Genomic DNA, 139301 nt, shown 5'->3' on the forward strand with positions numbered 1-139301 from the left:
GTACAATTTTTTGAAAAGACATTCATTGTACATCAGAGAAAACAAATTGCTAGAAAGAGTAAAATATCGTTCTTATTTGCCCTAGTTTTTTAGTGGGTTTCTTTTAATAGTTACCTATAAAAAAAGTCAAGGATAAGGATAAAAGTAAACAGTACTTCTATATAATTTTGATATGCACGACCGATCGATTTCAAGATCAATTATTGTCACGACAAGAGATAGAACTAAGATGTAGACATTAAGCTTTACATGGCGACAATGCTAGAAGTGGTGTGGTAGGTTTAAGTGTAGTAAATATGGTAGGTACATTCAAAATGACATCGTCAAAAGATTGGTTGGTAAATGTTATATTTGGAATAAACTACTGGTGTAATTTAACATTTTACAAAAAAAATAATAATATAAAGAGAAAAAGATCAAAATAGCACTAAATCAAGTTTTTCTTCCCAAAATAGCACTCAAGGCCAAAAGTCACAAAAATAACACTCAAGGGGTGGGGTTTAGTGTTTAGAGTTTAGGGTTTAGGGTTTAGAGTTTAGGTTTTAGGGTTTAGAGTTGAAAAGTAAGGTTTTGGGGATAAGATTTCAAATTTAAAAAAATTAAAAAACTTAAATTTTTCAAAAGATAAAATGCTATTTTGGTCATTTTAGTTTTTGAGTGTTATTTTTGTGATATAAACTTAGAAAGATGCTATTTTGGAGATTTGCCCTAATATAAACTACTGGTGCATGCAGTTAAATACTAAAAATGATAATTAGAAATGGTTCAAATATTTTTAGTATATCTGATTCTAAATTATATTTAATCGTTAAAATAAAATTTTATAGATTTGCTAATCCACGTACAAACGCTTCAAAAAAAAAATATATATACGCTGCGCCCATTTCCACTTTACTGCAATTTACGATCACAAGTTGTAGTTTGTTGTTTGTAGTCTCAAATCAATATTTTATATCTCTAAGGAAGTTATCAAAAATTAGTGTTCTATAACTAATAACAGAATTTTGTGACATATACATAAACACCATTTCATTAAAAACAATATTTTTGTTTTGGTATAAAGGTAAAGAAACCGGGCCATAATGTTATTACTACTGGGTTAATAAGACTTTCGAATTCTTTTTAAAATTTTCAATTTATTTTCTTTTATGAACAAATGAAAATGATTTCAAATCAATACTATTAAAAAGGAAGGATTCTTAAAAAATCTACCTAACAAAGTTGTTTGGACTATTTTATTTAACTCATTATTTTTTGGTCTTACCTTAAACTTAGACTAACAATATGTTACCATATATTTCTCTAACAATAATTTATTCAATTCCTTTATTTATTCAAATACCATTCCTAAATCTTAATTATTACTATTATTATGTTTTCCATTTTGACTTTTAATCATAAAAGCATTAAAATTAATGTTTTATATTATCACTTTTATCATATAATATATAATTTAAAGCAAGAGAAGCTACACGACATATATGTGTACATTTTAACTTGCTCTTTCCTTTATAATAACGTAATCATATCATATATAAATTTTCCCACTAAAATCTCATATTATATACTAAACTTTCAACCGTCTATAGTTTGATAGATATTTTCATATTTAAAAATGAGTTTTCTAAAATATATTTCATCAACCATGTTTTTGTACAATAACGTTAAAAATATATATCAAAAGGTTGTTGGATCCGATATGGACGTAATGAGTCCACATCTGTTCGGGTATTTAGGATCCTAAAAAGATTCGAAATATCTAAAAAATCTGAAAAATATCCGAAATACGAAAAGTACTTGAAACTCCAAACAAATACCCAAAATTTTCAAATACCTAAAAATTCAAAATCTTATTTAAAATCTGACACTGAACAGAAAATATCCAAAATTTTATCCAAATACCCAAAAAAAAATTAATTTGAAAATTTACCTGAAATTAAAAACTATAATCGTAAACCAAAAACCTAAAAAAAATATTCATAATGCCGGAAACATATTCAAAATATCCAAATATACCAAATAAACACAACATATTTATGATCGGGTCTAGGGTAGGATCCGGACTCAAACAAAGACATGCGGGTCCAAAAAAACCCCAATAGGTTATCTTCTCTGGACATGAACTAAACATATATTTTCGGGTCGGTTCGGTTTGTTTTTTTTTATCCGGATATAATTTTCATGCCTAAATAAAACTTACGTAAAAGTGTACATATAACATATCAAATGAACTAATTCATAGATTATATAACTGTTAAAAATTATATTTTCGATATAATAAAATTTTGTATTATAATATAATCCAAAAAACCCGCGATTTCCAAGCGCGGGTCAAAATCTAGTTCAAATTAAATACAACGGAATACTTAGAGCCTTTAACGAAACAAATATATGCCTACTTATTTCATGGTAGAAATGTAACGTAAACTTTTGCAATTATATTTCTTGTTTGCGTAGTTTAACGTATTATCAGTAATAAAACATATATAGATGATCTGATAAACAGATGTGGCATGGTGTAATGATACTGCATGATGAAGTGACGCATCGCATTGGAATCATGCTTTTAGAGAAAGTTTATAAATCAAATCAAACCCTTTTTTATTTTCTCGTGGTTTATTTTTCACCTTTAACTCCGTTCTTTATTGTCCTTCCCTTCGTTACCGAAATTCAAACATTTGATTTTGTTATCCTTTTATTTCAAAGTTGTATGTGGAATTTTGTCAATTCATTTCTTGCTTGTTTATATGTACCACTGTCTTTGAGCGACGACCGTACGATCTCGTACAATGATCAGAAAACATATTTATTTATTTATGAACTATAAAAACTTTATTGATAAAAACATATTTATTGAATCCTGATTTTTTCCAGTTACCGTCCACATCTCCCTTTGATTTTACTAATTTTATCATTTCGTAATATTGTGGAGAGAAACAACATGACATTCACTAAAAATAAGTGTTTAAATGGAAGCAGCGTCCATAAAAATTTAAGTTTAGTCTACCAAGAAGTGTTATGGTCAAAACAAAATTATGCATACTAAACTATAGAACTGAAAGAACTAACCGATGACATTTACCTCTGTTCGTTTCATCACCCCGGACGCAGTGACAGCGTCAACGCAACATACAACGCCGGTGAAATACTATTGACTTGTTTTTCCAGTTCCTGCGGCAGCTAACAAGAAACATACGGACGCGGAAAATTTCAATGTCACTGCGTCTAAATTTTTATGTCTCTAGCAATCAATTGCCAATTGTTTTAACTTTTGATTCTGTTTTTTGTCGCATTTGCTATACTTTTTTGAACGCAGCAGCTGCTTCCAGCGGTGATGAAACGAACATAAATATTGAGAATAATAATAATTAAACTGATGATATTGTCTAAGAAAAAAATATTTAAAACTAAGAACAGTGTAAATATTTTATTGGCAATACATAAATGTGTGGTAAATCAAGTGGTCTTAGTCTACCACTCTTAGTCTAGTGGTAAATGTGTTCCAGTTAGAGTTTCTGCCATGGTTTCGATTTCTTTGGCCACCCATAAAAATCTTCAATAGCAAAAAAATCTGAATTTTTATAAGTCTTTTGATATTAGTTATTGAACCTAGAAAGTTTTTCACACCAAAATTATAAATAAAAAGAAAAAAAACATAAATATGTGGTAAAAAAACTTGGTGATATTTGAGAGCTATACAAAATAGCAAAATGCTATTCCGTGGCCCATTTTCAAATTTATTTCATTCCCTTATAAGATATATCACACATATATGTATCGAGAAAAAGAAGAAAACTCCATGATTTATGTCACTTCTAGATATATTCCATCTACATAAAAAGACGAGAAATTGAGATTTATACACAATCTCCAAAGCCCTTTTCGACTGAAAGATAAGCCATTTTCTCATGTGGTTTTTGAATCTTCCCTTAATCAATTTCCAGTCGTCTCTAGTTTGTTGTTCAAAAAAAAAAAATCATCTCTAGTTTAATATTTACTATGCTCCGAATGGTGACTACGGTTTAAGCGGTGCAGGACAAGCGGTTAAACTGCGGTGTGGTTCTAACAGTTATAAAAATGTATAAATATATTGTATATGTACAAATTTTTGTTACTGTTAACTGCGAAGCGGAGCGGGATGATGGTCACCATTCGAAGCCATACATCTTAATACATCTCTTATTTAATTTTATTTTTTTTGAACTAAACACCTCTTATTTAATTTATGTATCATTTTAATTAACCTCTTCATCAGATACGGTCCTGCCTTCACGTTACAAACTGCATGTGTTTACAGATTGTGCTATGAGATAATTCCATAAAGGTTCGGGCAGATTACTAATTCCTTTACATGTCGGGTGGAAGGCTCTTGATCAGCTGACTGTGTGACAAGTGGAGTAGGATAGCACTTATAACTCCAAAATAGTTAGATTGATTTTTTGGGACTCCAAGGATATCGAAGGGCCAGTTCAACAGTTCATCTAAAATTACAGTTTAATTTATTCAATACGTATTTAACACTGCTGGTTAAAAATTAAATGGTCTTGCGGATTCATTACGAATGACCGATCTTTGCGTTGAGATTTGCTTAATTTGTTTTTTTTTTCTTAAACATTGGAAGGTATCTGGCCGAGCTCCAACTAATCAATATGGACGACTGATCTGGCTCCGAATTTTCTAATGTGGTATAAGACATGGCTCCATTTCCGTTGATTTGCAGCTTTGAATGATTAAGTTCTCCGAATTTGAAGAAGAACATTTGTTGTAAAAGAAGAATAATAAGCATGAAGAGTATAAACTTTAAGATTGTATATTTTTGTTTATGTATTATTTTTTTCTTAGATACATTATGTAATTTGTTTTATCCAGTTAGCCTTGAGCATTTTAGCTTTTACTACGTACATAGTATAGTACAATATTGTAATAGTCTGTACATGTGTATTTATGCACATAACTAATTTTGATGAGTTGGCAAACATTTTGGAACGGCCATTAATTTGTAAGATCCAAAATTAAAACATATATTGTCTGCAAAAGATATATATTTTCATTCTATTCAGATTCAGATGGTCGATATTTTGTCGAAGAATTGACGTGCAAAAGTTTCAAAAAAAAAGAATTGACGTGCAAAAACATTATTTACTGAAAAAATTGCCCACTTTCACTTCTACAGTAAACCGGAAAATTGGTGTGTACACAAGCAACAACTAGGGCTTTGAGTTTTGACTATATTTATCTTAGGGACCGGAAAACAAGAAACAATCAGGGACCACGTCACTGGTTTTCACGAACTAATTTGATATTAATGAAAATTAATTTTACTTAAGAAATAATTAACAGTAATTAATTAAATAACACCTATATCCTATGTGTTGTTCCCTCTAAGTAAACCATAAAGCCATCTTTCAACATTCAACCATCCACATGCAGGCTGTGACACCATCATTATCAGTTATTCCAAAATCCAGTAATTAAATAACATAAGTTAGCAGCTTTAGTTATCTGTTCTCACTTGTCTTAGTTTACGGGAAAATTAATTTGCATGTACGTACGTACGTAACGTACGTATATAACACAGGTCGATCTTGTATATAGTCTATAAAATATAATACGCTGTATAGATTTTACTAGCTTTTGCAATATCACGTGCGAAGTATATGATTAGGTTTAGGTTGAAGATTACATGCATGGACGAGAATTTAGATATTTAAACACTTTACTAGAATTTGTTTTCCGTCTTCTCAACGAACAATTGATAAGATATATCTCATCACTTGGTTCGGGTGAGTTGACCCTTCACTATCACTGGGTCGTTTAGTTCATCTCAGCTTCATGCATACGTGTTTCTTATATACGTCATTCCCAAACTTAATAAAAGAAAAATAACATTCCTACAAAACTGAAAGAACAAAAAACAAATTGACACCTTGTGTAGAGATACAAAAAGTCAATGGTCAAAGATTTGCAATGATCTGTCGGTGCCTCTCAGCCTTTCCGTATAATAGCACAACAAAAACTCTTTGTGTTGCGATGAAACGTGTAGAGTCAGAATCACTAATTAAGTACAGATTACATATACATCAAAATTTCAAAAGGTTCAGAAAACGCCATCACGGCTCACACTACTATATAGCCAATTATTTATATTACGGACTTGGCCTCAAGGAAATGTCCTACGGTCCTACCCTTGCATCTCGGTGCAGCCGCGCTATCACCTGATTTTCGGCCTTATCGGTGGGGAGCTCCCACATGGCATTACCGTATGGTCCGTATCAAACAAATTACCTGAAACGATAAAACACTCATCTTCATAGTATTAACTCTTGTCATGATTCAGATATTTTTAGCTCGTTCTAGTTCTTATTTTTCTTGGAATTTTCTAGGGAATTTATGGACCATACGTAAATAAGGGAGATGGCGAGCGTAAAATCGGCAAAGAACATAAAAAATGTAGACCGTATAGCTGACATCATCTAGTGATGTTATTTACGGAATTTTCCATTACGAATTTTACATCTTTAAATTTTTAGGATGCTTTGCGAATATATTACAATAAAGTTCTATAGTCATATGCATAGAAAAATCATCTCACAAGAATATGAGTATAAAGGTTAACTACCTTCTTTAGGCTCTTAGCCAGAAAGAAAAAATAAGAAGTTTGACTAACTTGGAGGGGGATATTGATTCGCTCTTTTTGGTAAGTCACTTTTTCACCCAAGTATTTAACTGCTAAATACGAACACGGAAGTGACCAAAGAAATATATATAGTCGTCTACGCATACGATAGTTTGTTAGGCACCGATTTTAAACCTAAAATACATAGCAGTCTCTTTCAAGATATATGATTATATATGTGCACCCGTATTATGTACTTATGTACTTACATTAGCCGTCATGAGTTTTTGAAAACTGATATATATATATATATATATATTTATGTTTGAATATGGTTTTCTTTATAATCAATGATTTACTTTCTACTGATTCGACTAAACGTATTTTGATCAGTCCTTACAATATATTTATACTACCAGTGGCTTTAATTGATGTTGAGTTTTGAAGATATCCCCTGATCATACAGTGTTGCTTGTCGAATAAAATTCCAACTTACTTGTCAACGAAAGAAAGTATATACTTTTGTGATAAGACAAGTACTTTGTAATTGTTCGTATAAATTATAAACATAGTTGTTATTTTGGTTAAAAGATTTCCGAAGAATTAATGAACATATCGCATTTTCCTTGTCTTTCTCTACTTAATAATTGGAGGGTTTAATGCATTAATCCTTATTATCATAGAACTGTTAATTTTTCACAATTTCTTATAAATTAAAAAAAAAGTAGAAAACATATAAACCGTACGTAGTCATTATCTTTATATATCATATCCGTAGTATCTTCTTCTATAATTTTCCCTCATTATATATGATTAGAACATTCCAAAACAAACACTGAGCATTTAAGTTAGATAAACAAGAATATAAATTGAAAAGCAGATGACACTTTGACGGGAATAATATCTTTGCTAAATATTACCATCTTGGTCTCGTATCTAATTCTAGTTAATATCAAGACTTTGACGTCAAATAGTTGTATCCCCGATGTGATAATTCCAGTAACAGAAATTTGAGTTTACAATCTAAGGCGTTTGCCGATATTTAACAGATTTTTTTTTTCAAATTATACAAATAAAACCATCTAGAAGAAAACATAAGGTGTTCACACCCAACAAAATGTTGATTATATATACACTCATTTGATATTCATGGATGATAAAAATTATAACAAATCCAGCAAAAGGGTTGGATGAAAATAAACTATACGTGAAGGCACCAAACTAGTATAACACCAATTACACGTGTCAACCAATAACAATGGAGTCCAGCTGTAATGGTCCCGACCTCTGGATTTCTACTTCTTCTCGCCGGGATACATTGACCAAAAAACATCTCAAAGTACGGCAAGAAGTTCATAGTGAACGCCGTTTTTTGTGTTTACCGGGAAACGCAAAATGATGGTGTATCTTAGGGTTTTAGGAAAGGCTTTAGAGGAGTTTGTTGCCGGTAGTTTGTGGGACAACTCCGTTAGAAACTATTGCTGATTAAACGGATATTGCCGGTTTCTCCGTCCTGGTCAACCGGGTAAAAATCCCGTAATAAAATCTGTGTCCTCATTCATGCCCTGCTGTATCTATCTAATATGGTAATGTTTGCATTTGATCGTTCATATCACTCTTTTTTTGTTCCTGTTACATTAATACGTTTACCGTAATGTTCTAATAGGAAAAACCTAGCCAAAGCAAACCAATGTTTTAAATGAAATCGAACTAATATTTTTTCTTTGTAACAGATCGAACTAATGTTTGTTAAAGAACGATATTATTCTGATTCAAAAATATATATATATGTTCCGATTCAAAAAAAAAAATTACATGCTCCATTTGCATGATCTATTTGCATTGATCATTTCATATAAGAGAATTATTTAGGTAATGTTGGGTAAAAAATCGACCAGTATCTAGCTAATGTATTAACCCCCTTCAAAAATAATAAATATCTAATGTATTTTATCAGTTGAAAATAAAATGGGCGAATTAGAGAATACTATATAGTTTGAATGTCCTTAAAATATTATTCAAGCCAGTAGAAGAGGTATTGACCATTTTGGAATTAAAATATTATTAATTCCACTTTTCGAAATGAAATAAAATAATTTAAAGCCGATTAAACACGAATAGTAAACCTTTCACTGAAATCCTGGATATAAACATATTGTTAGTTTACGTTTATATCCTTCGACGTCATCTCCACCATCATCCTCTCTCTCTCTCCCTCTATATATATTGCCTCGCTCTCTTCCATTCTTCCTCACACCCTTGAAGCTTCAAAACTAAACAAAGCTTATTCACCATTCTCTCTCTCTCTCTCTCTTTCATTCTCTCATTTTTTAATCTCTAAACCCACCAAAACATAAACAATGCCTGAGGCACCAAAGATCGAAGCTTTGGAGGTTTCTGATCAGACTCTCGCGGAGAAGAACAAGAACAGGCTCCAGTTCATCGAAGAAGTGACCTCTAACGCTGACGATGTCCAGAGAAGGGTTCTTGAAGAGATTCTCTCACGCAATGCTGACGTGGAGTACCTCAAACGTCACGGGCTCCAGGGACGAACCGACCGTGAGACTTTCAAACACGTCATGCCTGTCGTAACCTACGAAGATATTCAGCCTGAGATCAACAGAATCGCTAATGGTGATACGTCACAAATCCTCTGTTCTAGCCCCATCTCTGAGTTCCTCACCAGGTTTATCCTTTGTTACTCTGTTTTAATGCTCTGTTTCATCACTTTGGCTGAGATGTAATATTCGAATTTCTTTATTAAGTCAGTCTTCGGTTTTAATGGGTACTCAAAAAGATTTTAATTTTCTCATCCATTCACTGTTAAAACCTTTATCAAAAAAAAAAACAAATTATTCTTTAACTTATTTGACCCCAAAAAAAAAATTCTTTAACTTTTTCTTATGGGTAAATAAAATAAAATATTTTAAAATTTTGGAGCTAACATCATTTTATGTAATTGTGTCAAAACAGTTCTGGAACATCTGGTGGAGAGAGGAAACTGATGCCAACAATAGAAGAGGAGCTAGACAGAAGATCACTTCTCTACAGTCTCTTGATGCCTGTGATGAGCCAGTTTGTTCCCGGTCTTGACAAAGGCAAAGGAATGTACTTTCTGTTCATCAAATCCGAATCTAAGACACCAGGTGGTCTCCCTGCACGTCCTGTCTTGACCAGTTACTACAAATCCTCTCACTTCAAAAACAGACCATATGACCCTTACACCAACTACACAAGCCCTAACCAAACCATCCTTTGTCCGGACTCTTACCAAAGCATGTACTCTCAAATGCTATGTGGTTTATGCCAACACAAAGAAGTGCTCCGTGTTGGCGCTGTCTTTGCCTCTGGTTTCATCAGAGCCATCAAGTTTCTTGAGAAACATTGGCCTGAACTAACCCGTGATATTAGAACCGGTACACTCAGTTCCGAGATAACCGATCTTTCCGTCCGTGAGGCGGTCGGGGAGATTCTTAAACCGGATCCAAAGCTTGCGGATTTTATCGAATCCGAATGCATGAAGAACTCTTGGCAAGGGATCATCACTAGGCTTTGGCCAAACACAAAGTATGTGGATGTGATTGTGACCGGGACAATGTCACAGTATATTCCAACTTTGGATTATTACAGCAATGGTTTGCCTCTTGTTTGCACAATGTATGCTTCCTCGGAGTGTTACTTTGGTGTGAATCTCAGGCCACTATGCAAACCAAGCGAGGTCTCTTACACTCTCATACCAACCATGGCCTACTTCGAGTTCTTGCCTGTCCATAGGAACAATGGAGTCACTAGCTCGATCAGTCTTCCAAAAGCACTCACTGAGAAAGAACAGAAAGAGCTTGTTGATCTCGTTGATGTAAAGCTTGGTCAGGAGTACGAGCTTGTCGTCACCACCTATGCCGGTAAAAAAATTAATTTAATCTAATTATCTTTTATTTCATTTTTTAACAAAAGACTGAAAAATATTTGATATTCTTTGCAGGTCTGTACAGATACAGAGTTGGTGATGTCCTAAGAGTGGCTGGTTTCAAGAACAACGCACCTCAGTTCAGCTTCATATGCCGCAAGAATGTGGTCCTAAGCATTGATTCAGACAAAACCGACGAGGTGGAGCTTCAAAACGCAGTTAAAAACGCGGTAACGCACCTTGTTCCTTTTGATGCCTCACTCTCTGAGTACACTAGCTATGCAGACACATCCTCCATCCCAGGCCACTATGTCTTGTTCTGGGAGCTGTGCTTGAACGGTAACACGCCGGTTCCTCCCTCGGTCTACGAGGATTGTTGTTTAACCATAGAGGAATCGTTTAACAGTGTTTATAGACAAGGAAGAGTTAGTGACAAGTCCATTGGACCGTTGGAGATCAAGGTAGTTGAGTCAGGGACTTTTGATAAGCTCATGGATTACGCGATAAGCCTTGGGGCATCGATCAATCAGTACAAGACACCGAGGTGTGTGAAGTTTGCTCCCATCATTGAGCTTTTAAACTCTAGGGTTGTTAAGTCTTACTTCAGCCCCAAGTGTCCAAAATGGACCCCTGGTCACAAGCAATGGGGAAGTAACTAAAGAGAAAACTATGAGGAGAAAGAGAGACTCTCTCTCTATGCGATAAAAGTTTCTAGTCCCATTTGAACTGTTTCGTAGTCAGATGAATATCGATAAAAGTGGTTAATCATTATGTCCGTCTGTCTGTCTAATTTTAATCTTAATCTTAATTTTTGCTTTGCTGTGTTTTTGGTAAACAACTTATGTTTTAAACTATGCTTAGCTCATAATCACATGTACATAGGAACTTTATGTTTCTTTTAATCCATTTCGTTTTTACTATTCTCTTGCAATTGATTAGTCAGGGTGAATTTCCTAAAACTGACCTGGTTTAGCAAACTCAATAATTAAAAAAACCTTAATTTTTTCTGACTGTTATGTATCGAGAGATGAACAAGAATCATCAAAGATTCAAGGATCGAAAACTAGTTAATTAAATAAATAATATGTATGTAGACGGTAGACCCGACAATTTATTATGTGCACGTAATATAATAATGTGCTGCATTTTCAAACTATTTTATAACTCGAGCAAGTATTTTATCAGTTTAGTTCACATTAACGTCAGAAGTAGCACACATGGATAAGACTTACTATTTAAAAACCAGCTTTCAAAAAAAAAAGAATAAGACTTATTATTTTATTTTTTATAACTAAAAGAATAAGACTTAATATTGCATTCTATTACATATCCTCCTCTTGGAATTAGAAATGAATGAAATTTTGCCAAGTTGTGGGAAAAAATGTTCCCTGTGTGATATCAGAGACCACAAAACTGGCTTGAAATTGTTTCTTTTTTACATATAAAAGATTTAATTTGAGTAAAATAAAATTATTCAAAGTTTACAAAAGGCAGAAATGCCACTGTAATCGATTTTAATGTATTATTTCTGTGCTACAGAAAACAGCAGACAATACTCAAAATGGCTGCTGACATTATTTACAAGAAAGAGATGCTTTAGTTAAACAACTCAAGTAGAAACTGATATATACATATTATTATTGGTCGTTAGAAACCATTGTTGGGGTTCACACAAAATCCAAGATTAATTTGGCATACAATGTCATAAAGTACATTACGGCCTCGACTGGTAAAGTCTTTATTTCTAGACTTTTACCAGTTTTGATTTGTTGTTTTTTCTCCTTGTCTGATTTCTGTTTTTCTAATTCTATATGGTGTCTCTCTTTATATTTTTATTTGGAATTATGGTTTCGAGATTAAAGTTAGGACGTTTATCAAAATGATTGTTTAAACTTAAGGTTTTATTTTGTTTTGAATTTTGTATTCTTATTTTTTTGTCAGAAAATTTTGTATTCATTCTATCGTTTTTATAACTGGCATTTGAAGACACCGTTTATATAACTAAATGAATCTTTTTTTTTAAAAAAAAAAACTAAATGAATCTTGGTTTTATACATCTCTCTACTAACAAGTTCATAAGATATACTCCTTCTGTTTCTAAATAATGTATATTTTAGATTTTTTACAAATAATAAATTAATATTTAACTATCAATGCATCAATTTTCAAAATTATAACAATTTCTCATAAATTTAAACAAATAGAAACTCAATAAATCCCAAAATTATCAATTGATATTCTTGAAGTTAACAATTTATTACTAAAATATATAAAAAATAAAAAACATTGATGTTTTAAAAACAAATAAAAAGTGTTAGAACATGAATTATTTAGAAATGAACGAGATATAAAGCTATTTTGAAGAGATCAATGATCACATCCACAAATATTTTGATATCACAGAAAGAAAAAAAAAAAAAAAAAAGCAATATCGTGAAACTCTTTGGTTAACCTAAACCAAAATTCTCCACAGATAATTTTCTTGGGCGACAAAGAGAATGACAAGAACTTCAATGATTTGGTAAACAAAACAGAAAATTTCAGATGGCACAAACCGAGTGTCGGGTATTTGCTGGATTTTTCACGTGGCCAATCCGACAATCACTCGAATATACTTACACGTGTGGCTACAAATTTGTTGACTTTTGACTGACCCCATATGAAGGTATCCCGCACGTGCGGTGCATCAAAGCTTTGTTCCCTTGCTGGGCTTACGTTGTGGCTCAAGTAGGTGATAACTTGGCCCAGTAGTACTGTAGAAGTAAAACGACATTGTATGATGTGTTCTGCGTTTTACTTCTTTTGTCTCCAATTTCAAATTATTATTTTTGCCCACATCGGCCAGTAAACATGATAAGTATAATACTATTTATCAGAATAGTATAACTACAAGTCTACAACAATGCCCATCATGTGCTGTTTGGACAGTGGAAGATACATGTATATATGTATAGTATTATGTTATATACATTAATACATACACGCAAACAACAAACATAACAATATGCAATGTTTGTATGTCTCGTGGCCATTATTGCACATATAATCATAATATACGTGTTCTTTTTTGTCTTAATTTTTTAATCTCGTAATCAAATTGGTTATCCCCGGCTAACAACATCAAGTTTGATTTTATTTATTTTCTGTTTATTGTGTGATGAAAGTGGAAATTTAACACTAGCTAAAAAAAAGCTAAGGCCTAACGGAAGCTATCAAGTTATACAAGTCTACAAGTGTAATATGGTGGTTTATCATGTTTTTAAAATTGTGGTTTAACACTCGGATAATTATTTATCAATAAAATCATTTGTTAATATATTGTTATATACGGAAATAGTTGATCAGAAAAAATATATAGATAAACGGAAATAATCTATCTTATTAAAACTCAAATACAAAATTAGAGTGTTTGGAGATTTGAAGACTATTAAAAAAATTTGGAGTGGTTGGAAACATGGATTGTAGTCTTTTAAAAAAATTAATTTTGTTTGAAAACAAGGATAATAGTATTAAGAAAAAAATTAATGGGTTTATGTTATTAAAAAAATTAGAAAATCTATCATATTATAAGAAACTATCTATATGTGCCAGTTTTAAAATACACCAAAATTGGTCAATCTATTTACCTAAAACTTTTTTTTTCAAACTAACCATACAAAAATTAAACTTTATATACATATTTCAAATCAAAATAATAATTCAAAGTTGATTTATATCACTCAAAAATATACATATATATTCAAAAATTAATTTTTACTAAACTATTTTTCAATAACCATTATAAAAAAATGTTATTAATATATATAAGAAAAATACAATACAAAGCCCAATTTGAAATATCAACTCAAATTATGGTTTTTATATTTCATATTAAGTTTTAAAAATATAATATATATAATTATTTATATAATGGTATGTGTAAAATACTATTAATTATATGATTACTTATATGATGGTACGTATAAAATACGATTAATTATATGATGACAATATATGTATATAATAATGACTAGGGATGGGCTTTCGGGTATCCATACGGGTTTGGTTCTGATCGGTTTGCGTTTCGGGTTTTAGGGGTCAAAGATTTCACCCCTATTAGGATGTTTCTAAATTTTGGTTTGAGTTCGATTCGGATCTTTGCGGGTTTGGCGGGTTTTGATAACCCATTTGAATTATTTTAAAAGTTTTAAATCATTATATATTTTAAATTTCTCAAATTTATAAATAAAATAATATATTACATATAAATTTGAATAACATATGTCAGAATATTTAAGCTTAACATATCAATTGGCTTGATTTAAAATTTTGGATATGGAATCAATAATTATTTTAAGTATTTTTGGTGATTTGAGTATACTTTAACTATTTTAGATATTTACTTTTGACTATCTATATATATTTTCAAGTATTTAAAACAATTTAAAAGTATCATTCTTGATGTTTTATATACGTTAAATCTAAAAATAATTAATATATATAAGTATAAAAATCTATTTTTAGATAAATTCGGGTATCCAAATACTTCAGTTTAGATCAGATTCAGTTTTCTAAATAACAAAATTTTGAATAATTCGAATATTTAATCAATTTATGTTCGGGTTTGGTACTATATTTTTGGATCGGTATTGGTTATGTTCCTCGAATTCATTTTTCCAAATCCTAATAATTAAATAAAAAACAAATATCAACATATTTTTTAAAATATACAGGTGCGCGGATCAAAGTCTAGTGTTTATTTTATACTTCCATTTCGACGAAAATAGAGACCAGTTGAAGTCTTCTAATACGGCTTACAGAATCGTTAGATAGTTAGATTGATGATTTGATGTGCTACACTGCCACCATCAATATTTATTATCGCATGCAATAAATGTTAGTAATAGATTAAAAAGATTACAAAACTGATCTAATAGTTGTGCAGTAATTATTATGATAAAATGGATGGTCGGCTCATAAATATTGTGCTTTCCAACATGTTGTATTGTGGTGGTTTAAAATCTTGATCGTGGCCAAATATAGATTGCTAATTTAGTACACACAAACACACGATATTTTTGCTGGGTCTACTAAAATTTCATGATTTTTATTATTTCGATACTAGAAGACTTAGTTAACAAATCAGTCATGTTCAATATTTTCTTCAATTTATATCATTTTACTCGCAAGTATAAAAACCAGGTAAATGTTTTGTTTGTCAAATAATATTTATGAGAAATACTCGATCTAAAAAAGCCACAACTGAAGAAAAAAAAATGTATAAGAAATGGCCATCACTGAATATTCATGATTCCACCAAAGGACATGATACTTCTTTTTCGGGTCTTGCACACGAAGCAACTTATACCTGACATAGAGCCACTCGTCCATGCAACAAATGAATAAACGCTGATAGGGCCGGTTTCGAGCATAAGCGAGGGGACCGATCGCTTAGGGCATCATATTCTAAGCGAAAAATTTAGTTGTATATAAGGCATAAATTTTTTTTTACATGAATAACAAAGGCATAAAATTTTAAATGAGCTTAGGGCATCAAGAAAAAAATGAGAATGTTGGACCGGCACTGAACGCTGATGAACTTTGTTGTTATGTGCGTAGTAACTGCTGCTTGTTTTATTTAGAGCTGTATCTCTTCCTTTCATGGATTGTTGGATATGGTATAATATTGACTAAATAATGTAAAAGAACATGCCTTTAGGTTTCACTCAGTTTGTGCGATGTTTTCATTTATTATAATTTGAAAAGTAAAAAATTTAAGCGGATAAACCAAAATGATCCCTTACGTTTGAATATTTAAGTCTGACTACTATAGTAGTTGGTCTCTGCCCTTCTATAACCAGATAATTCTGGTATTAATTAATCATTGTACCAGAATTCTTCGAGATCCGATGGCATTGTACCACAATTATTTGCTATAATACCTTTTAAAAATGTCCTTACGTAGTCTTCTTTCTAAAGCATATTCGAATCCATTTCCTCTGATGCTCAAGCTTAATTGAAACCTTATAGTTAAAGATTCATTCAGGATATTCCGGTTGATAATGAAAGAAAGAGTAAATAAATGAAAATCTTAAAGTATATATGTTTCAATATTTGTGAGTAGTGCTTGGTACAGAACCACTCTTAGGTTTTCTCGCCTTGTTATATAATGCAGTATAATCATTAACAAAATACAGTCTATACTCTATAGTGTATTCTGTATATATATTTGTGTGTGTGGGTTAAGATAATTTTGTTTAATAGTATCAGTATTTCTTTTTAGGACGTATGTTAATACGAACTTCAGTCACGGGGTTAACATTATAAAATATGGGTTCCCCTCAGATAAAACTAGTTTTCAAATGCTGATTGTCTTTGCTTTAGCGACACTGTTTTTACTATCGAATATTACCTTAGACCATTTCCAGTAACCTTTTATTTGAAAAGAAAAGATAAAAAAATGAAGAAAAACATTTTTCAGTATTGCATCATTTTGAGTGATAAAATAAGTTTATAAATAGTATTTCATCAAATAGGAGGGAAATACTATTGATAAACTTATTTTAGTGTTGGATTTTTTAATTTATAAACTGCCCTTCAATTTTTATATTGTTTTGTTTTGTATCTAAAAAGATTCATTATTTGTATTTTATGCTTTAAAATTATTATGAATATTTTCATAATACAATTATAAGTTTATATACATAGGTTTATAGTTTTTTAAAAACTAAATTTATGTATATGATAAAGATAGTTCTTTGTTAGTTTTTTTTAAATAAAAAACTTTAATTGAGTTAATAAGAAGTGTTAATAATATAATCTATTTTTAATTTTGTAGGGAGAAAATGAGGAAAACTACTGAAATAAAACACGAACTTATTATTTTGAGGCATCTTCTATCTGAAAATGATGTAAATTCAAAATGAGTTTGAATTTTGCTCCAATAGCTTCCTCATTTTTCCTCTCAAAAGAGAATTGTCCTACTATAATGTTTTATTAATACTTATTATTAAATTCTAATAATATTTTTTTTATATTTTGAACTTACAAATTTTACCCAAAAGAATTGTATATTAAATAAATATTTATTATATATATATATATACAAGTTATAGATTTTAATAGAGTATAAAATTATCTATATGAAATTATAATTGTGGTAATGAAAATATTAATTGTTTTGTTAAATTATAAAACACATATATGTAATATTTTTAGATATAAACAAAATTATGTAAAGATTTAAAGATCATTTGTAAAAAAAAAAAATCAACATCAAATTGAGGTTGTGAATAGTATTCTTTCAAATTTGATGTGCTATTATTCATATCTTCTAGGGGTAGGCAAAAAAATGAACCAAACCGAATCAAACCGAACCAACCGAACCGATACCGATTCAAATCTAACCAAAGTCTATTTCAAACTATTAGGTTGAAGATTTCCCCCACCCGAATGGTTCGGTTTTAAACCGAACCGAATAGAGAAACCGATGTGTTTTTGTAATTATTTAAATTAAAAATATTAGTAATACCAATATACTAAAATTCTAATACTAAATCACATATTTCCATTTTAATTCATTACTAATGGAATCATGGGTTTATACTAGGTTTATGATAATGGAATTATGGGTTTAGAGTAGTAAAGATATAAATAAATACTCGTATAGTTTCTGTATAACATATACTAGTTATTGATTTGTTGCAGATTTTTTTATGATATCACATAGAAGATGATTCATTGCATGTTTTTAAATTTTAATGATATAAGAGACATTATTAATGATGTTGGTTTTTTATTTTAGTTAACTTTCATTTGTTTTAATTCTTATATACTTTTGTGATTTTTTTTAAATGTTTTTGTTTCAGTTTTAGATTGAATTTAGTTCACATAGTTTTTGTTTACATTATTTATGTTTTAAAACCTAATTTCTCTTAAAAAAATAAACTAAAAAGAACCTAATTAAACCGATCCAAAAACAAACTGAACCGAATACAAACCAAACCAAAATAAACTGAACCAAACACAAACCGAACCAAACTAACTAGGTCTTACTTCAGTTGGAAAAATACTAGAACTAAACTAACCAAACCGAAGCGAACCCGAATCAACCGAGAAAATAATCGAAGTGCCCATCTCTAATATCTTTATTTTCCTCTCAAAATGATGTACCATTGATAAAAGTTTTCTCTCATTTTTTATGTTTCCTTCAAAATAATATATCATTGGAGATGATCTGAAATTAGGTCATTTTGAAAGAAAAATGATGTTAACCATTGGAGATGCGCTTGATATACTTTTTCCCTATAAGATTATCTAACGGACATCATTAGTAATGCTACAGAATTATACAATCAAGTTTGTAGTTAGATCATAATTTATTCAAATCCTTTCTAACCAGAAGAAACTACAGTTCCAAATTAGTTAAGTTGGTTTATAGTTTTTAACGATGTATTGTATTATTAAAAAATTTAGGCAGCAAGTACTCAACAATGAGAACTAGAAAAAAAATATAGAAAAATGATACATTAGTATGGATCCAAATAATACATCTATATTGTGTATGAATGACTAAAGATATTTCATAAAAAAGATTCATGTTTTCTTTTCGAATGGTTGAATTTAAAGGGAAATAATTTTTATATTAATCCAAAAACACCACGCTTCAGAATTTATTGATAACGATTGCGACTCTCTTTTTATTGTTTCAGTAGGAAACATCGAGACAAAACAACTCTTTATATTTCTCTATTGATAATAATAAATTCAAATATATTACTTCCAAACAGTAGATTAATTAGAATTTCTTGTTGCCTTTTGGAGTAGCCTATAGTTTACATCAAGAACTCTATTACCATCAAATGAAGAACCATCAACGATTAAAGCCGGTAAGATCGGCTGCCACCATTCGCTTCTAGATCTGTCAATCACCTTCTCTAAACGTTCAACTGAACCAAAGTTTTTATCTTTCCAAATCCATCGAAGAAACACACAAAGGAATAATCAAAAACTATGTTAGATTTAAAATAAATTGACAATCAAATAAATCAAATGACTAGAAAGGAAAAAAAAAAGAAAAGCAAAACGAATCAAACAAACCGATATTGTAGTTGTAGAAGCCTCCGGCCGAGCCCGCCCCATGGCATAGGCAAAGTGATCACCCGTTTAGGGCCCAAAATGTTTTGAGGTTTTTTAGTTTAAGAAAAAAGACCCAAAATTTTTTTCAGGCTTTTTACCTTAAAAAAAATGACCCAAAATTTAATTGAGTAGGGCCTCTAATAAGATTGGGCCGTCCCTGTCTCTGGCCATCAGCTTGAAACTACAAAAAAAAATCTCTATTTTTCTCTCTTGACTGCTAGGATTTAGGTGATTCTTATAGATATAAATGATTAGTAGCTGAATCCTGTTATCATATAAATATAACAGAAATCAGTGTATTGTGAGAGGTTGTCGTGACTGAAACTACAAAGTAATAAACATAGTTAAGAAGTTAATTATTAATTATTTTATGAGTGGCCATCCTCCCTTTTCTTCTTGTCGAAATGCATCAATCTATATTCCCATCACAAAATATTGATCAAAATTCAAAACCATTTCAATGTTTTACCAGATTGAAAACAAGTCATTATTACCTCTACACTACGGTACGGTACAATATTGTCTTTTTGGGCCGCCATATTTGGTATCAGTGGGACGCTACTGGGCCATAATAATGGTGGTCTACTTTGCGTCTTCCGTTGTTGCTGGATTTGAACATTTGCATATGGTTTGTTTCGCCAAATTTCGTGTCCATTATTCATCTTTGTCATTATTAAAAGAATATTTAAAAAATTATCTTTTTCCTTAAATGGTAAAAGATTTTTAAACTCGTGTTCTTTATATATAATAAATAATTATTTAAATAAATAAAAAACATTTATACTGTTTTAAATTAGAATCTTTTATTTTTTTGGAAATTTTTTTATCAAATTTCTTTTTGAAAATCAAAAATTATGTTTGAAATGATTTTTTATATTTTTTAAGTATTTATTTATTTATTTATTTATATATTTATTAGAATCCTAAATTTCACATTCTAAAAACTCTACTCAACCCCTCAACTCTAAACCCTAAGTTTAGATTAATTAACTTTAAGGGTATAAATATTTTTTCCCATTTATTAAAAATAAAGATAAAAGTAGTTAAACATGAAAAGTGGAACTATGAATGTGGTATTTATGATAATTTACATTATTTTGTCAAAGATGTCCGGTCCGGTTCGCTTCGATCAAATATAACCGGACTGTTCCTAAATGAATTATTTTTAATTCTGATTTATTGTAATCTTACAAATTATATAAGAAGTAGTATAATTTTATATATTATATGAGAATTTATAGCTGACGATTCTATTTGCATCAACTTAAACCAGTATATTGAAAAATTCAGGAAAATCTCTACCTTGTTAATTTGTATAATTATTAATAAATCTCATTTTATAAGATTAAATCCTCAAATCCGACGACGTAAAATTTTTCTTTATTGGTTACTAAACTAACAAATAATAATGGATTTAAATTTAAATAAAATCAGCATTCTTAATTTAATAATTATAATTTTTGTCATACAATAAAGTAGCTTTTATTACTAACAGATTTTTGAATAATATTATAGAAAAGTATTACAAAAAATATATGAAAGCATTATAGAGTATAAAATAGCTTTGATGATTTTCTATTAATTAAAAATACCCTTTGAAGTTTAGCTTAATTTGACAAAAATAATATGGGGAAATTTCAATTTTTATCACAAGTTTGATATCACTTTTTTCTTAAATGATAACTATTCTCTGAAATACATTAAATATATGATAAAATTAAATTAACTCTCATAAATTATTTATAAATGTTTAAAAAAAATTTACAAAATATTTATAGAAGTTTATAAATTCAACCCCAGCCTAAAGATTAATATATTTTGATTAAGTGTATTTTTAAAAAGCGGTAGTCAATTTAGTATATTTTAAACAATAGTGCAAGACAAACAAAGCGTGAAGGAAGAAAAAAAAAACAAAAAAGGAATTAAGAGAGAGAGAATCGTTTCCCTCCGGCGTACGGCCGGCGCGTGTGCGTCCGTGCCGTCGCCGGAGAATTTCTTTCATCTTGTTTTCGATCCCTTTCTTCGGTGTCTTCGCAGACCCACTATCGTTCGCCTTGTCGGAGCTCTGTTGCCGTCACTTATCGTAAATGGTGGTGCGGCTTTGGAGTCGAGACGCGTCCGTATGGTGGCGCGCGGAGGTGACGGGGCTTTTGATGCGCGCACTGGTGGTTTTATTTCCGGGCGATGGAGGCTTTCATAGTTCCGTTGACGTCGGCTCTCTTGTGGGGGGTGGGGGCTCTCATAGATCCACCGTCGTCACTTTTGCTTCCGGGAAGGTGAGGTTTCTTTAACTCTCTTCGCCGGCTACTGGATTACGGTGAGAGGAGGCTCACATAGCTCCTTGATACCGGGGTAAGACCCTTTGTTTTGGGTGTGGCGATTAGATCGAGGATGGTTGAAGCGGTGGGTTTTGTCTTCTGTGAGGGGTTTGTGGGTCGCCGACGATGAGATATCAGTTTAAGTTCTCCGGCGACGGCGATGAAGTGTCTAGAAGAAGTTTATGCGGTTCTCGGCTCGACTGTCCAGCGTTTCTGGTGGTCCAAAGTCGGAGGCGTTCTCGGTTATCTGATGAACCCTCCGACGTGAAGACAGTACGGCGATGAACGTGTGTGTACGTACGGAGGCTCTGCAGGTTCGGAGCTCCGGCGGCAGTGGCGTCTCCTTGAGGCGCATCTAGGGCGAACAGCCCGGTTTGGGCCGTGTGGCGGTCGGGTATTACTTGGGCTTGGCCCATTGTTTGTTCTTTGTCTTGTGGCCCGGTTCGTGGGCTTTTGTTTTAAATCCTGTTCTGTTTGGGCTTCGGCTCTGGGCTTGGCCATCTATCAATAATAACAATTTGGGAAAAAAAAAAAAAAACAATAGTGCAAGACAAGCATAAATCATTACATATCTAATACGTAAAAGCAAGACAAGAATGATTGTTGTGAAACAATATCATGTAGTTTATAATCAAAACCCAAATGAAATCACAAGAAGAGAGAATATATAATTGTGTAATAAAAAAGCAGAGAACCAAACCGGGTCTTGTTTTGTTTTCCTTTTTTGAAGATCTCTAAGCAGTAGATCCCTTGAGCTTCTTGGTGATGGTTGCAATGTACTTGCCTTGGTGAAAAGCTTGCGCTAGCTCAAGGTCTGTTGGCTGCCTTGAACCATCTCCTGCGAATGTTCCTGCTCCATAGGGACTTCCTCCTTTCACTTTCTCCATCTCGAACATTCCCGCACCAAATGTGTAACCGATCGGGACAAAGATCATCCCGTGGTGGACCAGCTGAGTTATCGCAGTCAATCTACAGAAAAAAAACATATTAAGAGAGAGGTAAAGAGATGATGATGTGTGTGTTTGTAGTCTTGATGAGAGAGGCTTACGCGGTGGTTTCTTGGCCACCACCTTGAGAGCCAGTGCTGTAGAAGATACCAGCTGGTTTACCAGCGAGTGACTGAGTCCTCCAGAGTCCACCGGTTGCGTCCAAGAAGGCTTTGAACTGAGCAGCCATCATGCCGAACCTCGTTGGGAATCCAAAGACGAACCCATCAGCTTCGGTTAGGTCGTTGGGTGTGATGATTGGTGATTCACTCTTTGGTGGTGCGCTCATCTTAGAGAGTGCCTCTTCTGGAAGCGTCTCTGGTACCTGTAAAACCAGCAATTTCATCAGGTTCAATAGAGTTCACATGGATTTGGATAGAGAGCAGCCAACAAGCCTAATCTAAACTTGGTAAGCTAAATCAGTAAACTTAGAAAGACTTGGTTCTTTCTTCAAGATACACAATACAAAACTACTTGTAGACTCAAAACCTAATATTATTTGTTAGTGTTAAAAGAACTTTAATATCATCCTTTAACATAGTTTCGCACTGTAGCATATAAAGCCATTTATGGAGGAAGTCAAATCTCACCTGCCATAGCTTGGCTTCAACACCTTCAACGGAAGCAGCCCCTTTCCTAATCTCTTCAGCCAATTTCTCCACATGACCGTACATTGAGTAGTACCTGCACAAATGTCAACGAGACTTTAAAAAAAAGTCAAACTTCACAAAACAAAAATTAAATCGAGTTTTACCATTTTTTAAACAAATAATAGGCAAATTACAGAAGAGTTTGAAGCCCAAATCATAAATTAAATGCTATCATCCCCCACCCATGATTATTACAGAACAGCAAAAGCTATGATAAGATATAAGAAAATCAAAATAAACCAATAGAAGTAGTATTCTTCGATCAACATTGAGGAAAAATCAATATCAAGTCGCTACAGTTAAAATGAGCAAGATCGAAACAAGGAGCTTTACTTACACGATATATACTTTGGTCGCCATCGATATCTGAAGATTAACTTTCTGAATTGTTTTTTTTTTTCTTTTTTAAGATGGGAGATTATAAGTTCAACGATCTGAAAATGCAGATAGCGTATTTATAGAGAGGTCCAAGAAGATGATCTGAAGTTTTATTTTTCTCCAAAGTTGAACTCTTTCATTCCAACACCCTATATATTTGGTCAAATTAAATCTCACCCCATCGTTTTTTTTATTTTTATATTTAGCCACCTTTTTAAAGTAGATCGATTAGCTACTCCCTTCCGTATTTGAAAGATTTATGGTTTATGATTTCCACATATTTTAATAAAAAAGTTTACATAATTTTATTTATTAATTTTTTTTGTTTTATTTGTTTTTCAATAAATTTCTATAGCATTTATATTTTAAATATTAAATGAAATTTTATTCTTATACGGTGTATATTAATTAAAATTTAAAACATCAATTTTTAATATAAAACTAAAATTTAAAACATTTATTATTTCTATCGAACGACGGCATCATCTGTTTGTTGGTTTATTTTCACACTGTCGGCGTCTTCTTGATCAGATTGGTTTATAGATCAATAGTAGATTATATACTTGGTTTATTGCAATTAACTTCTCAAAAGTTGTAGGAACTATGATTTTGGGATTTGAGGAAGTTAGATCTTGATGTAGCTCACGGCGACCAGCTCGTTTTCTCTAATCTTTTTGATGTTATTTGCTCTGCCACCGTTTTGTTACACACTTTTTTTCTAGTTCATTGTTTTGGCTTGTTTGCTTGTTCTTTAGTCCTATTTCATCCGCTTCTAGTCATCTTTGTATTTCTAACAAAATTGAAAAATTTATTACACTAAATTTAACATTTTACCAAAATAAAATATCGATTCCTCTATTTATTCTGATTATAGCTAACATTTGAAAGAAACAAAACAAGTGGGGCAGTTTTGGGCTTTAACTGATACTATAGGGGCACATGGTCAACTCAAAACCCCCTCGTTCGTCGCCTGGCTTGGTACTGGACGGGGAGTGGGGTTGGTGCGGGAAAATACAACTTTGGTTATATTTTTAAAGTTTTAAATGATTAAAATAACATAATAATGATGATATGTGTTGCTGTCACCTTCATCATCATGATCATGTTTGTTTTCCCTCAAAACTGTGTTTAATTTTAATTATTTAACATAAGGAAGAGCTTTATGCCTTACTTGTTTTCTCTAGAAGATGTCTTTTCTTGATATGAATTATATAGTGTTTAATCTATTCAAAGCTATTTGTGATTAGATTACGATTCAATCTTACATAGAATGGTAGCTTGATTAAACAATTTAAAGTTCTCAAAATCAATTGATTTCAGTCCTATTGGTGTCATAAATATTCAATCTAACCATAATTTACCACTCTAAAAGTTCATACATGTAGTGTTTTGTTTACCATACCAATCACTCAATCCTTCATGTATGGCACAACTAATTTAAACTCATAACTTTTTAGAATCTATTAAATTGAGAAGGTGAGCAAGTCAACGAATATGATCCGAGCCCATGAAGACAACTAAATAGGTGCTAAATTGACCGAGTGTAGGGTCAACAAACCTTGTCCGTCCGATTTTTGATCGACCAAGACAAGCTAGGCATTGGATCTCTTTCTCAACAATGGCTCTTGAGGTAGTCTAGATTCCGACTTCAAGCCCTTACATCATCACTCTCGTCATTATATTTCTTTTCTTTTGTGTAAAATTTATATTTCTTTGTCCTTTTTTGACTTTCAATTTTTTCATAAAACTACGAATATGCATCAGAATTTAGAATGATCCACACATACATCATTTTGTTGACGTTATATAGATCATTTTGTTGACGCTATAATTTCAATTTTCTTAAAAAATGATGTATATGTGGATTGTAGAAAATAATAGTAGAACAATACGCTAATATTTGGACAATACGTCTTCAAAATTGATGGTATATAAATATAATACATGTATGTGGACCTGCGGCAAGTAGAACCTTATGTATGATAGCTGGATCCATATACATACATATATATATATATATATTATGATTTTCATTCTAGGTATCTAGATTCATATATTTAAATGTTACTTCATTAAATTTACAAAAAGAGAGATGTTACTTAGCTATAATGTGCGCGCATATTGTAAGGCCTATTAAATTGCAAACTTTACTATAAAATGTTCATATTAGAGTGAAAAGGTTCATATTAGTAATTTAGAGTTTTTGTTAGTTGGATTAATACGGCATCGAGATAGATGGTTCCAAACTGCCTTAGACTGACCAAAATAGTCAACACAAAGTCGATCTACTATCGAATTAACTAGTGCAAATTGTGAATATCGAGATGAAGACCATATTTTTATAGCTCGAATGCATGAACCGTCTATTTTTCTTGTTATAGTCTTCGAACCATTCCTTTTTCTTTTGGTCAATATCTTTGGACAATCCATATTTCAATTTTTTTCTTTGGACCATCCATATTTCATAGTATATTTTCATATTGCTACAGAAGTCTTCCATTTAGTATTTTTTTTTTATTTAAGTTTTTCTTATTAAGCTTTGATTGTAAAGATAAATTTTGATTCATGCGTTTCTCAGACGATTTTACTTGTAAAATAAGATTTTAGAACACTATGTATTTTAATTTTTCTGTTTTCAATTTTAATATTAATGCTAATTGTATATGAGATTTGCTTGGGGATCAGAATGAACATATCTCGGGCACATGGATGTAATAATTTTACATATCCCTTAAAATTACAGAGACCTTCGTTGTAATCAAGAAGGGGGGACGTTCGACGACATTTCTTTCCAAGAACTATATGCTAAAATATTCAAATAATAAAATTATAGTATGTATATACCAACCGAAAATAATGTTAAAACAAGTTAAGATAAAAAAAGAAGAAGAAGAAGCTAATGATAAAATGCGAGAGCTGGCTTGTGTTTTAAGGATGCTTCGCTTTTCAACCTTTTACTTATAAAGTGTTCAGTTCACCCCTGATTTCCGTGTAAACAAAGTAATCGGCTTTTGATAGCTTTATTGACCGAAGTGTCGCTTAAGATACGTACATGCATGATTTAGTCTTTTCGCTGGATCTCTGGAACTGCATGGCTACACGCATTAGGCTGCATGATGAATCCATCGCAAGGTGCAACCATATTTGCTTTATAAAAGAAAATTAACTAATGAAAAAGTAGAACTATGATCAAGTGGTTGAAAGTTGAAACTACACTGAGAAATCTAATAATTACATGTGGACTTTGATGAGTGGTGTGTTTATACGTTTGTTACAAAGATTTTATTGTTTACCCTTTCACCTGAGTTTGCGGGGTTTTTAATCTATAATAGTATATTTTTTTGCTGGAAATCAAGAACATGTAAATGAAAAATAGAATCGCTTACCAGGATGAGCTGGCCGGAAAGGATCTGAGGTATTTGTGACATGGACCTCTGTTTCAAATACGTTCACTATCTGGGAAGGGATTTAGCAACTGGCTCTTGTCTCCCATTCTAGGAAGATTAGTCGGCATAAGGTCTGGACAAATACATTATCAGTAACTACGAAGATGAAGTTGTTAACTCAACTGGACAAATATGATACGCAAAGTCTAGAAATCATATAATCACATAGTATTTGGGAAGAAACTAATATTATATAGTGGTTTTAGATGGAAAGAATTATGGCCCAGCCATAATCTGATATGAAGAATTGAAATGTGTTGATTCTTTTTCAGTTTTTTTTTTCTTTGTTGATGTGTTATCTTTCCATAACAAACAAAAAAATGTTTCCACATATGGATGGGAAGACAATTGTGTTATTGTAGCGTTGATTTATCAACTTCAACATGCCGCAGCCTAAAACTAAATCATCCAAGGAGGTAAAAAGGCTGAAAGAGATAAATATGCATTTGTTATATATGTTTTGTTCTCAATGATTTTCCATATCAGTTTTATAATAATATATCCAACAATTTATACGAACTGCAAAGGGAAATCAAAGAGAGCATAGAAAGAACATAAAAGAAGAATCGGTAAAAAAATAGTAAAAAGTAAAAACAAATAAGTCAAAGTCTCTGATGGAGATTTCTATCATCAACGCCTGTGCGTTCGATCACAAAACTCCTCTTCGATAGCTTCCGTGACAACACACCGTGACGCCTCCATCAAGTCAGGGCTAAGCCTAAACATGAGCACACAAAACTCCATCTGGTTCAACGCACCGTCTCGATCGAAATCCCCTTCGTCGATCATACACCTTACATCGTCATCCGTCAAGTCTCCGAGCCCAAGAACGGCCGACGCGTTTCGCCGTAAGCTCTCGAAAGTGATGACACCTCTGTCTCTGTCCATGAGTAGCTCGAACCCTTTGCAGAGCTCGTCGATGAGACCTTCTCCTCCGAGTTTTCCGGCCATCGCCGGGAAGAAGTCGTGGAAAGTGGGGTCTTGGTTTTGCTGGGTGGGTCTGGTTGAGGATTTAGGAGACGCCATTAGAGAGAGAAAGTGATGATTTTGAGAGATGGGTGTTGTGTTGGTGAATGGTGAGGTTGTTGATGATGATGATATGAGATTGATTTTTTTATATATATAGGAAGGGAGAGAAGTTTGGGAGTTCCGAGAAGGAACATCCATGGAAGACAACTAAGCTACAGGTAAGGGGCGAAGGAACATCCAATTGTTTTGGTTTGGTTTCTTCTTGGAAGGTCACTTTAAGGGTATAAACGTCTTTTACTTGAAGATGGGACTGTTCACACGGGATGTATGTGAAGGTCACTTTAAGGGTAGTCTCGACAGGTTTGAATGTGAAGGTTCTGTCTTTCTTAGAAACTCGTTAGGCAAGTGACATTTAGATTCCATTGACGAAGGAAAGTTTTTGAAAACTATATTAAAACTTTTTTAGCACTTTCTTCTAGTTTGAACCAGACTGAAAGATACACATAGATTTGGGCGATTGTAAAGGTTAGCGCGTTATGTTTTCATTTGGTCTTTTGACCTCTAGAGATGGGCACTCTTTGTTTTCTAATTCGTTTTTGATTTGATTTGGTATAATAACTTAAAAGTGTGTCGGATTTATATCTTAACAGAAGTCCGTCAAATCTACCTACTTCTTAATTACATACCATAACATTACTAAAAACTATCATACCATAACATTACTAAAAAACTATAGAATTTGAAAGTTCAACACATTTTTGGGTTATCTTGATGGTTTTAACAGTATAACATTCGTTAGTTAAACAAGTTTACCCATCCCATTCCGTTTCGTACCGCGGCGGGTTAGTCGTCGAGCGGATCACAGCGGACCTGTCCTGCGCGGACTGCGGTCTTTAAAATGTGGGCCCAAACCCATACCGCAAGATATATAGACCTTCGCGGGCCGTTCCGTGGGACGCCTCTTTATCAAAACGTCTGCTACAGCTTCTTTCATGAATGTTTAAGTAGAAAAGTTGTGTAAGAGAGTTGAAGAGAGCTCATTAAGCTTCACTAAAGCCTTAGCAAAATCAATGCCACAAAGCTCTGTTTGTGCTTGCGTTCTTGAGTTAAAATTCTTCTTTTGTTATTAGCATAAGCTTTTGTTAAGTTTGAATCTGATTGAGTTGTTGTCTTTATAATAATTTGGCTCAAGTGTTGTATGTCTTCATCAAACCATCTCTTTTTTTAATTATTTGGATTGCAAAAAAATTCGTGAATCACTTTGTCAAATTATAGAAGTGACGTGATATACAGCTAATTTTTCTCCTAAACAACACCATTGTAACCAAATTTAATTTAAGAAAAACACCACAATACTGAAAACAAAACCAATCAACCTAAACAAGAAATATCACATTGTAATAAAGCAATTCATAGTTGTATGTAATAAAAAGAGAAAACCAAATCAAAACACCACCCGAGCTCGAATCATCATCGTTGGAGCTGGAGTCGCCGGCGCTCGAATCATCATCGTCGAAACTCCTTATGTTTTATGGGGGAAAAGTCACAAGAATCGTTTTCTTCTCACTCTCTTTCTCGTTTTTTTCAGGTAAAATAAGAAAAATTCACCAAAAATGCGGATCCATGTAATCCTGCATGACCCGTTTCGGCCCATCCCGCAAAGACCCAATCTCGCAAATACCAGTCCCACGAAACCCGCAAATTTACGGGTCTAGAAAACCTCGTTCCAAATACCGTTCCGCACAGGCCTTTACGACCAGGTATGCGGTCCAGATCCATGATTGCAATCTCTATGTAGCACGCATAATTTGGTTATATAGACATCAACCATGTAAATATAAACTTTAATAAAGCTCATAACTAAACCATGTCATATACCAACATTTTTACCACTTCTTTTCGAGTTTTTTCTTGCCGATTTACCCTGCCATTTTAGTAGAAACAATACTTTTCACCATCACAGAGTATAATATGTAGGTGGGTCGTGGGTGACAAATATCTCGAAAGTAACACGTTCACAATTTCATAGTGACTTCTAGTGGACAAGGGTTTTTTCTTAATTTATATGGGTGCAATATGATTCTCTAATGATTCTTAATCCAGATTTTTGTCGCCTATTGGAAGACAATAATATGTTAACATCTTAATTGGAACTTATATATGGTGGACATTATATTCCACTTGGTCTGCCCGTTCTATTGCATGCCTTTGTTTTTTTATTATTACACTCGATAATCATCCAACCAAGTGTCTTCCTCCTTCGCTAACCACTGCCATTATCCATACTTTACTCAATGTTTCAGCCCAATAATTGTTTCGTTTTTACTCGTTATAATAAAATTGAATGCATGAATTAATTAACCACTACGTAAAATGAATCGGATTCATAGAAGGAACACTGAATCTTGATCACTACCCGGTCAATTCATTAATTTTAGTTTAATTGTTTCGACCAACAAGATCAAGATCCAAATCAATTAGTAATATATTTTCCTTCAAATCTTTCAGGATCAAACAAATATGTTATTAAAAAAATCAATGTATTATGTTTCCTACACTTAGACATTCAAAATACCAATGATTTGACTTGTCATATTACGGTCTCAAACTCTTATCCGTTCCTGATCAATAACTGGAAATGACCTATGGGTTGTAGGAGACGCAAAGGCTCTTATGATGGAAGTATATTGTGATACAATCATACGTACTAGAAGTTCAGTAAATATCATGTTTCTCTATCCGCACAAAGCTTTCTAGCTAGTTGGTTAAGAATTTCTATTACTGAATATCCCAAGTTGTACTAATAACAAAGTAAAAACATGGTCACTAACGTTTTACATGGAACAATTGTATGGAAGATGTGATGAATTTATTCCAAAACCTTAAGGCTTGGACTGGTGGGAAAGAAAATGAAATTGATACCACGGGACTTGACATCTTTCAGAGTGGTTTAGTTTATACTATTTTTCAAGATGTTGGGTTTGAATATCATTTATGCAAATTTTTCTTTTTCCAAAATATGTTTTTCTATTAGGCAAACCATTTCTTTGCTTTAAAGCAGAAATTTATTTGGGCCGGGCCTTCGAGTTTATCTACCATTGCAAGAAGAAATGTAAGGTCAAAAAGCTGAAAAGAGTAAGGTGAAATTTGGCACCAATGAAACAGACTGTGTACTAAGGTTTATGTAGTGGTGTAAGAATGGGACTGCAAAAACATGATTAATTATTTAGAGGGAATGTTGTAAGTTGAGAAGTATTTTAAAGCAGGAAAACAGAAAGTCTACGGCTATAAATTTTTCAATACTAACGGAGAGCATTCAAGAAATGAAAAAAAAAACAGATGAAAGTATTTGAATGTGGTCGATCGGTAGGAGTGGAGCAATACAGATTAAATATATCAAATTCGAAACAAGGGGAGTACCAAACAACTTTGTATAAAAAACACAGTAAATATTTGACTATTTGCAAGTAAGACTTTATTTCTATAAAATTGTAACGAAAACGCCTTTCACCTTAATGAAAGACGTAGACGATATATCCAAAATGAGATAATTAATAAACATATACACCGATAAATAAATTTGGTGGGTTGAATAAGATTTTAGACCTTAATTATGATCTCTTGCATATTTCAAGAGCAACAAATTCAAAAACGGACAAATTAACATGTTTTGCACTCAGTTCTCTATCATCTATGATTTACGTCGATTTATACGTCTGATTTGGATATTGAAATCATTTTAAATAGTGTAGATGTTTGGCAAACAAAAAAAATGAACTCCAAGTAAAGAAGCTAAAGCTTTTTTAGGTTATTTCCAATTCATGCGTGGTTGAGGGAAAACATAATTAAACTATTAAGAGCTCCAAACAGCCCCTTTATATTGTAGTTTGCATTTATTAGGAAATCCTAGCATATAACTTGGGAGTTGGGGGAGAAAACATGAAGGGAAATTTTAAGGAGTCAGATGCGAATCATGTGTGTATAGAACATAAGGCTTTTTCGAAGTTGCTGTAAAATTCTATCCTTCACTCACCATGGCATGTGGCTCTCAAATGAAGACAACTCGTGATTTTTTGCATATTGTTTTTGGTTCATATATAATGACTTGACAACTATCAATTATGTTTGGTGTTGGTCATGGTTTCGTGATAAGACGTGATTCCGAACACGTAACTTGTAGAAAACAACACGTTTTAATGGTGGAATATTGAAAAACGAAGATTTCACTATTTTATCAGAAAATTATGGTACGTCCGTCCATAAGTTCGTTAAATTAGGTATTTTGTTTTCTATTTTTGATATAGTTTGATAAAACATAAATCGTATATTTCGAAACAAGCTCAAATTCGAGGTGGACAATACTAAACCAAGCATTTTCACTTACCAATTCACTTACCAATTAAGTAACACATACCATGACTATTTAAGCACTTGCTATCGTTTTGTAATACGTTGTCGTGGTCCAACGTACTCTCCGTTAGAAGGCATATATCATGATTTCAGACTAGGATTCGAGCGAGAGTAATGGGATTCCATATTTTTGTTTGGAAAAACCAAGCCAATGGCGAGCTTAAAGCATTGGTAGGGTTCAGTCCTATGGTTCTCATAGGCTAGAGCATGGCATGACTCATTCCTTGGGTCTCGGTGGCTACATGTTTATGTTAACAGCATCCCAGCTTTAGAAATCATGTCTTTTGCACTTCTAGAAGCTGTTCTCAAACCTTATCCATGCTGGTATCAGGATTGCAGTTGGTGGTAATATTGCTGCCATTTCAACCCGTCTTTTTTAGTGTTTCCTTGGTAGTGTCGGGTAGCCTTGCTGCTCACTTTTGGATCGTAGTGTTTTAATGAATTAGGATTTCGCTGGGTTCATATCATTAAGCATCGTCGGAGGACCATGGTTCGTACTTTAAAGTGTAGTCGAGAGATTAGGGTTCGTGTTTAATGGTTACATCGGAAATTTTAGTATTAAAATTGTTCAAGCCACTTAGGCGGTTGTAAATCAGAAATTTTAGTATTAAAAATGTTAAGTTTAAATTTTAACTAGTGCTTGATCCGCGCATCCACGCAAGTGTTTTTTTTTTTTTATAAATATATTTATTTTTATAAGCGATGATATATATTTTTAAATTTATCCGTTTAAATAAATTTTTAATATGACATAAAACACAATAATTTTATACTTTCTATTGAGTAATTTTATTTTATCTTGTAAACCATCAGTTGTATCATCCATATTTTTAGAATATGACATGTGCGTATCCGCACAAATGTATTTTTATTTTTTTATGGAATCAATATTTTATGATAATATATAATAAATTGTTGTATATACTATTTATTATGTATATATGGAATTAGTAGAATAATTACCATATAATGTATGTATTTATTTATGAAATGTATATATGGAATTAATTATTTCAAAACACACAAATATATATATATATATAATAAAATAGAAAAAGAGAACAAAATACACTAAAATCTAGGTTTATTAATTATTGTTGCCATAACTTTTTTAGTTAGAATTTGATTTTGAAAATGCATTAATTAAAGAAGAAAAGACAAAGAATCATAAAAAGTAGGTTAATTAATAATTTCAATGGCATGTCATTCTAAATAAATTGAAAAACTAAAAGGTATTTAATTTTTTTACTTCAATTTTAACAGATTAGATGGTTAGTTTTTCAAGTGTTTTCCACTTTTTGGGACTTGATTTGTATGAATTTTCATTTTGATTAATAAAAAAAAAAAGAAGCCAATCACTACTAGGCACCAGCCGACCACACATTAGGTATTTAAGCATTCATTCTAATGTTTTTTTTTGAATTTCATTCATTCTAATGTTAGCTTATCATTCGTTGAAGTTGGTTACTTATCAAATATACTTTTATCAACATTTAGTTCTAGTCAAGCTAATAGATAGATTTTTGAAGCTTAATTTCTCTCAACAAAATTTTGTTTGATCAAATTCTAGGATAAATATGTCAAATAGATTAATGATCTCCAATAAACCATGCCTTTAGATATTCTCAAGCACAGCTACTAATAATTTTTGTGATCTAAATATCTTTTGACCATTTCTTGGCTTATCTATGTTAGTAAATATATTGTAGGATGTTACGTTCGCAGCTATAAAAATGGTTGATGAATAGGTTCTTCTGACTAGGATGATCATTTAATTTACAAATTATTTCTATAAAATTGCTGAAAGGTTGATCCATGGCCTTGGTCATTTTAAACTATGATAATATTTTGATATCATCCTTTCGTAACCCAAATGATATAAGGATATTTAAATTCACTTCTTTTCAAACAATCGAAAACCTTGTTCACACAAATACTTGGATCGGAGCAAGCGAGAATAAGAAAAATGTATGGACCGCAGTAAACGTGAAACTTGGTCCAGATAAATCCCAGGTGAGAACACGTGGCTTTAGGAGAAAACAGCCATTAAAACCTTAAACTTTCAAATTAAAGCCCAAAAAACCTTCAATTTATGTTTGAGCCAGAAAAATCATCAACTTTTAAATATTAGTCATTTTAATTCTCATATTTTGTTGACTCGGCTGTTTAAGAAACCCGAATAGCTAACTGTTAAAATCAATTAAAACTAAACGTCTATTAACTATCTAAACAATATTATTTTTATAAAACTGATTAAAACATTGATTAAATGACGTCTTTTTGCTTCTAGAAACACTCAAATCATCCATTTCGCAAAACTAGAGCCCCAAATCAACTTCATCTTCTTCACTTTAGTCTCGCGAAAGAGATGTTTTAAGTGTTTTAGAAGAAAACAAAATCTCGGTTGATCAATGTTTTAATCGATTTTTAAAATGATGTCGTTTAGAGAGTTAACATGCATTTATTTTTAATCAAATTTAACGGTTGATTAATCGGAGCTCTTAAATGACCGAAACAACAAAATATGAAGTTTAAAATGACCAATATTTAAAAGTTGGTAATTATTTTAGCTTAAACATGAGTTGAAGATTTTTTTGGATTTAATTTGAAAGTTCAGAATTTTAATGGTTGTTTTCTCGTGGCTTTAGTATTTTTGAGAATATGATTCCTCCACGTAGGGTATAATAGAATCTTACTCTCGCCACCTCACCAACTAAAAATATCTTTTTTGTATATAACGACTCAAACATCGACACGTAAGGTTGGCGCCATAGGGCTCTGTCCCCGTTACGTTGTTTTAGGACCAAGTAAATGTGAAAAACAATTAATATAAACTCTTTAAGTCCTAAAATTTAAGCACCCGAGGATAACGCTCAGCCGCAGAACCTATATATTTTTTAAAAAAAATATATACAACTTATACAGTAATTATCCACAAATTATCCACCGTAAGTTTCACAAGTTTGAACTATTCCTTAAGATGTGGAAAAGAAGAAATATATTGTAAAAAATCGAAACCTTCTTTGTATCTCAAAAGACGAAAATACCCTCAAAAGAATTTTGAATCACAGAAAACTCGCCACGAAACTCTCAAATGCAAATGGTACTTTCCATTCTCGATCTTGTTCCCTTGTTTCTGTCCGCAGAATAAACGAGAGGAGAGAGAAGGAAGTAAGAGATAAAGACAGGATCAAATCAAACACACACACACAAAAGAAGCAAAGAAAACTATTTTGATATACTTAGAGAGAGAGAGAGGAGATGGAGAAGATGAAGTGTGAGCTATGTGAGGGTGTGGCGAGAATGTTCTGTGAGTCAGACCAGGCGAGTTTATGCTGGGACTGCGACGGTAACGTTCACGGAGCTAACTTTCTGGTGGCTAAACACGCGCGCTGCCTTCTTTGTAGCGCGTGCCAATCTCCTACGCCTTGGAAAGCTTCTGGCCTTCGGCTCTGTCCAACCGTTTCTATATGCGAGTCTTGCCTTGCTCGTAAGAATAACTCCGGCGCCGGCAGCAATAGTTACGGAGAAGACGACGGCGCAGAATCTTATGATGAGGATGAGGAGGAAGAAGAAGAAAGTGATGATGAGGAAGAAGAAGAAGAAGAAGCGGAGAATCAGGTGGTGCCATGTGATGCGGCTGCGGCGGTGCAAGAATCTCCGGTGATGAGTTCATCGTCTTCCGTTAGCAGCGGAGAGGAACGTTTCAGTTTGGTAGCGAAAAGGACGCGACAAGATTCAGAACTTAACTCCGATGATGTATGAATCTCTTTCTCTCTTGTCTTTTTTTTTACAGTTTGAGGAATGGTCGAGAAATATGAAACCATTGATTAATTTTTTATTTTTATTTTTTAAAATGCAGGAAGAATCAAACGACGAGTCACGACCTTTGAAACGGCTGACGAGAGATGCAACCTTGCCAAGATCAGCGGCTATGATGAAATCAACCTTAAAAATCAAACGACTGTGATACACCACCAACAAATGTAGAAATGTCAGCCGTTGATTTCTCTGCTTATTCAGATTAGATTAATCATCACTGTTCATTGCTAACAGTTCATCTTTTAGTGAATCGAGTTTAGCTCCTTTAATGGCTTAGTTTGTTTACATTTCTTTCTCTAAAACCACATGTATTCGTTGAACCATTTTTGCTTAGTACGTTTTCGTTTTTTGGTTGTATTATTCACCTATCTATAGTTATGTTTGATTTTATTTGTTTAAGCTATTAGTATGTATTTGTTTAATTTTGAAAAGTTTTTGGTTAGAGTAAAACAGGAGATGTTTAATCCTTTTCCTCTAGATAGACGAAGATCTTCTTTGAAATGTAGTTTTGTCCCGTCGGCTAAAGCTTGAAGAATTTCTAAGGGATCGGCGTATTCAGGTCCAATACATTGTTGTATCCCTACAGATATTTCTCTTTCTAACCACACAATTACTAGTACATCAGTTATGATTCCCAATACAAGAGAAAATATAGGGACAATCCATCAAAAGGATTATCAATCAAAACCAAATCTTAAAACATGTTATATATTTTTCGATCAAATAAGCCGTATGTGTGATGTTGATTGGTGACAAATGAAGAGTACATAGCGTATGAATGTCGTTAGTCTGCAACCACAAAATAAAAGTTGCGAAGACACAAGAAGATATTAATTTCATTGGGTCCTCTTTAATGTTTTTTTTATTCGTCAGACCGTTGAGTCTAATCATGTCTCTTTATCTGTAAACCATCTTTGAGGCTGGAAAAAATTGATGCTCTCACAAGATATTTTCTTGGGTCCCTATTTTATTTCATAAATCAACGTACGTTTTAATTTAACAATTAAAAGAGTTTGTTTAATAATTAAAAACGATTATAAGAAAAATGTATGGTCAGTTAGAGCATCTGTATTGGTGGGATGAGGAGAGAGGGAGAGAAAGTCCCTTGTTCTGCTTTTTTTTTTTTTTTTTGGTCATAGAATAGTAAGGGACATTCCTTAATTAAGGGCTTTTCCCTTCTCTTTCTTCCTCGGTTCCCACCCCCTTCCCCTAAGGGATGCTTTAAGGGCCTTCCAATACAGATGCTCTTAGAGAATTGGACGGCGAGGGTGGTCTACCAAGTTATTTTATGCATGTTAAATAAATTATTGAAAATATGTGGTTCTCCTTTCAAAGACCGATCATTTAAGCCGGCTTCAAAACAGTGTACTCCATCCAGTTCATATTAAATGTTATTTTTTTTTAATTTTGTTTAATTATAAGTATCATTTTATATTTTCAGTGTATATTTTAAACAAATTTTCTAATTTCTGTATTTATATATAATTCATTAATTACTAAAATCAAACAATATATATATATATATTAAATATGGGTAAAACAAAAAATTTAACTATTTTCTTAATTCGGGTGTAAAAACCTTAAACAACACTTATTATGAATCGGAGGAAATACGAAAAATCAGTTGACATGGTCATATCTTCTTCGTTATAACAAATTAACAACACTGTATGATAGTTTTAATACTGCGTTTTGATGCCATCAACACCACATTTGAAAAAGAAACTAGACCTAAGAAGTAAGAACCAAACAAGTTTTACAAATTAACCAAATTTAATTTATCTGATTCTTTCATTTTGTTTTCCATTTCATACTTTTTAACATTAAACATTCAGCGTTTTGAGATTTGTCTAAAAGCCAAGATGCCAACCAATGGCGAATGTAGAATTATTTTTAATGGGGTAAATCACATATAAACTTACAACTTGGCTAAAATATGATATTTAATAGAGGAAAATAATTAAAACTTTAAGTATATTATGCAATTTTGAAAATTTTATGGGCATTTGCCACCTTCTTGGTGTACCTAGGTTTGCCACTGATGCCAACCAAAAACCATAAATCTACCAATTCTTTATTTGATTTTTAACAATAACTAAAGAAAAATATAACACAAACAGACTTGACATTCACACTCTCAAACAACATGGCAAACCTTAACTACCACACTTTATTGAAGTTCATAATCTTTTTCTTAAAAAAGAAATAGGTTTCAGTAATCTTACAAACCCCATGTTTATGTTTAATGAAGAAACCATTAGATGGAGAAAACAAGAGACTCCAAATAACCATGAGATAACTAAAGATAGAGTCCAAGTTTCAAATTAAGTATGTAGTTTGTTTTTCATTTATTTTCAAGATTCAGATTGAAGTTAATGTTACGTGAATATATAAATAGACATGGTTATATGTTCTTCATTATAACAGTACTGTGATATGGCACTTTCATTAGGCGTTTTGATGCCATCAGCTCCACACTTGCAAAAGGAACTAACGTCAGAATAGTGTCGGTCCACTACTTTTATGATAGGAAACATTTCCTAAACCTCTTGTCAAGTTGGATAATATAATCTGTAGGCTCTTGTGCATCTCTGCTCTATCTTGTTCTTTCTTCTTTTTCCTAAACCTCTTGTCAAATGTGATCAAAAAGTGGTCAAAAATTTTCTAACCATTTCCTGACGAATTTATGATAATTCTAACCACTTATTAATAAATTTATATAATTAGTGTATTAAATTTATTAATCAATAAAACTGTATTTAAAATACAAATGACTAAATCAAATATAGTTTAGAGTTGAAACCTAAATCGTTAACATTGAAATAGTTTTAACATAGTACATACATAAAGTTTAAGAACAACAAAAAAAAGCTACAAAACACAAGCATAATAGTGTCATCTACACCAAGCAATTCTGGAAATTTACTCACAACCATATCTGCCAAGTTCTGCAAATAGTTTATAATCTTATCTTTACCAGCCTTGTCATTCTCCAAGGTCAGAATCTTCTCGGTTGCATAGCAATCCTCTCATCTACTACTCATATCTTCTGTTTGTAATCCGTAATTCTGCTTCTTGGTCCAAATTAGACATGAAACCAGCTGAAGGTCTGGGACTGGCATTGTTCAAAATCCAAAACGGTGACCTTTAATCTCATGGATTTCCTATAAAAGGAGAAGCATTTTTTTTAACAACATAAAAGGAGAAGCATAAAAGAAAGAAAATGATAACTATGAAAACTAACTTACTATGTGTTGATCTCTGCATGGATAAGAAAGAAATCAATCTTAACTCAATGAAAGTTTACTTAAGAAAATCCTATACAATATTTAAAACTATAAGTCATTGAAAATCAACCAATTATATAAAAGAAACATTTACCACTAGTGTTAATGTAGTCATTACGCAGCTGAAGGTGAAGAATATGAAATTAAGAGAAGTGTAGATTAGGTTAAAGACATTGCAAATCAACCAATTGTTTTGACCGTTTTCTGACCACTACACAAAACCGAATAACTAGTTAAATTTTAATTCTTAAAAACCTGACCACTTTTTTATCCTTTTCTGATCATTTTTCTCACTGATATTAAAGTGGTCAAGACTTGATCACAAATTACTGACCATTTTTGTAAATAGTGCGATTCGTCCGTAATTTATAACCATCTTTTATCCACTTTGTTTAATCATCACAAAATGATCATCAGTTTGTGGTCGGAACTAATTCTGACCAATTTATGTGGTCAGGAATTTGGTCAGGATGTGCTATGCTTTCTTGTAGTGCATAGAACAAAACAAGTTATGATGATTTTGTTCATAAGGTGATCAAAGAGTCAAGGTTAATGAGCAGATTTAAGATGTGGAATTGAGCTACATACATGTTTCTCAAGAAGGTTTTGTTGACGTTACCCCAAAACACACCGCCTTTAGATATTAAAAATCAGAAGCAGTGGATTTTTGGAACAGCTCAAAATAGAGGCAATGCAACTAATAGCTTGATTGGTTTTCCCGCTACCACCCGCAAACGCAGCTTTTGCGATTGGTAGCGGTTGACAGCGTTTCGAAACAATCATACAAACCGCTATAAATCGCTTCAAACCGCTCCGAACCTCTTAAAATCAAAAGCTGGTTCCAGCTAGCGTTTGCGGTTGCGGGCGGTTGCGGGAGGATAATTTTTTTTTCTTTTTTTTAAAAAACCATATAAATACAAAAATAAAAATAAAAATAAAATTTTTAAAATGGAATTATAAAAATACTAAAATATATCTATTATATTTTAATTAATATTATAAAATTTTAAAATAAAAATATTTTCTATAATTTAAAAAATTTAAAACTATAACTTTAAAAATATAATTTACATATTTATTATAATATTATGATTTTTGATATTTTTATAATTATATAAAATGTAAATATTGTTAATTTATTATTTAACCGCTGCTGTATTTGGTAGTTAACCAGTCATAAGTATCCCGCAAACGCACCAATTTCTAACCGCAGAACCAGTCGTACAAATCTCTTAAAACCGCTAGAAACCGCAACCACCCGCATCCGCAAACGCCCGCAGCCGCAACCGCAACCGCTGCGTTTGAACCAGTCAGACCCTAAGTCTCAAATTTTGATATTGGCTGGATTTTTGGAACATGTCATTCTAATTTTTGTTTTATAATTTGTTTATAAAATATATTAGAAATGGTAATATTGTAATAAAGAAGAACAATTAAAGTTATTCTAATTTTTGTTTTAAAATTTATTAATGAAATATATTAGAAATGGTAATATATTGTAATAAAGAAGAACAATTAAGGTTATTTGGTCTTTAGCCACCTATACTAACATATGTCCATGATGTAGAGTTAGATTAGTAATTAACAAGAAAAGTACAGTTATTCTGAGTAATTTTCTTACTTAAGTTATCTGCTGTTTCATTTTGTTTTCAATTTCGTACTTAACATCAAACATTCAGCCTTTGAGATTTGTCTAAAAGCCAAGATGCCAAACTAAACCATAAATCTATTAGTTCTTTTATTTGATTTTAACAATAACTAAAGACAAATATAATCTAAACAGACTTGACACTCACTCTCAGACAACATGGAAAACCTAAACTACCACACTTTATTGAAGTTCAGAATCTTTTTCTTTCATAAAAAAAAACAAAATAGGTTTCAGTAATCGTACAAACTCCATGTTTAATGAAGAAACTCCAAATCACCCTGAGATCGCTAAAGATAGAACACACAAAACACTCCTCCACCATTCCGCTAAAACTCTAACTTCATTTGTGTACCTTTTCATTTCCAAAACAAACAGAGAGAAAGAATAATCAATAACAATATTAATGTTCCGACAATATCTCTAGAAGATGGTTGATGTTAGTTTTTATCTTTACCTGGATGATGTAAAGAGTGCGAACTTTTCCAGGACCTAACAAGTATTACTCATCTGTAATAGAAACACAGGGTAATGAGTACCAAGAAATTATTATTTGATCTTTTGATCATAGAACCACCATGTTTACTTTCATTTACCGGAATAATCCTTTTCCACAAAATACATTTCAAGACTTGAAGATACACAAAGGAAAAACTGAATAAACCAAGCAGATAAAACGTTGCTAAGTATCATACCGTATAATGAATATAGCAAATGGATTGTTTAGCCTTTTTTACCTTATCATATTGTACATACAAATTCACTAGGTAGCTTCCAAAGGGAAATATTCAAGGACTAACACCAATGATCGTCTTGCTAAAGTATCAATCTACGGAACTCGCTAACTCAGTATCTTTATTTGACAATTTTATCTGAAGCAAATGCTACATCTTCATTTCTCTTCATGTAAACCCAGCCGTATTCAATCTACAAGTCCCCATGTGCCTTTCTAGAAACATCCCACTACTGTAACGTTTCCTAGTCTGGATCATAGCAAACAAAAAAAGAACAAAAGTTTCTACATTGAAGCTTCCTTTCAGATTAATGCCTCAAACTAAACTAACAGAGGACGAAACAAAAGAATAATTCACAAGTCACAGCACTAAGTCCTGAGCCCAATCTAACATGTCAATCGTAACCATCCACAAAAACAAAACACAAAAGCAGCTCATCAACCACTAAAGCACAAACCTTTGACATGGTGGTGTTCATGACGAGTACCAGCAACATCATCTTCATCATCATCATCCACACTCTTCTTAACAGTAACAACAGGCCCAGGCCCATCACGATCATCAGGGTACCTCACGACAACAACAGGACAAACACAGTGGTGAAGACAGTAATCACTAACAGACCCAAGCTTCCCATCACTCCCTTTCTTCTCAGCACCAAACCCTCTGCTCCCCATGATCACCGCGCTCAAACCAAGCCTCTCGATCTCAAGGCACAGCCTCTCCCTCATATCGTGATCCTTCACTATATGGATCTTGTAAGGGAACCCGCTCTCCTTCAACGGCCTCGCCAGATCCGCCACCTTGGAGGCAGTGAAGGCGTCGAAGTCCTCCTGGCTAGGCTGATCCGACGGATTCTCCTGGGTTTTGAGGGGGAGCGGGCCCCAGTCGGCGCCGAAGAGGACGGAGGTGGGGGAGACGTGGAGGAGGACGACGGCGTCTCCGGGGCGGATGTAGTGATCCACGGCCCAGCGGACGGCGTAGGCGCTTTCTTCCGAGAGGTCGATGGCGACTCCGATTTTGCGGCGGGCTCCGGCGGTGGGAGTCGGGGTGGCGGCGGAGGAGGGGGTGGAGGAGGAGTGGTGGTGGTGAGGGGAAGGAGGGTGGTGGATCTTGATGGTGGGGAGCTGAGGGTGATCGGGATCTGGGTTCATGGCTTCGAACGAAGATGGTTTCTTTGATCGCTGGGAAGTGATGAACGAGAAGAGTGAGAGAGAGTTTTTGAATCGGAGAGGAACGAGGAAGACAAAGAGGAAGCGTGTTTTTCTCGATTTGTATTTTATTATTTCTTTCTCGAACTTTCTTCTTTTCTAACATTAGTTAATTTGGTTCGGTTTCAGCTTTTGGTTTGTGTTCGATTATAAGTTCGGTTCGATTTGATTTACAAAAACTTTACAAAAATGGTTGTCGAACCAGTTCAGTAGTTGGTTAATTCGATATTTAAAAAAAAAAAATCAAACAAGTTTCTTTTTTTTTTGTAACCACATCAAACAAGGTGTTTTATCCGCACATGCGGTAATAGTTTTAATTTTAAATTTTTATAGAAAAAAAATATTATTTCTAGCTAATAACACAATATATATAAGAATTAGCATAGTTTTTTTAAAAAATATGTTTTTATTTTAACAATTTTTCTTTATACAATTTTTTGCTTTGATTAATATTAAATTTGAAATTGTATTATATCTTAATTTTTTTAACTTTTATAGTAGAAAATATTATTTCCAGATAGCAACACAATATATATAAGAATCATCTTATTTTTATTAAAAATATATGTTTTTATTTTGACAATTTTATCATATTAATTTACAGTTATCTAATATAACATATAAAAATCTAATATTATTAACATGAAATTCGTTTTAATTATATATAAATTCATTAAGGGTAATATAAATATTAACCGCTCTAACTTTTAACGTGAGAACTCCGTTGCTAAAATTTATTTCGCAAATAATAGTATAGATAGATTTGGAATGAACTAACCAAAATTGCAAACCGATATTAACCAAAATTGTTTAAATGTTACCCAAGTTAGAGTCTAACTGAAACTAAAAAAAATTAGTTTAATCAACAGAATTTTTTTTAAAAAAAAAACTGAACTGAAATTCTTTTGAGTTCTAGTTGATAAGATTTTATGAGAATTGAACTAACCGAGAAAGAACTATACAATCGAACCGAACTGCATGCCTAAATTAATATACTGAAAGCATAAGTGGTTGCTTTGCTAGTTGCATTGACTTCCTCAGTTCTATTCTTGCATTGTATTAGTTTTCTCTTTTGGAGTCCAAGGAAATCTCCACCAAATGGTTCCTAGTAGAATGAGTGTGTGACTTTGTGGTTAAAGATTTGTGTAGTTTCAAAACTAGCTCTTCTTTGTTTGGAAAAATTGAGGATATTGGTTCTGGACAGTTATATGTTTGGAATATGAGTCTGTCTTAACTCTTAAGTACATCACATTAGGTGTATGAATCTGAGATGTATTCATACAGTGTAATGTGTTTAGTTGTTCTTTTTTTGGTACAACCAAAGATTATTCTATTATTCAAATTTGAGTACTGTGTTTAGTTGTCTGTCGAAGAAGCCTCTCTAGAGTCCTGAAGATGGAAAGACTGTGAAAACCAAATAACACTGGTCGACCTGTTCTTGTCTGTGCTGGCTGGCTCTACACGAAGCTTGAAAGTTGAAACTAGCTTGTTTTGAGTTGAGATGATCATGAGCTTCTTCAACAAAAGGTTCTTTAACTGTTTTGAGTTGTAAGTAAATGACCGTCTAGTGGGCCTTGAATGGGCTGAACGGATTAAAAATAAAGATTGAAGCCTGAAATGATCATGAACTTAAATTATTTACAGAAATGCCCTCTTCTCTTTGATCAAACAATCAACAGAAAAGAAAGGAGTAGCTTTCTCAAATCTGATTCACCTTCTTCCCCTCTGTATCTTCTCTTTCATGTTCTCAAGTTAAGACCGATCTCGGATCTTATCAAAAGATTCCGTCGTCGGAAACTTCCACAGCTCAGATGGCGAACTACCTGGCTCAGTTCCAGACGATTAAGAACTCCTGCGATCGCATCGTCGCCGCCGGTAAACCTCTCCATCCTGTTTTCTTCCTGTGTAGTTTCGTCGATTAGGATCTGTTCTACTTCTCTCGTTTGCCACATTTTGCGATCTCATAGTCAGACTTTAGTGGGAAGATCTTATTTTGTAATCGTAAATCAAAGTTTCCCAATGTAGTTGAAGTCCGATAAAGAGCTGAATTTCACAATGTGATCTTGTTGGTTGCTACATTCTTCGTATTTTGAAGCTTCAAATGTTAAAAAAATGTTATATTGTTGGGAAGATTTTCATCTCATTTGATTGCATCTTTGAGCTTTTCAGAACGTACTGAATCATCCCTGTAACGTTTTTTTATTAAGCTAAGGCTTGACCAGTGATGGATTCCATGAACTACTGTATTATGCTTTTTTGTTTCTGATAATCTATAATTCTACTTTCTCATTAATATTAAAAAGTTTTCTCCTTTTTTGTTTCCTTTACTTGTGGATCTGACTTACCTCTTCTCGTTCATTACAGTCGAAGATGTGTCTGATCTCTGGCCCACTGTTAAAGGTTTGTTTGAAGAACATCAGCCTTTGAAGAGAGCAGTCTTGACAAACAAGACTCGGAATCCCGTTCTCGTTGAGAACTTGCCCGTTGAGTTCATATTAACTACAGACGCCAGGCTTCGCAGTCGCTTCCCGCATGAGCAGTATCTGTACTGGTTCCGAGAACCATACGCAACTATTGTTCTTGTCACCTGTGAGGTACTTTGAAACAAAGATGATGTTCTGTATTCCTTTACTATATTGGTTATTTTTGGAATATACTCTTTATCACTTATTTGGTTACTTTTTATATCTTTGGCCTTGCAGGATCTTGATGAGTTTAAGAACATTCTTAAACCGCGTCTGAAATTAATTGTTCAGAACGATGAGAAGGAATGGTTTATTGTATTTGTATCTAAGGCTCACCCGAGTAATGATCAAGCAACTAAGAATGCCAAGAAAGTCTATGCCAAGCTTGAAGTTGATTTCAGTTCCAAAAAGAGAGAAAGGTTAGTATTGCAGTTTTGGACAGTGTTTTTTTTTTTGCTTTAATACATGTGGCCTAGAACCAAAGTAAAACCATGCCAGCTTCTCAAAAAGGCTTGATTGCTCGTATTGATAAATAACTCTTACCAAAATTATATCAGGATAAACAGTTTCACAATTGCACTAACTCATATATTTTTGCTAAATGCATAAGCTAAACCCATTTATCAGTAATGAGTCGTTGTAATGAAGTTATCTTTAGATTAGTTACCTAAGATAATGCAGGAGTAGAAGAACTGTAGAAGCTACTACACATGTTTATTTACGTGATCAGATTAACTCAAATCTATGTATGCCATACTTTTAAGGTGCTGTAAGCTGGATATACATGGCCCCGACGCAAATTTTTGGGAGGATCTAGAATTAAAGATTACCGAGTGCATCAGAAATACCTTGGATAGGCGCGTTCAATTCTACGAGGATGAGATCCGCAAACTCACCGAGCAGAGGTTTATGCCAATATGGAACTTTTGTAACTTTTTCATCCTGAAGGTTATCCCTCTTCTCTATTTCTCAAAGAAAAGCGAAATGTGGCTACTATGTAGATGAATATAATGGTTCAAAATTCTGTTTCTTCCTGTTTATAATTTGATTTTACTCTGTTTTGGTAAAAAAACACCACCGTTGGTCCTTGCAGTCTCATTTGATGAAATGTATCTCTGTCTCAGGAAAGTTTGGCTTTCATATTTGAGATTGCTCATCTTCACGAAGATGCATTACGTGAATATGATGAACTAGAGCTCTGCTATTTGGAAACAGGTTCTTTTCTTACCCCCGTGTCTCTCTCTAGCACATCCGTGGCAGTAAAAATCTACGGTTATTTTGCTTATGTTAATTCATAGCGGGAAGATAGATTATATGTAATATTATGGTCTTCGGTTTAGAAAAACCTGACATTTCTCTTTTATCTTTTGAAGCATTTGAGATCAGTAGTCATATATAACAAACTAGTTTTTTTACTGAAAATATAATCTATTATGCATTAACTACGATGCAGTTAATATGCCTGGGAAACAGAGGGAATTTGGAGGATTCGACAGTGAAGATGACCAAGCTGCGCTGCTGAAACCAGGAAGCAAACCACTGACACAAATGGTTCATGATGATTCTTTTAGAGAGTTCGATTTCAGACAGTATCTCTTTGCCTGTCAATCTCGGGTTAGTGTACACAAGAGCATCATATTGATACATTGCCTTTTTCGCTTTCACAATTGTAGCATCAACTTTTTCATTAGCTTACATGCATGTGTTTTTTCGCAGCTGTTGTTCAAGTTGAACCGTCCTTTTGAAGTTTCATCCAGGGGATATTCTTTTGTTATTAGCTTTGCAAAGGCCTTGACCTTCCATGAGGTATTTTATGCTTTACTAAACAAATCCTTACTATCATACCTCTGATATGTTAATTTTTCGTCCGTATTCATCCTCTTCGATATTTATGTAGAGTGTACTTCCCTTCTGTTTGCGGGAAGTTTGGGTACTGACTGCATGTTTAGCGCTGCTCGATGCAACTGCTTCTCATCACAATGATGGCATTGTTGCACCTGATATTGAGAAGGAGTTCTACCGTCTTCAGGGTGATCTCTATTCACTGTCCCGGCTTAAGGTAGAAATCTTCTTGCTTTAAAATTGGGAGAATGCATACCCTTTGTTTCTCTCACTTTGAATGGAGTTCCCCGTTAATATATATGTTTTGAGATGATCTTGCGTTTGTCTATGTAAGAGTTTGTTTTATGTGATGCCATACTTGTTAATTCATGTCCAGGCAAGTTTATTTTATTGGTTGAATATGAATTTAATAAGCCGATCATTCTCAAGTATTTATACCCATTGAAATGCTTTTCTGTTCATGGCAGTTCATGAGACTTGGATATCTGATAGGATATGGAACCGACATAGAAAAGAGTCCACTGAACAGGTACCGGTCTATATTATTATAGCATATGCATTTGCTTGTTAATTATAAGTATTCATTTAAACAAAACAAGGCAAGTATTTGTTGGCTTAATCAATGTAGTAACTTCTACGCATTTTTTGGGCAGTGCTTGTCTCAGTATGCTGCCTTGGCCAAAACCAGCAGTCTGGCCATCTCTTCCACCAGATGCTTCCTCTGAGGTGCTTGAAAAAGAAAAGGTATAATCTGCATGTTCTGCTTCGTGAATGTGTTAACTTATAGCACTTTTTCTTAACCAACCATGCTTTAGACAGGCTAAGAGTTAATTGTGCTTGCATAGCCTCTTGTCGACCCAAACATAATTGTGTTTACCAGTGTAGTGTTGTGAATGTATATGCAATCTAGGTCTGCGTAACTATATATACCATCTTGGTTTTCTTGAATACTTATCTCCTAGTTTACAGACTCTTCTACAAGCAACTTCAAGGACCAAGCACTTTGGTATCCAACGGAAACCTTTGCCCCTTGAACCATCTGTCCTTCTACGTGTGGCTAACAGAAGAAGGGCTTCTCTTTCTACTGGAAATATTTCTGAAATATTTGATGGCCGCCCAGGTTTTACTGAAGGGTAATGAAATTAAAAAATAAAATTATGTCCTTTCAGCCCTTAATGTTTTCAAATTTGTTAGCACTTGTATCTCAAATATTTTTGAACTTCCAGCAAAAATTGCAAATCATCATCACCTTTGTTTGTTCTTTGAGGAACTAAAATGATATGTTTATATATTCTGACAGATCAGGTTTAGAAGCGTCTCCGAGAACCCCTTCATCACTTAAAGTACAAGCAGCTCCCATGTCGAGAACAAATTCCTCACCTGGAAATTTTGAGAGTCCGCTTGATAGGCCTATGAGGCTCGCTGAAATTTTTGTTGCAGCTGAGCACGCTTTGCGGCTTACCATTTCAGATCACGATTTGTTGAAGACATTGTCATCTGTTCAGGACTTCGAGGTAGTAAACTGGGAAGTTCGATTGCGCAAAGGCCATTTACATACGGATACTCTTCTGATTTTGAATCTTGTATTTCTTCTAGCTTTTCATGTGTAAATTTTGTTGTGGCAGCATAAATATCTTAATCTAACCAAAGGTGCTGCCGAAAACTATCACCGTTCTTGGTGGAAGAGACATGGAGTCGTTCTTGATGGTGAAATTGCAGCGGTCTGCTTCAAGCACGGGAAATATGATTTGGCTGCAAACTCTTACGAAAAAGTTTGCGCCCTCTATGCGGGTGAAAGATGGCAAGATTTGCTAGCAGAAGTCTTGCCCAATTTAGCTGAGTGTCAAAAGATTCTTAATGATCAAGCTGGGTACATGTCATCTTGTGTTAGGCTACTTTCGTTGGATAAGAGCTTATTCTCGTCCAAGGAGCGGCAAGCGTTTCAGTCCGAGGTTGTCAATATTGCACACAGTGAAATGAAGAACCCAGTTCCCTTAGATGTGTCATCATTGATAACATTTTCTGGAAATACTGGTCCTCCGCTTCAGTTGAGTGATGGAGACCCTGGGAATCTATCTGTCACTGTGTGGAGTGGCTTTCCTGATGATATCACCCTTGATTCGCTTAGTCTTACCTTGGTAGCGACCAACAACACTGACGAAGGCGGCCAGGTTTGGCTCCATTAGACATTGTTCTCGTCCTATTCTTCTATCAAATTTCACGTTCTTAAGAAATATGTATATGAATTGGGTTTCAGGCTTTGAAGAGTTCAGCTGCAACTGTGCTAAAGCCCGGAAGGAATACTATCACATTTGATTTGCCTCCACAAAAACCGGGTTCCTATGTTTTGGGAGTCGTTACTGGCCAGATTGGCCGCTTGAGATTCAGGTCTCACAGCTTTTCAAAGGGTGGTCCTGGAGAAACTGATGATTTTATGAGTTATGAAAAGCCAACCAGACCTATCCTGAAGGTACACGATCTCCGAAGAAATTTATTACAGCTTGTGGAACAGTAGAAAATCCTTAATTACATGCGTGAGTAGTGATACTCTTATGTAACATTTGTTTCCTTGATTGATACGATAACATCTTGTTCTTTAGGTGTCCAAACCAAGAGCTCTGGTTGATCTTTCTGCAGCTGTATCTTCTGCGCTACTTATAAATGAAGCCCAGTGGATTGGTGTCATTGTACGTCCTATTAATTACTCACTCAAAGGCGCCATCTTGCACATTGATACTGGTCCAGGGCTCAAGATTGAAGACTCATACGGCATTGAGATGGAGAGATACGTAGAAACAGATTGTGATGCTGGTGCAACAAAAGCTGAAGTTTCTGTAGAAGATAGCCCTGTCTCTCCAAAACGTGATTCAGAGGTACTTAATCTCTGCGACGGTAAAATAGTTTTCTCAGAATGGGCGAGCAATGTGAGTTCTATTCTGTGGGTCCCTGTTCGTGCATTGAGTGAGAAGCTTGCTAGAGGTTCATCTTCAGGTTTGCAGCAATAAATCATTTTCTGATTATTACAATCTCTGGTCACATCCACTGCCCACTGATCGATTTTCTTTTGCGTTAACAGTCACTCCACTGAAACAAGATATTTTAGAGGGAATGAGAACTGTGGCTCTGAAACTTGAATTTGGTGTGCACCATAACCAGATATTTGAGAGGTATTGTATATATTTCCTGTTATGGTAAATCTTGATCATCTTTGTTCCACATCAGAGGTTTTGTTATGTGAGCAGAACGATAGCTGCACATTTCACCGACCCTTTTGACGTGACTACAAGGGTGGCAAACAAATGCAATGATGGCACATTGGTCTTGCAGGTAGCCAACTTTTTATTCTCAACCTCTCAGTCCCCTCACTCTTATTCATGTCCACCCAAGATTATTAATCAAATAATTCTTGTTTACAGGTTATGCTACACTCCCTTGTCAAGGCCAACTTGATAGTTCTTGATGCTTGGCTTGATCTTCAAGATGGATTTGTTCATGGAAAAAGTGATGGAAGACCAACTTCCACGTTCTTTCCGCTTGTTGTGTCTCCGGGGTCTAGAGCAGCAGTCGTATTCAGTATATCCATAGAGAAGACGATGCCATCAGGTATTCCTATTCTTCTGAATAACTGTTAATATCACACTGTGTCTTAGTTTTGGTAAACACACAGTGTTAAAGTTGTGTATAACTGCGAACTGACTAATTGTTTGCACAACATAAGGGAAAGATTTGCAGCTACCAGAGAGCATTCTGAATATCAAATATGAAATCCATGGTGATAGAGCTGCTGGAGCACACAACCCAGTGGATGCTGCAGATCACTCTGTAGCTGATGCTGAAAGGAGAGATTTGGTGTTCAAGAGTGCTATAGTTTTGCAGCGTCCAGTGCTTGATCCTTGCCTGACAGTTGGATTTCTTCCACTTCCTTCGGATGGTCTTAGGGTCGGGAAACTTATTACCATGCAGTGGAGAGTCGAAAGGCTGAAAGAGCTCAAGGGAAGTGAATCCGTAGAAAAGCAACATGTAAGTCATGTCCAGATCGAACTTTATATTATATATTACTTTTCCTTCCGAGTGTCATTTGCTATAATCATCGATCCACGATCAGTTCATCATTACCAGGTTTTCCCTTTTGAATTTGTGATTGTTTTGTTTCCACAAGGATGAGGTGTTATACGAAGTCAATGCAAATTCGGAGAACTGGATGATTGCGGGTAGGAAGAGAGGTTATGTCTCTCTCTCAGAGGAGCAAGGTAAAGTAATATTTTATTATTCTTCTTGTTTTGTTGCAAGAAAGACTTGCATACTAATGTTGATATGTTTTTTTTTGGGTGGTTAAACAGGTTCAAGAGTGGTAATATCGATACTATGTGTTCCATTAGTTGCGGGTTATGTCCGTCCTCCTCAGCTCGGTTTGCCAAACGTGGAAGAAGCAAATGTAAGCAGCAATCCACCAGGTCCTCACTTAGTGTGCGTCTTGCCTCCACTTCTCAGTTCTTCTTATTGCGTCCCTGTCAAGTAGTAAAGGTAGTTCACTTAAACATTTTCCACTCCCGACTCAAATTTCATTAGAGTATTTGCTGCGAGAACAGTCAATAAGTATTTTATTGTATGTTTCTTTTTTGTTGGTTTGCGAAATAGAAATATCAAAGAATTGAGTTCATTGGTCGTCAATGAGAGTTTGAATTACGCAAACAACACTTTTGTTTGATACTATTACACACCAAATGAATGTCACAATCAAACTCTTTTATCTGTTTGTTTCAAAAGGGAGACTTTTAATACGTTTGGTAGAGAGAACTCAACTCTCGAGAGAATCTGGATAGGAAAAAAATATTTAACTAAGTGAAAGAGCGTTATGGGGAGAAAATTAGTGAAATAGCAATGTAAAGATTATAGTGAAAGATGTGACAATTTATCTTAAGAAGTTTTTCTACATCTACTTTTTATGTTGTATTGTCTTGTGTTTGTAGAGTTTGGTTAAACTTTTCTTCTATTTTTGTAGCCCAAATATTTGAGAATTATTGTAAGCTTTGCCCCAAAAAAGGTTAAAGATCATTAGATCCAATTAATGTGCGGCGAATAACAAAGAACAACATACACGCTAGGCTTCGATTTTCTTTTTATCAGAACACTCATGCAGTTCATTCACTTTTTTTTTTTTTTTTTTTTTTTTTGATAACTCTGGTATCTGGGCAACCACATTCCCAACTATCCCCCCGAAAGGGGTCCAGCGCCCCAACGGAAGGAATGTTAAATCCGTTGTGGCCAAGACTCGAACCCGGGTGGTGGGCAGTACAGCTGTACCTCCTTTACCACCAAGCTACGAGCGCTTGGTTCAGTTCATTCACTTTTTTCAACTTATGTTAATATTTTCAAATTGGTCAATTTTTAACATAATGTTTGTTGTATCATCATAACACCAAATTTGTAATGGTTAGTTGCTGACTTTTAGTTTTTGATGAGTATAGAATAAAAACATTTAACTCATTTCAACCAGATAAAATAAAAATTGAACATACTTAATACTAACATGGCTCGTTTCAACTTCTTCAAAAAAACATGGCTCATTTCAACCACTTTTACTAGGTAAAAATTAGAAGAAGAAAGAAGAGAGTAAGTAGGCTAGACAAAAGAGGAGACAGTGAAAAGAAGATGCCTCCACCACCAGAATGTTAGCTCTCAGATAGCTTCTTCATTTTCTTGGATCGAATGGCTTTACTGATTACACGTTTAGGTAGCAAGCATTCCACAGGTTTACTATTAGAATTTTTTTTTAAAGGTTAGGCAATATAAATTGTATTACAAAAATCGGAAAATATCAAAAGTTTAATTATAGCTGAATGGTAATCAATAAGTCGATAGTGACACACTGATGCTGACACTATGTACTAACTAAGTAACTATCACTTCATTTTCAAGCAAACTAAAGTCTTCCACATAATCAACTCCCTAGATTTGGCATGCTCATTGCTCGTAGCATTAACTTCCAACCTAATTTTCTAAGCTGGCTCACATCATATTAAATCGTGTTTGATACATGGCATATATTCGAGAGATAGAGTAAACCAATACCAATTATCCTTCAATAGATTATAGATCTAGTCTTGTGGTGCTATCGTAAAGTAAAATATAATAGAATATATATTTAAATTACAAAAATTGTTATCGTGTTATTATTCATCTGTTTTATGGGTCTGAAAATGTCTACTTGTTTATTATTCTGAATAAGATCATGGTTGTATTGTTTTTGTCATAAAAATATTTGTTTCTTTATTTCTAATAAAATTCATTAATTCTCTTGTATTTAATTTGTCGAATTCTATAGTCGATTTCAAATCAGTTTAAGTGAAATAAAATGTTAGAATACTCTAAAATGGTTAGTTAGAAATGAAAAGAAGTTTAACTCTTTCGAAGGGTTGGTGTTATTCAATCAGATTTTGATTATTATTCTCGAAATAAAATTTTTGTCCGACTCCTCCTAAACACCCAAAAAAATTGTTTTGAAACATAATCGACCTTTTGGAACATGGGTTTATGTCAATATGATACAAAATTAAGATCAATTTAGTGTTTTTAAAGCTCTCCACAAATACACAACTCTATCCATACCCATGCACTGCAAATCGACGAAATTCACTTATATTTTGGCCATATAGATTCCCTAATTAGAAGAAAAAAGTATGAAACAAAACATTTTTATATTTCCACGTCATTTAACATCTCCAATCCAAACGTACTTCTCCAGGACCCACAAAATGCTGACTAGGCTTCTTAAACGAGACCATATGGCTCTTAACCATAAACGCAGTGACTCGCTTCGAAACCCTAATCTCCTCCATCCTCAGCTCTTGTAACCGCCTCACGTACTCCGGCACATGTACAAGATCCCACAACACTCCTACGCCGCCGGGTTTCAACACTCTCACCGCTTCTCCTAGCACTCTCGTCCTCTCTGCCGCCGCCTCCACCGTTTTCTGACCGTATTCTTTCCCGACTGTGTGGAGAAACACGGCCGAGACCACCACGTCGAAGTAGTTGTCACCGAAAGGAAGTCGTCTTACGTCTCCTTCACGGCAAGTCACGTACTCTTGCACTCCTATATGTTACATTCTCCACAACATAAGGTTATCGATTTACTAATCAAAATAATAAACGCGTTTTAATTCAAAAAACATAGTGGATAATAATATAAAAATTTGTATGAAAATAACAACAAAAACAGTATATGTTTTCTGACCCGAAAAAGCAACATATGTTCTTTAAAAAAAACAATATATGTTTAAACAGAAAAAACAATATATGTAATGAAAAACTAATAGAAGTGGTTGGTCAACGAGAAAAGAATACGAAACGTAAAATTAGTCAAAAAGTCAACGGAATTAATAACTCAAGAGTCAAGACGCACCTTCCATGTGAGCCGTGCGGAGAGTAGAGAGAGTTGTCGACATGGATCGGTCTAACCCGACGACCCGACCCGAACTACCGGTTTTCTTAAGCTGCGTCGCCACCGCATTCAGCAAGACCCCTCGACCGCAGCCGAGATCAAGCGCCGTCTTCACGCTCGACCAATCTCCCACCGATCCGACCATCCTCTGCGCCATCTCGTACCGTAGAGGCACGGCTGAGTAGAAAAAGTTCGCCGCCGCAAAGAACAAACACACGGCGGAGAGCGCCGTTACGGCTCCGAAGAAACCTGCGGAAAATCTAGCCGCGGCGGCGGAGGAGCTGGAGAAGAGGAAGGACTCGAGGAAGAGGCAGATGGGGTGGAAGTAGAGGAAGAAGAAGGTGGAGAGTAGAGAGAAAGCAATGGCGTTGAGGAGGAGGAAGAAGAGAGTGTGTTTCTGCTCGATCCCGTAGATGGCGTAGATCTGAGCCCAATCTCTCGTCCCGCTCGTCTTCCCCATTATAGATCAAATCTTGGAGAAAGAAGAAGAAACAGAGACGGTTACAAAAGTATGTTTCAAAGATGACACGAGAAAGAGAGGAACCCTTCTCTGACACAATTCAGACCGTCAGTTATTTTTTATGACAGTTATATATATAGAAGCTCCACATGAAAAACATCCACCATATACGTATATAACATGACGTATACTTTTATGTGTATATATTTGTTTTTGTGTTCAACAGTCAAACACAAACGTGAGATGAACAACTGTTTAGTAGTATTATTTTTTTTTTAATGTGTAAACCGTCCCTTTATGATTTATTTGTATTTATCATTTAAATCATTAATGGCATTTTATCTGAATTTAGGCTGTTTGTTCGGTGAGTGACCACTCGTTCGTGTTTTTATTTCTTTCCTACAAGTTTTAAATTTGAATTTAAACTTGTTTGTTCGGTGACTTGTCACTCTGAAGAGTGAAGAGTTTAGTAATTTTTTTCATATATGTGAAATTGATATATGAAGTCCCTTAACTAAAGTTGACTTTCGTTTTTTTTTTCTTGTTTTGTCGTTTAGAAAATATTCAAACTTGTTTCATTTCCCTTAATCATGCATCATGCATGATGATTTCATGCCTTAGCTTTTAAAACTCTTTTCTTTTATTTTTATTTTTGTTTATTCATGCCTTTTAAACAATACTATATTTGGATCTGCTTGTCAAAAATATATTAACTATTTACAGGAGAAGGTATACATGTTATATATTTTTACTTTTCAATATGCATTTTATATTTTTGCCAACAAATAAATAGAAATCATATATCGATGCAATTATTTTAATTTTTTTGATTTATATTGTAATATTATTTTATCTGTCAACCAGCACTTGCTCATTATTTTTAACTAAATTATTTAAATTAGACGAAATTAATATTTTCATATTTATTTTGGACATGCGGTTTCGACAATGAATTTTGGTGACTCGAATATAAAACCGGTTTAGATATAACGGTTAATTAAATTTCTGTTAAGATCTAAAAAAATTGTTGTCAGTCCGTGATATGGTTAATCTGGCAAAAAAATAATAAAAAACTCCTATAGTATTTTAAAATTTTGAATTGAACTTTTGATTTTTTATCAAATAAAGAAATAAGGAAAATTACTGAAAGTGAATCTATTAAATGTCAAAAAGTCTTTTACATAATATATGATTTAGTTTATTGTAATTCTGGATAAAGATCTATTATTAATGGAGTTGAGGTTTAGATCAAATTCGAATTATTACCGTTTAGCATATACTAATTTGTCTATTTAGGTTTTGAGTGATATCTTTTTACAGAATATTTTGTCTGTATAACAATTAAATATCAAATTTTGGAAAGTTATTAAAAATGAGAAATATTTAGAAAGTTTCAACATTAAATGGTTTAGAAATCAATTTAGGTATGTTTTTATAATTGACAAAATTTTAATAAATACTAAAGGATGTGTTTATGTAGTTTTTCAGTGGCATTAGAATGTAATTAAATATTATTTTGAGGTTAAATTTATATTTGTAATTCAGTTTTAATAGTATAGATTTTGCATATAATCATTAATATTTCGTTTAATCTTTACCTGTGTTATCCTCTTTCTCTAATGTTTATTTCTATTCTGTGACAAACTTATAATCTCTGTCCATACCTGAACTGAATTAAATTAGTTTATCTTAAACTCCGTAAAAATTGATTTGAGAGTCAAGAAAAGAATTTTAATTTTAACATTGGCAGACATGAAGCCTGATCGTTTTTGACTTTTTTCCTTCTATTTTATTGTAAGAAAACTAATTGAATATTAGTTCAAATGAAAAATTATTAAAAAGAGGAAATGTCACATGCATCTAGCTATGGTGCAATACGAATACAATTTTATAACATAGAGTTTTCACCCAACTATCACTATTTTTTTGGGGGGCAACCAGCCAACCACCCAAACTATCACACTATAAAACCTCCAAATATCACACAAGTTTTACCTATGTGATTAAAATGTAATATTAGAAACCAATATCCTTCACTAGAAATGAAAAAAGGGAGAGTTGAATTTGTGGTGCCAGTGAACGGAGTAGGCACATGCTAAGGTCTCTCATACTAAGGTCTCTCATGTGTCGAAATTAATCTGACTTCGACCCTTGATTAGGCACGTGGAATTTATTATCACTTCTTTAGTTTCATCAGAAAATTAACTTAAAATACTTTTTTCTTCTGATAAGGCGTGAACTTAAAATTTCTGTAATATATTCCTGGAAGAAATATCAAATTTATAGATGGAAAAAGTTTGTCTAATAATTTAATGAAGTATGGCTAGTTCAGTTAGAAAACATCTATCAATTTCTGAATTTAAATATTATGCTTTCATGTGGTGAAGGGTTCATACATGTGTAATTAGTTGGATGTTCTAAAATCTGGGGGACACATGTCACAATTGTCTATATTATCAGTTTGAATATGAATATGAACATGTATATGGTGAGATACGTCCAACTATTTTTTAGTAAGTAAATGTATATCCATAGATATGTTCGAAATCACATGCTGCAACTTATATTATCATGGTTGATTGGTTTGGTTTCTCTACCAGCAAATTAAATTTCTACAGTCGACAAGTTTCCAAGATCTTAAATAATGATAGATTGAGACCAGTTTGTAGTTGTCTTTTTGGTTTTACAAACGGTATCTTTTGCATTTCGTGGGATGTACCGTGTCTGTAGCTAGTAACTTTTAATATTTTGTTATGTTTACTACAAGAGCAAAAGAGAATAATTTGGCAGACAAATCACACACAAATTATACTATTTAAAATTCAACCTACAGGTAGACTGTATATGAAGTACTTCTGTCAGTTCCGTATGATAGTGTCTTACCAATATTTTGGAACATTTTTTTATAATTTTGTGGCTAATGTATTGATATCATTCAGCAAATTAAAAGTTAAAGAACTATAAAGAAAGAATTGAACTAATCAGAAAGAGATGTTTATCAACTCACCATCCATGTATCATTACTGACACTTTGGCCCTCCTCTATTAGTAATAGAATTGAATTATCAGAATAATTATGTACTTGCAAAAGTAAAGATGAAGACACAACTGTGACTAATAATGTGTGAGAAAAGCTTGTCCAAGGTTGGATTTTGATGGATTTTAAAGAGTAAAATCTTCTAAATAGAATCAAATCCAAGCAATTGTCGGCAGAATCCATTTTTACTTTTGACCTTTAGACTAGTACATATACAATTTATCAATTAGAAGCTACTTCTCTTAGGGTGCCAAACATGTCGGCTTAACCATCTTTAAGCGTTTTAGTTTGGTCTGATTTGATATTTTTATTCCAATGAAAAAAAGTAAATAAAACAGAGATATAGTTCCAACAAAAAATTGACGATCAGACAATAGAAAAATGGGGACCGAATAAACACAAAAACGGTTGAGGCGGCCTAATAAATACAATCTATTAGCCCAAAACAGACCACTACCCTATATTTTTGGGCCAACGAAATTTGATTTGCTAGTTGATAATAAACGAAACAACCGCAATTCTCGTTGGATATTGATATATAGATTAGAGATGAGAAACAGATTTATCCGTCCCGTACCGCAGGGAAGGATACGTTTTCGAGCGGGTTATGTCCGCACGGACCACGGTATCAGGAATGGCTGTCCAAACCCGTCCCACAATGTATGTAGGCCTTCACAGATGGGCATGCGGGATCCGCGATTATACTGCTTCATGACGTAATCCAAGTCGCTTCAGAACGCTTCAGGATGCTTCAAGACGCTCCAGGATATGAGTCAAGTAGTGGATTGAACTGGACAAAATTCATCAATCAGTGTTTTACTTATTTGTTATTCAAAAAACTTGTTTAGTTATTTAACTTACTTTGTCGCACTCCAAACATATTAACATAACAAATTTATATAATTTGCTGAATCCAAAAATTATAACTCATAAATTAAAAACCATTCTTTAGTTTGATGAATCCGTCGCCGGAGCTGGATCTTCTTTTTCGGTAGAAAGTGAGTTCGTAAACTTCTTCTGGTGGCTAGAAAAAGCTCCACTGGTGCAGACCGAAGACGCAAGTACCAGAAGCATCATCAACCCTCAAACCACCGTCACCGGAGCTCCAAAGGTTATCGGTGAAGATCTAACGTCGAATCGCCTTCTTTGCTATCTCTCTCGTTTTTAGGTGAAGACACAAATGAAGATTAAAGTTTTGCGGGTCTTTAAAATCCCGTAAGTCAACTTGGGGCCCATCCCGCATTCAGCCCATTTCCGCACAGTACCGTCCCGCAAGGCCTGCAAATTGTTGGACCTACCAAATGCCGGTCCATACCTGCCTCACAGCAAGCTTTATGGACTAGACCTGCAGTCCAGTTCCAACTTTGCCATCTCTAATATAGTTTTAAAATCAGAAACGAAATGAAATCCAATTTCCTTTTCATGCAAATTTTCGGTAATATTCGGTATACAAATCGTTTTATGTACACTATTATTTATTTTGAATTTTACATATTATAAAATAATAAATAATAAATATATATATTAATAGGACCCACTTTTTTGGACTTTATGCCGGCCCAAACCAGCCCCGCAGCAATTCCTAACGGGCCAGGTCCGCGGTGGTGCAGGTCCAACATTGCCATCTCTAGACCCAATCGATAAAATAATAAAGTAATATTTTGTAAAACATTCTATATAAATATGTAGTGCTATTAAAATCATAAATTTATAATTTATATATATTATATAATTATAAATAATACATTGTATTATTTGTTTTATATTTAGAATAGAGTTATTTCTATTTTTGTAAGATTTTATAATATTTTGATGATGTTTAATAGAATCTAAAACACACGTAACGTGTATGATACAATGAAGTATAAAAACGGTGAATAAAATATTATTTTATCTTAAAATATAATTAAAAAGTATAAAAGTATAAACAAGATATTTTTTTATAAATTAATATTTATAAGTTAATAAAATACTAAAGTCACAATAATATTAATCTATAGAGTTTTTGCTGTAAAATATTTTGTAAAACAGTGGAAAATTATTGAACCTATGGATTTGGCCCAAACAGATAACCAAAATTGTCATGCGAATAAGGGCTCAAATACTCTGTCCTGTAATGTAAGTCGAGAGTTCTGGTCCAATTTACCATTATCATTGGTAGGAAAGTTAAGTTAGTTGCTTTGTTTTAGGCTTGCACTACAGACTATTTTCTTTCTTACATAATTTCAAAATTCAAACTTATTGATACTAGTTTCTGTCTTTAACAGAAAAGCAACCACGAGGTGTGCTAAGTTTTTCAAAGCTCACACAGTTTATTTTTAACAAGTATTAAAAGTATCGGTAGATCTAGTTTAATGTAGGTTTTACGTTTGGTTTGCTCTTCGCTCTTATCGAATAGCAACAGTGCAACACTATGTTCTTATTTCTCGCATCAACTTTCTTTCTACAGCTTTCGGCATTTGTAGGAAAAGGCTGTCAAATTATTGGAAGGATATGTGTAAATTTTCCTGTGGAAGAAAAAGTCAAAGCATTTTTTACTTTATAATGGGTAAGACTAGGAGTTCGTTCAGCTTTTGTGTGATACGACTCTAAAGTCAAGTCTATGTCCATAATAGACATCTGAAGCCACTCATTCTATAATCCAAAACTTGTATTTATTTTCTGCGAAACGAAACACCACAAGTGTGTGGGATGTTTAACGTGCTTATTATGCAAAGAAAGATTCATACTATAAGTTTATAAAGAGTTTACTACTTTGCGTTTTAACCAAACTGTGTACCACCATTTTATGATTAAGAAATGGTAGTGAGAACTTCGGTCACAGCTCGGTGCTGCTTTCAATACGTCTTGAGAACAACCTGTCCTTACTACTGTCCTTAATAAAACTTGCTGCATTTCATTATTATTCGTTTGTCAAATCTCAGCTTTCAGAGTAACAGAACTCAAAACAAGTTTTTGACACGTCTACTGTTTAGATTTTGGTCCAGACAAAAAAACAAGGAACAAAACCATAGATTTTGGTCTAAAACTAAAGACGCATATTACATAAAAGTGAGAATGCTCTTCTCCAGAATCCAGCAACGCCTGCAAAGAAGAGAAAGCATGTCTCATTTTCTGACTCTCAAATTACCAAAATCCAAGTTTTATCTGACAAATGCGCACTAAAAACACTAACCTGAAACAGATGATCATTCTTCCATGTGGTTTTCGGCGCCAGATTCCTTGACATCAACAGAGAAAGCGTACTCTTGGTCACAACCCAAGTAAGAGTCGCACATGAAGTAGAGTGTGTACGACTTCTCTCCTGCTTCACTCGGTACTTGGAAATCCAGCTTCACCTTCGCTTTCTTCTGCAAGGATACACGCTTGATGGCCACCAACTGGTTCGTCTTGGTGTCCCCCACAACCAGCCACCACCCTTCTTCTTTGGTCTTGGGATACCTGGGCGCATCCACAGCTCCCACTTCTGTCCTCCCCTCCATGTCTCTCTCAAGCATCACCTGCAACGTCACCTCTTTCCCTGCGGTCACATCTTCACTGCCCACAACCTCGTAAGTCAGGTCAATGTTTGGGAAGCGGTTGCAGAATCTGGCAATGTCTAAAAGCTCAGTGTCCTTCATCTTGAGAAGCTCTTGGCGTTCTTCATCCTCCATCTCCACAAGATCAAATACGGTTTCAATGTTATTCTCCTGGCATCTTTTTGCCAAGTCCTTTGTGAAGTGGGGGAGCTGCAAAAGCATCGAGTCACGCTCCCACATGCCTTGAGTCACCATCTGGCTTGCTTCCATTGCTAACAGAGCAAGATTCGGCCAGCCATTGCTTGATATCACATCCACCATCGCCTGTAGAAGTCTGGTTGCTGATAGAAGGACCTCACGCTGATCCATTTCCAAGTTAGTGGTAATGCTTTGCCTCGAGAAATGAGCCTGAAGAAGAGCGTTTGCTTTCACATGAGGATCTGTGCAGTTTGGGTTTTCAAACGAGAACCTCTGGTGATTGATGAGCCTCCTAACTCTGTCCTCTTCGCCAGGCCTTATTGGGATCATGTCATACTCTGAAGCCGATGTTAAGATCTCAAGAAGTCCCTTCATCTTGGTTTTAGAAGACAGAAGAGAACTGAAGCGCTCGATGGTGGTGTAACTGATGTAATAGTAGGATGAAATCATACCAAGGTTGAGAGCAGAGAGGTCCATCTCATCCTCTATTTCAATGCACTTACTGGCTTCAAGATCAGACAAGGTGTTCTCAACCAGCTCTGATAGGTGATCAGACAAATGTCTGTGGCTCACTCCTTGAAGATTGTAGTAGTTAGGATTCTGGGGAAGCCTCCTGTACATCAAAGTCCATGTAAGATAATCCACTGCATCTTGCTTGTTCTCTATAACCCCAGCAACCACTTCTGCGTTGAAATTATTATGCAAAAAATGCTGGAGATGACTTTCCACAGGGAAGGCTTCATAAAGAAACTTCTTGTAATACTCTTTACGAGGAGAATGACAGAATATCACACACTTCCCAGCATTGTCAAGTAGAGGTCGGCTAGCACGCCCCATCATCTGAAGCAAATCAGAGACTGCATAATCTGAGTGTGAATTCTCCCTTCCATCGTAGTACTGCGTCCCCATCACCACCACCAGATGTGCAGTTAATGGAGTGCCCCAACACAATGAACTGCTCATCACACAAACCTGAATCCGTCCAGCTTCAAAGAGCTGTGTCACAATCTCCTGATCCTGACTGCATAAACCCTCGTGCAAGTAGCCAATACCATGGCGCAGTGTCTCCTTCAAAGTTTCCTCGCGGAGTTTGTCAACAAAATCCTCAAGTTCTTCTAGTTTCCCTAACAGGAAATCAGGGCTCTGTGGGTTGTCAATGTGAGAGTAAGCCATCAGATCCACAGCAGTCAAGCGGACATGTGTACGGGTTGGGACAAAAACTATAGCCGGCTTCTTGTTCTTGGCATGCTGGACTATGGCGGTGTAGGTTGGCTTGGTCATTGCCTGCATCCTGGCTTCAAAACTGGATATATCCACTCCTTGAATGTGGATCTCCAGTGGAACAGGACGGACTCCAGGAGGGAAATTGAATAGGCCGTGAGAACTGGCCCCAATCCATTCGCCAAGATCTTTCGCATTTGCAAGGGAAGTGGAAAGCGCAACAATCCTGATTTTATTCTCACCCTGGCTAGAAATATATCTCATTCTAGAGACTATCACCTCCAGCACTGTACCGCCTTGACCTTCACCAATTAGATGAAGCTCGTCCACAATGAAAAGACTAACCTGTTGTACGTATTTTCTCTGTTTCCACCTGCGAGAAAGAGCATCCCATTTCTCAGGAGTACTTATGACTATCTGACTCTTCTCCAGTAGCTTAAGATCCAACGCTGTCTCCCCGGTCAGCTCAACAACCCGTAAACCAAGATCCTTCCCAAACTTCCTCTCCCAGATGCGAAATTGCTCCTTAGCAATAGCCTCTAACGGTGCAATATAGACAACACGCATCGTCGTAGTATCAGGTCCGCTTTGTCTTTTAGTATCATCTTGCTGCCTTAGGAGTACTTCTTGATGATTCTTCAATATAGCAAACTCAGCACATATAGTCTTCCCACTTCCAGTTGGAGCAGCAACCAACACATTATCATTAGTGTTATACAAAACATTAAAGACCTGAGTCTGCACCGGATTGAAATGCTTGAAATCCTGATAGAGTCTCACATAACTCGGATTCCTAAGCGCTGTGACAGGGAGGGGCTGCAAGTCCAGTAGCTCTGTAGGTGGTGGGTACTTTTCTGGAAGTATAAGGTGTCTAAAGGATACAGGCAACACAGTCTGCGAGCCAAGCCACTTGTCTGAAACCACTCGGACAAAATACTGAGGTGGCAGCGGTTCAAAGATTGGGACAGTGAAGTTTAAAGTGTGATCCTCACTGATATACTGCTTCTTCAATAGAAAATACTCATGATGAAGGATCTTCTCACAATCACTGTCTTCCACAATGATCCAAAACGGCTCCACATATTTATGAATTTTTTCGTCCCACTGGAAGTCGGGTGTAATCGTGAGCTCCACCCGCAGAACAGTTCGAGTAATTGGCTGAACTTGTGCTGCAAGAACCAATTTAGGGAACTGGTGGATGAACTTGTGAAGCGGTCTGCCCATCTTAGGACTACGAATAAGCTCTCCTAGCTCTTGTGACGACAGGTCATAGTACCTCTCCCACACCAAATCCTTCTTCTCCAACTTCATCAAAATCTCATTTGGAATTCCATGAAACTGACGAAGAGGTGTCTGGACACTCCACATCCTCTTCCCAACCATTTTAGACAAGTTCAGAGCTTTCTCAGCCAGTTGAGCCCATCCGCGCTTCAATACAATTTCATAGAGAGCTCGTACAAGACGTCCAGCGCTCTGAAAATGATTAAAAAAAATGAGTCATAAGCACCAGAGAATACAGCAATTTAATAATGTAACTAGGAGAGATGAGAGACCAAAGCAGAGAGAACAAGAAACAAACCAGAGAACACAGGAATTTAACAATGTAACTAGGAGAGATGAGAGAAGAAAGCACAGAGAACAAGGAACACACCAGAGACGAGATACAGCAATATAATAATGTAACTAGGAGAGATGAAAGCAGAGAGAACAAGGAACAAACCATAGAGCAGATTCAATAATTTGAATAAGTAACTAAGAGATGAGAAACGAAAGCAGAGAGAACAGATACTGCATTTTAATAACGTAACTAGGAGAGATGAGATAAGAAAGCAGAGAGAACAAGGAACAGACCAGAGAACAGATACATCAGTTTAGTAAGGTAACTAGGATAGATGAGAGACGAAAGCAGAGAGAACACGAAACAAACCAGAGAACAGACACAGCAATTTAATAATGTAGAGACGAGAGAAGAAAGCAGAGAGAACAAGGAACAAACCTGAGTTATATAAACCATGTCTGATGTCAAAGAAAGACCCTCAAGCTTTAGCTGTGAAATGTATGCCTGTAGCAAAACATTAATCTTTGCACTGGGCTCTTCCAGAGTTTCCTTGATCGGAATTGGGACACGATCCAGAAGTTTGGCCAGTTCCATCTTCTCATCTTGCCGAACAGTAACATACTTGAACTCCTCACTCAGTGAGAACAGACGATAAAGATCTATATCACCCATCGTTGGCTTCAAATGCTCATTGTACGTAGCTATGGTCCCATGACTTATATAGTAGTAGCTAGCAATCCTTCCCAAATCAGTAACTTGGAAATATCCACTTTTCCTGTCATACTTGACCAAGTTGTTTTTGTCCAAGATAGTAGCAGCTGAGTGTATCTGCAAAGAACAATGATTCAAGTAAACGTTAGACACAGATGGCCATAAATGATATTTTTTTGAATTAAACTTTGGAGCAATAACATATTAAATCTGTGATCAACTTTAAAGAACCAAGGCATCCAACAGTTCATGGAGTGCTTGTAACATACAAAGAGAAAGCTACTGATACCAGGAACAACATTTACGGGAAAAGATAGTTAACAAATGGCAACGTCATTATATCATCAGATACACTTCCCATTCAAAATTCTCACAGAGACTCACAGATAAATCTACAATACCAATTTCACAATCAATATGATAAGCACAAGATATCCAAACAGTTCCTCAAGGGCATATAGTGGACAGAGGCAAAGCTACCCATGTTAGGCTCAAGAGTTCATCAAGAATATTAAACATATGAAAAGCAAATTCAGGGAAATGACACAAATCATCAGATGCAAACTTCTTAGTCAAACTCTCAGAGAATATGAAATGAATACTAAATTTGTAATCAACTTGAAGGATAAAAAGCAAGCAAAGTTGATAGCAACAGCTCATCATGGAGGGCACATATTAGACAGTGGGAAAGCTTAAGTTAAAGCATTACGATAGCAATAATTTTTGAACAGTGGGAAAGCTTAAATTAAGGCATTACGATAGCAAGTAAACTATTAACAGTAGATAACAACAGGTTAAAGCAGATGAAAGTACGTACCAGGTCAGCTCTCCTTTCCTCCAAGACTACGTCTTTTACAAAGGCATCAGGCGCTAAACCATACAGCGTCGGATTACGAACCATACGGATATAGAGATACGTATACCCAAGCCAGTGGCAAGCCTCTTTAGCATTCTGAACAGTTCCAAGAACAATTTCGGCATTAAGCTGATCAGCAAGTTTGGAAATGAACTGGCTTTCAATAGGTAGTTGCTCATTCATCAAAGACAGGTAATACTGCAGCTCGCTGTAGCCAGTGATAATTATACCCTCCCCATATTCATCATACTGAGGTCTTCCAGCACGACCAAGCATCTGCATAACATCCAGGGGACTGAGTTCCATCCACGCCCCTTTCTCAGGATTATAGACCTGTGTTCCTTTGATTATGACAGTATGAGCAGGGAGATTCACACCCCATGCAAGAGTTGCTGTGGAAACCAAGACTTGCACATGCCCTTCACCAAAAAGAGCCTCAACTATCTCACGATCACCCCTTGTTAGCCCAGCATGATGAATAGCAAAACCGTAAGGCAGAAGATTTTTCAGATCAACATTCTTTATAAGATCAATCTGACTCTGAAGAACTTCACGACTTGCACTGTCTTCTTTCAAGAATCTGCTGAGTGTATCGTTCGCCATTGCGGTGTCCTTTATTGCATTTGCAGTTTTTGCTGTTTCCTTCCTCGAGTGAACAAAAATAAGAACCTGTTGCTTTCCAGCACCAGCCAATACTTTCTCATAACAAAGATCATTCATCAGCTGGAACCTCTGCAATGGTTTTCTCACACTGATTCCAATATACTGCTGACCAAGAGGCACCGGTCTGTAGCTGCGGTCGAATTTAAACAACCCTTTCTTAAGATCAACCCGCAAAAATAAGGCCACATCTTCGTAATTTGGCAGTGTAGCTGACAACCCCACCAAGCGAATATTCTCCTTCGTGGTTTCAATCTGCCTCAGAGTCCTAGCGACAATGCTTTCAAGCACAGGCCCTCGATTATCATGAAGAAGATGAATCTCATCGATTATAAGAAGTCTCACAAGCTGGGTGTAAGTGCGATCACCAGACTTCCTTGTGATGATATCCCACTTCTCTGGTGTGGTGACAATGATCTGGGTCTCTTCAATTTCCTTCCCACTGAGGGACTGATCCCCACTGAGTTCCCTCACAGTGACTCCATAATCCTTCAGACGATTAGACAGGTTACTTACAACCTCAGCAACAAGGGCTTTCATGGGTGCAACATACACAATTTTGTACTTTCCATGGTTGAGTGTTCCATCTTCGTTCCTACTCGACTCAATTTGCTGCAGTATGGTGAGCATGGCAACATTGGTTTTCCCAGCACCAGTAGGAGCACAAAGAAGTATGTTATCTGCTTTAAATAGCGCTGTATCATACACTTTGCTCTGAACCCTGTTCAGCTGTTGCATTCCCTTAAAAGCCGGCTGAGCCCAATCTGGCATCTCGGTGATCTTCACAAGCTTCTCACTGATATCCACCTTTTTAGAAACCCATGGCACATGAACTTCTTCATATCCCTTTCCATGTGTTCTGTAGGAGCCAGCTGGAAGGTCACACTTCTTATTCGCCATCAGGAGACCACCTTGGTCAAAAGCCAAGCTCTCCAAGTCCAGCATCTGACGCTGACCCTTCAACCAACCACTCTCTGAATCTCTATCAGTAACATCTCTCCTGCCTCGACCTCCATCTCCAACAGTTTCTTCCTTCATACGTCGGGCCTCTTCATTAATACTTTTCTGCACGTTCTCCTCCCTCTCTTTCGCTGTTGCTCTTGTTGAATGCAACTGATCCACAATTGCTGCCAGTTCCAGACCCAACCCTCTCATCTCCTCTTCAATTCTATTCCTCTCTTCCTGGTCCTCTGCCCTACCCAAACGCGTACACCAGACAATTTTAAAACGGTTCCGCAGCAGAAACTTAACGAGGCTGAACTTTTCAAACTGAAGATGCATAAGCAGCTTGGTCTCAACATCTCTATCATCCCCTTCAGCGAGTATCTTAAGCAGCTCTTCAGCTAGTACTTGGCACTGTTGCGGATCAATCTGCTGTTCATAAGCCTGAGATATCTTTCTCTGGAGCCAGTAAGCATCAATATCCAGAACGTTCAGACTGGTGCCCTCATTCGCATCTCCTGCATCCTCCTCATTTATCCCTGCATCCACTTGCATCCCTCCCGTTTTCTGAGGTTCATCATCCTCTTCATCGTCTTCCTCCTGTACCATATCAGGATCACTCTCCTCGCCATCTTCTTCATTGTCCTCAAACTCAACAGCCACGCCAACATCATCATCATCAAGCCCCTCATCTACATTGGCTTTACCACCACCAGAATCACCACCTTCTTGAAAGTCGGTGATCAACTTCCCAATGGAAACAAGCTGATCAAAAACCTGATGAATCTGATCAGGTGCAGGGTTCAGCAGCTTCTGAATCTCCGCCTTCTTGTCAGAGTTCTTCACAGCGTCATTCTTGAGAACAGCCAAGATCTCATCCGCAGCACCACTAACAACATTCAGAGGCAAACCACCGAGCTGCTGCTGAATCAGACTAAGCATAGCCTCATAAGCAGCCCTCGTCTCCTTAGTCTTGGGCTGATAAACAACATCGTCAGTATCCGTGAGCACACTCTCTTCCCTGAGCCGACGCCTCTTGCTCTGGCGAGCAGAAACAGTATCATCCGCAACAGCATCACGCCCCTTCTTCTTCGACTTCTTAAGCTTATCATCCAGCTCCTGAGGTCTTCCCTTAGCAACTCTATCTCCAAACGACTTGGGATCAATCTTCCCCCACAGAGTCTCAGGCTCTCCGGTAGGCTCGTGCGTATCGCGAGGACGATTCTCGCTGGTTAGCACCAAGCTAGAGTTGGCTCTGTACTCGTACTGCTTGAATCTAGCATGAGCTTCCGCACCGCCTCCCAAGTTCGCCATCACTGGAACCCTAGATTCCAAAATCAAACAATGTTAAAAACCACGAATCGAATATTTAACCCTAATAACCGCCAGAGAGAGAAGGAAACCTATGTAGTCTCTTCTACAGCTCGAATCTTATCTGCAGATAGTGAATCTTGTAGAAGAAAGCTTCGTGTAGATTAGGGGTTTTCTTCTTCGTTCTCGCGTCGTCCTCTAACTCTGACGGACTCTGAGGAATCAATGGCTGCGTATCCTTAACTATTGGCGTAATAACCGACTCGAAACCCGAACCCGGCCCAAGTATTCAGGTCGGTTCGGTTTAGGTTTGCCTATAATAATATCTCAACAGATTTTTTAACTTGTTTACAAAATTGGATTTCTGAACCAAATCAGATCGGTTAATGTCCATCCGAACCAGACCGGTTATCATCCAATATCCGAAATTTAAACAAAGTTTATCAAATTTCTCATGCTTAGATCTTAATTATAAGAAATCAAAAATCAAAAAAAAAATTAAAATTATTAATTTAGTTGAAACAAGATTTATTAAATTTTGATTTAACTTTTAATATAATTGTTTTATTGTCTTTGATGAAACATGAAAATTCAAAACATTAGTATATATCTATGGTTTCTTGAGATTTCAAAATCTATTATTAGTTATTACGTTTTAAACAAATGTAAAAAAATAATATGATATCCAATAATAAAGAGATCATTGAGCCACTCAACAGCTGTTTCAAACTTGGATGATGAGTCTGGACTTGATCTCTTATCAGTAAGTACCCAAATTTTCCAAACATTCCTCTTAGAGCATGTGCAACAAGGAATCCTTAGTTCAATCCATAAAAAAAAAATATTAAAACATTGGTGTGAGGCACAAATTTTGTAAGGATCAATCCAAAAAATACTAACATAAAGATTGATCCTAATTGCTTTTCGTTACTGTGTTGTGGGCTCCACAATACGTGGCGGCCCACGATTGGTCTGTTTTTAATTTTTTTTTAATTAAACAAAAAAAAAACTAATAAAATAATTAAAATTTAGCATTGAAAATCGAGTTCTCCAGGTCCACCATTGCAGGTGCCCTTAGACCTTTGCTTTGCTTAGTTGAGAATCACACACGGGAAAGTAATTTGCGTTTTTTCTTTGTGCCCGTTTTGTTGCTTAACAGAAAATGCTGGAGTATGAGCCATCTAAAAAAGTCTTAGCAAAGAACGCTATGGAGCATCCTTACTTCGATGATCTACCTGACAAGTCCTCTCTCTGAAGATCTCTTTATGAACTCTCAGTAGTCTTGTTTGTTCCAACTTAGTCATTGCTTGTCTCAAGCACTTATCTTACGATGACCAAATTTTCCCAGTTGTATGACCCATCCTCTTCTTATTCAACATTGAAAGAAAATATCAATTGGTCTAGTAGACTAGTAGTAAGCATTTGCAAATATTTCCCGTTTGTGTATGTGTGTATGTTTTTTATTCAGAATATATCAATTGGAATTTCCCTTGCTAGCACTCTCATAAAAACGTTTGACTTGTAATAAGAAAACCTTCATAGTCAAAAAAAACCTTCATAGTTAAAAAGTATTTAAAATAGTTACATTCCGCCATTGAGAGTACAATAACCTAATCCATATTTCTCACAAGTCAAAAATACTTCCCTTCTCATTGCATATAGCTTGGATTGTGATGAGTGAGTGGCACATTCCCAAAATTTCATATTGATTTTACATTTCCTTTACTGATCATTTAGATTCAAGAAAGAAACAACTTTTGTAGGATGATATATATATTAAAAGGTTAAAGCATCACAAATTTATAAATGTGAGGCCTTTAAAAAATTTACTAATTTAAAATCATTTTAAAAAATTCAAAATATAACATATACGAAAAAAATAAAATTTTATTATATGATTATGATTGTGTAATTTATTTTGATAATATTAAATTTTTTTTAAATGATAAAAGATATAAACATTGTTACCAAATCTTTATTATTCAAAATAATTATTTTGTATATCAATAATTAATTTTAGTTAATTTAATAAAAAAATATATTATAAGTTTAGATAGACCAATTTAATTTTTTTGTGATTCTAAAAATTATTCTAGTGAACATTTGTATCATAAATAAAACGTTGCAATGTTTTTCTTTTAATATATAAGAGATATATTGAAATGAAATCTTAAAAAAAAAAATATATATATATATATATATATATATATTTTTTTTTGAAATGATCTAATTCCATTCCATTAATAACGGTTCCTAAAAAACCTTCCATATATGCTTTTGAGTAGTATTTAATTTATCTTGTTAAAGAAACGTTTATGCAAATCCTGAAGGTACAAAATTAAATATCATCATCCATTAAGGGTACGTGAACGCAGCCAGCAGCTTTGTTACTACAGTAGATAGTAAGATTTTTTTATTGCTGCTTCTATTACTATTTACTTTCTTCACGATTCACATTCCACCCACTTTGCAAATCGTAGCTTACCAATTGCCTCGACCTAAATCAGAACCGGAAACAATAAACCGAGTCAAATAAAGATTAGCTTTTTTACTAAACCGAACCAAGTGGTTTTCCAATTCCCATAAACCGGGTTATAAGAGCCGATTAGTATATTCTTTACCTTTGCTTTTAAAACGTTAGCTCGATGATACTGCAAGCAAAGGAGGCTTGTGGCTAAAAGCCTTTTCAGAGGCTGGAAGACTCCCAACTAGCATAAACAGCACCTATAATCTTCTCATGCAGAACTTGACCAGAACACGCTATGATTCCTCTGTCAAGACCTTCCAAGTAAACTCCTTTTGAGAAGTCCAAGTTCCTCCCTCCAGCATCAGTCACCACACCACCAGCTTCTTCAACAATCACCACTCCGGCTGCGTGGTCCCATATCTTCTCCTTGTAACTCGACTGCGCAAACTTCATAAACACTTCAGCGTCTCCACACGCAATCGCTGCGTACTTCACCATGCTGTACACTCTCATAGGCTGTTTCCTGAAGAAAGATTGTAGTTAAGAGACGTTTGAATCAAAACATAAGTTTTAGATGGTAACTACCTAACTCCCATGCTGTTGGTAAGTCCTGCAGTGAACAAGTGGTTTGAGTTTGCTCTCTCCACCGGCTCACAAACCGTAGCTAGAACCGGATCATCCACTGATGAAACCTTAAGAAGCGTTGCAGATTCCGGATACCCACCGGGGATCAACGGTTGCATCCAAGCTTGACCACTACCTCGCTTTGCATACATGACACACCCTTTGGTTACTGATCCAGCGGCTCCAGATTGGCTGTTACAACCGTTACTTAAACATTCTTTCTTGACAGGATAGTTAGGACATCCCAACACTCCCAACAGAACTTTACCGTTCTCTATCAGAGCCAAAGCAACAGCGTACTGATCACCACGAACGAATCCTAACGTCCCATCGACAGGATCAAGAACCCAGTGCCTCCCCTTAGGACCTCCAACGGAACTGCATCGACCAATAGCCTCTAGAATCTCTGTAGTTCCCAAGGGCTTGTCTGGCTTTGGAAGCCCGTACGTGGAAGCTTCAGACAAAGCTTCATTGACAGCGCTCGAGACGGCTCCCAAGAGACCTAATGACTCGGCCTTGGAGAGAGACTCGGTGTCCTCTTCAGCAACAATAGAAAGGTTTTGACCGCCAAAAACTTGGGCTAAAACCCAGCTCACAATAGCTTGAACACCCCAATCTGTTAACCAAACACAGCCAAACTCATTTAGTTCAAAAAAGAAACTAAAAAGAACAATATTTAGTACAATCACAGTCCGTGATGTCTCTCTCTAGTATCAGTTTCATCAATGCAGACTCCTCCACAAAACTTACACATTAAAAAACATACAATCTGGTTAACACACACTTTCTCAAGTACTACACAATTAATACTTAGATTCTTGCAACAAAAATATATACATTTTCACTATTACAACACTATTAAACTACTAATACAATATACAAACAATCTTTTCTTCAATCTAATTACATTTTAAAAAGAAAACTGTACAAAAGTAAAATAAACTAGCATTAGTACACAACATAAAGTGTGGATTTTTTTTGAACATTATGTTTCATGTTACAAAGGACACAACAAGTAACTATGGTTTGTGTTTCATGTTCAATGAACACAGGACACAACAAGTAACTATGGTTATTGTTTTGTGTTTAATGAACAAAGGACACAAGTCACACAACAGGTAACTATAGTTATGTATTTAGTTCAATTCAGTGACAAGGATTTGTAAACATTTGACAGAATAAACCCAGAAGAACCCAAAAGGGATCTCGAATTGCAATAAACCACAATTAGATCGAACGTCTAATCCCAAAAAAACCCATCAGGAAGAGGGAGAGAAAAATGAACCTGCGACGGTGACAGGGGAATCATCATCCTTGGACTTAACGTGACCGTTGGTCGAGGAAGGAAGACGAAGCTTGTCCTGAACTTTAACACACAGAGAAGAAGCGAGGTGCACTACACGCACCGCCGTGTCCATCTCCGTCGCCAAGAATTCCTCTGCCATCGCCGGCGAAATCTTTTTGATGGAGGAAAAGTGCAAAGGGACAGAGAAGGAGAGGAGGGGGAGGAGATATGAAAAGCTCCACACTTTTTCTCTCCACTGACTCTTCTCTACCTTTTTCGCTTAAAATGATTTTTTTGTTTTTCAATTTTATACTTTTTCTGGCTCTTAATAAAATTACTTTTTAAAGAAAATCTTCTCTTCGGCACGTTTTAAATAAAAATAATACTATTTTACCTCTTCCAGGATTAAAACACATCAATACACTCTTTTTTATGAAAAAGAAAATTTCATATGTTGAACAGTAAAAGATAATAGAAAAAAATAGAGCGTCTAAGAACATCTCCAATGTACATCTCTATATTTTTTTCTAAAATAGAAGTCTTTATCGTAGATGTGGATTTGCTTCACTGTATACATTTATAATAAAGTTTTTTTATTTTAAAGAAAAATATAGAGACATCTTTTTTGTCTATATATTTAAAGATGAAAATAACAATTTTCTATATTTTCTTCTATAAATAGAAAAATTATATTATGGATGCACACATTAGAGCAAATACATATTTATAATATATTTTTTCTATTTTAAGGGAAAATATAAAAGTATAAATAGGGATGGATTGGAAATAGTCGAAGAATTCTATGGAAATCATAACTGGCATCACCAATACACTTTTATATAAGTATTCATAAAGAGTTTGTTGTGACATTATTACCATACAATATTTCTGAATATAATAGGTTTCATTTCTCCAACTATGTAAAACTTTCTAGTTTGTATATATGTTTTTTTCTTGGCAGTGCCCTGCTACTATTTTAAAGATATCTTTTGATGATATAAAATCTCAGACTTTCAAATTTTCCTATATTTTTTCTTTACACTTTTCTAATAAAACTTTAATTATATTCAAAAAGGAATCTTAGTGGATATCTTTTGGCATCTTTGATGAGCATTTTCATTGAATATCCAACAAATCAAGACTCCAAGAAAAAAAATCATACTGTGTTTTCAAAACAGCCAATTAACACAATTAACTTCTTTTTTTTAAAGGACATTAATACGATTAATATTTTCATGTCTCATAATGCCAAAGAAAATAAATAATTATAGCCAAGCTGTATTGTACATAAAAACAAAACAAAATAATAAGCTTATTATGGTGACAAAAATTTTTTTTTTTTTTTTTTGAACACAGTGACAAAAAAATCTTAACATGTCGTATTTCGGGTGGGGTTTATACTTTACGGACTTGTAGTTGTAGTTAGGTGAACAAGAAACACGTGGGAATAAAAAGGGTCGAAATACCAATTTTGAAAATACATACTGCTTATAATACATTTACATACTCTTGTAGTTTTTTTGACGAAAATACATTTGCATACTTAACTCTTCATAGTTGACCCAAAAAGAAAAAAAAAACATCTTCATATAATTTTACCTTTTTCGTATTATTCAGTTTTTGTTTTTTTGTTTTTTTTAACTGCATGATGATTTATAACGTGATAATAAAGTAAACAAGTTGGAGATAAACAAACGCATAGACGGCTTTTTTTCTTCCCTTCACAATCGCTTAATAATTTAGTGAACAAGAAGAAGAAAAAAAACAAAATTATAATTGAAGAGGTCAAATGTATATAGACCGTTTATGTGGAACTGTGCATGCTTCATGCATGAAGACAAACAGGGAGCTCATGTGGTGTGATGTATAATTATAGTATTAATCAAACAATTCATTTAATTAACCAGCCTGGGATTTAAATATGTTGGTGTTAGCTTGTGATCCGTCCAAGTAGTAATCGTTACGTTGAGTTCTCGATCGTTGTGTGGCTGGGAAAGGAATGACTTATATATAAATAAAAGGACCTTCACTTCCTTATTGTTTTTCCCTTTTCAGTGAGTGCTATAAATGTTTTTCTAATTAAAATAGCAAAGTTTTTTTTTTTTTTTTTTTGAAGATTAAAATAGCAAAGTTGACAAATGTGATTGTTTATAAATAGTGGACAAAAATAAGAGAAACCCCCAAAATGCTTTAGAATTTAAGAGAATTGACAAGAATGTTTAAGGATAGCTAAAGTTCCCAAGCGGTGAAAAACTTCAACTCTATAGATTCTACTGTATCTAAAAGCTTACAATCAAATCACGATATCTGATATTCAATTAATTTAATCTTTTTAGCTAATCTCTCCACTAATGAACCAGCCATTTAGTATATATCGTAACAGAGTTTTGGGCTTTCGTATGAATACTTAGATTAAAATATAACAAGCCGAAAAATTCCGAAGGCCCATTACCAATTTCAAGGTGCTTATCTCATTGGTGGGATTTAGTAGTATCGCCCAATTAAATGTTTTAGATGAAAAAAAAGAAAACTGCTAAATTAAACAACGCTGACGTGGCATGATAAAAGACAACGATGACGTGGCAAGTGGTAACCAAAACCCCTAAAGACACCAGCAGACCTTGCCTAATTTAAATCAGTTTGCCCTAACAATTAAAACCCTCAAATATCACTTTCCTCACAAAACAAAACAGCAGCAGCAGCAATGGGGAGCTCATCAAACGGCGGCGCAATGTCCGGACGTGCTCCCGGAACCTTCGGTGGCGTTAAATCGTCGCCTCCTCCAGTAGACAAAGAAGTAGACTACGCTAACTACTTCTGCACATACTCTTTCCTCTACCACCAGAAAGACATGCTCTCGGACCGTGTCCGTATGGACGCTTACTACAACTCCATCTTCGAGAACAAACACCACTTCGCTGGCAAGGTAACACTTCTCTTGATGTCATTGGTCCTCTCTGTATATGTATTTGTAATAAAACTTGCCTAATTGTTTGTGTTTTGTTTTTGAAAGACGGTGTTGGATGTTGGAACGGGAAGTGGGATTCTAGCGATTTGGTCAGCTCAAGCTGGTGCGAGGAAAGTTTATGCGGTGGAAGCTACCTCCATGGCTGATCACGCTCGTGCTCTTGTCAAAGCCAATGGTCTTGAGGATATTGTTGAAGTGATTCAAGGCTCTGTCGAAGATATATCTTTGCCAGAGAAAGGTATTATGATTTTGAGATGTACTTAGCAGTTTTGTTGTGACCTGTTACGATATTACATTAGTAAAGCAAATATATATATGTATTTCAATTTTTAATGTGCAGTTGATGTGATTATCTCCGAGTGGATGGGATACTTTCTTCTGCGTGAGTCCATGTTTGATTCTGTTATATCTGCTCGTGACCGTTGGTTAAAGCCGACCGGTGTCATGTAAGTTGTTTCTGTTATTGTATCAAATGGTTTGATTTAGATCTCATGAATAAGTTGATAACATTAATTAACAATGTGGTCAAAAGATTTGGTTTGATGTTTGTGTATGTGACTTTGAATCCAATAGGTACCCAAGTCATGCTCGCATGTGGCTTGCACCCATCAAATCCACTTTGTCAGAACGGAAGAAGAATGATTTGGATGGTGCAATGGCTGATTGGGATAACTTCTCAGATGAGATCAAAAGCTACTACGGCGTTGATATGAGCGTTTTGACTAAACCTTTTGCTCTAGAGCAAGAAAAGCATTACATACAGGTACGTGACATTAAAGGTCCCTAGGTGACTAATGAACAATTTGCTCTGTTATTTAAATGGAAAACTCATAAAAAGTTTGTCTTTTTTGGGGGCAGACTGCTGTGTGGAATGACTTGAATCCACTTCAAGTGATAGGCACACCTACACTTGTCAAAGAGATGGATTGTTTGACAGCCACTGTCAGTGAGATAGAGGAAGTCAGATCTAATGTAACCTCAGTCATCAATGGGCACACGACTCTATGTGGTTTTGGTGGTTGGTTTGATGTTCAGTTCCGGGTTAGTTCATATACAGATTCTCTGTGTTGCATTATGTTTGTGTGTAATGTTAAATAGACTTTATACTTTGTTTTTTTTTCTTCTGTAAATAGGGTAGAAAAGAAGATCCTGCGCAGCAAGATATCGAGTTAACCACAGCTCCAAGTGAACGACACTGCACACACTGGGGACAACAGGTACGTTCTCCCTCAGTTCCTGCCGTATTCTATGATTAAGGCTTCAAACTGAAAGACATGTTATGATCTGAATGTGGCAGGTTTTCATTATGTCCAATCCTATAAATGTTGAGGAAGGTGATAATCTGAATCTCGGTTTGGTGATGAGCCGGTCCAAGGAAAACCACAGACTAATGGAGGTCGAGCTTAGTTGCGAGATAAAAGAGGCTTCTGGCAACCCTAAGGAGGCATTCAAGAAAATGTATTTCATAGAATGATTATACAGATGCATGGAGCTTGGTGGTTCTTGCGTCCAATGAATGAATCCAAATGTAATGTTTTACTATTTGTTTCCAACTTTTCCTTTATGTAACGAGCAATTTACATTGGTAACTAGAAACTAGTCTTTACAGTATTGTTTTTTTAAAAACAAATTTTTATTAGTATTTAGTGAAAATTGCTAGATTGTTACCTTTGATTTGATTCAGTCAACATTTTGATGTTTGCTGTGTTTTAATTTACTGAGTGATGTGGATTACATATATTCTATTTTTCAGAAAAAAGCATTCTATACAAAATTCTTTATAAGACCAATTCATTAGTTACTTAATATGATTTATTTGATTATTTACATACATTTATTACATATATGTCTATTTTTTTTTTTAAAGTAGACATAATATTTTCGAAAACAGTAATAATGCATTTGTTAATAAAATATAATTTTACTTTTATCTTTATCTATCTTATTAAAACATAATTATAGTATAGAACTTACATTCAATTCATGTGTTATTTACAAACTATATCATTAGAAATCTTTGAATATTTAATAATTCATATAACTATTAATAATAAATCAATTTTATACTCCCTTTATTTTAAAAATGTATATTTTAACAATTCATAATTTTTTGTAACTAATTATTCACCATAGATTTTGACCAATAAAATTTCAAAACACAGTATATTTTTTGAAATTCAAAATTTATCATTAATTATTAATGCATTAAAAATGTAAAAATGTATCTTTTTAAAATATTTATTTCTAATACATGGTTCTTTTCGGAATAGAGAAAGTATTAAATTGGTATATTAATTTATTTAATTTTAAAAATGCTTTCATTTAAATAAAGAAGAAAACATTATGTGTGGAAATGATGTCCAATATTCTGACGGAAAAAGAAAAGGAAAGAACAGTTCTTTTCAAAAAGGAAAGTGCTTATTGGAGTTTAAAAGAGTTTGGAGTGCTTAAAGGAAGACGAAAGCTGTAAGCAAAAGAAAAGATTTCATCTTCTTCTCCAATCACAGACTTTAGCTGTTAAATCCTTCAACTTCTCGACTCCTTGAGCTTCCTTTTCACTATCGTTCGTTTTGTGGTTTCTCGCAGAACTATTACAAGCAGATAAAGAGACGAGAGATCAAGTTTAAAGGTCGTTTTCTACTTCTATGTTTCTGCATTATATTTCCATCGCTTGTGAATGGTTTGTTTCGCTGTAGTTTTTATAATCAGCAGAGACTATAATTTAAATTAGCAGAATTGTCTTTTTCTCATTGTGGCTTATTTTCCTGATCCTTTATGTGTAAAAAAAGAATTACGCTGTGAGATTGGACTTAAACTTGTAGTTTGACATGTTTCAGATCATGGCATCGTACGGTGCCTTGGCGGTGACAATGGTGGTGGTCGTGGTTACAGTGCATTGGTTTGGTTGCAACTTCGCAGAAGGATATCCGGAAGAAGACCTGGTGGCGAGGCTTCCTGGTCAACCAAAAGTCTTATTTAGACAGTATGCAGGTTATGTGGATGTTGACTTTGAAACAGGCCGCAGTCTCTTCTACTACTTTGTGGAAGCAGACACACACCCGGAGACCAAACCCTTAACCCTTTGGCTTAATGGAGTTTTGTATGTTTCTTTTAGCTTTGGATGTGTCATTTGCGTAGCTTTTCGCTATCTACTGAACTCATTTGTATAATGGTTAAGATATTAATTAAACTTTATCTTGCAGGTCCTGGTTGTTCATCAGTTGGTGGAGGAGCTTTCACTGAGTTGGGTCCATTTTACCCAACAGGAGATGGTCGTGGCCTCCGTATTAACTCCATGTCTTGGAACAAAGGTTGTTTTTCCTTTTTCTTCTCTTATAATATTTATGTAAATAGAAGAGAGAACTACTTGATTCTGATGCTATGTGTAGCCTCGAACCTCCTCTTTGTGGAGTCTCCGGCAGGAGTTGGTTGGTCCTACTCCAACACAAGCTCTGATTACAACACCGGGGACGAAACTACCGGTGAAATTCAAGATCCCATTTTCAGCTTATATTATAATTTTTTGAAGACTCTGTTGTGTATTGATTGACATGTTTTGTTAAGATGGTTCAGTAAGTTCCCAGAGCTGAAAGCTCGCCACTTCTTTCTCACTGGGGAAAGCTATGCAGGTAGGTGTGTTTGATCATGTTGTTGCTGCTGATTTTTGATGTCATCATTCAGAAATGACTTTATTAGTGTCTTCTGTTGACAACACTCTCTTGCAGGACATTACATACCTCAACTGGCTGATGCTATACACAGCTATAATAGACAGTCAAGTGGGTTCAAGATCAATGTTAAAGGAATTGCTGTAAGCAAAAATAATCTTCTTCTTGGTTTTCGATCCAACTCTTTTATGATTCCTTTTTCTTGTTTTTTTTTTAACATTTTATCAGATTGGGAATCCGCTCCTAAAGCTCGACACAGACACTTCAGCTGCTTACGAATTCTTATGGTCACATGGGCTTATTTCTGATGAACATAAACACGCAATCATCAGGCAATGTGACTTTACCAGTCTCCCAAACATAAGCAAGGCGTGCATCGAGGCTCTCACTGAAGTCAGCTTCGTTACTAAGTATGTCAACGTCTATGACGTTCTCCTCGACCTCTGCTTCCCATCTATTATTGAGCAGGAGTTGAGGCTCAAGAAAATGGTTTAAGTCCCTTTTTTCCTCCTTACCAACAGAATATTTTTTTTGATCTGTTTGTTAACATTAGAAAATGGTTTCAGGCTACACAGATAAGCATGGGAGTGGATGTTTGTATGATGCACGAAAGACAGTTTTATTTTAATCTCCCAGAGGTGCAACACGCTCTTCACGCGAACCGGACTCATCTACCTTACCAATGGTCTATGTGCAGCACGTAAACCATTTTTATCATCTTTCGTTATATTTTGAATGATCACAATAGTAAGTGAACTTTCTTATAACGATTGATATTGCCTTTTCACTTTGACTATGTCATAGACTGGTAAATTACAGTGGCATCGACGGGAATATTAACATGCTTCCGATTCTTAAGAGAATTATACAGAACAAAACTTCTGTTTGGATCTTCAGGTAAGAATTCTATTAAAGATCCCTTTTATGACTTCTTGTAATGTATTTTTCAGCTAAACACCCAGGCTTGTCGACATTGCAGCGGAGATCAAGATTCTGTAGTTCCACTTCTTGGTTCTAGAACTCTCGTACGAGAACTTGCTCATGATCTCAACTTCAGTACCACACTTCCCTATGGACCTTGGTTCCACAAAGACCAGGTAATTTCTCTTCTCCATTGTAACTATGGTAAAATCAGCAGAAGCCAGGTTTTCCTCTTGCCCCTGCAACTTTCTCAAGCTGATTGTAAACTTGTGGTTGTTTGGATTGTGATATGACTAAGGTTGGTGGCTGGGTCACCGAGTATGGAAAGCTGTTGACGTTTGCAACGGTGAGAGGAGCGGCTCATATGGTGCCCTATGCGCAGCCCTCACGAGCTCTGCATTTATTCAGTAGCTTTGTGCGTGGCCGGAGATTGCCCAATAACACACATGAAAGAGGAGAGATCTCTTTATTAGATATATTCAGTTAGGATTAGTATTAACTATTAAATGGTGAGCTTGTTAACCACCTATATAATTACAAGTATTGTAATGACAGCTTATATTCATCGGCAGAACCTTGCCTAAAGATTTGATATGATGTTGTCATCTTGGATTGTTAACTGCAAATTGATATCAATTAGCGTGATCTTTTCTGAGTATGCTTGCACTGTATTGAATGAAATACGTTTCTTACAAAATGTCATAAATTAAAGAGAAATTGCACTCTACACATTAGCAAAACCACGTAATTAGCTAAATGCACTTTAGGCTTATGCTTAGGAATTGTCGTCATATGTAATGTCCGTCATACCCCTATTACCTTCAAATGTATTATCTTCGAGGATGCCCACATATTTCTGAAAATATACACGCAATAGATTGTGTCAGACAACTTGTAATTTTATAATGTTTTTTCGTAAAGTTCCCCCATATCATAAAATCGTCGACACTGAAAGCCTTTGTCTTCTTCCTCTATATATTCTCAACAGTTCCTCTCTGAATTGAAACCCATACGACACAAATCCTAATAGAAATCTATTGCCTTTTATTCATCTTCCTAATGGGTTCAACCAGTCGCAAAACGCCGCGTCATGATTTTCCCAGAAGAGTGTTCGCGGTGGGTGAAGAACCAGTGGGCATTAGGGTTACTCCTTACCACAAACCTTCTTGTATCTCCAAAATCATCAACGCCCTAGAAGATTATGAAATCGCAGTTATCAAAGCGTCTCCATTTGGGAAATTGCTAAATATTACAGAAAAACCTTATTCTCAGGCCGGTTTGGGCGTTTCCTTATTTCGAGGCAATTGAAGGTTTTGAAGAAGCACGAGATCTGGTTTCTTTTTGCTGGTAAACCGGTTAGATTCTCTTTAAGAGAATTCGCGTTCGTTACGGGGCTTAATTGCCGTAGATTCCCACCGCATTCAAAGAAGAGGAGCAGCAAAAACATATCCGACTTTTGCTGTTAAGTTGTTGCTTATCTATCATTACGTATTCCAACCCGTCTTTCTCTTTTCTTTTTGCAATGTGTAATATAAATGCTATGTTTATGTCTTGGCAGTTAGCAGTTTCCATTGGACCTTTTTCTTTAATCTTCTACATCTATAATTCATCCCAATAGCGGTAGTCCATTTAGGTAGTTAGTAGCTTGCAAAATTTTTGGCAGTACACACCTCACATATTATTGTGATAAATATGTTTATAGCTTGTCAATGACACGTTTATCCATCCAATTAATTTGATATAAAATTTTACAATAGATATACACGTTTACAGTAACTTAACCACGTCTCAATGCTTGTTTTGGAGCGTCAAAATAAACATACTTCTCGACATTTACCAATATACTATACCAATAATTACATGGTAAGCAACAAGTTGCACGCGACGTTAATATCTTTGCCCTCATCTGTTCCTTGCAAGTGTCTTTGTTATGACCAAAGCCCTTGCATCTGCTGCACAGAGTCCTCCTTTGAATGCGTTTCATCTGAAAGAAAAAATTTCAAATTTTTCTGTATCTTTAGTCTCACACAACAACAAAATATATGTGTCCACGCATTATATTGTCTACAGCAGAACACACGTTCCCAAATATGTTGAACTTACAAGTTTCTCGCCCCTGGAGAAGAATCTCTGTTTCTTGGGCTTTCCTGGAGGCCTTCTCGTTAGACCCGCTAACAGCCACACTTGACCAACTAAAGTCTTGTGTACATCGCTAATTATTGAACAAATACATACTAATAGCTCAATCATAGATGCAAACAACTGCAAAATACTTCATTTCGTACATTTTATCCTGCCAAACACATTTCTGCACAACATCATATGACATGACAAACTTTGAAATATATAGATAAACGCCTACTTAGCCGACAACGTTAAACGAGAACAGATACAAGAAACTCTAGAATGCTAAAACCGTTATTTAGCAGTATAATACATTGACACTATAACAGAATCAGGTTAGAAGATATAATACCCACTAATATCTTTATTAAAGACGCTAACAATTTTAAAATTCTTCAATACATACAATTATCCTACCAACCTCGATTCTAAACAAGATAAGCTTACATGCCAAACTTAGAAATATGTAGCTAAACGTTTTCATAGCCCATTACAAAATATGACACCAGCTACAACGAAGTATGTAACTGTTACAGGGATACTTAGCAGACTAACACATATTTTTAGCAGACTAACACACTGACATTACAACGGAAACATGTAAGATACATTTCCCAATAATATCTTTATTATCGATGCTAAAAATCTTAAAATACTTCAATCCATACTACTATCCTACCAACCGCAATTAAAGAGAAATTGGTTGTTACATAGCCAATGAAAATATTTATTAAAATATTATATAAAATAACTTATTAATAAATATTGTAAATATTATTTTCTAAGTTATATCGATTAATGTTAACGAAATTAATTAGCCCGGAGAAATAATGACAAATTATTATCATTACAGTTGGAAAAATCTGTTTAGATGAAATTATATCTTGATAGTGTAATTTGTAATAGAGTAAAATGCAAACATATGTTCATACATAACAGGGCAATAAATTATTTTAACATTATTTGGACTAAAATCTAAGAAAATTAATTTAAAGATTTTATACCAAAAAGTCCTTTACATAAGTTTATGCTATTATTGTATTTCCTTGTTTTCTAAAATTCTCAACTACCTGGTTATTTTTTTCGAAAAATTCACACATATAATTATAATAAATGAATATTACAAAATAGTATTCTGATTATTATTATAAATGATATTAGGTATGGAATTAATTAATTAATTATATATATATTAAAGTAAAACCAAAGGTGTAGACTTTTTCTTTTGCTATTTTAGTCTAATATAAGATTAAAGATTACAATACTCATTAGTTATATAATTATAGGTTATGCCACTAATTTTATATATGTTACCTGATTTTTTCTGTATAATATAATACTTATCAATGATTTTACTAAGTGATGTACAAGTGTTCACATTCCATGTTACATTATGCAGTTTGTCACATGTGTGTTGATATTATAAGGGAAAATGATAATATAGTTGGTTAAGAGATTGGATCAACGATAGGAATATCTCATTCTCTAAAAGTAATTCATAATACGATAAAAATAAAATGATTTACTTCGAATTCAAATTTTTGAATGAAATATTTTTCTTATTAAAATTTACAAATTAAACTCGTAAGTAATTGTTACATCAAAAATAAATTTTGAATATATAAATTTATATAAAATACTTTAATGAGAAAATATTGTAATTATTATTTTCTTAGTTATATCAATTAATGTTAACAAAAAAGTTTAGCCCGAAGAAATAATGAAAAGTTATTAATTATATCTTGATAGGGTAATTTGAAGAAAAAAAAATCAAATGCAAACATATGTTCATACATGAATAGGTAAGAAATCATTTTTACATTATTTTGACTAAAATCTACGAAAATTAATTTAAAGATTTATACCAAAAAAATCATTTAATTAAGTTTTCTGCTATTATATATAACGATTGAAAGTAAAATGAAAAACTCAAAACAATAATAAAAAAAGATGGGTATCTCCAAAAATATATTGATCGCATTTGTTTTTGCTATCTTATTCGTGTTATCAAATGTTCTTTGCGCCGATATAATTACAGGTACTAAATTATTATTTAAAATTTTAATTTTTCTTGTGGTAATTTCTATATAATTTCATGATTTTAATATTGTATTTTTTATTATTTTGAATAGATTTTGGAGTTAAGCATGAGTATAAAAAATGTTACAAAGCATGTAATCACGACGAAGACAAATGCGAGAGGTTTTGTGGAGCTATGAGCTTTCAGTTAATTGGAAAATGTTTTTCTGACATCTGTTGTTGTATTTCAAAAAACAAAATTAAGTAATAAAATAATATTATTAGATGTTATATTTATTTTATGATGTAAGACTATGTTACCAGTGGTATATGAAAGCATCATCGAACTGAAGTTAATTTGTGTAAACTCAAAAAAAATATTGGTCAAATTAGAAAAATTATATAATGTAATACACAATAAGAGAAATAGAAAATTAAAATAAGTATATTGTAGGTCAAGCAAGTTTTCATATACACGTAATAATAAGGTTGGTATGTTTTGTACATCTAAAATTTTATCGTGTAAAAAAAAAAGAATTTTATCGTGTACGAATTTGTTTGCTGCTAGCGAAAAGGCTATGATTATGTTGTTTTCAGTTGGTTGTCGAGATAATTTTCTATTAAATAATAGAATACTTAGGATATCATTTTCAAGAATTGTTGTTAACTTTATCTTGCAGTTGAACACCTTTTAGTTTTTATCAGATCAATATTATCTAATATAGTATACATTAAATTCAATTATACAAGAGAGGAAGGGGAAACACAACTACAAAAGAAAAAGAGAAAGAGAGAAAAGATTAAGAACAAGAATTAGATATTTAGCATATATTAATTGATTATGGCTAATTTCTTCTTTCTTGTACTTTGCATTTGATACATTAATCAATCAAAGAGTTGTTTCATATTTATCTCCTTATTTACCAAAATTCTCAACTACCCGGTTATTTTATTCTAAAACTTATATTTGCTTTCTATTTACTGGTTACATAAGAAATAAAATTAGTTATACACACATATATAATTATCATAACGAATATTAAAAAATAGTATCCTGATTATTATGTATAAAAGATCTTAGGTATGAAATTAATTGTATATATAAGTAGAACCAAAAGTGTAGACGTTTTTTTAGTCTAATATAAGATTAAATATTACAATACTCTTTAGTTATTTATTTTAGGTTATGCCACTAATTATATATATGTTACCTGATTTTTTGTATAATATAAATACTTATCAATGATTTTACTATAAAAAACTGATAGAAGTGATGTACAAGTTTTCACGTTCCATGTAAAATTATGCAATTTGTCACATGTGTGTGTTGCTATTATAAGGGAAAATAACAATATAGTTGGTTAAAAGATTGGATCAAAGATAGGAATATATCATCCTCTATAATAATTCATAATGTATCAAGATACGATAAAAATAAAACTATTCTTCCAATTTAAAATTTTGAATGAAATATGTTTCTTACAAAAATCACAAATTAAACTCGTGAGTAATTGTTACATTGACAATGGAAACATTATTTTCAATATATAAATTTATATAAAATAATTTAATTAGAAAATATTGTAAATATTATTTTCTTCGTCATATCGATTAATGTTAACAAAATTAGTTAGCCCAAAGAAATAATGAAAAAATAATATCCTTACTGTCTGCAACATCAGTTTCAAAAAAAAAATTTATATCTTGATAGGGTAATTTGAAAGAAAAAAACAAATGCAAACATATGTTCATACATAAATAGGTAAGAAATCATTTTTCATTATTTTGTCTAAAATGTATGAAAATTAGTTTAAAGATTTTATACCAAAGTCCTTAACGTAAGTCTATGCTATTATATATTTATATATATATCAATTTAATGCCATCAAAAAATATATATATATATATATATATATATATATATCAATTTAATACAACACTCAAAACAATTTAGATAATAACCTACGAAGATGAGTATCTCCAAAATTATTTTGATCGCATTTGTTTTCGATATCAAATATTTATTGCACTGAAATGATTACAGTACTAAATTATTATTTTAATTTTAAATTTTTCTTATGATAATGTCTATATAGTTTCATGATTTTAATTTTGTATTTCTTATTAGCTTTTAATAGACTTTGGAGTAAAACACATAGTTAAAGACTAGTTCATTCACGTGACTTAGTTTCACATTTTAAAATGGATGTGATTTATTATGTAATATAGGGGGAGTATTATTTTTTCTAAACAGATTAGAAATCTTTTTTTATATATATGACAACAATAAAACTAAGCTATGATACATGTTATGCCGGTTCAGAAAACCAAATCGGAGATACATAATCGATATAGAACAGAAGAGGAACAATTAGCACCGCGTGCAAGCTTGTTTAATTGTGTAAATTCTTTGGATTTATTTATCACTGCAGGGCGACAACTACTTCGTTTTAGACTTTGAGTACACACCGGTGACACGTTTAGGTGATAAATAAAAAGGAAAATAATGCGGTGAGCATGGATCGAACAACACACGACTTTCAAATCTTCACGCTCTCCCAACAGATTAGAAATCTTTTTTTATATGACAACAATAAAACTAAGCTATGATACATGTTCTGCCAGAAAACTAAATCGGAGGCACATAATCGATATAGAACAGAAGAAGAACACCTAGCACCGCACGCATGACACGTTAAAGCGACAAATAAAAATATAAATAATGCGGTGAGCGTGGATCGAACACGCGACCTTCAGATCTTCAGTCTGACGCTCTCCCAACTGAGCTATCCCCGCTATTGATTATTGTTGAATTAGTTATAATGAATCATGCGTTCGTCTGCAACTCTTCAACAATATTTGTCTCTTTCTTCTACCTGAACTTGTTGATAATTAAGCAATTTCTAATAGTAATATATATTATTAATAATGATTAAGTTAATACAATTATACAAAATAGAATACATGGTGGATGATACAATAGAAAACGCATTTCAAAGTAGTAAATATCAAGTACATATAACATCTTTTCATGACAATTATTTTACTTTGTAAGATATCCAGCAGAAGCTACTGCTCTCTGGCCTTATTCTTCTTGTAAGCAAAGTTTTTATACGACTTCCTTACTTCCTGCACACGATTCCGTATCCAGAAGACGCTCCACGGGTGCAATCCAACGCTGCATATTCAATCTCTGACTTAACGGACTCAATCTCCGTCTGTGATTCAGAGAAAATGCAAGTTTTACAGTCATTGGAGAGGAGAGATGAGGTCTTGAAGCTGTCTTCACCACCAACCACTGGCATTGCAACCCCAGGCTTAGCAGGGTTCTGGAAATCAGGTTTGTAGGTTCGTCCCAAGATTCCATCGACCTTTGGTGAAAGGTTGAAGAACTTGAACTGAACCTCGAGATGTGCAAAGCAGTCATCTGATGGTACTTTGTAGCTGTGGATCCTGTCGTCTTCTTTCGTCACTGGAACCACGTTGACCATGATCTCGGCTTTGTCTTTGATTGTCACGATCACGCTGTTTCTCGAAGTCACTCTCTCGATCTTGATGTCCTTGTTTGGTGAGTACCTGTTTTTAAAGATTGCAATATTGATTTCAAGAATTTTGAAAAAATATATTCAAACTGACTTTTTGTTTTGAGTACTAACCAGGTGGAGAGAGTTTCTTCCGGGACAGATAAGTCTTGGCCATCGAAAGTGAACTTGAGATGGTCGACTTCGTTGTCCCATGTAGCGGTTTTGGCGGCTTCAAGAGAGAATTTGTGGGAGTTGAAGAGGAACCCGAGAGCTTGGATCCATGTGAAGTCTCTGGCACGACCAGCGGGTCTGTGGCCAATGAACCTACCATTGATCTGAAGGTCAGAGTCAGAGACGAGGCTGAATTCTTCATTGCTCTTTCCATGGAAGTAGAACACAATGCCGTCTCCTCCAATGAACCTAGGGTCATAACAAGCTGATCCAGGTCTGTTGCAGTTCGGTTTCCGCACTATACAACAAAAGTCATATGAATATGATTCATTATCACTTGAAAAATGCAATATAGAGTGCACAAGAACATGGAGAATGTGGAAACTTGTATTACAAGCAATCAAAAAAACTTACTGCGGCATTGGGATGTGCAAGGGCGTTTATCACAATCGGCATAGCAAACTTTGTACTTGGAGTTCATAGCAGTTGTGCTTGGACATTCCTCTGGACATTCAATGTACTTGCGGTAACATTTAGAGTAAGGGTTGCTACAGTAAACTCCAGCTGCCCTGGCTTGCAAGAAACAAGTTGCAGCCACAAGAGAAACCACTAGCAAAAGGGTTTTTGAGATTTCCATGTTTGTATCCTTTTGGTTTTTGAGTAGAGAAGGAGAGAGAGTTGATTGTGTTTGTGATGATGAGAATTGAATTTTGATTGGGGATTTATAGGAGTAAAAAGTCAAATGCTTGCTTAATAAAGGGGCTATGATGTTAATTGATTATTGAGGTCCATGTTGGGGAAGGGGTGTGCCTTTGGACGAACTTGGCGGTGACACCATCAACAATTGCACTTAACGTGTTTTCTTTTTACTTCGTTTCAAAGTAAAAGTGTGACTATTTTTCCAATTTAAGCATCGTTTAATTAAGATTAATTTTGTAATGAAGACAGAAGTGCATAATAATCTGAATATTTCTATTCTTAAAGGTAAGAAAAAGAAGTAATATTTGTTAAAAATAAACAAAAGTGTTGGGATCGTGGAAGCCCAAGCAATATAAGTTATATACATGTTAGAAAAGAGAGTAGAATGATCATTTCTCGGTATTAATAAAAGGGACAAATGCATTTTGTTGAGTATGTATTATATGGGTCCGACTGGTGACCATTCTGGAAACAAGAGGAACGAATAGAAAAGGAATGGAGAGGAATATAATTGAAGGAATGAAAGTGAATGGTTGTTCCATCCCATATTTAACAAGGAATTAATTTACTCTTTATTTCTCTACAAAAAAAGGAATGGTAGGGAATGAGAAGAAAAAATTATTCCTTATGAATGATGATTTTTTTAAGGAATGTTAGGGAATGCATTTGTTCCTCGTCGTTCCTTAGTCACCATTCATACCCATAATCTGTGTGTTACCTGAAGCCAGCAATCATATGCGAATGGAAAATACGAATCAGTTGGGAATGAATCAAATAAATGTTTGGTTATTATATAACACCATGAAAGGGACATCCTTGTTGGACTGATAGGTTATAGCCTTATAGGGGAGAGGGATGCTGTGAATTGTATCGTTGAGAATAAAAACGCCAAGAGTTTGTGAATTGTGAGGAATTAGTTCTGCAAATTTACATGGGATTGTAGAGACTCCGTTTTGAGAGATTCTAAATTAAAATCAGTGACGAATCTAGAAATTATTTTGTTCCGGAGCAAACATAAAATTTATTAACAAAGTATTGTATATACATAGGGGCATTCACTAAAATTTAAAGAAAATACGTTGAAATTTTAAAAGTCATGGTGGGCAACTCCCCCGCCCTTTGTCCATGTATATTCTCCCCTGATTGTATCATGGTTGTAATCGTTACAGATTCAACTAAAGAGATAGCTTGCAAACTTATAGTGGACACTTTGACTTAGACCTAGTTGCGGATATACAATTCATGAACTATGATGCATTGTCTGTCTGGTTACAAAACTTTCAAATCAAATATATGTTAGCTACTGCACCTGCATTTTTACTTTGTTCAGTGCGAGTATAAGCTGACATGTCATAGAACCTTTGGCTACACATTTTAGCTCCTTCAAATCCCATGTTTCGCTGTAGATTCTGAGCAGAGTGCCGCCTTCTTCAAACAAATAGTGTTTTCTAGGATGTACTTGCAACTCACACACTTGATAAATATCTCCCTCGAAGAGCGTTTAACTAAATTATTAACCAAAGTATTAATGTTTTATATTTGGAGGTTTTGCTAATAAATACGACAAACCTAAAAGCAGTTGTAGTTGATGATTCAGAGTTATAACCACAGAACACATGAGACTTGATGTTAGCACATATTTACAAGGAAGTGGAGACGGTAACTTCCAGAGCATGTCATGATTTTGCTCCAAGAAAACAAATAAACAACAATGCGGGGAGCGTGATCGAACACACGACCTTAAGATCTTCAGTCTGACGCTCTCCCAACTGAGCTATCCCCGCAATGACAAATAATTTCAAACACAATAATATAATTCAATCAACCAAAGCACAACTACATAATTGACCAAAACACAAACATTACATACATGAGAAAACAATTTACATATCTTTTGTGAATTTTTAACCAAATGCTTTATCAACACAAATAGACAAATTATTCATCAAAACATGGCATTGACCATTGTTTAAGGAAAATTTGTAGTTAACCTACACTTTATATTAGAATAAGACTCATTTCGTAAAGATAAAAAGACTCATCTATTCTAAGTATCAAAAGTTTTTGATAGGTAATTTAATTCAGAATAGAGAGTTTGTTATACTCATCAATTTCTTTAAACAATAGAGTGTTATTCAGACTTTTCGATTTGGTCTTATGCTAAGTATCACAAGACTCATTTCGTAAAATTTATGCATGCTCCATGACATTTTAGGTGAAATATTTAACAAACTATTGTTTGCACGAAATGAGAATTCGGCCAAAAAAACCCTCAACTTTGCACGAATTGCCAAAAGAAACATGAACTTATGGACTGACCAAAAAAACACCAAATTTTCATTGACTTTATAATTAATTTAGATGTTTTCGCTGACTTGCCAATTTAGCACGCCGTCAGCAAATTTCACAGAAATATTTGACGTCGTTTATTGTTGGCGTTAAGTGAAACGACGTCGTTTTTAACTCATTTGAAAACGACGTCGTTTTACATGATTTGAAATTAAAAATATGTAGACCCCTGGATTCAAACCCAGGTTGGTTGGTCAAATGGCAAGGTATTTTACCACTGGGCTACTGATATTTTCAATGTACTTACTAACATGTTTACTTTTATTTGGTACATATTAAATATAAAAAATTCTCTAAAAACTTAATAAGATCTTTAAAATTCCAAAAAATTAAAAAAAAAAGATTTTTATAAAATTAATTTAGAAATTAAAATTAAAAAGAAAATTTTATTTTTCTTTTATAAAAATAAAAACTCTTCCAAAATTTTCTAAAAACTTAAAAAGATCTTTAAATTCCAAAAAATTGAAAAAACAAAGAAATATTTTATAAAATTAATTTTGAAATTAAAATAGAAAATAAAATTTTATTTTTTCTTTTCAAAAAATAAAAAATCTTCCAAAAGTTTCAATTTTTTTAATTCAAAATTAATTTTATGAAAATTTTGGAAGATTTTTTATTTTTTTTTAAGAAAAATAAAATTTTATTTTTTTGAAAGAAAAATAAAATTTTATTTTCAATTTTAATTTCAAAATTAATTTTATAAAAAATTTCTTTATTTTTTTCAATTTTTTGGAATTTAAAGATCGTTTTAATTTTTTAGAAAATTTTGGAAGAGTTTTTATTTTTTAAAAAGAAAAATAAATTTTATTTTCAATTTAAATTTTAAAGTTAATTTTATAAAAAATTTCTTATTTTTCAATTTTTTGGAATTTTAAAGATCTTTTTAAGTTTTTAGAGAATATTTTATATTTAATATGTACCAAATAAAAGTAAACATGTTAGTAAGTACATTGAAAGTGCCAGTAGCCTAGTGGTAAAATACCTTGCCTTTTTACCAATCAACCTGGGTTCGAATCCAGGGGTTTACATATTTTTAAATTCAAATCATGTAAAACGACGTCGTTTTCAAATGAGATGAAACGACGTCGTTTCACTTAACGCCAACATTTAACTTCTAGTTAACACTGTGTTAACTGTGAGTTTACGGCGTGCTAAATTGGCAAGTCAATCTTAAGTTTATTAATAAACTAAAAAAGTCAATAAAAGTAAATGATTTTTTTGGCCAGACTCGAGTACAGGTTTTTTTTGGCAATTCGTGAAAAGTTCGTGTTTTTTTTAGCCGAATTCTCAATAAAAAATACAGTTTAGTTGAAAAATGGACCCAAATTGTGTTGTGAAGCATAAGATTGATAATTTGGTCTGTTATACAAGAGTTTCTATATCTAATATATTAAAACAGAAGTCATGACTTATTTTCATGTATGATTTTTTAGATTGGACCATTCTTAGAAAATATCATATTTTACTTAAGTCCATTATTATATCTTTTAATATCTTTATCTTTTTACTTGAAATACAAATGAATATATTTAAAATGTTCTAACAAAATCTTTTTAAAATCTTCTTAGAATCTTTTTAAATTTACTTTCGAAAATTAGTTAGTTTTAATTTAAATTATCATAAAATATAATTAGAAATTAAAATTGAATACAGTTTTGGTTTATAAACGAAAATTTAAATAAAATGAAATTAATTAATTTCAAAAATACATTTACTAATAATTTTTAAAGATTTTGTTAGAAATAAATATTTATTTCTATTTTATTTTTTTCAAATTTGTTTTCTAATAAAATAAAAATCATGATTTTTTGATGAGTGATATTTTATTTGGACCATCATTTAAATTTTCTATTAAATATATATCACTAATGCTAATATATATACTATTTTTAACTACTTTAATCATAATATCTTATATATCTTTTAATTATTTGAATCCTAGATGCTGTTAACAAATCTCTTGAAAAAGATTATAATAAGATCTTAATTGTCATAAATTGAATATAAATATTTTCAACTAATTTTGTAATTAGCAATGAAAAGTTACTAAAAGAATAAAACTATATCATATTTTATCAATTTTATAATAATATCTATCATTTTAAAATAAAAACTTTATATTGAACAAAATATGATAAAATTATTTTAAATTGATAAGTTAACATATTTAATTTTTATAAATATAAAATATTTATGCTAAAAGTATAATATGTTGGTAGAACGGGTTAATATTAGTAAACTATATAATACATGTATAAAAATTTAACTTATCTTAAACTTTTTAATATACGGTAATTTATTATATAAAATTAATAAACATTAAAAAATTACTAAAAAAATCTAGCGATTTGAATTACGGATCCTGATTATAATAAATTAAATACACAATTGTTTTAATATATGTTGTTTCATGCATTAAAAATTTATTTTAGTAATCAAACGCAAATTCAATAGGACAAATATATAATAAGCAACATGTATATGTGATGATTTTAATTTACAGCATGAAAACTATAAAATTATTATATTTGGTATAATAATACAAACATTTAAATATGTGAGTAACATTAAAAATATATAATAATTATGTAAAACATATATATATATATATATAAATGTGAAAATATATACCTGCACGGTTGTGCGGATGGAAATCTAGTCTTATATATTAAAACAGAAGTCACAACATTGATTCACGTGTGATTTTTTTTTAGTTGGACCATCTAGGAATTTAAATAAACGTATTTTTGTTTCATCTAAAAATATATCAAATTTAAACCTTAGTATAGATTAAACATTTGATTTTCTTTACCTTACCATCAATCCAAACATTATATCGTGAGCACAGACGTCGACGAGAGAGATCTATAGAATCTAAGAATCAGTGGAAATCTTTATCATCACCATGGTTTCTATGAGAAAATCAACATGAGCTATTATGCCCAAACCAAACCCTAATCCATAAATTGAAGTGAGGATCAAAGAGATTCTTCAAAGGATGCAAAATCTTAGCATCATGAATGTCTCCCGACATCCGATCATCAAAAACCCGTTCCATAACTCTAAGCCGGCTCATAAATCCACTCTTCAGCTTCCTCCTTCACGGCAATCTTCCAGGTAATCATCGCTTCTCCTTCTATGATTCTCCTTTCACTGATTGAAAGATAGGGTTTGAAATTCACTTGAAATTAGCGTTTATGATTTCTCCTTTGGAATATGAGTAATTATGAGTTGAAATTAAGGTTCACGAGTTCTTTATAGAAGAGGGTTAAGGGTTTATGATTTTTCATTCTTGGCATTCAGATTAGAGAACATGGCTCATGTTATCTAAAACAAAGGTGTCAGTGTGAAACATAGGAAATGTAAGCGAGAGAGGTTGATGATTAGTGAAGGGTCAACGCTCGAGGTTTACATGAAACATGAGAAGCAGCTTGGGAACACAGAACGAAGCTGGATTTGCTTTGTTGATGGCTGTGGGTAAATGGATTTATGTGTTCCCTTTAAGGGTAAACTCTTCTCTTTACCATAGATCTTAATCCAAGATTCAAACAAAATTAAGTGAACCAAACTCATGTCCACTTTTTATCTCGAGATAATATATATTTCACATCATATTAGTTGAATGTCGGTTTGATTTCTGGGTGAGTATTCATTTTATGATTGCTCATGAACTATTTTCATTCAACGAGTTTGTCTGGATTTTAGGTGTTATCTTAGTGATTGTTTTAACTTTTGTGTTTCGTGTAGAACATTAGTGACAAATTGCCATGATCAAACCTGAGGAGAAAAGATTGTGCTAGATTCATGTAATGTAAGAAGATAGGTCTTAACGTTTCAATAGCTATGATGGAAGATACTCGGACGGTGGGCAAGTTCAGTTCATTTTTTTACTTTTTTCTTTGAGAGAGATTTTGTTTGCTTTTTGTTTCCATTGTTTTTGTTGATTAATGATTATATTATTGTGATTCTTTTTCTTTTTACAGGGAGTCCTTGCCAAAAGAAAATAATGTTGTATTAATCTCATCATCATCAGAGTCTGAAAGAGTTTTCTCCTACAAGTGACTACAGTTGTGTTATCTTTGCCTCTTCCAAAGACTGATCATGTTGGAGAGAGAGCATCAGTTTTAGATTTAAATATTAAAAAAACAAATCTTCAAGAAGTTTTGTATATTTTAGGCACAACCAAAAGAAGTTTTGCATATTGTTGATTTTTTGAACACCTTGCATATTATTACTTTCATGACTTAAATACAAACAAACGATTAAGTTGATGGAGTCCATCGGTAGTTACTAGAAAATACTTTCATCTCACCATGAATTGTATGTAGATTATACATGAAAAGCTTTCCATTTAACATATTAGAAACATATATCAGTGTTTTTTGTTAAATATTCAATAGTGATAATGTTTAAGTATTAGTGTAGATGAATATTTTAAAATTTATAAATACAAATAAAATTACTAAATAATAAGTTATTTATTTTTGTTACTTATATTTTTAATTAAAAAATTACTGGTAAATAATTGATTTCAATAATATATGAGATAAATACAAATGTTTTTTTTTAATTTTGCATATATTAGTTCACAAATCTAATAAAATAAATATATAATAAAAGCCACATATACATGTAATGGTTTAAAACAATTAATTGATGGACTAATATGTAAACTATAAAAAATTTGTATCTAAAAGAGTCATATAAACATAAAAGAGATGATTATGTTAAAATATATATACTATAAATGATGTAAAAATAAATATTTATGTAAATAATATGAAAAGAAACACCCGCACGGTTGTGCGGGTCAAAATCTAGTATAATTTTGTTTTGATTATGGTGGTCGTGTAAATAATGTTATCGACTACTAGCATTTATTTGTGGCCGAAAAGTGTGACTCGAGAGGATCATATGCAATCATATGTTGATTCAAGCTTCCCTACTTGGCTCAACAATCTATTTTGTCAATGAAGGTGGTTAAACCACTTGTATGTTTTTGACGGTGGTGTCTTGTATGATTTTGCTTTGATCCAATTCTCTTTTGTAATCTTGAACGTGGCTGAAAAAATGATATTAACTTTCACTACACATTGTGCGTTCCATGTAAATTGTGAATAGGACTAATCACATGTTTTATTTCCACAATGTGATAAATAAGATAACTACTATATCATTCTGTCAAAATATCATGAAAGATGATGAAACGTGTAAAACATTGGATAGGGTGGTTTACATCCAGTGTTGGAAGACCCTAATATTTCTCCTACTTTTTGTATAGCTTTGTTTGTCAATTTTTCATTGCAAACGTAAACAACCAATACAAATATTTGATGTATTCTTGAGGAAAGGATTTCAAGCAAAATGCTGGATCTCTTTAACATTTAAATGATGAAGTTTGCTTTGAATATTTAGAATATGACTTCATAGATTTGCAGAAAATTTAGAACAATCATAAGATATAGGCATAGAAAAAAACTGGATTCAGGAATTATTCAAATATTAATTAAATGCTAAAGGTGACAATAAGGAGGATAAAAAAACGAGAAAACAATTTCAGTGAGAAGAATGAGGTGAAGAAAAAAAAAGGCCTCAAATAGTTATGAGATACCAAATACTAAACAATGCATAGAAAACTAAAAAAAAAAAACACAAAGGGAAGATGATAAATAATCAATCACGACCACAACTCTTAGCTTCAACCTCTTCCTGCTGATCCTCATCATGATCTAGAATCCCCACGTTATCTGTCTCATCATCGTCAAGCACCACGGTTTTGTCTTTCTCCTTTGTAATGAGACTAGAGCCCGAAACATTATTATCATCAGGAAGATTGGTGGTTGAAGGAGGCTGAGAGAGAGGAACGTTGCTAATAAATGAATCACGACCACAACTCTTAGCTTCAACCTCTTCCTGCTGATCCTCACCATGATCTACAATCACCACGTTATCTTTCTCATCATCTTCAAGCACCACGGTTTTGTCTTTCTCATTTGCAATGAGACTAGAACCCGAAACATTATTATCATCAGGAGGATTGGTGGTTGAAGGAGGCTGAGAGAGAGGAACGTTGCTAATGATTGAGCCACGACCACAACTCTTAGCTTCAACCTCTTCCTGCTGACCCTCATCATGATCTACAATCACCACGTTATCTTTCTCATCATCGTCAAGCACCACGGTTGTGTCTTTCTCCTTTACAATGAGACTAGTGCCCGAAACATTATTATCATCAGGAATATTGGTGGTTGGATGAGGTTGAGAGAGAGGAACGTTTTGAATGATTGAATCAAGCGGGTTATGGCCGTGAAAATGGAACCGAGACGCACGGGGACGCACTAGCTTGTTCATGTTCGTGGTTGGAGGAGGCTGAGAGAGAGGAACGTTTCTAATGATTGAATCACGACCACAACTCTTAGCTTCAACCTCTTCCTGCTGATCCTCATCATGATCTACAATCACCACGTCATCTTTCTCATCATCGTCAAGCACCACGGTTTTGTCTTTCTCCTTTACAATGAGGCTAGTGCCCGAAACATTATTATCATCAGGAATATTGATGGTTGGAGGAGGCTGAGAGAGAGGAACGTTTCTAATGATTGAGTCAAGCGGGTTATGACCGTGAAAATGGAACCGAGACGCACGAGGACGCACTAGCCTGTTCATCGTGTTCGTGGTTGGAGGAGGATGAGAGAGAGGAACGTTTCTAGTGATTGAATCAATCGGGTTATTTCTGTAAAAATGGTACCCAGGCACACGAGGACGCACTGGCATGTTCGTGTACATGTTTCCTCCTCCAGTGACTCCGCAATTAAGAGATGCGTAAGCGCTGCTGTTATTGTTGTTGCCACTCATGGACTTAGATGGACCAAGAGAGAGTTCAAGTGATAATGAACCTTGTGAGCTACTGTTGCTGTTGCTGTCACCCATGGACTTAGATGGACCAAGAGAGAGCTCAAGTGATAATTCACCTTGTGAGCTATTGTTGTTGCTGAATCTTCCTATGGAATTGGCTGAACCAAGAGAGTTATTATACCTGAAAGATGGTAAGGGAACTCTTGAAGAAGAACCATAGCTAGTGTTCTGTGTGAGAGAACGGTATGGATTCGCAGGAGGAGCCATGGTGTTTCCATGATTGAACAATGGGTAGCCACGGCTGTTACCGCCTCCTCCAGACTTAAAAGGACCAAAAGAGATCCCCGGGCGATTAAAATTTGAGAAAGTAGGGTGGTTATGGTTGTGAGTGACTAAGGGTGTCCCTGGAGAAAATCCATAACTAGTGCCTTGTCCAGGAGGATAGCTTGGCTTCGTCCTCTTCAGCTGCCTCTCCAACTCTCTTTCACGCGTGTGGACTCTTTGGTGACCGTATAGGGCCTTAAGGGTTGGGAACTGTCGCCTGCAGGTGTCGCAAATATGGACAATATTATTATTGTTCATCATACTTTTTTTCGTTTGGACAACACCTAATCCGACACTAGACCTCTCAGTGATCTTCCTCTCAAAGACAACCTCATGAGGAGACCCTATTTATGCAGAAGATTCATTATTGTTTGTTTAACTCTTAAAGGTATACAATCTCCGAGGATAAAATGAAACCATACAAACTACTATGCATTAATAGTTTTTCTTCTAAAGATATGTTTCTTTAACTAACTATTTGAGTTTACTCTTTATTTTTTGTTTTTCTGACATGTTATTTTATGTGTGGATAAGTAACTATTTAATTTATAAAACTCACTATATACATGTATATTTATTAACTGATATGTTAAGATATTATAACAATTAATAGGCCAAGTAATTAATACTGTATATTATATTTTCTATTGTTATGGAAAGATGGTAATATAATCTTCACATACATTGTAGTGACACTCTCCAGCTGTGTCTTAGTAAGCTTTCCTACATTTCCTCTTTTAATCATGTCTAAATATTTTTCCTTAATTAGTTGTTTTGTAGATTTTTTTTGATATGTCCATCCGATCAGTTCGGAAGAACGTATCTAGTGTTATATAGTGGATTAGCCTAAAAATATATCACACTGATTCGAGTTTGGATGGACCTATCATCTGTTACGGTTTACCATGTTAAATGTTAACCACCTATGCCGAAAACAATATTAAGTGCATGAACTTCAAATAATAGCAGTTTATAAAATATAATTTGAGCTATATCTAGAAGTATATATTTATAGCGTACTTTTTTTGTTAACAGGCTAGAGTAGTGGCTAGCATTATGAAAACTATTTTCAGGGGCCAGTCCGAACAATGAATTAGTTCGAAAACGGTCTTGATTCGAGCCTGTGTCGAATGCTTGGATTGGTTCGCATGACAACCAAAGTCATGTTGAAAGGAACCCTTGAGATATTAATAATTGTTTAAAATGAATTTTTTGTTTTAGTTTTCTCAGGAACACTACATCTTGGAAAATAGAATATGTCCCAAAAGCATCAGAAAATAAACAAAGAAACTGGAATCAAATACAACAACTCCAAAGTGGAAACAGACATAAGAGATGAGATGGCCATGTGATCATTTCCCACTTTCTAATCTCTGTCTCATATGACTAAAGAGTCAACCACTTAACCGGAAAAGGTCAAATAGAGCGAGATATGCTTGTAAGTCAAAATATACACACATTTTTACACGGGTAAATAGTAAGTTAAATTCCGAAATATTTCGTAAATAAGATAATAATCAATTAACAGTTGAACAAAATATATTTTTATTCCAGCACAAAAAGAGAAATTTTTTAAAAAAGCATTAATTAAAAAAACACACTAAATTGTTAAATACAAGTTTTATGTACATAAATAACATATTAAAATTACAAATAAATCCAATTATTTAAAGTGTATTTTATTTTAAACTAGATGAGTTTAATATGATTCAGATAAACAGTAAAAGTTATTTTATACAAGAAGAAGAAATGAGATTACCGTATTTTAATAAAACATTCGATAAAAAAAAACAAAACCAGAGAAAACCGAATGGTGAAACCAAACCTATAATCTGAACGGTCGAAAAGCATTGACTCCACCAATAAGAGAGAGAGAGAGATTAATAAGAGAGCGCAGAAGGAGGAAAGACCGTTTAGACCTTGTCATCGTCTCCGTAGCAGATTTTGTTTTGTTTTCTTCAGCTCTTCCGCGTCTTTGGCGATTCTCCTCCTAGTCTCTCAATTATCCAACCAACCATGAACGAGAAGGCCAACGTCTCCAAGGAGCTTAATGCCCGCCACAGAAAGGTCTCTCTCTCTCTCTCTCTCGATCGAAATCTCAGATTGTTTTTGTTTTGTTTTTCTCTCCAAGCTATATTCTGATCGATCTTAATTCGCTTGGATCTGTGATTTTTAGCAGCTAGACTTCTTCATTTTTATTCGATTTTCTCTAGTTAGGTGATGTCTTCCGATCGTTTCCTTTTTTTTGGTGGTAATGAATTGTCCTAACAGAAAAAGCTAATCTCCTGATCACACAACATACAGGAGAGACGATCTCGTTTATGTTTTGTCTGTTTCTATAGAAATTCGTGGTTCTGTTGCTTGGTTTTGTAAGAATCAAACAAATTCTTTTATGTTCTTTTGTCTGTGGATGTAGTCGGGTTTGGTGAACCACTTTATATCTGTTTTCACTTTCTCGTTTATTCAGCTGTTTTCAAAAACTATCTTATTGCATCCATCCATTAAAATTAGGGATTTTCATTTTACATGTGGGCAGCCTCTGTGTTATCTCCTGTGTGGGCTTAAGCCATGATGATTTGTGTTGAGAACTTTGATTCATGTTGGTTTATTTAACATGTCAGTTTCGTGTGCATTAGATTTTATTATTTGATATATAGTCTATAGTTTCTTGTTGTTGCCTCTTTTTACGGGGGTTTTTTCTTTTTGGTTTAGTTTATCGCTTGAACATTCCCTTAGTTTTGCTGTTGCAGATTCTTGAGGGGCTTCTTAAACATCCAGAGAACAGAGAATGTGCTGACTGCAAAACAAAGTATTGTTTTTGTCGCTGATGTGAGCCTTATGGGATTCACATTTATTTATATTTGGCTAATACTATATTCCATTTTCTTTGCAGAGGTCCAAGATGGGCTAGTGTTAATTTAGGCATCTTTATCTGCATGCAATGTTCTGGGATCCACAGGAGTCTCGGTGTACACATTTCAAAGGTCCTCTCTCTGTTTCCTTTTTACACCTGTCTTCTAGCTCAGATCCTAGTTTAGTGTTCTTGTTATTATTAGACTCATTCCATCAATCTCTCTGCTTTCTTTGATGCCCATTCCCTAGCTAGAAAAATATGTCATTTGTACCTCAAGCAATTCAGTGCATAAGTACATGATTAAGTTGTGCCTCCTGATTTCTTATATGAGCTGAGTCCGAGACTTATTTTTTCTAGCGATGGGTGATGAATGTAGGTTCGATCTGCCACTCTGGACACATGGCTCCCGGAGCAAGTTGCATTTATTCAGTGTAAGTGTCCTTAAAATTAATTCTCTGTAGATGGTCCACATTTAGACATTGATTAGTTTCGTCATGTAAAGGTATATAAACTTTTATTTGCATGCAGCAATGGGAAACGAGAGAGCAAATAGTTACTGGGAAGCTGAGCTACCCCCAAACTATGATAGAGTTGGAATTGAGAATTTCATACGTGCAAAGTAATGTCTCTCTCTCTCTCTTTTCAATTTTCATAACCCTCAGCCTCAGTTCATTTGACATTGAACTGATTCTTGTGACATGAATTGTGTCTAGGTATGAAGAAAAGAGATGGGTTTCTAAAGGTGAAAAGGCTAGATCACCCCCAAGAGTCGAGCAGGCGCGGAGATCTATGGAGAGGACTGTGCCTGGATATGAGCATGGGCACACTAGTAGTCCTCCTGTAAATTTGTTTGAGGAAAAGAAAGCTGTCCAAGCACCTAGAACAAGATATAGTGTCTCTGCAACGAGGATTAGTCTTCCCGTGCCTCCCCAGGGACCTGCTCAGGTATCAAACATACTTACCCGGACGATATGTTTTCCTAATTATTGCCTTTAGTTACCTATAATTATCAAGAACCTCCATGCCATGTTCTTATTAAATAACCTTAGGATATCAGAAGTAATGCATATGATGATTTAGATGCCAGACATTGTATTCTTACATCTAGCAGACAGGGTATCATAATTTTTCAAAGCCTGTTTTTTCTGATAGATGATGCTTAAAAATGATAGGTTATAAAGCCACAGCAGAAAGTAGAATCTGTGGAGACAACAAAAGCAGCAGTAACTGTTGCACCGGCACCAGAACCTCCAAAGGTGGATTTTGCTACTGACCTCTTTGACATGCTATCAATGGATGAGCCGACTGCAAATACATCTGAGGCAGTTCCAGCTGATGATAATTGGGCTGGCTTTCAGTGTATGTATATGTTCTAGCATGTTCATGACTTTTAATCATATGATCATTGTGGCATATTATTGATATCCTTTTTTAACTTTATGTTATTATATGAATCCTAAAATTGCAGCGGCTGGAAATGGTCAAACGGTAGAGAAAAGTGTTGCAGCAAAGCCTGATGAGATCAGTTCTCCTCCAGCTACTGGCATCGAGGATTTGTTTAAAGACACACCTACTTTAGTAGCCCAACAAACACCACAGAAAGATGTGAAAGGCGATATCATGAGCCTATTTGAGAAGGTAAATTCTGCTTATATACTTCTTTGTTGGATTTACTGAGCGTGGCTGATACCTCCAACAAGAAATGTATGTCTTGTGTCTTGTTACCACTTAGGCACTTACTCTGGTTCTTTCAACATTGGATTTTTGGAAAATTTTCTACACCAAAGTCAAGTGATATAACTCTTGTGTCTTTCATATGTTACAGACGAATATAGTGTCGCCCTTTGCCATGCATCAGCAACAGGTTGCTATGCTTGCGCAGCAGCAAGCACTATACATGGCTGCAGCAAAAGCTGCAGGCGGGACTCCGAACGGTTCGAATCAGCAAGCTGTTGCTAACGCTCTCTTAGCGTCCGCAAATTGGTCAAACACTGGCTACCAGATCCCTGGAATGACTAACCCAGGAGGTGGTCAAGCTGATCATCTCCAGAAACTTATGCAAGTAAGTATCTCCTTTTTGCTTTTGTTTCATCAAGATAGATCTAAATTACTCGTTGCCCAAGTTCCTTGCAATATTCTCACTCTATGTTATATTGCCGTAAATTTAGAATATGAACATGAACGCAAACATGAACGTGAGACCCGCACAACCGCAAGCAAGCACTCCTCAATATCCAGTATCCAGGTATGTAAACAATATTGCTTTCTGGTTGTATCATCTATAAAGATGTAAGAAAAACAAAGAAGTAAACAGTACCCCTCTCATTCAATTTTCATGAGCTCCCACGGTTTATCAATCTGCGCCAACTTTGGTTGCTTTGTTTGTTACAGTTTCTACACTACGGGTCAAGCTAATCCCGCGGCTAATGGTATGACCCCAAACACAACAGTTAAACCTCAGTCATCATCATCCTCGGCGACGAGCACTACACCATCTTCTCAAACAGGCAAAGACTTTGATTTCTCTTCCTTGATGGATGGAATGTTCACTAAACATTGATCAAGAGAGGGACTTTTTCGGAGTTTGCTTATATGTTTTAAAATTTGAGGAATTAAAAGATATATACAATCATATCTGGACAGTTTTTTTCTGTTAAACAGTTTTCTCTTTAAAACTTTGTTGTAGTTTGGAATTTGATTCTTGAGAAGAAAGAAAAATTATTTTATCAATATTGTATAATATCGTTGTTATATTAGTTTAAATGTGTATAAAAAAAAGAAATCAAATTATGCTGTTTACCATCATCCTTTATTCACACAAACCCTTGGATGACTTATGGACTGTCTTGCTTGAGGAATCGTTTTGGGACTCCCCTGCCGGGGAGAATTTTTTGATGCCGCAGTTGAAATATCTAAAAGAGAATTTAGTGTCTTTCTCCTCAGTAATGAAAGCAATTGTCTCTTCTTAACAGATGATGTTCTGTAATATATCATATATATGTTTTATAATTTATATCTAAGATACTATACCAAAGTAAACATTAGTGTTAATGCTAATACCCAAATCTAACATGTAAACAAAAAAATCCAACAAACACGTAAAGTTTTTTAGTTAGTTATACCAAATTGTATATTAAGTTTGAGACTTGTTTAAGCAAACAAAAAACGGTTGGAAACTCCTTTCAAACAAGAAAAAAAGCTATCTACCTTTATTGGTTAGTATCAGTAAAGGCGACGTGTTGATGTTGAATTTGAACATGTTATGCACGGCTGTTTATTTAGTGTTTAAAAGGTTTGAGTTTGACATTGTTTGGGCTTTCGGTCAAATGGCTTAAAGCTCAGTCTCCTCTCCACCACAATTTGTTTGTAGCTCACTCTCGCCAACCTTCGTTTACCTTTTTTCTCTTTTAAGATGTCGTGAACCACTTCAATTGTACATAAGATTTGATACATTAATAGTAGATTCTTAATCATTAAAAAAAAAACTAATCTTAATCATTTTTCTTATATAGTAATAACAGTTCAAATGAATTTTACGCAATAGTTGTGTTCCATCCATACATTAACAGCAACTCAGCAAGTATTACATTACATACTTGTGATGAGAGTAAATTCTGTAAACTGTTTGATATACTCGTAAATTAGAATATCTAGAGAAATAACTGCAATATAATCAATTAATCATGTGTAACACAAGTAAGATCTTCTACGTGCAACTGTGCAAGTTGTATGTTGGATTTGTTAATGTCATGTTTACTACATTCTTGTCTCCTTACGTCTATCGACCTATACATAATGCAAACATAATATGATAATCCAACACATGAGACCAGGTTCGACATCTGGTTAGTAAAAGCAAAAATACAATGTCGGTCATGGACCGAGCTTTTGGACATAAGTTTTGAGTTCTTTCTATGTGTTTATAATAAATTAATTACAGTTCAATCAGTGTCAAGCACAAATAAATACAAGAATGGTCGGTAGAATTTTGTTGAACTTGTTGACCCGTAATGCGATATACATCTTTCACGGACTTGAATGGTCAAATCAAATCTTCTATTAATATATGCAATGCAAACAAAATTGAACGTTAGAATTGAGGATGGGCGTAACGTATGCATCCATTCTCAATTATTTTATTTTTAGATCTGCATGTCCTTATCTAAAGCATTATTCACATTTATAATAACTATCATTCTCACTCCGCATTTCAACTATTAAAACATGATTATCGGAGGTTCTTAAGGTGGATTTTAACCGGATATAAAAAAAAATTTCTTCACTTTTAACTAAAAAAGTTAAAAATTGGTTATTAAATAAAATATTTAAGAGCCTATTTAAAAGTCAGTTTTTAACTTTTTTTAATTAAAAGTTAAGAGACAATTTTTTATATTGCGCTAAAAATTCCACTCTAAGAACCCCGTTAATTGTGCTCTTAATTCTACAATGTCAATGAAAATGGCCTAAAACACGAAAGTAAATTTTCTTGTATCGAACAATTCTATAATCTTAAATTCTTAATGACATGAAATTATTCACATTTTATTGTCAAAATCTTGTTGTAATGTTAGGTAACGTTTAACTTCACACCAAAGTTCAAACGGCCACGTGTAACTCAGATAAGCCTCCATCACCATACCGTATGTACATGGCCCACTTGTGATTCTGTGAAAAGCCCACACCAAGGACCACACTTTTAAATTTCGTTTCACCAATTTCAATTTCTTAAAATACATATATAAATACACACACCTCAGCTTCTTTTGTTTGTAGATAAGAACCACCGGACACTTACATGAGATCATTCACCACCATGCCTCTTCTCCCCACCTCTTCCTTCAAAACAGCAGCCACCGTCGTCATCACCGGCGTCTTATCTCTCGCGGCAGCCGTGAGTTTCACCGTTCCTTCAGTCTCACATTTCGTGGCCTCTAGCTATCCCATGATATACGATAACACAGTCTTCCTCCTAAAGCCACCGTATCTTTACTTAGTCATCAACTGCATCATCGTCTCTATCGTCGCTACGTCTAAGCTCACTCACAAATCGTCATCCAATATCGACTTCTCCGAAGCAGTGACGGTAGTACCGGTACCTTCTGATATAGTCGCTGGTTACTTAAACGTGTCTCATCACGCCGTAGCTTCTGATTATACCGAAGGTGAGGACAATGATCCGAAGGTGGAAGATGTCCCTCTAGTCATCGATGATGATAAGCAGCTAGAGACAGAGAAGCTAAAACCAAAGAGTGATTGGTCGGAACCGGAGACGGAGAAGCCAAAACAGCAGAGTGATTGGTCGGAACCGGAGGCGGAGAAGCCAAAACAGCAGAGTGATTCGCCGGAGGTTTCGAGGGTGAAGCTATCAAGGAAGCCGCCGAGATACAGTCAACAAAAGTCTCTCAAAATGACTGCTGAAGGTATGTATAGATTCCGTCGGAATATTCGAGTGTCTTGAGAGGGGTAAAATAGTAAATGAACGTTTTCCAAATTTTCTGCAGCCAAAAAGCCACCGAGGAGGCAGGACACGCTGGAGACGACGTGGAAGAAGATAACGGAAGGACACTCGACGCCGTTTACGAAGCACTTGACTAAATCCGACACGTGGCAAGAGAGGTCGCACGTGCATAGCTCAAAGGAGAAGATGACCAAGTCTGAGAACTTGAATGACATAAACGCCCCCACGGAGCTGAAACGCGAGCCGTCACCGGGTCAGGAAGAGCTGAACCGCCGTGTGGAAGCGTTTATCAAGAAGTTTAATGAAGAGATGAGATTGCAAAGATTAGAGTCCTTGGCTAAGAGTAAAGAAATGGTAAATGGAGGGACTCATTTGTAAATATTCGTGTTTTTAAAAAAAAAAAATTAGCTGTTGATGAACACTGGAGAAAGGGACGGCACCGGCACAGTCGCAAATGTTGACTCTTTTGTATAACTACTTTAGCTGTAAATGACTTTTGCGTGTGTGTATGATTCGTCATATTTGTACTTTCTAGGCCGTCTAAAATCACAGTTATCGTGTGGTTTAAGATGAAAGGATAACATGTGAACAAAGACTAGACTAGTGAGTAGTAGTAATCGAATACATTGTTTGTTTGTTTATTTAAGATTTTACATTATAATCAAATATATTTATAATACTATACACACTACTTTTTTTTTGGTAGAAATGAGAATGTGATTCTTGGTAACAAATATTTACATGACCATAGTAGCAGCAGGGAAAAGCCTATCCAAGAAAGTATATAAACCTCCTCCTAGTAGAAGAGCACCACTGCACAAGAACATTGAAAATTGAACACACAGATTTAACAATATATGAAACCATTTATGGTTTTGGAATGCCTCAAACTCGGACATACCTTATGGGGTTGATCCACACAGAGACTTTTCGAAACGAGAGCAAGCTCTGCAGAAATTCAAGAGACGGTGTCACAAAATTTCATACCTATACTACTAGATTTGCAGTTTGACTATTTGTTAAAGAGTAAGAGAAACACATGGTACCTGTAAAGCTCCAGCGAAAGAAGCAGCGAGGATGAGTGGAGCAACGTAACCTGTTGTATACGTTAATAGTAAGCTTCCACCTACTACTGGATCCTGTATGTCATAACCATTACATTATCCGTTATAACTATATAACCAAGTAGAAAATTATACTAGCTCTCATTTTAAAAACAAAATTACCCTGGAAGTAGCCACATAGCCAAGAAGGGTGGCTAGAACTGGAGTACTACAAGGTGAAGCAGCAAGTGCGAATGTGAGACCTGCTAGATACGCTTGGACACCTAACAAAACATTTTGTCACCAGTGTGTTACAAACAACAACCAAAAATTTAGTGGACGGTTTAATGTCCAAAACTCCCCAAAATAGATTTTGTCTTAGGAGGATTACCTGATGGGAAGTTTGCTGCAGCAGCACGAGGATCAAAGTTGTCAAAGAAAGATGGAAGCTGAAGTTGGATTACCTGCAAGAGGAAAATAAAAGATATATATAATCGTTGGACATGGCAATGCTACTGATGCTAAATGAAAAGTGCCAACGTGTAACAAAAGTACCTCAAGGAGATTGAGACCCATTACAATAGCCAGACCTGATGCAGCTACTGGTAGTCCTTGTCCTATCTGTCCATATGCTTTTCCGGCAAAAGAGGCTACTATCCCAAGAAGTGCTAAGGTAGTTGCTAATCCCAGTGAGAAAGCAATTGCATCTCCAATAACCTAAGTGCATGGAGAGCTGAAAATGTTACCGAGAGCTATAAATGTGGCTAGGAAGTGATTAAAGAGAACTTGGGCTTAGCTTCTTTAACGTTTTGATTTTACTAAAATGACAACGATCTTGCTAACTCATCTCGTGAGAGCTATTATATAAATCTAATCTGAGAAACACTAACCTGACCTCTGCTTTTGCCAGATCCGAATGCGCCTATATGTTACAGCCATAGTAAAGACCGGTGCCAAAGAAATTAGAACATCAAACTTATATTCTATCCATAACTTGTGAGAATTTTTTTTTTAAATTGAGATAAATTATCATACCTATATAACCAAGTGTCAAAGGCAGAACACTTAGTGTACACGGAGAAAGACTTGTCACGAGTCCTGCCCCGAATATTACTGCCAAACTACAAGAGGGATAAATCAGCAGGAGAGTAAGAGAATTCGATGGTCAAACTCTTAGACACGCGTGCATTGAGAAAAAAACAGAGAAATAAACCTTGTTACACTGAGAGCTGAGAGCTGATCTTGAACAGCTTCATTAGCTTGTTGGTTAGCTGAATACAAGAAGTTTCCAAGCGAATCTCCCAGCGTTCCTTCAGCCAATATGTAGACGGAAGTGGCTTGATCCTGTCATAAGAGGACATTAGTTTCTGATTTTACAAGCAAACTGCAAATAGATAATGGTATAAAAAGCAGAAGCATCTCAAGGCATAAAAGCATAACCACAAATTTGCGGCGACCAAAAACATATTCAGATAAAACCTCCCAAGACGCCAAGTTTTTACCTGTGGCTTTGCACCAAGGAAGAATCACACAATCTTAGACATTCTCAATAAACATTTCTACCTTTGGCTTTGCACCAAGGAAAAAAAAAAAGACAACCTTAAACATTCTCAATAAACTATTCAGCTTAAGATGTGAACAAAATAACTGAACTAACAGACACCAGTGAAGAGATCACAGAACTACGGAAAAAACATCTAAAAAAAGATGATAGTCTGTGATTTAAAGCTTACCAAGACAACCATTTTCAAGTCTGCGGCCTTTGCTGAGCTAAGAGTTACCAAATTTGCCACTGAGAAACCAAGAAAAAATAGAGGTGTTCATAATCATATGAAAAAAAAAATCAGTCATTAGACGACATAATCAGGTATACTTTGCTTTTAAACACACATAGATTCTTATTTCTGACTACAACCTCATCTCAAGAGTCAAGACTTGCAGAATAAACAGGTGAAATGGAGAAGAGGGTAACACATTACCTCCTACTAAACCACTACCAAACATGGCAAGTTTAACACTTTTGCTCTCTTTCTTCTCTAAAGAGACAGCATCAGAAGACCCTAAACTTCTCCCTCTCTGTAGCTCACAATGCTTGCCAACACGGACCAACCTTTTCTCTGTAGTTTGTGAGAAAAAAAACAAACTCAATACCTTTCATTTCAGCAGTCGCAAATCCCTAAACGCTAGTCAATTTCAAGCCAGAGCATGTTCTGAGTACAAGAATAAGAAGATAACTAACGTGTGGTACTTGTAAGGACAACACGACCCAGTTTCGATTCCCCCCAGAGAGATTACTATTAATATCTTGAGTTTAAAACATAAGACTAATAATCATGCGTGCGATTGATCATAATCTAAAATCCAGATTACTCTATTTTGTACGGGGTTTACAGCTTTGTGAGTTTCTCCATAGTTTGTTCTTAAAGCTAAATCAAGAGAGGAAACTCACCACCAGCACCATGATTGATTCTGCAACTCGAAAGTCCACCGATGATGCCTCCACCGGCGATGCATCTGTTCACGCTCAAATTCATCATCGCACTCTAGCTAGCGAGAGAGAGAGAGATAAACGGTCTTCACGCTTTTAGATATTTTCCTTTTCCTTAATTTTAATTTCGTTAAATACTTTTTATATATTCTCTAATGGGCTTTTTCAAAAATAAATTATCTAGTGGGCTGAAATTTATAAAGGTCTTAAAATCAAATATGAGTTGCTATATCGGAAAGTTCGGGAAAATAGGCATTTAAATCCTCAACTATTTGAAATCAGCAAGTTTATTATCAAAATATTTCTCGCACTATTTTATTTCCCAAATAGTTAATTTAGCAAATTGTTAATTAAAAAATTCTGCCGTTAAGTCATAAACAATTCTCTTTAGTTTTATATCAATTATCTTCGTCACTAAACCTGAAAAACTCGAAATTCCCAAATTCAAATCCTAAATTTGAGTGATGACGATTACTTGGTGACAACAAAAGCGATTTCCGATGATAAGAAAGCAAATCCGGCCCAATCACATAAACAAATATCACCATCGCTTCTTTCATTGTCGGAAATCGTCTTGCTAAAAGTTAAGATTTGAATTTGAGAATTTCGAGTTTTCCAGGTTCAATGGCGAGGATAATTGATATAAAACTAACGAGAATCATTTATGACTTAACGGCTGATTTTTTTAGTCACCAATTTACCAAGTCAACTATTAGTTGAGGAATAAAATCGTGCAAGCAATACTTCAGTATTAAACTTGGTGATTTCAAATAGTTGAGGATTTAAATGTCCATTTCCCCTGGAAAGTTTGTACAGAAATATAGTAACCCAAATAAAAAGAAGAAGAAACTGATTAATCCCATTGCAATTTCCTCTATATCTTGTATAATCGCAAGCTTAACATTTTACCCCAAAAAAGATATTTATAATCTAAGTGAGGCTAATTATTGAATCTAGGATTTGAGAGAATTCAAGATTTTAATAAATCCAAGATAATTTGAGATTTGAATAAATCGTAGAAAGATTATTTACAAGTTTTAAGGTTTTTTAAAGAAATTTTAAAGTTTCTGAAAAAAACTTTAAAATTTTATATATTCTTTAAATAATTTTTTTTTATATTTCTATAATTTGATATGAAATATATAAAAGAATTTAAAAATCAAATTTTTAAATTCATTTCAAATAGTTTGATTTTCTTCATAAAAATGTGAAGTCAGTTTTTTTTGTTTTTTTTTTAAGTTTCAAATACTATCATAAGAGATGGTATTTTGATTCATTGTTTTTCCACTATAAAATATCATCCATACCCCCACCATATCTCATTTGGTAGATTTTATTGACATAATCCATATTTTCCAGTAAACTGGAAGTTGAGAGAACTTATACAAATGACTAATCCAATAAGGATTGATTTCATATAGAATTTATAAATGCTAGATACAATAAGAAGAGATTTGGAGAAAGAAAAAATAAAACCCTCTCAAATCCTTGATCCAATAAACCCCCTAGGGTTCTAAATGGGGACAGAAAAGTGATAATCATTCCTTAGTTTTTCACCATTTATAAAATATTTAATGTACATAATTCCTTGTTTCATTAACAAAAAGTTATAGAACAAAAGATTTTTTATCAAAATTAGAAAGAAAATATTCGTTCTCATTCCTTTTTTCAATTCATTCATTTCCTCTTTGTTTTTAGTGTTTTAATTGTCACCATATATTTTAAAAACAAGAATTCATTAATATGATGCAAGTACCACAATCTTCTCTAAAACATGCGAAAGCGAGAATCAAACTGAGAGATAACTAAAGGCCTAACAATATCCAAATTATGCAAAAATTACTTAGTTAGAGAATAAAACCAAGTTAAAGTGCTAATACTACTCATGGAATCCCATGAAGGCTATGTTCTCCTATTTCTTTTTTTTTGTCTTGTTATGTTTTTTGGTTTGACCACCACCAGCTTTTGTTCTCACACAATAATCATGGAGACGATTATCTATGACATCACGGAAGACACTATCAACCATATTTTGAAGGTTGAACTCATCAGGTTTGCAATGCCGTGATGCAATTCTCCCGATATTGAGAGCCTTTAGACTTAGCAAAATTGTCTTCTTTCGAAGAGTTGTAACATGGTGAATGGAGCTGAAAATTGTGGTCGAGTCTCCCAGCCACATCTTCTTAGAAATTGGAAGTGATATTCAGAGTAAAGTTCTTTCATGTAGTTGATAACACGTGGAGAGAAAAAAGCATTAACCTCACAACATTTTTGATCATTAGCTACATATGCAAAAACAAGAAAAATTGAAAGTTGTCAACAACAATATCAAAGACATAAAACAAACATAAAATATTTACCTTTTGGTTAAAACAAAACTCATGATCAATTGAGACAAGTTTGGCTTCACTACTTTCTTCTTCTCCTTTCATGAGTGTGTTATAATCGTGGTAGTAGTGATTTCTATGGATATCAATTATAAATATCTTGTGAATCTCTTCACTAGTTTCCCGAAAAGATTGATTGGCCACAAGTAGATCACTCTGAACAAAATCAATCGAAACACTAGTGATTCCTTTGTGGCGGATGTAGATGACATGTGGAATTCCCGAGAAGTCATAATACTAATTGTCTATCTTTTATCTATCAATCAATAATTGATCCTCAAACTCTCAGAATACGTCTTATTGTGTTAGAGTATACATTACATGAACATGTCAAAGAACATGAAACTAAATCTGAAACAAATATCTAAGGTGTCTAAGTTTAAGTAATATCATCAACGTAAAGTATTGTATCTGGTATTGCTTTATTAAAATCTATATAAAAATGCCAACAATGATTTGATTATCAGGACAATTTATGTATGACTTGATCAAATAAACATACATCTTCTTAAACGAGTATCATGGATACTTTGAACAAATAGTGAACAAACTCAAATAAATGGGCATATAATCATTTATGATCATGATATATCTTATGTGTGTATCATCTCTCACAATGAGTAAGAAGTAAGAAGTTGTCGGATACTCCACCACATTTACCATCTCACCATAATGCTTGTGGTAGAAAAGGCTGGCATTAGTGGCATTAGCCATATTGATATAAGATGAAATTTAAATGATGGGTCCAGCCTCAAAATTTTACACTTGTTGCATGAGTAGGATATATTGAGAACATACAAATCATATACTTTGGTTAGATTTCTTCATTAGATCCACATGTTTTCCCTAGTATTCTATAAACTGGAAGTCTAGTGTATTCAGTGGTGCATAACAATAATTTGTGGCAGTGAAAGACATTGCTTATGTAGAATTAGAATCATGAGGCTCTTTTAGGCTAAAAAGCTGGAACATTGTCGAATCTATTTTAAATCTTTTGGAGATTAAGATGCTGATTTTGTGATGCATGTTGTAGTCTTTAAATCCCTATAAAAATATATTCATTACTAATTTTCTGTTATTCATCATCATCTACTTTAAAAGAAATGTTTTCATTCCAATTACAGAAATTAGGTTGAGTCATTAAAAAACAAGGAAGAAGCATTATATATAATTCTTACTACTGGAATCATTAAAAACTTATATATCTTGATATATCCATCAATGGTTTGGCCTCTTGAGCATTTAAACTCATGATTCTCAACCAAGAGATTGGTTCTAGGATTATCTTTAACAAGCACTAACTTATGGTTTAAATTCTAGTTAACTACTTAAAATCATTTCTAATGGTTGCTTCTATTTTTACTCAAAAAATATAATAATATAAAAATAGAGGAGAACATTTTACCTCTATTTTTACTATAAAAGAAATATTATAATTAAATATATTTATTCTTCATTTATTTATAATTTATTTTATAATCCATAATTTTCAAAATTTTGAAATTCTAACACTTTGTTTTATTTTGTAATAATAAACTAAAAAAATTACGAGATTATCAAAGGTAAATAATTATTGTAAAATTAAAATTTTGTCACAACACATAAAAAATAAAGATTTACTAAACATCATATTTAAATGTAAAAACTATAATATATAATTTATTCTAAATAGAAAATGAACATATATAAAAGTTAGGGATCATCTTGTGAGAAAAAAAATTACATTAAAAATGAGAGACCATTTTGTAAATGAACATATATAAAAATGAGGAATTATTTTGGTGAAATATATAACACACCATTAAAATAGTTTTATTCTGTAAATAATGTTTAGTGAAAAACATAGAATACCAGATGATTTGATTACTTGAGAAGACCTAGATGTGTTTCTTCTTGGGTGGAATTGTAAAAAAACTAATAGAGATAATTTTTTGGTGAAAAAGTTGTTTACTCTCAGTTCAGTTCAAAATTCACCTGAGAACATAGTTCATCACTTTTACTCTATGTACGGTTTGAACAAAGGTAAACGTACAACTTTGTTGTCTCAATGGAAATACACGGAAAACAAACTTTTTATCTCGGTTACAAATTCACCCTCGCTCCCTTCATTTAATTTGCTCTCAGTTCTTCGGGTCTTTACAAATCATGCATACCTCTTTTTTTTTTTTTTTGTCATCTGTTGGATTAATATTGAAATAACCTTGCTTTACACAAAACCAGCAAAGGAACAAAGCCTTTCCGGAGTCATCAGCCGACGAGGTAAAACAATACCCTTCGGAGCCAAAGATAGAAACAACAATGAAGAACATAACTTAAGCTACAACAAAGAAGGGACAGATCACTACCAGAGAAGAGAGCACCTCATGCATACCTCTTATGTTCTCACTTTATTTTTACTTTACTGGTGCCACTTTATCACTGTAGTTGACAAAAATATATTATTGTAATGAATAATCATATATCACCCACAAAGTGGGGGTTGTAAGTAATTCTAAAAGCATGAACTCAATTGTCATTTTCTATTCAGCTGATTCTACCAGACTTAGCCACAATACCAAAATTTTCAAAAGACACATTGGTCCACTTTAGGTTGTACACTTTATAGCAAACATCCCTCGCACCGTACGTATTAAAAAATAAAAGTTGTGGTCAACACCGATTCGTAGAGACGTTTGAAGATATGCATGGATTCTGGATAGTGTCTTCTTACGTAAGGACAAACTACAATTACATGGGGTTTTTTTACTTAATAACAATTACATGTTTCTTCCTTAATCAGACGTCGCTTTGATCTTAAAAGCTACGTAATTGTGATATATATTTGATATAAACATCAAGCGAATTTCCAGTTCAAAAAAAAAGATCAAGCAACATTTACCAAAACAAATACATAAAGATCAAGCAGATTGAACAGTCACACAGACACATGCAGGTCTGCACAAATGTAGCATGTGATGGCTTATCGCTATACCATTCTTTAATTAGCATATGATGAATATACGATAATCCATGGCTTGCATTTAGAATAAGATTTAATTGTCTGATTTAGATAAACTTTTAGACATTGATGGTCGTTAGTGTTTGGCGTAGTATACCAACTGTTTAGATGTTAATTGATACTTACATGTTCGTAGTTCGTACATACTTGAAAGTTGAAATTAGCCCAGTTAAGCATATCTAACATGTGCTCATTACAACCACACAAAAATAATTCAATTATCCAGTAACTGTTATTTTTGTATGGGTAAATAAAATTAGGGTAAGGAACAAAAATTAGTGGGCAATTTGGAGTTTTTCGTTTGGCAACTTTTATTATAGCAATAAACGATTGACGTTATAAGAAATGAAATAAATCATTCGATAGTGAGCGATTCAGACAAATGATTTTTTCGTATTTTATTTCCTACTTGACAAGCTAGGTGACTACATATATAAGCTGACGAACTTGAATCTGTATAAGTAAAAACACAGATGTCTATTGTACTCACTTCCACTATCTTATCTCAACAAACTTTTTGTTCGCACATAAACATAATTAACAGTATATAAAAACTATAGTTTATTACTTTGATTATATATATAGGATACTATATGGTAAAAACCTCAATCGTCAAACGAGTAGTCTAAACTGGGTAATGGATTATTACCACACGAGTTTTGTAGTAGTTAAATGTGTTTAGAAATAACTGCGTAATGGATTGCATCTCCAACTCCATTATATTTTTCACTATAAAATAGAATTTAAAGTAAAAATACTTTAATGATACTTTATTTCTCATTCTATAATAGAGTAAAAATATATTTACTCTAAATATAAAGTAATTTATTTTTATTTTTGTTCATCACTCTATTTTCTACGCTAAAATAGAGTATTATTAGAGTAAACTCAAATTTTTTTAGAGCGAAATACTAAAATTGTTGGACCACCATTTTCCATTTTTCAACAAGATTATATATATACTATATATAGTCTAGTCGCCAGTTAGTTGACGATGTTACATGTATCCTAATCTAAATCAGTAACAACAATAATTAAAAAAAAAAAACTAAATACATTAGTTAACCATGACTTCAACGACATTGTATTAGTATTTGACATTCCACATAATCCAATCGACGTTTATACATCACTCACACAAATAACATATACATCGAGGTATAAAGTCAAGACCGACTGAGTACATGGGACGGTCAGTGCGAACGCCCGAAGCCTATACCAAATTTTTCTTTTCGAAAATTTTATAACTAAATTACATGTAAAATATTACATTCAAATAAATATGATACAATAAAATATAATAATGTAAAATAATTTAACTTCTTACAACATTTAAACAAAATTTCTTTAATTTTTCTTTTTTTAATATTAATATAAAGTTGGGTCCATCATAGTGTTGAATCTGTCCTGTATGCGGCATTGACTATATATGCATATAGCGTACGGCTACAAATTAACACTAAACCACCACAAACTCGTAACATTTAACACTAAACTAATATTTATTTTTGTATTATTAACTTTTTATTAATTAATTAATTTTAAATAAATTACAGACTTTTGACAAAAAAAAATATGTACAGACTATTTATTTAATACTATACGATTTAATAAACTAAAAATTATATATGAGTTAAATGTGAATAAGTAGTATATTGTAAATTATAATATTAACCTAAAATTTTAAAAAGCTAAATGTTTTAATAGGTGTATGTAGTGTTTAGATATTTTAAAATATTTAATACATAAATGGTTCTAATATTATAAACATTACCTATGTATATATTTGAAAATATGAAATAAAATTTGATATATTGTTTGAATAATTTTAATATCCAAAAATTATAATTATGATTTTGTATAAATTTACTTTTTATAAAGCTTTTACATAACCAATTTTTTTTAAAGAAATGAAATATATTATCTTAAATCAAATTAAATAATAAAACATAAGAACCACTAAAAACACTCCAATTTAATATATTTATATTTACTGGGAACTATTTGCAGTAAATTCAATAATTAGGCGAGTTATACGGTTCTCTCATACTCCGAATAAGAGCACGAGAACAACAAAAGAAGGAAAAAGAAGAAGAATGTCAGAGACTTTAGGACAAAGGGATTGGGATAAACATGGAGAGACATGAGTATAAATGAGGACATTCCCTTTCGGATATGTCAGACATAAATAAAATAATATTGTCTCTGGACCTTTATTATCATGCTCAATGATGCTGGCATTTAACTCATCGCATCAAATGTCTACAGTTTTTATTTTTGGTAAACCAAATGTCTACAACTTTTTCTTAAGAAAATAGAATGTATAAAATTGTATTAGATAGAAGTAGATAATTACAAAATTCGTATTACTAAAGAAATAAACAAAATTGATGTAATAGTGTTTTATTATTTAAGCCACTATAAGGTCTAAACAACCTCTCCATTCAGCATGATTAACAAAACGCGGGATGAAATAAATAAGCAAGTCAGTTAAAAGATTTAAAATCTTAACTTGTCTTTACGTAAAATATCTAAAATTCGCCTATCAAAGGATGCATATTTGACTTGTTGACATAGAGAGTTGGTAAGAAAAAACTTGTAGTTTATTAATTTTTTGAGTAAGAAGACAAAAAAACAATGAAAGCAACTTATATTTTTGTTATTTAAAAAAAAGACAAGAAAATAGATCGCAAATTGAAATGAAAACGTTACCATGATCCATGAACAACGTAAGTTAAGCAAAATGGTGGTAACTTCAGTTGCCGACTATGTGAGGGCTGTTGGTAATGCTAGTACAAATGAGTAACAACTATTTGAATGCATAGACCGCTGATATTTAATATGCTTCGACGTAAGAAGCCTGATAATAAATGTAAATATAAGTACATTCCCCCCCATTCAAAATAACGACTATTATGTGCCCTATAATTCACGTACCCTAAGCAAACACATCCCATCATTGTCTTTTTAAAGATTCGGATACATCAAAATTCAAAATGTTGCAGTCTACTTTAACTAGTATAACTTTCTGGTATGGAAGGATTCGATTAAAATGTTAACGAACGTATATACTTTTTACAGTAGAGATAGGTTTATATTAGAGGAGCTAGAATCTTTATAAGATCATCTCCAATCCAATACCTTATTTTAAAGAGAATAAAACTTCAAAATGAGGATTTGAGGGTTGATTATTCCAACCATATAATCCTCAAAAAAATCCTTAAAAATATATTTATTTATATTATAGTCCTTGACATTAACAAAAATTACTATTAATGATAAAACTTCAAAAATATATATAAAAGATACTATGTATATATTATACAACACGCAATATTATATTATATAATATAAATTACATATATAATAAAACAACACACATACACATAATTTTTAGAAAGTTTCATATAACATGTCAAATTACTCAAACATTATTTCCGTAAGATATGTAATATTTAAGTGTTTGTATAATTTTTTTTTAATTTGTGTTAAATGTATTTTTTATTTTGTGTGAACTTTATTTAATGTATCTTTCTATTGTGTCAACTCTTTCTATTGTGTGAACTTTATTTTCATGTTATGTAATATTTATTATTTTATTTTATTTTGGTGTACTTAAGTTATGCTAAATAAAGTTATTAGATATATTTGTTAAAGAAAATAATTATAAGGACTAAAAAGAAAATAAATAGTAGTTTTAAATAATGAAACTTCAAATTTGAGATGTCATTATTCAAAACTTCAAAATTTGAAGATTTGATGTTGGATTGGAGATACTCTAAAATAGATATTTGTGAGTATTGACGTGAACTAATTGGAGCTAGAATCTCTAAGCACTGTGTTTGATTAGAGTGATTAGACTCACCAACGGAACCAAAGTTTCTGTGGATGATGAACTTTTTCGATAAGCAATCATTTACAAGAAATTTTAAACAACCGAATTATATATACTGTATAAAAAAAGAATTATCATATGTCTAGTAGTTATCATCCTTTACGTTCGTGGATTTAGGTCACAAATTGATTTGACCAAACGTTTTTTTGGTTGCTATGAAATTCCTACCGCGACTGCAGACTTTTAGATTTAGTCTGTATTTTGCTCTGAAGTTCTTTGGTTAAAAGAAATAATGATGATATCATCTTATAACCTTTATGTAGTTCGATATACTTCACCTCAAATCTAAATTAGCACAATTTTTTTTGTAGCGCTTGAAATAAATGTACATCCGGTGAGTAGTAACTAGAGCCGCGAATTTTAACCATTGCCTGCAGGCGCCCACCCCTCCCCCCCCCCCCTATTTGACCCGCCGTAGAATGGGTGTGGGTCGAACAATTTAAAAAATCTAAACTATAGATGCAGGTACAGATCGAGATTATTTTAAGCAGGACGAATGTGAGTCAGTCGAAATTTGAGTCTTAGATATCTACCAACCCACAAATTTTTTTTTTTTAGAAACATTTTTTGTAAAAATATATAAAATATAATAAATATTTATATAATTTTTATTATAAATATGTACTTTTAATATTATTTTTAAAACAATTATTATATAATTTACAATAATTATTTTTAAAGAAAATAATTATTTTTAATATAATTAATATTATCTGCATGTTTTGGCGAGGTGGATGCGGATATAATTTATTTTATTTGCTAGTTATGAAGATCGAGTTTTTGAATAAAAAAATGATTTGATTCACGACAGGGGCGAGTCGGTCGGATTGACCCACGATTCCAGCACTGAGTACTAACACCACAAGAAATAAAATGTAGTTGATAATTATTAAATATCCGGTTATGTAGCTTTTTGAGGATCTTGTATGCAATAAGTACTGAGTCAAGTTTTAAAAGATTAATTATATTTTTGTTCATATCAGATTAATTATATTTGAAAATACCGTTTTAATAAGTACTGAGTCAAGTTTTGTTAGTCGATTGCACCTAAATGAATTTATTGTGATGGTTAAGATTAATCTAAATTCTTAATAGTGAAGAGCTAATAGCAATTCCGTCCCAAGCATATTAAAAACTATGAAAAGAAAGAATAATAAAATTATTACGTGCATTTACCCTAAGAGATGTTCATACCATATGTAAATAAAAGACCAGGCGAATGGTGGCAAGTTTCATCTCGTTTTCCCCAAAGTAACAAGCTTATAGTCTCCCATTTGGCTTGTTTGGACTCCCCTATTGAAAGCCTAGCTGGTTTTACATGTTAAGCACACAATAAACAAAACAAATAGTTGCATGATCCAAGTTATAAGGGTGACCAGTTAATGAAAAATATTTATCTGGAACATTAGTTTGTATTATTGGAGTTGTTGATGGGTCTTGACGACTTGTCACACCTTTATATGTTAAGCCGGATTAGTGACTCGCTCTCCTATGCTTTTGGTCTAAAGTGCTTTTTTATAATATAGATTAGCGGGAGCCACGTCTACTGCCTTTTTCATATTGAAATTGTTATTTACAATCTTCTTCATAAGATTCAAAATTTAAAATCTCTGTATAAGTCACCTGAATTATGTAGTACTGAATTTGAGAGTAGTCTCGTCCAAGAATATTAGGGGTTTTTTGGAAGATACAGTGAAAGTAATAGAGAATGAAAAGTTCAAACCTAAACATAGATTACTATAGCATTTTTTGTGACAAAAAAAATTGCCATTAATCTTGAGATTACCAAAGGGACTAAGGGAGGGCCAAGTTTGTGAAGAAGAATGGAAATGGTAGTTGGAGTTGAGAGATTTGAAGAGTTGCTAACGTGAGCGCCTTGACTGATGGGTATTATCGTCATACTTGATCGATGAAAAGCCCTGAATCAAACCCTCCTCACGTTCTATCTACAACAACTTTGACTTTTAACATTTATTTTTTGAATAATGATTTTTAACATTTTTGGATCTATTTTAATGTTCAAAATTTTCTATTCATGTTCACAACTAAAATATACTAGTACATTTGCTTCTTTTTTTTTTTCAGTTCTAAATAACCTTACCCATAAGTTTGAACGTAAAAACAAATAAATCAAATGTAACAAAACCAAGTGAGTGGACACAAGAATTTAACATATAAGTTTGAACTTAAAGACACATATTTAACATATTGGTAATGCCTTTTTATATATAGAAAGTTAAGAGATCATTGCTAGAAAATAAATAGATTAAGTAGACACAAGAACAACTATAAAACTCTTCTACAATCACTACATAATTTGAGGATAAGTCTTTTAAAACAATATTATTGATTTTTAATAAGCTAGCTAGCTTTGGTCATTATTAAGTGGCTTGTGGTTTATATTGAAAATTAGATGATCAATCTATAGACTAATAATAAAAAAGTATGTGAAATGAATTATCTTTACTAATACACAAAATCTATAAAAAAATTAAGCAACTAATAAAATTAATTTAAATTTAAAATCATTTTTATATAAAACCCAATTAATAAATATCAGGAATTTTTAGTTTATTTATACCTAAATATGATCACATATAATATTTACTCGCCATTTTTTTATATTTATCTAATCTAGCTTTGGTTACAAAACCAAAAGATTGATAAATGATCCATATCTAAGGTAATCAAGTGGATAATTTGATCACTTTTAAAGATAAATTTGAAGTATGCCAAAGAAGAAAAGACAAATTGAAATGTGTATTCACTTCCTAGTTAGTCATTTCACGATTTGATGACAGTTGGGGTTAATTACCAGAAGGATTGATATGATTAAAGTTAAAAATTCAGTACCTTAACTGTAATTTTCTAAAAAAACAGGGGTACATTCAAGCGACCGTTTTATGATAGGAACTTTATTTTTACGACTCACGTTTTACGAAAATATATTTTCTCACTAATAATTCGAATTCGGACCATTTTTTTTTATAACAACTCAAATTCGGACCATTTATTTGTCTGAGCGAAGGAAAAAAAAAGACAAAAAATTTGAATTTGTTTGTTGGTCGAAGAGGAAGAAGAGCAGAGCGATTTGTTGATTACTCTTTTTTTTTATCTTCACAACAGAGGCAAAAAGTGTCATCTTTTGGATCAATTTCTCAGAAGGAGTGAATCTTAGGGTTTAAAATTATTCTCAGGAAAGCAATTCGTTCCATTAACAAACTAAACCAGAGAGAGAGAGAGTATCTCTCTCTGTCTTGTTGTCTCCATTGACCTCGTAAGTTTCGCTCTCTCTCTTTCTCTTTATCTTTCTGTTTCTTGTTTCTGTCTTCTTCGTTTGTCCAAAGATCAGTTTTTTTTTTGTTGTTTGTTGATTTCTCGTTTGGACAGAATCGATGTTTTTCTTGTTGTTGTCAACTTAATTATTTTTCTTTTCCAAATCTCTTACCAGAAATGGAGATTGCGTTTACAAATGCTGAGAGATTCTTCTCTAAATTTCTGTAATTTTGTTTTGTTTTTTTTTCAGTACAGGTTCTTATTCCCGAGAAGCTCTCTCTCCTGTCTCGAGGAAGTATGCATGACGGATTTGAGAAATTAGGGTTTATGATGAAGCTCGAAAGGATCCAAAAGTTCTGATTTTGAGGTGTTGGGTTTGTCCAGTTCCGTTGATACATTGTTGGGTCTGATTTGGATTAAAAGGGGGATGATGTTATCGGCGTCGCCGAACACGTTAGCGAAAAGCTCTCTCGAGGAGATGCTTGAGTCTCTCCGGCAGAAGGATGAGTGTGATCGGCCTAGAGATGTGCCTCCTGCGCTTCCTTCTCGGCCTAACTCCAGAGCTCGTCTTCCCTCGGCTCGGAGGTCGCTTCCGGCGAAGTTTAATGTTAGCAGTGTCATGGAAGATCAGAATCAGAACGGGAAGGAAGAAACTGAGGCGGAGAAGAAAGAGGAAGGGAAGAGGAAAGAGAAGGATTTAGGAGTTAAGAGGAAGAGTTTCGGGAGCAAGAAGATGAGGACTGGTTATGGCTCAGAGTCTCCGTATGTATTGGAGGAGAAAGAGGAGGAGGGGGAAGGTGTTAAGGTTAGTGCTGCTACTAAGGTTAGTTCAGTGGAGAACAAGGAGGAGCAGAAACCTGAGTGGAACAATAATCTTGAGTATTTCATTAACAAGGTAAGCTGATGATGCTGTCTCTTGTTAACTCTTTCGTTCCTTTTTTTTTTATTCTTGTGAAGTTGAATGAATCATCTACAAGGGAGATCATCTCAGTAATGAGTCTTTTACTGGTGTGATTTAAACAGTGAGATTTTGAAATTTTGTGATTAGAAAAGTATTTCTCTTGGTAAGATATGAATAAGTTTTGGCTTGGTAGATAGCTTGCTTAGAGGTATCATACTTGTGTTTAGTTTTTTTTCCACCTATGTAAAATTGAGATATAGAACTTTGGTTTTTGGGAACTTGTGGTTACTGTGTTTGTATTGTATTTCAGAAACTTCGAGTTTGGTGTCGGGTTGCAAATGGGGAGTGGCAACTGGGGAAGATACAGTCCACTTCTGCTGATACATCGCTTGTTATGTTGTCCACTGCAAATGTAAGCCTTTTTTTGTAATATTGTTACAGTTTTGGTTTCTGCGTTCTGACAATTGAGTTTTTGTTGCTATCAAAGGTTGTGAAAGTGTCTACTGAAGATCTTTTCCCAGCAAACCCAGATATCTTGGAAGGTGTTGAAGACCTTATACAGCTTAGCTATTTAAACGAACCATCCGTTCTTTATAACCTTCGTGTTAGATACTCGCAAGACGTGATCTATGTGAGTTTACTGCAAACTCTTCTGATCAGTTTCTCACTTTTAGTTCTTACCTAACTTTTAGCGTTTCTCATTCTTTTTACAGAGTAAGGCAGGGCCGGTATTGATTGCGGTCAATCCGTTCAAGAGTGTCCAAATTTATGGAAATGATATCATCTCAGCTTATCAGAAAAAGGCTGTGGATGCTCCTCATGTTTATGCTGTGGCGGATGCAGCTTATGACGAGATGATGAGAGGTGAGGAAACACATTCATTGTATTTTACATCCTGATTTGTCTTCCAGTGAGTATCTGGCACTTACATTTTTGAACCATTGTACATGCAGAAGAGAAGAACCAGTCTATAATTATAAGGTACGAGTCTTTACACTCTGAATGCTTTTTTTTGTATTGGTTAATTGATTATTTATTGTTGTGCAGTGGAGAAAGTGGAGCTGGGAAAACTGAGACGGCCAAGTATGCAATGCAGTATTTGGCAGCTCTTGGTGGAGGGAGCTGTGGCGTAGAGTATGAGATCCTCAAGACAACTTCCATACTCGAAGCTTTTGGGAATGCTAAAACATCAAGAAATGCTAACTCTAGCAGATTTGTAAGTTCCTTGCTCCGTCAAGTTAGCCATCAGCTTCACTGCCACTCTAAACAGTGTATCTTAACTGGCGCAGGGTAAACTCATAGAGATTCATTTTAGTGCAATGGGAAAGATATGTGGAGCCAAACTTGAAACTTGTGAGTATAGTCTGAGCATCCATACCATTGTTTTTGTTATATTGTTTGGATTTGGAGCTCACTTGTTTCTTTTGTCTTCTTCTCCATGTCTTTGGTAACTACTTGCGTATAGTTTTGTTAGAGAAGGTAACTTTGTTTTCATTGAGAATCTTTTTCATTTGACTTTCACTACTTAGCAACTGGTCACTAATGGTTATGTATCCTTTGACCAGTCAAGAGTGGCTCAGCTGTTCAATGGCGAAAGATCCTACCATATATTCTATGAGTTGTGTGCAGGTGCTTCCCCAATTCTGAAAGGTAACATGACAAACTGAAATCTCCAAGATTAAATATTGCTTAGTTTTTCTTTGGGCAAACTATCATTTTAAATGGTTTAATTTGTAGAGAGATTGAAGCTTAAAACAGCAAGTGAGTATACCTACCTGAACCAGAGTGATTGCTTGACCATCGACGGTGTTGATGATGCTCAGAAATTTCGCAAACTACTGGTAATTGCTTCTGTTTCTTTTTCCATGGTTAAGATGCCATTCTTTTTCTCAGTCATTTCTCTACTTTTGTAGGAAGCTTTTGACATTGTTCAAATCCCTAAAGAGCACCAAGAGCGCGTATTTGCACTGCTTGCAGCGGTGTTGTGGCTAGGGAATGTATCTTTCCGAGTTACAGACAATGAAAATCATGTGGAGGTGGTAGCAGATGAAGGTAGAATCATCTACTGTCTCTTAACTCATCAAAACCTGTAACTTGGTGATGCTCGCTTATCACTTGGCTGCTAATTTCTTACAGCTGTCACCAATGCCGCTATGTTAATGGGCTGCAACTTAGAAGAGCTTATGGTGGTTTTGTCTACCCGTAAACTTCAAGCTGGTGCGGATTGTATTGCCAAAAAACTTACATTGCGCCAGGTAACGTTTAATGGTGTCATCAGTCTTGATATTTATTTTCATATAGTATTTGATCATAAGGTGATTTTTTATGAGTTTCTGTCCCGTTTTAACTGCAGGCAACCGACATGAGGGATGGAATAGCAAAGTTTATTTATGCAAGCCTTTTTGACTGGCTTGTTGAGCAAATAAACATTGCATTGGAAGTCGGTAAATCGATCTCTGGGAGATCTATAAGCATCCTTGATATATATGGGTTTGAATCATTTAAGGTTAGTAGTAGTACCCATATATGCTCTAGATTTTGTATTACTCTAGTTCTTTTTGAAATATTGCGATGATGATGTTGTTTCTTCTTGGTTTCAGAATAATAGCTTTGAACAGTTCTGTATAAACTATGCAAATGAGAGGCTGCAGCAGCACTTCAACCGTCATTTATTTAAACTTGAACAAGAGGTAAGTTTTCTTTTGGTCTAAAATGATATGATTTATGCTTTACTGTTCTATTCATTATCGTCTTCTCTGTTCAGGAATATGAAGAGGATGGAATTGATTGGACCAAGGTCGAGTTTGAAGATAATCAAGAGTGCTTAGATCTCATCGAGAAGGTAATTAATTAATGGCCTGCCAAGGAAGAGCTAGATATATATATGGCTTTACTCTACTTCTATAAAGACATTTTTGCATGTTTTGAAAGTAATCTCTTGCATATGTTTTGGTTGTGCAGAAACCCATTGGTTTGTTGTCTGTACTAGACGAGGAATCAAATTTTCCCAAAGCAACGGATCTGACCTTTGCCAACAAGCTCAAGCAACACTTGAAGACCAACTCTTGCTTCAAAGGAGAGAGAGGTCGAGCCTTCAGAGTTAATCATTATGCCGGAGAGGTTAGTTGATAATTTATATGTAGCTTTTCTTGTATTATGGGACTTTCTGTGAATGATTATTTTTTATTTGTTCACAGGTTCTCTATGATACAAATGGGTTCTTGGAAAAGAACAGGGATCCGTTGCCTGCTGATCTTATCCATCTATTAGCATCATGCGACTGTCAGTTGCTGAAACTGTTTTCTACTAAAATGCGTAACAAATCTCAGAAGCCGCTTCTGCTGTCTGACTCAACAAACCAAACTGTTGGGACAAAGTTTAAGGTAAAAGATGCTTGAATTATGCAGCTTTGATTTCAGTTGCAATCTTCCTTTACTCACATTGTTGTCTCTCTTACAGGGTCAACTATTCAAGTTGATGAACACGTTAGAGAACACAACCCCGCACTTCATCAGATGCATAAAGCCGAATTCGAAGCAGCTTCCCAGGGTTTATGAAGAGGACCTCGTCCTACAACAGCTTAGATGTTGCGGCGTGTTGGAGGTTGTTAGAATATCAAGATCTGGATATCCTACTCGTTTGACACATCAAGAGTTTGCAGGAAGATATGGGTTCTTATTGTCAGACAAAAAGGTCTCTCAGGATCCTCTGAGCGTATCAATCGCTGTTCTGAAACAGTATGATGTTCATCCTGAAATGTATCAAGTTGGTTATACAAAACTGTACCTAAGAGCTGGACAAGTAAGTACCTCTTTACGCAGAGATGTAGTGGCTGTTTGCTTAATCCGAATCCTGTGCTTAACGACACAATTTTTTTATAGATTGGTATCTTTGAAGATAGGAGAAAGAAAATTCTTCAAGGGATAGTGGGATTACAAAAGCGTCTCCGTGGTCACTTGTCTCGTGAATACTTTCAAAGTGTGAGAAACGGAGCATTGGTACTTCAGTCATATGTACGAGGTGAGATTGGCCGAAGGATGTTTGATATTGAAGCAAAGCTCCATGCAGATTCTGTTTCTGAAGCAAGCACAGGAGAGTTGACTGCAGTCATACACTTGCAGTCTGGTAAGACTGCGGAAAATATTGGTTCTCAAATTTGCTAATAAGGATTTAAGGCTCATCATTCTTTTTTTCTCTTTTTGCAGCTGTTAGAGGATGGTTAGCTCGAAAACGATTCAACAGCATGCAAAGACAGAAAGAGTTACTCAATGTGACGACATTATCAAAGAAGAGAGCTGGTCTGAGGATATCAGAAGACAAGGTACTTACTATCAAAAGAAAGATTGTCCACTTTCTGAAAGAAACATTATTACACTATAACTCTCTTTCTCCTTTGTGATGTAGGAGGAGTTCAAAGTTCAACCATCAGCTATGTCTGATCTCCAGAAGCGGGTATTGGAATCTGAAACAGCTTTATTGCAGAAGGAAGAAGAAAACACAGCATTGAGAGAGCAGTTGAGACAGTTTGAGGAGAAATGGTCAGAGTATGAAATAAAAATGAAGTCAATGGAGGAAACATGGCAAAAGCAAATGTCATCCTTGCAGGTGAGTTCCTCATACTTAAAACTGATTCTTGACACAAAGATTATGAAATGTTCTAACTTCGGATTTTTTTGCCTTTCTTCAGATGAGTCTAGCCGCTGCTAGAAAGAGTCTAGCGACAGAGAACGTTACAGGTCAAGCAGGAGGAGGGAGACAAGACACATCGACATCACCTTTCGGTTATGAATCGGAGGACACAACGTCTACTACTGCAACTCCAGGGTTAAGAACTCCCACTACTAACTTCACAAACGGAAACACTCCAGAACTCAGAAGCAGAGAGCTCAACGGAAGTTTGAACGCTGTTAATCATCTCGCGAGAGAGTTTGATCAAAGGAGACTCAATTTTGACGAAGATGCTAGAGCCATTGTGGAGGTGAAAGTTGAACCGGAGGCAACTGGGCAGCAACAGCAACATCCAGAAGATGAATTTAGGAGACTGAAGCTAAGATTTGAGACATGGAAGAAGGATTACAAAGCTAGATTAAGAGAGACTAAAGCAAGACTCCATAGTGATAAACGCCGTCACCGGAAATGGTGGGGCAAATGAGGATAAAGCACTCGCTTAGGTTTGTTGTATTAGTTAGATTGGGAGCATTGTAGATTCAACTGAGAGTGAGAAAGATGTCTTTTGTTCTTTTTGTGCATAGAAGCAAATAGAGTTTTGTAACTTGAGAGGCACAAGAAAGATTATGTTTATATCATTTCAAAGGATCACATCAAATCAAGCTCCAGGTACAAACTTTGTTGTAAAAGCCCATGCATTAATGTTAGCAACAAGATTATCAAGATGGTCAAGGAGATTCTCCAAAGGACCTTTCCCGGTTACAATAGCCTGAACAAAGAAGCCGAACATTGAGAACATAGCCAACCTTCCATTCTTGATTTCTTTCACCTTGAGCTCAGCAAAAGTAAGTGAGTGAGAGTTAGAGACTAACCTCAAGAGCTCTGTTTTTGGCAAAGGCTTCAGGGTCTGCGGATAAACCGGCAGTGTCCCAACCATAGTCTCCGGGAAACTCTCCGGTGAGGTAAGACGGAGTTTGGACTGAAAAGGGTCCTAAGTACTTCACTCTGTCTGGTCCATACCAAAGATCATTTCCCTTCACATGTCAAATTAAATAAACATTAGACACGAATCCAAGAAGTAAGATGAAACCTTTAAATATGAGACGTTTAGAACATAAAGGAATAGACCATAATGTATTTGGGAGAGCCGAGAGAGACAACATCACGAAGAGGGTTAAAGCTGGAGCTTTTAGTCTGGCCAAGGAATGTTGTTGGGCAGAACACACTGCTTGAGTTTGTGAATGTTGAAGCCATTTTTCTCTCTCGGATTGAGGGGTTTGTTTCTCTGTGGTTTTGTTATTATTCTTTGCTATTTGGTGAAGTGTTGAACTAAAGTAGGTTGACTTTTATGTTAATGTTTTGTGGATGAGAAGAGAAGGAGAAGAATCTGGAGGGGATATAGACAGGAGTGAGATGTTCTGAGATGGACATTACAGTTGGTTAAATATTTAGTTTTGGAATGTGCTATAGTACCATTTTTCTCAAAGCTTCACTAGAAGAAAAGGGTAAATAAAACTGTTTTTTTTAATTTTATTTTATTTTTAACACACTTTTGTATATACGATGTATACTACTAGTAAGTTTGAATAAAAAAAATATATGATGTATAAGTAATTTTTTTGTGGATGAGAAGAAGGGAGGGAGGATCAGAGGGGATATTGATATGAGTGATATATCGAGATTAGCCAATAAGAAACGACTTTAGATTTTGAGTATCTCTAATCCATCTTTTTTAATCCATATTTTTTATCATTGCCTATTAAATTTTTTGAATTATAGAATGACTCAAATGTGAAATATTTTTATTTATACATACTAAAGAAAAATTATATTTTAATAATTTAACATCAAATATAACATTAGAAGCATTTTACAGAAAAATATAATTTTTGTGAGAATAATTATTTCATTTTTTATGTGCAATCAAATACCAAACAAACAAAACTATGTTACGTCTACATCTATTTCATTGATAAGGTTTAACTATGCTTAATTTACCTGTTTTGAATAAAGTTTAATTTAAAATTTAATAACTCTTTTATCAGTTATGTTAAATATGCTTTTTGTTGATGATTTATAATAAAACCTTTAAATTATGTATTTCAGTGGTAAACATCAAAACATATTTCACAACTGATAAAAATCAATTTTGTATTATGTATTACAGTGATAAACTTTCAAATATGTACTTTCATTTATCAAGTTTATTTTTAATTTATCTGTTTTAAATAATGTTAAATTAAAATTTGACAACTTCTATTTTTAGCAGTTTTATTAAATAGTTTTTGGTGACGATTTAAATTATGAACTTTTAGTGTCATGATTATTTTCATTCCTCATTTCTTCTATGAAAAAGAATAAAAAATCTATCACTATATGCTTTGAATGTCATTGATAATGTGTGTTGAATTCATTTGTATTATTTCTATTATTATTTGCTCAAAAACTGCTCAAAAACTGCTAAGAATCTTGTTATTATATAAATTGCAAGAAATTATTTTTGTTAGCCTTTTTTAATATATTTTGAGTGAAGATTTATAATAAATATTTATATTATAAATATTCTTCTTTGTTTGAAGTTACGGTTTTTGAATTGTTATTGGCAATTGATAATAGAAGAAAATAACATTTTAGTAATTTAACATCAAATATATCATTGTTGACACTTGAAAGAAAATTATATTTAGTGAATCAGTACAATATTTTCTCTTTGTACTGTGCATTCAAACACCAAAGAAACAAACAATAATTACATTTAGTGAATCAGTACAATGTTTTCTCTTTGTAGTGTGCAATCAAACACCAAACAAACAAAAAATGTGTTTATGTTTACATCTATTTTTGAATAATGCTTAATTCAATTTTTCCAACTTCTTTTTATTAGGTTTGTTAAATATGTCTTGATTAACGATTTATAATAAAACATCTACATTATATAATGGTTATAATAAAATTTTGTTTCATTTGTTATTCATTTTTGAAGAAAAATAAAGTCAACTATGCTCTTAGATCATATCAAAACACTATTTATGGCCAGCATATTTTATCAAGTGACATTTTGATTTGTTTCATCAATTCCATGTTGATTCTCCATCACATTAGATATATATATAGTTTTAATTGAAACAAGATGTTAAACTCCATTTGATAATTAGATTGAATTTTATGCTGAAACTTGAATATTTGTTCGACATATATTATCAATTAAGCAAAAACATATATTTTATTATAATTGCGACAGCATGAAATTATGTTTATTTTGATCACTGATTGTAAATTTCTCTTTATGATTTTAAGAAAGAGAAAAATGAGTTTAGCTAGTGTTTTATACATCATTACAGAAAACATGTTGGTTGTTTACTAAACATAGTAACAAGATTTTTAGCAGTTTTTGAGCAAATAATAATAGGAAAAGACTGTGGACCTTTTGCAACTCAAGACCCACGGCACCGCCTGGCGATGTTAACGTGCCGATTTCCAAGAAAGATGTTTGGGCTCGTGAGTTGGCTTAAAAGAGAGCAAACTTGAGTTAATTTTGAAGAACTCTAATCAAAAGTTAAAAGAAAACTCTAATCAAAGTTAGTGAAGTTGGACTCGAGTTGGCAAAGGAAAGTGCTTGGAGGAGAAAGGTGTTCTCTATGAGAAAATTAAAGAGGTCTTGAGGAAACAAAAGGATATGAAGAGTGACATAGACTCGGTGGATAATTGTGGATGACTTCAGAGGATGGAAGTGGTGGTAGTGATGATGATGGTGGCTGTGACGGAAGGAGGTGGAGACGACATTGCATAAGTTCTTTGTCGTATTGGCTTGGTTTTAAGGAATGCTTGTGATATCAATCAAATTATCTTATGAGCAATTTTACTCTCTTAAATTAGAGGTTCAGTTATAGTACATATGGATCGAATCTATAGGAAACATGGACATATAATAAACTTAATGCAATCACGATTAAACTAGGCAAAAGATTATTAAAACAGTAAATAAGTAAAGTAGTTGGATGTTTGATTGGTTTATAAATATGAGAACAAATAGCTAAATCTAGGTTTCAGGAAATCATGATTATAATGATATAGAAGCTAAGGGTGTGCAAAATTACAATCCTAGAACTCGAATTCTAATGTAATGATATCTAGTTGTCGCTGCGAGTCTAATAAATTGTCTAAGTCTAGTGCTCTAGCTTTCACTTGTGAACACGGATCGAATGTCGATCGACGCTACCTTTCTAGTGTCGATTGATACTACCTTAGGCCGGTTTTATGATCCTATTCGATAAGTTCACTAATCTTCCTAGATCAGCTGTCGCATGTTTCTAGCAACCTAGCTCAAGAGAATTAATTCAGGTGAAGAACCTACCATCGTAGTTGTGTACAATCCTCAGATCATGGTTCTAGTTAGCTACTTTAGAACACAAGCAGTAAGAACATTTTTAATGAAGGATGTCTTATAATTCACCCTAGGAATTCTATAGTTTTAGCTAATCCATCAAAACCCTAATTAACCCTAAATCTAACAAAAGAAACTACCCAGACATGATCAAGCAAAGCATGATAATAAACTGAATAGAATGCATATAATATAGTTAAGAAATAAATGGAGTTCCAATATAAATCTTTGAAAGAGTCTTGGATCTTCTCTCCAAATCTACTGAAAATCTTATTGTTTGCTATGAATAATAGAAAGTAAAATCGTTGTATTTTGCCCAAACAATGGCAAACACTATAAATATTAGGTAAAAGTCCGCCAGATGCAGTCTTGTAATTATGTGGATCATCTGGGTTCAAGTCGGCCTCGAACAAGTCAACCCGTCTTCTCACGTCACTGTCGAGCAACGACAATCTATCTGAATGTCGATTATGGTTGGTTTATGAACAACTACGAATTTCTTCTATCTTTAGCTCCAGAATGTTCCATAATCTCCACATTGCTCCTAAAACATACCTCAATATGAAAATACTCTAAAAATCCTAAAATACATATAATAGATTCTAACACAATCATATACCATGGTTGAAAACTGATAAAGTCCATGGTATATCAGCTTGTGTCTTATTTTAGTATTGTTGTTAACGAATGATTTTGATTATCTAGTTTTAAGTAATTTTTGTGTTAAGGAATGATTGTATGTTTTTAAGGAACGCTTGTGTTTGTGTTTTTTTTTTTTTTTAATATTCTTATTAGAACTTATTTATCTCGTTAAGGGTTGTTAAAAGCTAGTTAAGCTTTTTTTCTCTTCCAGTATTCTCCAAGAAAATATATTGCCAGAGCCGGCCTTGACACCACGCCAACCAAGCAGTCGCTTCCAGCCGCCAATTTTATCAAGTTATTTCGGCCACAAAATTAATAATTTTCTTCTAGCCTGGTGAAAAGTTACCACATGTTACTCTTTCCATGTCTTAAGTTCGACCCTCCAACATGTACTCTACAAACTTAATTTTTTGAGGATATGCAAACCAGCCAAAAAAAATTTTTTTGCTTGCAGCCTTAGAATATTCAGGACCGGCTCTGTATATTGCTCATAAGTTATGTTGGACCAAAAAGACAAAAGATATTGATGTGATCTAGTTACTCATACATTTGTAAAAAAATTTGTATTTGGTACAGTTTTTTGTACCTCATCAGGTTTGCTCACTCATGTACTACTTAACAACAAACATATAATAGAAACATATGATTGTTTAAAATTATAACTGAAAAGATCTGAATAAAAATAGCTTAGTCCAGAGGTAAGAGTCATTTTAAAGTTTTAAAGCCTTTTTACAAAAACAAAATCTGAAAAAAGATATCTCAATACATATTTCATCTAATCTAATGTTAATGATAAAGTCCACTTGAATCGACCAAAGGGGAAGGAAGTATAAAAATCCAATTCTTTGACGGAAACCCATGAAGCCTTACTAATTCTACTAATTGAAAAAAAAAATCTGAAAGGCATTTCAATATTTATTAACTATGATATATATATATATATTATTATTTTTTTTTTTGGTAAAACATTAACTATGATATATCAATCAACATTAACTTCTATAATTTATGTCAAAATTTAATATATATCGTTTCCTTTTAATTTGTACACCCAATTGAAAGCTGTAGCTAAGCTCTACGTATGCACGAGACAACAGAGCTTTATCTTCTACACTTTGTACGTTTGAGAGAGATTAATAACAGAAACAAATCCCTTTGGGATCTTCTTCCTCGTGAAGCTTTCTCTCCACTAACAACTCTGTCATTTCTTCTCCAGTTAAGGCAACGTATGTCTCTCCACAACTTATTTCCATTGAAGAGCTTCACAATCACATTAAGCTATTAAGACCACCCGCATCGGGGGTTTATGAGAGAGTCATGGGCTCGATATCATAGGCCTTATCGATTAAAAGAAATGAATAAATGGGTTTCAACCCGTGAACCGGGTCTTCCAAGTGAGCCCATATGATACGGGGTCATGCCACGCGGCGCAGAGGGAGTGGCTACGCGATCGCGCGGGTTGACTGCGAAAAAATGGGTTTCGCGTGAAAGATCCCATTTTCCCTTCTCTCTTCGAAATCTAGGGTTTCTCCGTCTGTGAGGCGATTTCGTGTCGGGGTCCAGAGCCGGAGATTTTCTCGATCAATTCGTCGTCGGAGTCACTCGTAAACGCTAGGGGTGGGCGTTCGGGTACCCGTTCGGATTCGGGTCGGGTATTTCGGATTTTCGGGTATTTCGGTATAGAGGTCTATAACCCGTTCGGGTATTTCTGTACTTCGGGTCGGGTTCGGGTATTTTTAGTTCGGATTCGGTTATTTCGGATCGGGTTCGGATATTTAGATTTTGAAAAAAAATATTAAAATTTTCATTTCTCAAGTTTATTGTATTTAAAAATATAACTTTTAGTTAACTAATTTTTTATTTTTAATAGATTGAATGGTTAATAGATTTGGACATAACATTTTAAAACTAAAAAGGCACTAATTTAGTTATTTTTTTTTAATTTTGGATATAACTTTTTGTTAATTTTTGAAATAAAAAACTTGACATGCATTTTAAGTGAGTAGCAAATCATTTTTTCCGGAATTGTATGTATATCATATGAACTTAAATTATGTGTAATATCAATATAAATATTTTATATAAAATGAGAGATATAAACTAGAAACATAAGGTTAATTATACATATGTTCGGTTATCTTCGGATATCCATTCGGGTTCGGGTATTATCCGTTCGGGTTCGGATATCCAATCTCTCCTTATTCAATACCCGTTCGGGTATTTTGCTACTTCGGTTCGGATTTCGGTTCGGTTTTTTTGGATCGGGTTCGGATGCCACTTCGGATATCGGGTAAAGTGCCCACCCCTAGTAAACGCTCTCAGGTGAGTCTCAATCACTCCGAGGACGAGATAGCTTCGATTTGATCTCGAGAGGTTTCTAGGTTAAGGAAGTCGATTTGGGGGTTTCGTCTTAGGGTGGGAAATCGAGAAGGGGGTTTCGATTTCTTGGTCAAAATCGACATACGGTTTCTTTTTAGGGTTCGTTTATCATGGATTTCATTTCGATTTGGGGGTTTCGTGTAAGGGTTCGAAATGTAAAAGGGGGTTTTAATTTAGGACATGAATATAACCGGACTTGGCTCTTTTAGAATTGTTCTGTGGTCTTGTGTGGTCTATAGTAGTTTGATGCGATTTTTTTAAATTGGAACTCGATTAATACATGTAATTGGAACTCGATTGTTGCAGATGGAAACTCCCCGAGAACCTCATTTCTTCAAGCCTCTTCTTCCTGGTTTTCAAAGTGGCGTCGCAATACCACTTGACTTCTACTCAAAACACATACAAGGGGCTGAGATCAATAAACCATGGAAGCTAAGATCGGACGCTTCGGATCAAATTTGGGAGGTGATCCGAGAAGGCAGGACACTCACCAAAGGTTGGAAAGAGTTCACCGAAGCACATGATCTTCGAATCGGTGACATTGTCATCTTCAAACACGAAGGAGACATGGTCTTTCATGTGACTCCTTTTGGTCCTAGCTGTTGTGAGATTCTGTGGTCCGACGCGGATGATGCTCCTACTTTCTCATACGACTACTGCTTCTTGGCTGAGGTTACTCCTACAAATCAAAAGGACGACAAAATGGTGAGTAAAATTTAGTTATTTATTGTGTGATTCTAGTACTGCTTCTTGGCTGATGTTATGTATGTGTTTGTAGTTTCTTCCTGTGGAAGCTATGAGGTGTGGTGCTTTGAACCAACAATGCAAAGAGGTCAAACTTGTCAACAAGGAGGGAAAGTCATGGACTGCGCGCTTCGGATTTAGCGAATCAGACGGCGCATATTACATCAGCAGAGGGTGGAGAAAGTTCTGTCGTGATAACAGATGCACCAACGGAGATTTGTTTGTGTTCAACGTGGTTGGAGACGGGACGACAACTCCATTACTGTGTGTATGTCCGGAAAGGAAGGAGTGTACTGAACTACTGATCAAGCACTTCAGCAGAATCGATGGTAAGTCTTCTCATTTGACTTGTTTGTGTTGTCTATATCTTCAGTGTTACTACTTTGCTTCTGCTTTAACTTGTGTTCTCTTCTTCTACAGGTAGCATTGCTTCTACCTCACGAAATTAGATGGCTCTTTTGCGGTCTTTCCTCTCTATCATCTTAACTTGTTTCTTTTTGTTTCATTAGCAACTTATCAACTTATGTATTTCGGTTTGTAAAACTTGAATGGTTTTTCTATGTGAACTTTTATCCTAAGTTAAACATTCTCGAACTTAATTCCTTTGTTGAATGCGTAGACTGATCATCGAACAAAATGTTTCTATGAATTGAATTTAAGTTAAGAAACAACATAAAATTTTAAAACATAGCTTTTATACATTTGAAAACACAAACCAAAACTTAAACTTCAAAACTAAAACATAGGTTGAATAAAATGTTTTCATAAATTTTATAATATATTTTAATATTTTATTCATGTATTCTGAATAATTTTAAATTTTAAAAAAAATAAAAAAAAATATTATTATTTTATTTCTATGAACTCCTTTTTCGGATTCACTAATGCAGAAAACTACAAATTCGGGTTCATAACTGTTCATGCTTTAACCTCTCTCTCTCTCTCTTTCTCTCCGTTGCATGCGGTAGTACTTACCATGGCCACCGAGCAAGAATTCACACGCGCATCACGCGTCTCACGTGCTTCAAGCAGACGAAGATTACACGGACGAGGAAGAAGAAGAGACACGTGTGGGGGTCACGTGCGGAGTAAGAAGAAACGGCTCATGGGGTTCCTATAATAAATGGATGATGTTGGGTCGAATACTTGACCCGAGAACCAAACTGGTTCAAGAATGGAACAGAGTCTTTCTCCTCGTCTGCGCGACGGGCCTTTTCGTGGACCCACTTTTTTTATACAACCTCTCTGTGAACGACGCGTGTATGTGTTTGCTCGTCGACGGATCTTTTGCACTTTTGGAACATTTTGATTCAGTATTATGAACAAAAGTATATTCATAAATTTATGAGATTTTTTTATATTCTTACTTTTTTATTAGATTAAAAAAATCCACGTATATATAGTTATGTTTTTTCTTAATAACTTTTGTGTTTTATACGTTAGTTGTAAGTATAGATCTATTTG

At 34.0% G+C, this 139301-nt stretch overlaps 19 protein-coding genes, 2 non-coding genes and 1 pseudogene across 27 annotated transcripts in view; 10 read left to right on the forward strand and 12 right to left on the reverse strand.

Annotated features, from left to right (window-relative positions):
- Nucleotides 1-1713: 1713 nt before the first annotated feature.
- LOC103851955 (indole-3-acetic acid-amido synthetase GH3.6) lies at nucleotides 1714-12955 on the forward strand. The gene is made up of 3 exons (XM_009128835.2): nucleotides 1714-9302; nucleotides 9590-10518; nucleotides 10599-12955. The coding sequence occupies exons 1-3, from the start codon at nucleotides 8977-8979 to the stop codon at nucleotides 11180-11182; spliced, it is 1839 nt and encodes a 612-aa protein (XP_009127083.1). The 5' UTR covers nucleotides 1714-8976; the 3' UTR covers nucleotides 11183-12955.
- A 9538-nt stretch (nucleotides 12956-22493) lies between these two features.
- LOC103851957 (NAD(P)H dehydrogenase (quinone) FQR1) lies at nucleotides 22494-24137 on the reverse strand. Its single transcript, XM_009128836.3, has 4 exons — nucleotides 23932-24137; nucleotides 23535-23628; nucleotides 23007-23269; nucleotides 22494-22927 (listed from the first exon to the last, which is right to left on the reverse strand). Exons 1-4 carry the CDS (start codon nucleotides 23952-23954, stop codon nucleotides 22693-22695), a joined length of 615 nt encoding a protein of 204 aa, XP_009127084.1. The 5' UTR covers nucleotides 23955-24137; the 3' UTR covers nucleotides 22494-22692.
- A 3707-nt stretch (nucleotides 24138-27844) lies between these two features.
- On the reverse strand, nucleotides 27845-28595 carry LOC103851959 (calcium-binding protein PBP1-like). The gene has a single exon (XM_009128837.3). It carries the CDS (start codon nucleotides 28583-28585, stop codon nucleotides 28049-28051), a length of 537 nt encoding a protein of 178 aa, XP_009127085.1. The 5' UTR covers nucleotides 28586-28595; the 3' UTR covers nucleotides 27845-28048.
- A 6660-nt stretch (nucleotides 28596-35255) lies between these two features.
- On the forward strand, nucleotides 35256-37085 carry LOC103851960 (nucleolin). The gene is made up of 2 exons (XM_009128839.3): nucleotides 35256-36556; nucleotides 36660-37085. Exons 1-2 carry the CDS (start codon nucleotides 36059-36061, stop codon nucleotides 36765-36767), a joined length of 606 nt encoding a protein of 201 aa, XP_009127087.1. The 5' UTR covers nucleotides 35256-36058; the 3' UTR covers nucleotides 36768-37085.
- Nucleotides 37086-41612: 4527 nt separating this feature from the next.
- LOC103851961 (universal stress protein PHOS32) lies at nucleotides 41613-43572 on the reverse strand. The gene is made up of 3 exons (XM_009128840.3): nucleotides 42746-43572; nucleotides 42012-42064; nucleotides 41613-41909 (listed from the first exon to the last, which is right to left on the reverse strand). The coding sequence occupies exons 1-2, from the start codon at nucleotides 43440-43442 to the stop codon at nucleotides 42057-42059; spliced, it is 705 nt and encodes a 234-aa protein (XP_009127088.1). The 5' UTR covers nucleotides 43443-43572; the 3' UTR covers nucleotides 41613-41909; nucleotides 42012-42056.
- A 1547-nt stretch (nucleotides 43573-45119) lies between these two features.
- On the forward strand, nucleotides 45120-52589 carry LOC103851962 (trafficking protein particle complex II-specific subunit 130 homolog). Of its 2 annotated transcripts, XM_018656813.2 has the most exons (22): nucleotides 45120-45374; nucleotides 45864-46093; nucleotides 46202-46383; nucleotides 46729-46912; nucleotides 47089-47179; nucleotides 47418-47578; nucleotides 47681-47770; nucleotides 47862-48023; nucleotides 48274-48335; nucleotides 48460-48550; nucleotides 48776-48939; nucleotides 49107-49320; nucleotides 49432-49977; nucleotides 50064-50276; nucleotides 50407-50797; nucleotides 50883-50973; nucleotides 51049-51133; nucleotides 51223-51409; nucleotides 51525-51826; nucleotides 51966-52056; nucleotides 52147-52330; nucleotides 52445-52589. In XM_018656813.2, the coding sequence occupies exons 1-21, from the start codon at nucleotides 45311-45313 to the stop codon at nucleotides 52323-52325; spliced, it is 3780 nt and encodes a 1259-aa protein (XP_018512329.1). In that variant the 5' UTR covers nucleotides 45120-45310; the 3' UTR covers nucleotides 52326-52330; nucleotides 52445-52589. The 2 variants fall into 2 exon arrangements, with proteins under 2 accessions (XP_018512329.1, XP_009127089.1); XM_009128841.3 differs by having other exon boundaries at nucleotides 52147-52556.
- A 1698-nt stretch (nucleotides 52590-54287) lies between these two features.
- Nucleotides 54288-75858, reverse strand: LOC103851963. 2 transcript variants are annotated; one of them, XM_033284937.1, is made up of 3 exons: nucleotides 75843-75858; nucleotides 55212-55741; nucleotides 54288-54902 (listed from the first exon to the last, which is right to left on the reverse strand). In XM_033284937.1, the coding sequence occupies exons 2-3, from the start codon at nucleotides 55708-55710 to the stop codon at nucleotides 54520-54522; spliced, it is 882 nt and encodes a 293-aa protein (XP_033140828.1). In that variant the 5' UTR covers nucleotides 55711-55741; nucleotides 75843-75858; the 3' UTR covers nucleotides 54288-54519. The 2 variants fall into 2 exon arrangements, with proteins under 2 accessions (XP_033140828.1, XP_009127090.1); XM_009128842.3 differs by lacking the exon at nucleotides 75843-75858 and having other exon boundaries at nucleotides 55212-57631.
- On the reverse strand, nucleotides 61624-70039 carry LOC103851964 (DExH-box ATP-dependent RNA helicase DExH12). 2 transcript variants are annotated; one of them, XM_009128843.3, is made up of 5 exons: nucleotides 69815-70039; nucleotides 66771-69735; nucleotides 65681-66070; nucleotides 61923-65157; nucleotides 61624-61831 (listed from the first exon to the last, which is right to left on the reverse strand). In XM_009128843.3, the coding sequence occupies exons 2-4, from the start codon at nucleotides 69723-69725 to the stop codon at nucleotides 61936-61938; spliced, it is 6567 nt and encodes a 2188-aa protein (XP_009127091.2). In that variant the 5' UTR covers nucleotides 69726-69735; nucleotides 69815-70039; the 3' UTR covers nucleotides 61624-61831; nucleotides 61923-61935. The 2 variants fall into 2 exon arrangements, with proteins under 2 accessions (XP_009127091.2, XP_033140806.1); XM_033284915.1 differs by having other exon boundaries at nucleotides 66771-69736; nucleotides 69804-69979.
- Nucleotides 71993-74399, reverse strand: LOC103851965 (PAP-specific phosphatase HAL2-like). Its single transcript, XM_009128844.3, has 4 exons — nucleotides 74099-74399; nucleotides 72775-73429; nucleotides 72344-72712; nucleotides 71993-72220 (listed from the first exon to the last, which is right to left on the reverse strand). The coding sequence occupies exons 1-3, from the start codon at nucleotides 74256-74258 to the stop codon at nucleotides 72409-72411; spliced, it is 1119 nt and encodes a 372-aa protein (XP_009127092.1). The 5' UTR covers nucleotides 74259-74399; the 3' UTR covers nucleotides 71993-72220; nucleotides 72344-72408.
- An 868-nt stretch (nucleotides 75859-76726) lies between the features above and the next one.
- LOC103851966 (protein arginine N-methyltransferase PRMT10) lies at nucleotides 76727-78767 on the forward strand. The gene is made up of 7 exons (XM_009128845.2): nucleotides 76727-77024; nucleotides 77112-77304; nucleotides 77407-77512; nucleotides 77640-77829; nucleotides 77925-78107; nucleotides 78200-78283; nucleotides 78364-78767. The coding sequence occupies exons 1-7, from the start codon at nucleotides 76803-76805 to the stop codon at nucleotides 78538-78540; spliced, it is 1155 nt and encodes a 384-aa protein (XP_009127093.1). The 5' UTR covers nucleotides 76727-76802; the 3' UTR covers nucleotides 78541-78767.
- A 732-nt stretch (nucleotides 78768-79499) lies between these two features.
- Nucleotides 79500-82274, forward strand: LOC103851968 (annotated as a pseudogene).
- Nucleotides 82275-85898: 3624 nt separating this feature from the next.
- Nucleotides 85899-92612, reverse strand: LOC103851970. The gene is made up of 3 exons (XM_009128846.3): nucleotides 89908-92612; nucleotides 89455-89791; nucleotides 85899-89374 (listed from the first exon to the last, which is right to left on the reverse strand). The coding sequence occupies exons 1-3, from the start codon at nucleotides 90128-90130 to the stop codon at nucleotides 88921-88923; spliced, it is 1014 nt and encodes a 337-aa protein (XP_009127094.2). The 5' UTR covers nucleotides 90131-92612; the 3' UTR covers nucleotides 85899-88920.
- Nucleotides 88522-88594, reverse strand: TRNAF-GAA. The gene has a single exon. It is a non-coding gene; the product is annotated as a tRNA-Phe (tRNA).
- On the reverse strand, nucleotides 91905-91976 carry TRNAF-GAA. The gene has a single exon. It is a non-coding gene; the product is annotated as a tRNA-Phe (tRNA).
- A 3514-nt stretch (nucleotides 92613-96126) lies between the features above and the next one.
- On the reverse strand, nucleotides 96127-101286 carry LOC103851971. The gene has a single exon (XM_009128848.3). It carries the CDS (start codon nucleotides 99979-99981, stop codon nucleotides 98215-98217), a length of 1767 nt encoding a protein of 588 aa, XP_009127096.2. The 5' UTR covers nucleotides 99982-101286; the 3' UTR covers nucleotides 96127-98214.
- Nucleotides 101287-101536: 250 nt separating this feature from the next.
- On the forward strand, nucleotides 101537-105330 carry LOC103851972 (ADP-ribosylation factor GTPase-activating protein AGD5). The gene is made up of 11 exons (XM_009128849.3): nucleotides 101537-101787; nucleotides 102471-102529; nucleotides 102614-102704; nucleotides 102951-103005; nucleotides 103103-103193; nucleotides 103288-103519; nucleotides 103747-103933; nucleotides 104043-104212; nucleotides 104400-104636; nucleotides 104743-104819; nucleotides 104966-105330. The coding sequence occupies exons 1-11, from the start codon at nucleotides 101737-101739 to the stop codon at nucleotides 105132-105134; spliced, it is 1419 nt and encodes a 472-aa protein (XP_009127097.2). The 5' UTR covers nucleotides 101537-101736; the 3' UTR covers nucleotides 105135-105330.
- A 1997-nt stretch (nucleotides 105331-107327) lies between these two features.
- Nucleotides 107328-108654, forward strand: LOC103851973. Of its 2 annotated transcripts, none has more exons than XM_018656146.2 (2): nucleotides 107328-107997; nucleotides 108079-108654. In XM_018656146.2, exons 1-2 carry the CDS (start codon nucleotides 107370-107372, stop codon nucleotides 108408-108410), a joined length of 960 nt encoding a protein of 319 aa, XP_018511662.1. In that variant the 5' UTR covers nucleotides 107328-107369; the 3' UTR covers nucleotides 108411-108654. The 2 variants fall into 2 exon arrangements, with proteins under 2 accessions (XP_018511662.1, XP_009127098.1); XM_009128850.3 differs by having other exon boundaries at nucleotides 107328-107994; nucleotides 108076-108654.
- Nucleotides 108611-111737, reverse strand: LOC103851974 (cytochrome c-type biogenesis ccda-like chloroplastic protein). Its single transcript, XM_009128851.3, has 12 exons — nucleotides 111525-111737; nucleotides 111055-111192; nucleotides 110809-110867; nucleotides 110289-110419; nucleotides 110111-110196; nucleotides 109966-109997; nucleotides 109631-109792; nucleotides 109467-109539; nucleotides 109259-109359; nucleotides 109079-109171; nucleotides 108934-108980; nucleotides 108611-108845 (listed from the first exon to the last, which is right to left on the reverse strand). The coding sequence occupies exons 1-12, from the start codon at nucleotides 111610-111612 to the stop codon at nucleotides 108770-108772; spliced, it is 1086 nt and encodes a 361-aa protein (XP_009127099.1). The 5' UTR covers nucleotides 111613-111737; the 3' UTR covers nucleotides 108611-108769.
- Nucleotides 111738-123877: 12140 nt separating this feature from the next.
- LOC103851977 (myosin-2) lies at nucleotides 123878-130326 on the forward strand. The gene is made up of 23 exons (XM_033284916.1): nucleotides 123878-124120; nucleotides 124375-125014; nucleotides 125331-125432; nucleotides 125508-125651; nucleotides 125734-125884; nucleotides 125974-126001; nucleotides 126068-126236; nucleotides 126310-126373; nucleotides 126486-126499; nucleotides 126586-126670; nucleotides 126758-126861; nucleotides 126934-127072; nucleotides 127157-127275; nucleotides 127374-127526; nucleotides 127621-127710; nucleotides 127785-127862; nucleotides 127982-128140; nucleotides 128218-128403; nucleotides 128480-128821; nucleotides 128902-129145; nucleotides 129226-129341; nucleotides 129425-129625; nucleotides 129708-130326. Exons 2-23 carry the CDS (start codon nucleotides 124547-124549, stop codon nucleotides 130170-130172), a joined length of 3621 nt encoding a protein of 1206 aa, XP_033140807.1. The 5' UTR covers nucleotides 123878-124120; nucleotides 124375-124546; the 3' UTR covers nucleotides 130173-130326.
- On the reverse strand, nucleotides 130270-131081 carry LOC103851975 (chlorophyll a-b binding protein 3, chloroplastic). Its single transcript, XM_009128852.3, has 3 exons — nucleotides 130817-131081; nucleotides 130561-130722; nucleotides 130270-130457 (listed from the first exon to the last, which is right to left on the reverse strand). The coding sequence occupies exons 1-3, from the start codon at nucleotides 130940-130942 to the stop codon at nucleotides 130347-130349; spliced, it is 399 nt and encodes a 132-aa protein (XP_009127100.1). The 5' UTR covers nucleotides 130943-131081; the 3' UTR covers nucleotides 130270-130346.
- Nucleotides 131082-131330: 249 nt separating this feature from the next.
- Nucleotides 131331-139301, forward strand: part of LOC103851979 — a 10032-nt gene continuing 2061 nt past the window's right edge. The window contains exons 1-3 of one of the 3 annotated variants that reach the window (XM_033284928.1): nucleotides 137000-137798; nucleotides 137872-138166; nucleotides 138258-139301. The exon at nucleotides 138258-139301 is cut by the window's right edge and continues 2061 nt beyond it. The gene's annotated coding sequence lies outside the window, so the exon portion shown is untranslated. Of the gene's footprint in view, nucleotides 135941-136999; nucleotides 138167-138257 lie in introns of those variants that run through there. The other 2 variants (XM_033284929.1, XM_033284927.1) reach the window with 2 other exon arrangements.
- LOC103851978 (B3 domain-containing protein REM9) lies at nucleotides 137400-138286 on the forward strand. The gene is made up of 3 exons (XM_009128854.3): nucleotides 137400-137798; nucleotides 137872-138166; nucleotides 138258-138286. Exons 1-3 carry the CDS (start codon nucleotides 137400-137402, stop codon nucleotides 138284-138286), a joined length of 723 nt encoding a protein of 240 aa, XP_009127102.2.

This window comes from Brassica rapa, chromosome A02 (assembly GCF_000309985.2).
Source record: "Brassica rapa cultivar Chiifu-401-42 chromosome A02, CAAS_Brap_v3.01, whole genome shotgun sequence".
Lineage (NCBI taxonomy): Eukaryota > Viridiplantae > Streptophyta > Magnoliopsida > Brassicales > Brassicaceae > Brassica > Brassica rapa.

What these genes read in the sequence shown, in the direction of transcription:
- LOC103851955 (XM_009128835.2), top strand. Translation starts at nt 8,977, where the DNA reads ATGCCTGAGGCACCAAAGATCGAAGCTTTGGAGGTTTCTGATCAGACT. An exon ending in ATCTCTGAGTTCCTCACCAG is followed by an intron (nt 9,303 to 9,589) that starts GTTTATCCTTTG and finishes GTGTCAAAACAG; the next exon opens with TTCTGGAACATCTGGTGGAG. An exon ending in TGTCGTCACCACCTATGCCG is followed by an intron (nt 10,519 to 10,598) that starts GTAAAAAAATTA and finishes TATTCTTTGCAG; the next exon opens with GTCTGTACAGATACAGAGTT.
- LOC103851957 (XM_009128836.3), bottom strand. Translation starts at nt 23,954, where the DNA reads ATGGCGACCAAAGTATATATCGT. An exon ending in TTGAAGCCAAGCTATGGCAG is followed by an intron (nt 23,270 to 23,534) that starts GTGAGATTTGAC and finishes CTGGTTTTACAG; the next exon opens with GTACCAGAGACGCTTCCAGA. An exon ending in GGTGGCCAAGAAACCACCGC is followed by an intron (nt 22,928 to 23,006) that starts GTAAGCCTCTCT and finishes TTTTTTCTGTAG; the next exon opens with ATTGACTGCGATAACTCAGC.
- LOC103851959 (XM_009128837.3), bottom strand. Translation starts at nt 28,585, where the DNA reads ATGGATGTTCCTTCTCGGAACTCCCAAACTTCTCTCCCTTCCTATATA.
- LOC103851960 (XM_009128839.3), top strand. Translation starts at nt 36,059, where the DNA reads ATGGAGAAGATGAAGTGTGAGCTATGTGAGGGTGTGGCGAGAATGTTC. An exon ending in CAGAACTTAACTCCGATGAT is followed by an intron (nt 36,557 to 36,659) that starts GTATGAATCTCT and finishes TTTAAAATGCAG; the next exon opens with GAAGAATCAAACGACGAGTC.
- LOC103851961 (XM_009128840.3), bottom strand. Translation starts at nt 43,442, where the DNA reads ATGAACCCAGATCCCGATCACCCTCAGCTCCCCACCATCAAGATCCAC.
- LOC103851962 (XM_018656813.2), top strand. Translation starts at nt 45,311, where the DNA reads ATGGCGAACTACCTGGCTCAGTTCCAGACGATTAAGAACTCCTGCGAT. An exon ending in CGATCGCATCGTCGCCGCCG is followed by an intron (nt 45,375 to 45,863) that starts GTAAACCTCTCC and finishes CGTTCATTACAG; the next exon opens with TCGAAGATGTGTCTGATCTC. An exon ending in AGAGAAGACGATGCCATCAG is followed by an intron (nt 51,410 to 51,524) that starts GTATTCCTATTC and finishes GCACAACATAAG; the next exon opens with GGAAAGATTTGCAGCTACCA.
- LOC103851963 (XM_033284937.1), bottom strand. Translation starts at nt 55,710, where the DNA reads ATGGGGAAGACGAGCGGGACGAGAGATTGGGCTCAGATCTACGCCATC. An exon ending in CCGCACGGCTCACATGGAAG is followed by an intron (nt 54,903 to 55,211) that starts GTGCGTCTTGAC and finishes TGTAACATATAG; the next exon opens with GAGTGCAAGAGTACGTGACT.
- LOC103851964 (XM_009128843.3), bottom strand. Translation starts at nt 69,725, where the DNA reads ATGGCGAACTTGGGAGGCGGTGCGGAAGCTCATGCTAGATTCAAGCAG. An exon ending in AGGAAAGGAGAGCTGACCTG is followed by an intron (nt 66,071 to 66,770) that starts GTACGTACTTTC and finishes TGTTCTTTGCAG; the next exon opens with ATACACTCAGCTGCTACTAT. An exon ending in ACATGGTTTATATAACTCAG is followed by an intron (nt 65,158 to 65,680) that starts GTTTGTTCCTTG and finishes AATCATTTTCAG; the next exon opens with AGCGCTGGACGTCTTGTACG.
- LOC103851965 (XM_009128844.3), bottom strand. Translation starts at nt 74,258, where the DNA reads ATGGCAGAGGAATTCTTGGCGACGGAGATGGACACGGCGGTGCGTGTA. An exon ending in TTCCCCTGTCACCGTCGCAG is followed by an intron (nt 73,430 to 74,098) that starts GTTCATTTTTCT and finishes TTTGGTTAACAG; the next exon opens with ATTGGGGTGTTCAAGCTATT. An exon ending in ACCAACAGCATGGGAGTTAG is followed by an intron (nt 72,713 to 72,774) that starts GTAGTTACCATC and finishes ATCTTTCTTCAG; the next exon opens with GAAACAGCCTATGAGAGTGT.
- LOC103851966 (XM_009128845.2), top strand. Translation starts at nt 76,803, where the DNA reads ATGGGGAGCTCATCAAACGGCGGCGCAATGTCCGGACGTGCTCCCGGA. An exon ending in TTAAAGCCGACCGGTGTCAT is followed by an intron (nt 77,513 to 77,639) that starts GTAAGTTGTTTC and finishes TGAATCCAATAG; the next exon opens with GTACCCAAGTCATGCTCGCA. An exon ending in GCACACACTGGGGACAACAG is followed by an intron (nt 78,284 to 78,363) that starts GTACGTTCTCCC and finishes TGAATGTGGCAG; the next exon opens with GTTTTCATTATGTCCAATCC.
- LOC103851970 (XM_009128846.3), bottom strand. Translation starts at nt 90,130, where the DNA reads ATGGAAATCTCAAAAACCCTTTTGCTAGTGGTTTCTCTTGTGGCTGCA. An exon ending in TTGCACATCCCAATGCCGCA is followed by an intron (nt 89,792 to 89,907) that starts GTAAGTTTTTTT and finishes TTTGTTGTATAG; the next exon opens with TGCGGAAACCGAACTGCAAC. An exon ending in GAAGAAACTCTCTCCACCTG is followed by an intron (nt 89,375 to 89,454) that starts GTTAGTACTCAA and finishes CTTTAAAAACAG; the next exon opens with GTACTCACCAAACAAGGACA.
- LOC103851971 (XM_009128848.3), bottom strand. Translation starts at nt 99,981, where the DNA reads ATGATGAACAATAATAATATTGTCCATATTTGCGACACCTGCAGGCGA.
- LOC103851972 (XM_009128849.3), top strand. Translation starts at nt 101,737, where the DNA reads ATGAACGAGAAGGCCAACGTCTCCAAGGAGCTTAATGCCCGCCACAGA. An exon ending in TCGGTGTACACATTTCAAAG is followed by an intron (nt 102,705 to 102,950) that starts GTCCTCTCTCTG and finishes TGATGAATGTAG; the next exon opens with GTTCGATCTGCCACTCTGGA. An exon ending in TCATGAGCCTATTTGAGAAG is followed by an intron (nt 104,213 to 104,399) that starts GTAAATTCTGCT and finishes CATATGTTACAG; the next exon opens with ACGAATATAGTGTCGCCCTT.
- LOC103851973 (XM_018656146.2), top strand. Translation starts at nt 107,370, where the DNA reads ATGAGATCATTCACCACCATGCCTCTTCTCCCCACCTCTTCCTTCAAA. An exon ending in CAAAATGACTGCTGAAGGTA is followed by an intron (nt 107,998 to 108,078) that starts TGTATAGATTCC and finishes TTTCTGCAGCCA; the next exon opens with AAAAGCCACCGAGGAGGCAG.
- LOC103851974 (XM_009128851.3), bottom strand. Translation starts at nt 111,612, where the DNA reads ATGATGAATTTGAGCGTGAACAGATGCATCGCCGGTGGAGGCATCATC. An exon ending in TGGGTCTCAATCTCCTTGAG is followed by an intron (nt 109,540 to 109,630) that starts GTACTTTTGTTA and finishes TTCCTCTTGCAG; the next exon opens with GTAATCCAACTTCAGCTTCC. An exon ending in CTTTCGCTGGAGCTTTACAG is followed by an intron (nt 108,981 to 109,078) that starts GTACCATGTGTT and finishes GAATTTCTGCAG; the next exon opens with AGCTTGCTCTCGTTTCGAAA.
- LOC103851977 (XM_033284916.1), top strand. Translation starts at nt 124,547, where the DNA reads ATGATGTTATCGGCGTCGCCGAACACGTTAGCGAAAAGCTCTCTCGAG. An exon ending in TTATGTTGTCCACTGCAAAT is followed by an intron (nt 125,433 to 125,507) that starts GTAAGCCTTTTT and finishes TTGCTATCAAAG; the next exon opens with GTTGTGAAAGTGTCTACTGA. An exon ending in TTATGACGAGATGATGAGAG is followed by an intron (nt 125,885 to 125,973) that starts GTGAGGAAACAC and finishes TTGTACATGCAG; the next exon opens with AAGAGAAGAACCAGTCTATA.
- LOC103851975 (XM_009128852.3), bottom strand. Translation starts at nt 130,942, where the DNA reads ATGGCTTCAACATTCACAAACTCAAGCAGTGTGTTCTGCCCAACAACA. An exon ending in GCTCTCCCAAATACATTATG is followed by an intron (nt 130,723 to 130,816) that starts GTCTATTCCTTT and finishes TGACATGTGAAG; the next exon opens with GGAAATGATCTTTGGTATGG. An exon ending in CCAAAAACAGAGCTCTTGAG is followed by an intron (nt 130,458 to 130,560) that starts GTTAGTCTCTAA and finishes TTCTTTGTTCAG; the next exon opens with GCTATTGTAACCGGGAAAGG.
- LOC103851978 (XM_009128854.3), top strand. Translation starts at nt 137,400, where the DNA reads ATGGAAACTCCCCGAGAACCTCATTTCTTCAAGCCTCTTCTTCCTGGT. An exon ending in ATCAAAAGGACGACAAAATG is followed by an intron (nt 137,799 to 137,871) that starts GTGAGTAAAATT and finishes ATGTGTTTGTAG; the next exon opens with TTTCTTCCTGTGGAAGCTAT. An exon ending in GCACTTCAGCAGAATCGATG is followed by an intron (nt 138,167 to 138,257) that starts GTAAGTCTTCTC and finishes CTTCTTCTACAG; the next exon opens with GTAGCATTGCTTCTACCTCA.